A 136104-nucleotide genomic window follows, 5' to 3' on the forward strand; every position below is an offset into this window, starting at 1 on the left:
TCCAAATTCATTAATTCCGTGCCCACACAGAGACATTTGCTAACGATTGTGCCCAAATGAAGCAGTTGCTGTTTGCTGAATGCAGTGGGTGGTTTTGAACTTGACATTTTCTCTATGGGTATAAATATCAGAGCATAAAATAAACAGACTCTCTCTCTTTCTCTCCATTATGAAGGCAGATATAAATAGTCGCATTTGTTGATGAAGTACGCAGAAGTGAGCGGTTGATATTACGAGCTCTTGGCCCAAGGGATGTGGCCAAGGCCTCTATGTATCCACATGTCCCTCTAGTCCAGAGGTCTCCAAACTTGGCAACTTTAAGACTTGTGGGCTTCAACTCCCAGAATTCTCAAGCCAGCTATGCTGGCTGGAGAATTCTGGGAGTTGAAGCCCACAAGTCTTAAAGTTGCCAAATTTGGGGACCCCTGGCTTAAGCAAAGAACTAAGGGATGCAACTCAGGTTTTTCAGCATCTAAAAATCAAGAGAGGCTGGTGTTTTGAGGGAAAGTCATGGCTGATTCATTCTTCTTCCTCTTTTGGTTTTCTTCCCTCTCAGGGATAAAATTGCCAGAGTGCAGAATTTCAGCTACATATTTGGTATCCATTGCCCCTCAAGTCAGCTTCTTCTTGTCAACATGTTTTCACTGTCTGAGGCTGGAAAACAAGACAGACTCCCAAGAATTTCTCCTCCTCTGCTGGGTGCTTAGATTGCATAAAAACCCATCCTTGAACTAATTTAAATGTTTTGACAGATTGCTTTAAAAACGATATTGTATTTTAAACGTTGAATTTGAATTCAGTGTAGGTTGTAAAAGCTGGTGGGTGACAGCTGTTTAATGCAATCTTTCCCGAGTCCAATAATACATTTTTGGAGAAGAAATAGAAGAAGGGAGGGAAGAGGGAAAAATCTTTGTATTTCCTTCCCCAAAACTCATGTCAGTTTTATGTAACTGAGGAAAATATTGAGTCCGGCCTATTAACAATACGTCGGTTGTTGCAGGCAATTGATTTTGGGCTTTTTTTATGCTGGCCTCTGCTGAAGCCTGTTTATGATCAGATTATGCTGAGGTATGACAAATAGTTGTTGGGCGGGAAAGAATGAAAATGAGAAAATAATTTTCATGGCAATTATTGGCTGGATGGAGACAGGGGATGCACAAGGCAGTAGGATAACCAAAAATCATACAGTTAGGGCCAAGGCTGAAGATTTGGTACAGTGGGGGTATGCTACTGGTTCGGCCCGGTTAAACCGAACTGGTAGTTAAAAAAAACCCTCTGAGGATCAGCTGAGAGAGGGAAAAAAGCCTCCAAAGATCAGCTGAGGGGAGAAAGAAGAGAAAAGTGCAGGATCCACTCTCCCTCCCACCCTCTTCCTTATCCTCTCAGCTGATTGGTGCTGCGGGCCTCAGCTGGTGTGTGGAAAGCTGTGCGCACACATTAGGTACGTATGCACACGCACGATCACCAAACAGGAGTGGAACAGGTAGGATCCCACTGCTGGTTTGGTAGTTTTGGACATCTAATAAGTTTTATCTAGTAAGTCCTATCATCACTCCACAGCATCACAGGACAACCAGTGACGTCTGGATCTCCTTGCCCATGTCTGTTTTTGTAGTCACTTCCTCCTTCTCTGTCCCCTTCAGGTGAGAAGAAAAAGAAAGAGCACAGCAAGAGAAGCAAGATCAGCCTTAACATTGGGTGAAATGAAGCTATTTCTTCAAGGGATGGACCACTGACCAACCTGAGATCATTATGTTCACCCATAGCACCCTACCTTCTCTTAGAAGGCTATACCACTGGCTTATTTCCTCGAAGCTTCCCTGTGAGTGGGCCCACAAGTTAATTTATTAGGGACTGTCCATACCTAGGGCCCAAACCCTGAGGGATTTTCTTGGTGGTGGTGGCCCTTTTTCTATAAAACATTATTCCCCCCTGAAGTATGATTGGGTCCCACCTTGTTGCTTTTCCAAAAGGTCGTGAAGATGTAATTTTGGCAGCAGGCCTCGGGACCACAGATAGAAATGGAGCTGATCAAGGGATTCAATCAAGATCACGTGATGTACTAATAAACCTTTATAAACCTTTATAAACCTTCAGCAAGGCCACTCCTAGAATACTGCATCCGGTTTTCATCACCACACTATAAAAAAGATGTTGAGACTCTAGAAAAAGTACAGAGAAGAGCAACCAGGATGATTAGGGGACTGGAGACTAAAACATATGAAGAACAGTTACAGGAACTGGGCATGGCTAGTCTAGTGAAGAGAAGGACCAGGGGAGACATGATAGCGGTCTTCCAATATTTGAGGGGCTGCCACAGAGAGGAAGGGGTCAATCTGTTTTCTAAAGTGCCTGTAGGCCAGACAAAGAATAATAGATGGAAACTGAACAAGGAGAGATTTAACCTGGAAATAAGGAGAAATTTTCTGACAGTGAGAACAATCAGCCCATGGAACAGCTTGCCTTCGGAAGTTGTGGGAGCTTCATCACTGGAGGCTTTCAAGAAGAGATTGGACAGCCATCTGTCAGAAATGATATAGGGTCTTCTGCTTGGGAGGGGGGTAGACTAGATGCTCTACAAGGTCCCTTCCAACTCTGTTATTCTACTTTGTGAGTTAAGTGGTTGATTTGATTGTGTTGTCTCTGCCATCATGGTGAAGTGAGGTTTTACAGGGTTTTATCTTGTGGATTTTTAATGTTGTAAGCTGCCCGGAGTCATCTTTGTGTGTGTGTTGGGTGGCCACGAAAATTTCTTTAATAAATAATAAATAATAAATGAATTGTTGGGTAACCACTGTAGCTATCAGTCATGGTGGCCACTTTGAATGATTGCTCTAAAGATACGTTCGTGGTAGTGTATGTAGTTAGAAGGTAAATGCATGAGGGAAGGAACTCATGGGCAGTGGGAAAGGAGGAAGAATTGTCTCATCTCCTAGGATAAGAGATACTTAAGCACTGTGTTGAAATTCCAGAAGTTCTTGGAAATAGTGCAAAATAGCCATCTTGTTACCACGACTTTGATCAGACTCACAGTATCATTACTTTTCTCTCTCTCTCTCTCTAGATGTCACATTATTCATTTTTTGCCTGTTAATTACAATACCTGTAAAGGTTCTCTTATTTCTAGGAGAAATTATTTTTTATGAGAAATATCTTTTCATAAAAAGGGAGAAAGGCCTCTCAGAAACAGGCTGGCAGGGGATAACGGGGATTGATGAGGAGCCTTCTCACTTGTCTATGAAATCATCAATTTGGACAGACAAGATTCCATGAGAGACAGTTTCCCGCTGTCCCTAGATTTTTCCAATAATGTCTATCCATGGAAAAATGCTCAGCCCTTAATCCGTTTAATAGGTTCATATTGTCATGAGAATCTTCAAGCCAAGCATTTCTGATTGTGTCTGTTAAGGTATAAGATAATAATAATATTAGCTGCCGGCTGCTGTAAGGCTGATGCAATGTAAGGCTGATACAATTGAAGATGAATCAGCATTGGTATTGCCTCTTTAAGACTAAGAAGGGATTCACAGAAGTCTTTAGCCCTTTAAGAGGCTGATATTATAGAGAGCGTGTTCTCTCTCCTTGTGTCCGGTATCCATTGCAGAGTTCTCCGTGTAGAGTTAAGAAGATTGATTGCTTGTCAGGTATTTGCCTACCACGTACATTTCTGTATATGTCTTGTATATAAACCACTGTTAAATGTCTGAGTCTCTGTGTGCTGTGTTTGGCTCCTGGGTTGACTCATAATAGTAGTCAAACTGCAAACACTCTGACAATGTCTAGAAAGGTTTTCCAGGGAGGGAGGGCAAGAAGAAAGGGAAGGGAAGGGAAGATGGGAATAAACCATTAATAGTAGATGAACAAGCAACCAAAAAATAGACTACAGACTAGGACTTAGTAGAGCAACCACAAAGACCTTGGAAAAGATGTTCAAATGATGTGTGATGTGTCTTTACCTACAAAAACCAGAATCATACCAGCCATAGAATTCCACCAGCCAGATGTTCTGCAGATCTTCCTTTCTACTCCAACTGGGATCTTATTGGCAGAGTCTTTATTTCTTGCCTGCAACATCCATGTCAGCATTCCCACCCTACTAACACACCAGTGTAATATTTTTATAGCATTTTGTTTGATATATTCCTGTTATTGTTATTTTGTTCCCCAGAGGCACAATAAAATAACCTATACTCAGATTCCAGATTTTATTTTAACGAAGGGTCTTCCATTTGCACAGCCTGATTAAATAATGTACAGTTTTTGCAGCTGTTTCAGAGTTTCGAAAGGTGAGCATTACGGATTTGATGCACTTCATGGAGAATGTTAAAAATAAGCCTATTACATAAAATATATCTGCATATTTGTAGGGCCTTCAGTGGATGGAAGTATTTTTGATTGATTAAGCACCCACTTCCTGGCAATTAAGTGATTAATTGGCTGTTTGTACATAGCATGAATATTATTACAGTCATAGTGATGGTGCCTGTTTTGAGCTCCTGAAAGCAGCGTAAAACTACAGCAGAAACCATAACATCCAACTCTCTTCTCTTTTTGAAACCTGCCATTAATATTTCATCTCATTTTCAAGTGCAGCCATGCATTGCAAACTTTGGAGACCAAACAATCTTTGAAACAGTGAAATGTTTCCTCATTTCCCTTCAGCCCTGAATACATTTCTTTTTTTAAATAAAATGGTTGCTGCTAGTTTGTTTAATCGTACCATACCATGATTAAATCAATTAAAATTCATGAGCCCAATATTTCATATTTGCATTTGGTTGTGCAGAAGACACACAGGTCTGCCCTGAGTCATTAGCAGTAATTAGCTGGCTATTCGCTTAATAAGATGGTAGATTGAGGAAGAGTGGGCAGGGTCTGTCTGTCTATTTCTCTCTCTCTCTCTCTCTCTCTCTCTCTCTCTCCAGTGGTGGGATTCAAACATTTTTACTACTGGTTCTGTGGGCGTGGCTTGGTGGACATGGTTTGGTGGGTGTGGCAGGGGAAGGTTATTGCAAAATCCCATTCCCTCCCCCACTCCACTAACCTGCTTTCCAGCTCTGTTCTCCTGTGCAGAGCAACAAAAGAAGACCCAGCCGATCAGCTGGGACTTGGGAGGCAGAGAATAGATGGGGATGGGGCGAATCAGAGGTGGGATTTGCTGATTCTCCAAACTACTCAAATTTTGGCTACCAGTTCTCCAGAACTGGTCAGAACCTGCTGAATACCACCTCTGTATCTGTCTGTCTGTCTGTCTGTCTGTCTGTCTGTCTGTCTATCTATCTATCTATCTATCTATCTATCTATCTATCTATCCATCCATCCAGTGGTGGGATTCAAAATCTTTTACTACGGGTTCTGTGGTCATGGCTTGGTGGGTGTAACAGGGCAAGGACAATGTAAAATCTCCAGTCAGAGGTAGTATTTGCTGGTTCTCTGAGCTACTCAAAATTTCTGCTATCGGTTCTCCAGAACTGGTCAGAACCTGCTGAATACCGCGTCTGTATCTATCTATCTAACTCTCTCTATCTGGCTTCCTGGCCCAACACTGCATCAGTTTTTAGATACTTCATTTAAAGAGTAATAATATAAATGAAGATTGTGAGACTAAATACACTGCTCAAAAAAATAAAGGGAACACTTAAACAACACAATGTAACTCCAAGTCAATCACACTTCTGTGAAATCAAACTGTCCACTTAGGTAGCAACACTGATTGACAATCAATTTCACATGCTGTTGTGCAAATGGAATAGACAACAGGTGGAAAGCATAGGCAGTTAGCAAGACATCCCCAATAAAGGAGTGGTTCTGCAGGTGGTGACCACAGACCACTTCTCAGTTCCTATGCTTTCTGGCTGATGGTTTGGTCACTTTTGAATGCTGGCGGTGCTTTCACTCTAGTGGTAGCATGAGACGGAGTCTACAGCCCACACAAGTGGCTCAGGTAGTACAACTCATCCAGTATGGCACATCAATGCGAGCTGCGGCAAGAAGGTTTGCTGTGTCTGTCAATGTAGTTTCCAGAGCATGGAGGCGCTACCAGGGGACAGGCCAGTACATCAGGAGATGTGGAGGAGGCCGTAGGAGGGCAACAACCCAGCATCAGGACCGCTACCTCCGCCTTTGTGCAAGGAGGGACAGGAGGAGCACTGCCAGAGCCCTGCAAAATGATCTACAGCAGGCCACAAATGTGCATGTGGCTGCTCAAACGGTCAGAAACAGACTCCATGAGGGTAGTATGAGGGCCCGACGTCCACAGGTGGGGGTTGTGCTTACAGCCCAACACCGTGCAGGATGTTTGGCATTTGCCAGAGAACACCAAAATTGACAAATTCACCACTGGCGCTCTGTGCTCTTCACAGATGAAAGCAGGTTCACACTGAGCACATGTAACAGACATGACAGTCTGGAGACGCCGTGGAGAATGTTCTTGTTAAGTTTGAGCAATGAGAGGCTGAACCAGAGCATGAGTGCAACAGTACTTTATTTTACAAATAAAGGGCTGACCGTGCTTGCCAAGCCTGGAACTGGCTCACAGCAATCAGCAGCCAGTTGGACCCCGCAGCCTGCTTTTATAGCTGGCTGCTGGGGAGAACCAACCAATGGGGAATGGGGGAATAACGCCCACACAAAGTGAGTGGACCTGAGTGAGAACTCCTAGAGTCCTCAGGACATAACACCCCTTCCCCCCAGATGCGAACACGCATAGTCCTTGAGGTAGATGGGGGTTTGTGTTGGCGCCCGGAGCGGCGCAACTCGGGGACATTGTCTGACTGTTCGGTATCAGTCTGTGACGGTTGAGCTGGCATAGTGTCGCCAACACTCTCTCTGGACTGGGCATCCTCGGAAACCACGGGTTGGTTTCCGGGTCAAGCTCTCAAGGGTTGGATCGGTTGGTCAATTCTCTGGGCACTGTCGTCCGAGTTTGGGCTGGGAACGACCGCTGGCGCAGACTGGTCACTGGGTGTGGTGTGGCTGGGTGGCGGATGAGACGGTTCCCCTTCGACTGGAGACTCTGGATTCTTGTTTGCGAGGTTGCTGAGGCGCCTTCTGAGTTGGTCTATGTGTCTCCTCCAGACGCGACCTTACTCTATACGATCTCGGCCCGGTGACGGCGATGACCTCGCCCGGAATCCAAAGTGGGTCCCCAGCGAAATTCCTTGCGAATATCGGCTCCTGTAACATAAAATGTCTAACCCCGAAGTGGAAGCGAGGGGAGAGTCAGGGCAGTATTGTGGGTGCAGTCTATCTAATACAGTCCTCAGGCGCCGGCCCATCAGAAGTTCCGCTGGGGACTTATTGGTGACTGTACAGGGGTTGAGTGCTGGCTCATAAGGAACCGTGAGAGTTTGTGGTGCCAGTCATCTCTGCCAAACCTAGCGAGGGCCTCTTTGGTGGTCCTGACGGCCCTTTCAGCCAACCCATTACTCGCAGGGTGAAATGGGGCTGTGAAAATGTGGCGAATGCCTAGGTTGGCTGCAAAACGGCTGAATTCTACTGATGCGAACTGTGGGCCATTATCGGAGACCAAGGAGTCGGGTAGTCCATGTGTAACGAACAGGCGCGTTAACACGTTGGTGATTGCTAGTGGTGGTCGTGGATAGCTGTGCCACGTCTATCCACTTGGAATAAGCGTCCACGACCACTAGGAACATCTTTCCATGCACGGGCCGGCCAGATCAATATGGATTCTCGACCAAGGGCGCTGGCGCTCTCCCATCTGGTAGGGGTGGCGATGGGGGAGCAGGACGGGATTCCTGGCAAATGCTGCAGGAACTTACCCAATTGACAATGTCCTCGTCTAGACCCGGCCACCACACGTAGCTGCGTGCCAACGCCTTCATTCTCACAATGCCGGGTGTCCCTCGTGCAACGCTTCCAGGACTCGGGTACGCAGCGAGGTCGGAATGACCACTCGAGTGCCCCACAGAAGACAACCCTGCAAACTGGACAGCTCCTGCATGCGAGTCTTAAAGGGTGTGAATTTGTTATCAACATTGCCTCCCGGCCACCCCTCCTCACCCAGTCGAGCACCTGGGCGGCGTTTGGTCTGCCTTGGTTTTGGCGGCGATGTCAAGGGCGGTGATGGGCAGGTCCAGCTGGGTGATTTCAAAAATGGCATTGACAGGAGCTGGGTCTTCAGCCGGAGCGGGTAAGGGGCAGCGACTGAGCGCGTCAGCGTGGGATAGGGTTTTGCCTGGGCGGTGGATAAGTTTGTATGAGTAGGCCGCTAGGAAAAGTGTCCATCTTGTCATCCGAGGGGAGAGGACTTGAGGTGTCTGTTTGTCGCCGGCCAGTAGGCCCAGGAGGGGCTTATGGTCGGTGACCAGTTCTAAGTGGCCAAAAGGAATTCGTGAAACTTTTCACGGCTGCAACAGCTGCTAGGGCTTCCTTGTCTATTTGGCTGTAATTTCGCTCCGTGGCCGAGAGCGTCCTGGAGAAAAAGGCGATGGGGGCCTCGGTGCCATTGGCGAGTCGGTGACTAAGGACCGCCCCAATTCCAAAAGGGGATCGTCTGCTGCCAGTACTAAAGGAAGGTTGGGGTCGAATTGTATGAGCACTGCCTCTGACGTAAGTAGTGATTTGATGGCGTTAAACGCCTGGTCTTCTTTGTGCCCCCAGTGCCACGGTGACTTTTTGTCTAGTAATCTGTGTAGGGGTTCGGCTACTGAGGCTTTATGGGGCAAAAGGATGCATAAAAGTTTAGGAGCCCCAAGAAAGCTTGTAGCTCCGTTTTGGAGGTCGGTGTGGGAGCTTCGTGGATCGCCCTGACCTTGGACTCCAGGGGGTGAATGCCAGAGGCGTCAATTTTATAACCCAGAAAGTCCACCTGTCTAGTGGCAATGGCGCATTTTTCTTTTTTTTTAACTTGAGGCCATGCTGTCTGAACCTCTCTAACACTGCTCGCACTCTCTGGAAGAGTTGGGGTCTGTCCCTGGCCGAGACCAAGATGTCGTCGAAGTAGGGTACTACACCAGGAGGCCCTGTAAAATCCGCTCCATGAGGGATTGAAAAATACCCGGGGCAACACTTACGCCAAATTGGAGACGCTTGCATCGGAAGGCACCCCTGTGAGTGACGATGGTCTGAAGTTCCGCTGTTTGGTTATCAACAGGGAACTGTTGATATGCTGCGACATGTCCAATTTAGCAAAAATACTGCCCGGTTCGAATGTGTGCAATAAGTGCTGAATGACGGGCACGGGTAGGCGCTAACTTGTAAATATTTATTGATTGTTGTCTTGTAGTCCGAGCAGATTCTCAGGCTACCATCTTTTTTGAGGGTGTGACAATGGGCGTCTCCCACTTGGCGAAATCTGTTGGCTCAATGACCCCTTGTTTTAGTAATTTATCCAATTCAGCGTCTAGTTTTGGTCGAATAGCAAATGGGACTCACGTGGTTTTAATCTGATTGGGACTGCCTGGGGTCAACGGTGAACGAGATGGGGGTTCCATTATAACACCCCAGCTCCTCGCTGAACACATCTGCGTAGTCAGCGAATAAGGAGTCAGTGTCTGAGGTTGAGACAGCATGGACTCCTGTTAACCCTAGGCCGAGGTGGGAAACCAATCGAGCCCCAATAAGGTGGGTAGATTGCCGTTAACTACCACTAGAGGTAGGTGGCCTTTAAAAGCTCTAAAACTGACAAAGAACTTGCCTCTGCCGATCACGGGAATGGCCTTCCCTGGTAGTCCTTCAGACCGAACTGGCATCTCTGAAGCCGGGTAGTAGATAGGCTGGGGTGGAGTCTCTTGAGGGTGTTCCACGAGATTATTGAGAGCGCTGACCCTGTGTCAACCTCCATGTGGCACGGTTTACCTTCTAGGGAAACGGAGAGAGAAATTTTACTAACAGAGTGGCAAATACGCCTGGCAAGGCGGTGCGTGCGACAGTTTAATACTTGCCTCTGTGGTCCCGAGTGCGAGGACGGGGTCTTTGTGCAGCGCTTTGGGGGCTTGGCAGACTCTCGCAATGTGCCCCTCTTATGGCAGTTGTTGCAAACGGCTCCTTTAAACTTGCAGGTGGCCCTTTGATGTGATCCCCACAGGCTAGGCACAGGGTGATGTGCTTGGGTGGACCGGTGTATTCTTGTTTGGCCCCTACCTGCGACCGTCTGTCATTGGTGAGGCGATGGACATCGTTCTCATCGTTGTGGCCTTCCTCCGCTTCCACCTCTTCAGAATGGACTGGGAACGCTGCAGCTTGGCGCTTGGGCCCTGAATTTCGGTGGCTGAGTTCGTTGCTAGCTCGGCTGCTAGGGCCTCTCTACCGCTTGCGCGAGGTTGAGGTCTTTTTAGCTAGCAGTCGCCTCTGTAGGTTGAGATCCTTGACCCCACAAACTAATTGATCGAGGAGCATGTCCTCCAGGTATGTTCCAAACCCGCAGTGCAGGGCTGCTGTTCTGAGGGCAGCCATATATTGGTTGATGGTCTCCTTACTTGATTGCTTCCTCATTCGGAGCGTGAACCTCCTGGCGATTTGTGAAGGCCTGGGAGCGTAGTGGTTTGTGAGGATCTCAAGCAACTCCGGACCACGGAACGTTTTTCAATTCTCTCGGCGCCACGAGTGCTGCAGCGGTATCGATAACGGTGGCTCCGCAGTAGATTAGGAAATAGGATTTTTTCCGATGCTCTCCTGCATCCGACAGGCGACCGCATCGATGTAATGATTGAAAGCGGTTCTTATACGATTCCCACTTCTCTTCGTCTGGTTTAAACACCGGGAATACTGGATTGGAACTCATGGTGCTGGAACGGCTGGGCTACCTGCGGGAAAAATCTCTGGGACTACGAACGCTCGTGAGTTACTAGTGATATCAGCTCTGAGAGGTTTTTGCTACCCTCTCTTTCTCTCTCTCTGGGTTACCACGTTGGCTGCTAGCCGTTGGAGGTGTCTTGATTCGCGCCAAAAAAAGTGGGCGTTAGTGACTCTCTACAGCGCTGTGCTGTGATTCCTACTGGCTCGAAATTCAAATGACACCCGTTTGAATTTCGCGCAAGTGCAGAGCGGCTGCGGCTCGCAGCGCTTCACTTTCCCGTGGAGGGGCTAACAAGCGCTACAGACGCTTCTAACTATTTGACTCAGACCGCTTTCTCTGGCTGCGGATCTGCGTTTGCTCTTTTGATCGCTCGTTTCGCTAGCTGACCGCTCTCTCTGGCTGCGGATCAGCGTTTCCCTTGTCGCCAGCCGATCGCTCTCTCTGGGCTGTAGATCGGTGGCTAGTGACTCAGCGGTTGCAAGGTGCTTCTGGTAGCCATCCCATCCTCGCCGCCAGTGTTAAGTTTGAGCAATGAGAGGCTGAACCAGAGCATGAGTGCAACAGTACTTTATTTTACAAATAAAGGGCTGACCGTGCTTGCCAAGCCTGGAACTGGCTCACAGCAATCAGCAGCCAGTTGGACCCCGCAGCCTGCTTTTATAGCTGGCTGCTGGGGAGAACCAACCAATGGGGAATGGGGGAATAACGCCCACACAAAGTGAGTGGACCTGAGTGAGAACTCCTAGAGTCCTCAGGACATAACAGTTCTGCTGCCTGCAACATCCTCCAGCATGACCGGTTTGGCAGTGGGTCAGTAATGGCGTGGGGTGGCATTTCTTTAGGGGGCCGCACAGCCCTCCATGTGCTCGCTAGAGGTAGCCTGACTGCCATTAGGTACCGAGATGAGATCCTCAGACCCCTTGGGAGACCATATGCTGGTGTGGTTGGCCCCGGGTTCCTCCTAATGCACGACAATGCTAGACCTCATGTGGCTGGAGTGTGTCAGCAGTTCCTGCAAGACGAAGGCATTGATGCTATGGACTGGCCGACCCGTTCCCCAGACCTGAATCCAATTAAGCACATCTGGAACATCATGTCTCGCTCCGTCCACCAACGCCACGTTGGGCCACAGACTGTCCAGGAGTTGGGGGATGCTTTAGTCCAGGTGTGGGAGGAGATCCCTCAGGAGACCATCCGCCACCTCATAAGGAGCATGCCCAGGCATTGTAGGGAGGTCATGCAGGCACGTGGGGGCCACACACACTACTGAGCCTCATTTTGACTTGTTTTAAGGACATTACATCAAAGTTGGATCAGCCTGTAGTGTTTTTTTTTCCACTTTAATTTTGAGTGTAACTCCAAATCCAGACCTCCATGGGTTGCTAAATTTGATTTCCATTGATAATTTTTGTGTGATTTTGTTGTCAGCACATTCAACTATGTAATGAACAAAGTATTTCATAAGAATATTTCATTCATTCAGATCCTAGGATGTCTTATTTTTGTGTTCCCTTTGTTTTTTTGAGCAGTGTATGATGGCTAACCATCAATTCCAACTGATCAATGATAACTAGAAATATGCTTTTCATCCCTTCTTTAGATCTTTATAGAATTAGATTTTTAATTCCAGTAGGAGAATTGCTCATACCCTCATCAATCTTACCTATCTTTAAATGAAATTTAAATGAAATTTAATTTAAATTTAAATGAAATTTACAAATGTAAAATAAATTTAAAAAGAGAAATTTATTTTACATTTGTGAAAAGAAGACCATGGGCTTCCATCTGCATTATAAGAACATTAGAAGACTAAGCTTCAAAAATTTTAGCAAAGGGTTCTCTGCCCGGTTGCTGGGTGGGTGTGGCCTAGTCAGCCTCCTGCACCACAGTGCTGAGCTGAAGATTATTTCCCCCCCAAGCTGAGACATGGCTCTGTTCTCTTTGTGTCTCTTCCTATTGCTAAATGTACTTAAGGAAGAGGAAGTAATTGTCCATAGATGCATTTCTGGAGTTATTTTGCCTGCCTTGATGTCTGAATGCGCCCATCACCGTGTGCAGCAGCGTCCAGGAGCTCAAACCACAGGAGCTCCTGCCAAGTGCCTTTGATTGCGGCCCAGATGGAAAATGTCACACAGGAAAATGTTCGTTCGAAAAACCTTTCAAGAACCCAAGCCCCCAATCTTGATTTCTACAGGCTCTATTGCCCCTGGTTGTGATGGATTGCTTTAAAGAAGTCCTTGTGATGAAAGAACAGCACTCTTTGAAAATGTCAGTATTTTGGAGATATTTACATTTATGCTATAGGAGGGAGGGAGGGAAAAGAAAAAAGGGAAGGAGAAGAGGAAATGAGGGAGGGAGGAAGGAAGGGAAGGAGGGAGGGAGAGAGAAGGGAGGGGGAAGGAAAAAATAGGGAGGAGGGGAAGTTAGGAGCGGAGGAAGGAAGGAAAGAGGAAAGAAGGGAGGGAGGGAGGGAATGAGGAAGGGAGGAAGGGCGAAAGGAGAAAGGGAAGGAATGAGGAAGGTTGACTGAGCGCTTTTGAAAGTGGGATTTCCAAATCTAATTCATAAGTTCATCATTATGTCTTATACCTTTAGTTTCTTCTCCTTTAATTCAACATTTTTGGTTATGTGCCCAAGTCGTTTTTGACTACTAACGCTCATGTAGATACATTTTTCTCCCTAACCTGGTCTTTCAAGCCTTTCAACAGTGCAATGATTGCCACTGTCCATCCATCTTTCTGGTGGTTGCCCTCTTCTTCTCTTACCTTTTGTCTTAGAGACTTCTTCAGAGAGCTGGGTCTTCCCGTAATGTATTCAAAGTAGGATAGGTTGAGCCTGGTCGTTTGCACCTTGAGTGAGAACCTGGGTTGATTTTTTTTGGATCATCCATCATTTGTTTCTTTGCTGTCCAGGGTGTTCTCAGGAATCTTCCCCAATTCTAAAGTTTATCCCAGTGGCCCATCAGCCAGTCAGTGTTGAATTGTCCCATGGCAAGTTGGTCATGATGAGTTGACTGGGGCAAGTTGTCCTAGATCCTCTCCATAGAGCAAGGTCCTCACACAATGTATTCATAATAGGATAAGATGACCCTAGCCATTTGTGTCTCAAGTGAGAACTTTGGGTTGATTTATTAGATGACCCATCGTGTCAGGGCACCATGGTGGTGCAGTGGTTAGCAGGCAGTACTGCAGACTACTTCTGCTGACTGCCAGCTGACTGCAATTCAGCAATTCAAGTCTTACCAGGCTCAAGGTTGATTCAGCTTTTCATCCTTCCAAGATCAGTAAAATGAGGACCCAGATTGTTGTGGGGGAAATGCTGACTTTGGAAACTGTGTTGAGAGGGTTGTAATGCACTGTGAAGCGGTATATAAGTCTAAGTGCGGATGCTATGTTTTTCTTGCCTGTCCATGGTAGTCAATGCTGATTGGCCAATGGTCCTCTGGGAACTCCACTCTCTGGCTTACCCCCACCTTGAGGACTTCTAACTTGAGAAGGTTCAAATCTAAGGCAAGACAAGGCCCACTGCAATTCACTTGTCCCTTTCATGAGTTATCTCACTGCAGTGAGTTGTCCCATGACAAGTTGGCCATGGAGAATTGTCCCACAGAGAGTTGGCCACTGTCAATCAGATAGGGTAGTCAGCCACGGTGAGTTGTACCATTCCATTGTCAATGCTCTTCCTATCCTGCTTCCATCATAAGGCCATCATAATTAGGTATTTTTTAAAGGTCATGATAAGAGCCATGGTGGTGAAGTGGTTAGACTGCAGTACTGCAGGCTACTTCTACTGACTGCTGGCTGCCAGCAATTTGACAGTTCGAATCTCTCTGGCTCAAGGTTGACTCAGCCTTTCATCCATCCGTGGTGGGTAAAATGAGGACCCAGAGTGTTGGAGGCAATAGGCTGACTCTGTAAACCACTTAGAGAGGTCTGTAAACCACTGTGAAACAGTATATAAGTCTAGGTGCTATTGCTATAATTGCATGTCACATAATTATGGACTTCCTTGTTATTTCTTCCATCCTATACTGTCACTTCATGTGGCACAGTATTCACCAGAATATAAAATCTTACACTTCCTTTTTCTTTTGTTTGGACCTAGTCTAGTGCCAGCTATAGGTCAGGATATTTCTTACTAAGCTGTGGTAAATTGGAATATTTGAAATACTACATCCAGTTTTGGTCACCACAGTGTAAAAAAGATGTTGAGACTCTAGAAAGAGAAGAGCAACAAAGATGATTAGGGGATTGGAGGCTAAAACATAAAGAACGGTTGCAGGAATTGGATATATCTAAGTTTGATTAAAAGAAGGGCTAGGTGTGATATGATAGCAGCATTTTGATATCTCAGGGGCTGCCATAAAGAAGGGGGAGTCAAGCTATTCTCCAAAGCACCTAAGGGCAGGACAAGAAGCAATGGGTGGAAACTAATCAAGGAGAGAAGCAACCTAGAATTAAGGAAAAATTTCCTGACAGAACAATTAGCCAGTGGAATGAATTGCCTCCAGAAGTTGTAAATGCTCCAATACTGTTTTAAGAAGAGATTGGATAATCATTAGTCTGAAATGCTATAGGATTTCCTGCCTAAGCAGGGGGTTGGACTAGAAGACCTCCAAAGTCCCTCCCAACTCTGTTATTCTATTCTATTCTAAATATTTTTAAGTGAAGGTTGCACACCTTATAAATATGCATGTATTTTCGGGTGGCCCAGAGAAATGCTGAAATTCTCATTTTGTTTCCTTTGCCTTCCTAACGACTCATTCAGGTTTTCAGAAAATTGCACCTAAAGGTGGTTTTCAGTTGTGATAATATTCATACATCTTTTTACAATTTAACTTTGCCCTCTGGGAACAGCTTTGTTGTTATGGGAGTTTTAATTAAAACTTCATTTGAGTAGAATGTTTAATTCTATCAGAAATCTGATAGATTTCTGATAGAATATAGCAATTGTATATAGCAATTAGTATATAGCAATTGTATTTCATTTCTCCATAATAATGTATTTTATAGGAAAAAATACTCATAAAGTATTTATATCTGCCTTTTCTGCAAATAGATCAAGATGGCATATGGTACGCGTATAGTTTCCTACACTCCTCCTGCCCAAAGAAAGCCCTGTCTGATATCAGCTATATCAAAATAATCCATTGAGTTTCAAAACTTAGAAACCTGAGTAAATTTGGATATTCCTTAACTTGTTTGGAAGTCTAAATCAGAGCAAGACAAAGTTAGCAAAGAGAAATCCACAGATAAGTGGGATCACGTCACATTGTGACTTGGTTTGGAAATGAATTTTGGTGGGTTCCCTTAATTTTACATCCCTAAGATGTAAATAATTAAAGAAAGAGACAGGTTGGTATAGTGGTTAAGGTGCTGGCCTAGAAATCCAGAGACTGTGAGTTCTAGTCCTGCCTTAAGCAGGAAAGCTGGCTGGGTGTGATTGGCCAATCACCAGGAGATGAGGAGTTCTAGTCCTGCCTTAGGCATGAAGCCAGTTGTGTGACTTTGGTCCAATCACTCTCTCTCATTCTCATCCCAACCCAACTCACAGAGTTGTTACTGTGGGGAAAGCAGGAGGAGGAAGAAGCATTGTGTATTGTTCACCAGCTTGAGTTATCTGTCATGCCCTTGTTGGAGTCTGAATCTAAGGAGGAAGATGAACAGTTGACAGAGAGTGGGAGCGTTACTCCATTGGCTATGGAGGAAACTGGGGAAGGGCAAAGTCTAGCTGGGCAGAGCAGGGAAGAGGTAGAACAAGGGAGAGGGAGTTCAGAGGAAGATCCAGGCCCACTCCCTCTTCATCCTAGGGCACACAGGGAGGAACGAAGAAGAGAACAACGTGGATCATGTGGCTTACGGGGGAGGAAAGGGCCCTGATTCCCTTCATTAGTCACATCTGGGAAGAGAGTTTAAAAGAGATGCTTGCTGAGTGCAGCGTCTTCTGGGAGCAAATGTGAGTTTATCTTGTGTTGACTTTGGTTATCTGCATTCCTGGCATCCTTTCAACCATGTTGAATTACTATCGTACCTTCACATCTGGAATTCCTTCTCTTGCCCTGCCGGACTAATTACCTCATCTTGCCTTGATTGGACTTACAGTTTTTGTTGACTACGTTTTGGACTTGTTTCTCTACAGCCAAAGACTGTTCCTGGGAGAGTTTTTCTCCAGCTCAGAAGGTAACCAGGACATTAGAGGCAAAGTTGGAGCTAATAAAGTGACTCCTACTGATTATCTGACTGTGTTGCTACGCCCTGGGTCATAACATTACTAATAAAGTAATAAATCATACAAAAAGGATAAAAATCTAATAATGTAATGGAGTTGGATGTACTGTTGGAAGACCCGAAGGATCAAATTGAAGGACCTATCCACCTGGAGAACCTCTGCCTGAGTAGTCTCTAAGAATTAATACCAACTTGATGGCCCATGATCAAAATCCATAGGCCTATTTTAGGCTTCTATCATAAAAAGTTAGGAAGTTATGGCATCATTTTCTTCAATCATAGTGAGCATTCCGAGGGCTATTAAGATAGGAAGGGATTCTAGACTAATTTCTCCCAGTCTCATGCCTCCATGTTTATTGAGATTAGAATTCCCATTTTCCATACAAGAAATATTTCTTCTTATGTTATAGGAAACTATGCTAAGCTTCCCCCATAAGCCACGCAACCCACGTTGCTCTCTTCTCCGTTCCTCCCTGTGTGCCCTAGGATGAACAAATATTCAATTAAACAAAAAAAAAAAGAAAACTCCTATCTTTAGGAGAGAAACTCCACCCCATATTTTTATTTATTTGAATCGTTTCTATAGTTGCCCATCTTTCAACCAATTTTTGCAGTGCACTGAATAAACAGATTTATATACTAAATCAAAATCTTGGCTCACCATGGTCAACATGGCCATTCAGCTACTTTGAGGTAATGGAAGAGATTCAACCAACAAGTTTTTCACACTCAACCACGAGAACCTAGAACTGAATCTCTGACTTCTCATATGCAAAGCAGGTGCTCCTTTGCTGTCTCCCCCATATCTTTTGCCAAATGATGGACATTTTAACTGAGCAATTCATGGGCCACTATACTGGAGGCTGTGGGGCCCAAAGTTGCAACTTTGGAGGCGGGGAGGTGTATTTAGGAATTGAGAAATAGAGCATAGAACACAAAATCATAGGGATGGAAAAGACCTAGAAGGTCTTCAACCCCCTGCTTAGTGTAGGAGACCTTATGACATCCAGGTCAAATGGTTGTCCAATCTATTTTTGAAAACCTCCAGTAATGGAGGACCACAACTCTGGGAGGTAAGCTATTCCATTGATTAATTATTCTCACTGTCAGGAAATTTCTTCTTATTCTAGATTGATTCCTTCTTTAACAAACTTCTATCCATTACTCCTTGTTCTGCCTTCAGGTACTTTGAAGAATAAGTCAGTGCCCTCATCTATGTGACTGCCCTCAAGGACTGGAAGACGGTTATCATGTCCCCTTTAATATTACTTTTTGATAGGCTAGATATAACAAGCTCCCTCAACTGTTCATCTAACCCAGAGGCCTTCAAACTTGACAGCTTTAAGACTTGTGGACTTCAACTCCCAGAATTCCTCCTCCAGTCATGTTAGCTCAGAAATTCTGGGAGCTGAAGTCCACAAGTCTTAAACTTGCCAAGTCTGAAGAACCTTGATCTAACCATTCATCTTATGGTTCACCTAACCATAAATCTAAGAGGAGATATGGAGTCCACATCACCTCTTACACCTTCCAAGAGCTACTCAGAAGAGTCGGAAGGTAGGATCCAAAAGGCATCCAAAGAAGGTCGAATAAAAAAAAGGCAAGATGGCATCCATGTTCACACGATCAATGCCCTTCTGCCATCTTGAATTTTATGGACCCCACTTCCACACAAACATACACTTCACACAACCCTGGAGTTACTGGTTTTCATTTGGAGGGAATGGACTGCCTGAAGCTTCTGGATCTCTTAAGACACTCTAATTGTCCCTATCCAAGCCGAAGTTGTAATATTTAACCCAAAGACGACTTGTTCACCAGTTGTCAGTTCCTGGCAGGAGACAACAGTCCAAACAGTTTCCTGCTTGCTCAGGGAAATGACCACAAGAATGTACCATTGAGGTCAAGTACCCTGTGGGTCACCATGGCAAAAGGCCAATTGCTTTCAATTACAGCAGAGGCTTTCCACTCCATTCAATTTAAATGTTCGATTTGAGAAAAGGAGAGCAATAAAATAAACCAAAGACAAAACCACCAAGAAATCAACCCAAATCAAGTATTATTCACGGCTCATGAGAAATCTTTAGAAATAGTTTGATTGCAGGACACAACCTACCTTAATACACAACAGAGCATGTTGTGTGTGTGTGTGTGTGTCTTCTTTCTCTAACAAATTGATCCACAGAGACTTGGGGTCAAACAGAGCTTGCTGGAGATCACAGCAAATTCATGATTAAGCCATGTGGAAGTTTTCTTCAAGAAAACTGGCATTTGGAGATGTCTGTAAAACTGTCCTTGAGCTTTCTACTAGCTGAAAGGAATTATGGGTGAACAGATTCCCCCCCACTCTCTCTTTTCATTCTTGTGCTGTGCCAATGCTTTATTTTGTCATCAGCTCTTTTGGGGACATTCTGTCAGCAAGTGGGTGGATTATTTGCAGCCCATTAAATTTGCATCAAGAGTTGGCAGTCTGTGGCCTGCATGATGCCTCAAGGATCCCACCAGCACCCCTTAGAGCACACTTCAATTAAGACCAAAGTAGGATACTGCAAGACCTTTTCCTAGTACAGTTTTGGCCAAGTGTGCTGGAGTAGATGGTGATTAAGAGTGAGGTCAGAGTCAGAGAAACTAGGAGAGAGTGGAGAATGGAAAAAGTAGCCAAGACTAGTATAGGCTCAGGGGTGGGATGCTACCGGTTTGGCCTGGTTCTCTAGAACCGGTAGCTCTGAAGAGCAGCAGACACCAAACTGGTTCAGTGTGACAACCTTTTTCATCTGTTTCGCCCACCTGTCCGCCCACCCGGGCTCTTGGCTGTGCTTTTTTCAACCCCAGCTGCTTTGCGTGGCACAGTTGAGGTTGAAAAAGCAGGAAAGAAGGGGATTTTCAAGCACTGTGCACCTGCACGCAGCCCTCCAAGTGGCACAACTGTTGTTTTGTGCAATTGTTTTACATGCGCCTGCAGCAAAATGCACTCTGACCGAACTGTTAGTAACACTGGTTGAATCTCACCCCTGCATAGGCTGCCACCAGTGTGGCTGTATCTCACCAGATTATCAGCTGAAACAGGATCAAGCTTCTAAAAAAGAGGTAACTCATTTATCCAAGTCTTGTGTCAGCTTTCCAATAAACAAACTCCAACCCAATAAGCTCCAAAATGAGCATTTTTCAGTTTCATTTTATTAGAGTTGTCATATTGGCACACCTGGGAAAATCCGAATCTGAGAATTCTGGGTTTTCCCTTGGTGATTGAACTTTCAAAACCCCATCCCTCTGCACCCATCAGTCCATCACGTGGCCCAGTCACCATCCGTCCCACCTGGAGACCTTCCTTGAACCACTCCTCTTCCAGGTGCAGGATGACATGTCCTTGACTGAGAATAAGAAAGTTGTTTTGACTAACTACCTCCACTCTATGAAATCCCCTCTCCCAATTTCCCATACACTGGAATGTGGCAGTGTGGAAGCTTCTGAGGCTAATATGCCTTCCAAAGCTGACATCTTGTGACTACTATGGCTGGAAGTGTCTGCTGGACCTACCACCATTGGATTTCCAGCAGCCTGCAGATAAGGCTGGACGTGACCATTTTGTTCCCAGCAGTAAAAAAAACCTGGTCTTGGAAGACAGAACAATGAGACTTGGTCTTCTGGCAAGACGTTGCTGCTTTTAACTGATGAAAAAGGAGGGAGGGAGGGAAGAAGAAGAGGAGGAGGAGAAGGAGAAAAGGAGGTGATTTAAAGAGTGAAACTACAAGACTGAAAGAGTAGAGTTGTTAGGTGCTAGTCGAGAAGAGAGAAGAAGGGTCCATTTTTTATTAGAGTTCTGTAATGAGAAACCAGGAAGTTAGTGGTATTTAAGAGTCAATGGAATTCAAGGTTCTCTCTCTCTCTCTCTCTGTGTGTGTGTGTGTGTGTGTGTGTATTTATACAACATATATCTGTGTTACCTATCTGTCTATCTATCATCATCTAACATCATCTATCACCATCTAACATCATCTATCATTTATCTATTCATATCTATCTATTCATATCTATCTATGCATCCATCCATCATCTATCTATCATCATCTATCATCTATCTATTCACATCTACCTATTCATATCCATCCATCTATCATCATCTTTCTATCTTCATCTATCATCTACCTATCATCTATCTATCTATTCATATCTATCTATCTATCTATCTATCTATCTATCTATCTATCTATCTATTATCTATCAATGTTAGTAAGGAGGCAGTAATAGTAGTGTCTTGGAGGGATTGATTTTCCATATGTGTGGCCTCCAGCTTCATAACTGTTGGCTACCCACAATATCTAAAATAGTATTTTTCACTTTCCTGTCTCTTCCAATTTTTTTAACTAGTTGATTCTTCAGCAGAGGTACGCCATACTTTAAACGTTAGGAGGATTATCTGTGTATGTATGGCTGAGTCCCATAAACATATTTCCATACATATGTCAGTCCTCAAGCTGGTGTGCTCCAGAGATGTCTTACATTCAATTGTTCAGAATTCCAGCTACTTTCTCCAAAGGCCTTTTGGTAGGGAAGACAATGTTTTAAACCCAGCATCTTTGAAGAGAGTCAGCTGGGTGACCTTGGGCCAGTCAGTCTCACTCAGCCCTCGGAAGGAAGCCATGGCAAAATCCTCCTTGTCAAGAAAACTGCAAGGAACTAGGAATTGGATACAATTATACGGAAGGAGGGGGAATCATTAAAAGGACCCCCAATTGAGGAAGTCTCGACTACATTTGATTCAAGCTTAGTCTGGCTTTTAATCAATCAACCATCGATGCTTTTAATCAAACATCAATCAATTCCCTTTCAAACTGAGAGAAAATATCTTTGAACCCAGCTGGAAAAAAAACACCTTTGTTCTACAGATTTAATGCAGAATTTTTTTCAAAAGGAAATCGTTATTAAACTCATCGTGTGGGACCAGGCAGCCATGCTGTATTTGTGATCCCATATTAAAAGAAGTGTATCTGGAATCTTCTAGAAAGTTCTAGAAAGGCAAGTTAGGGATGCTCAGGACTCCTGACTCTTCAGCCATAGCTTCACAGATGGCATAGAAATAGTTACTAATGAAGTTTGGTTTGCTTCTAAACTGTTTCATTCCTAATTGTTCCAATTTATGACCAATTTTCCTCTCTCCTAAAATAAACTCTTGAAGGTCAAACATCTCTGTTTTAATCTCTGGGGCCTGAATCATGAGTCTGCCTCCAGAATTCAGTCAGTGCTAACAATAAAAGCAAAAATATTAACTATCTTCAATTGCTGTGCTGGCTGTTTTTTCTGCGTGAAACAATTCCCAAATAAGGTAGTATTAAATCTGTATATTTTATTCTGGAAAGTCTTAACTATGAAGGCCTTTTAAATTCTCAGTTCCTAGAGCTACTGGTACTTGTGTGTTTCAACACAATATCACCACAGTCACAGAATCTGAATTTTGCATCGGGCCATCTCTCTTTCCATTTTGGGTGTATTTCAATGAATTATTTTTGTTTTACAAGTTGATTGGACGTAGTTAAACCTTTTTTTAGCCCATGAAACAAATACTGCATGATGCACTAATCCAAAATTAAATAGCTGCAAACAAATATTTGATGGGGGAAAAAAAAAATATCCAGACTACTTTTATATGCATCTGATTCTAATAGTATGTATTCTGGTCTTTAGCACCCTCTAGTGAACAGAAAAACTTGAATAAAACCATACAAAGAATTCAAAAGAATGGCTGCACTGAGCTCATTTCAATCAGAATAGAGCTGGAAGGTACCCTCAAGATCTTCTAGTCCAGCCCCCCATGCTCAAGCAGGAAACCCTATACCATTTCAGACAAGTAACTGCTCAGTCTCTTCTTTAAAAATCCTAATGATGAAGCACCCATACCTTCTGAAGGCAAGCTATTCCATTAGTTAATTGTTCTCATATTAGGAAGTTTCTCCTTAATTCCAGGTTGTTTCTTCTCTGGATTATTTTCCATCCATTGTTTCTTGTCCTGTTCTCTGGTGCTTTGGAAAATAAGCTGACCTGCTCCACTTTGTGGCATCCCTTCAAATACTGGTATATTGCTATCATGTTACTCTGAGTCCTTCTTTTCTCTGCACTAGCCAAACTGAAATCCTGCAACAGTTCTTCATTTGTATCTATTTATATGATTTTGTCTTAATTCAGTTGTTTCTGTAAACGCTAAACGAGGATATACAATACAGTATTGGTTAATAAATGTTAGTAAACAATACTGGTTAATAAATTGATATCCTGTACTCATCAGCACTAATAGCAAAATAAAAAGATAAATCTCCATTTTAAAATGGAGTCCATAAAGATAATAGAGAAAGTCCTCAACTTACAATTGGCCACTTAGCAAATGTTTGAAGTTATGACGGACATCCCCCACCCAAAAACAGGTCCAAAGTTCCAATGGATGTCCCTCCCTCCAGTCACCTGACCACATTCTGGGTTTGGCAACCAGCCCATATTTATGGCTATAACCTCCTACGATCACATGACCACAACTTACGTTTTTGCTGAAAACCAGCATTTACTTATGATTTTTGGCAAAATGCTCCATAGAAAACAATAAGTCCACTTAAAAACTGTGGCATTCATTTACCAACCACTGCAGAAAGATCATAAAATTACATTGGTCCCTTTACAATTGTAACAACTTATGACTATAATGGACAGGCTCCATTGTGGTGGTAAGTTTACGGACTACCTATACTTGGAAATGACCCAGGTATGGTCCTCCGCAAATTATTGGGGAGTAAAAAGGAAGTAAAATCATATTGCAGAAGAGATAAAACACATTCAGGTTTGCAAGATTCTTTTATTATGTCCATCTCAATAGTTCTCGTTTTCTTGTGGACTTGACTTTTCTGGTCAGGTCTACCTATAGGACTAACATTAATCTTGCAAGTCTGATTGTGCTTTATCTCTTTATATCCTTTTCTTCTATCCCAGTGAAATAGGGAACAGTGTTCCAAAACTTGAGGGTTGCCACAAAGAAGAGAGGGTCAACTGATTCTCCAAAGTACCAGAAGACAGGACAAGAAACTGTTAGATCTGGGAGGATGGTTCAAGAACGGAGGCAAGACTCAGATAACAACAACAGCTCTTTATTAGTGACTTCAGATCTGAGCGAAGAATCCCTGCCGCAGCAGCCCCTTATATAGGGCTGGCTGCGGCTAGGCAGCCAATGAAGGTGATTTGAGTTTGCCGCTCTTGGCTGGGCCAATCGCGGCAGCCCATTTACTAGCCAATCGGATCAGTCTGCGGTGACCAATCACAATCTGCTATTCGCAGGCCAATCAGAGTTGCAGGCTTTTGAGCCTGCTAGTCCGGAACAGAAACTATGGCTGGAAACTAATCAAGGAAAGAACTAGCCTAGGACTAAGGAGGAATTTCCTGACAGTGAAAACAATGAATCAGTGGAATGGCTTGCCTCTAGAAGTTGTGAGTGCTACATCACTGGAGGTTTTTAAGAAGAGTTGGACAGCCATTTGTCTGGAATGGTATGGAACAGGGGTCTTCAGACTTGACAGCTTTAAGACTTGTGGACGTCAACTCCCAGAATTCCTCCTCCAGTCATGTTAGCTGAGGAATTCTTGGAGTTGACATCCCCAAGTCTTAAACTTGCCAAGTTTGAAGACCCTTGGTATAGGGTCTCCTGCTTGAACAGTGAGGTTGGACTAGAAGACCTCCGAGGTCCCTTCCAACTGTATTATTCTGTTAGGGAGGAGCCTGCCAGTGTCACTTCTGAATACTATCTAGGTTCCCAGGACTTAAAAGATGTTTCACTCCTCTTTGCTTCAGCAATTTATGTATTCCTATCGAGATCACCTCTCTTCCTCTCTTGATTGTTTTTGTATTGTTACAATACTTGTTCTTTATTGATATGTTGCGTGTTTATTTTTTTTACATTGTGGAATTTTTTATACCATAGGCAAATTATATGATAGATGATAAACTGCTAGGTAAGAATTAGTGAGTAATAATAATAACAATAGCAAAATATGGCGGCTAAAATGAAATTGCTCTGTTAAAAGAAGTCCACATTATTGTAGCTGAGAAGGATCCTACAAGACCAGAAGTCTTATGGTTTCATCTAATACAGGGGTCCCCAAACTTGGCAACTTGAAGACTTGTGGACTTCAGCTTCTAGAATTCCTCAAGCAGTCCACAAGTCTTCAAGTTGCCAAGTTTGGAGACTTCCAGTCTAAGATTAAAAAAAAAAAAGGTCTTAAGGACTCTGTAACTTCATAAATGCTCTATAGATTTCATGACTTGAGCAATAGTCATAATTCTAATCCTCCCTTGTGGCTCTTTATATGAAAGGGACCCTTCTCCAAAAGAAATTCAGCTGATGACCTCTCTACTTTGGTAGGCTCCATAAATTAATTGTAAGTGAGGTGACATGGGCAGGGGTGGAATTCTACCAGTTAGCACCTATTCTCTAGAACTGGTTGTTAACATTCTAAGCAGTTCAGAGAACTGGTTGCTAGAAGAAATTACTGGCCTAATCCTGTAAGGAAGGCAGGAAGGAAACATTCTGGTGTTGCTTACAGAAACTGCCTCTCCATTAACCCTTATTACATTCTTGGCAGGACAAGACTTTCTGTCTCAGGAACATCTCTGGAGTTTTTTTCCCCTCCTTTGCTGGTACTTTGCTTGTGTGGAGTGACCATTCAAAGTTACAATGGCACTGAAAAAAGTGGGTTATGACCATTTTTCACACTTACGACTATTGCAGCATCCCCACAGTCACGAGAGGCCAGGCGAGGAGATGCGTGCCTCGATGTGAGTGATATTAAGTTGGCCATGCCCTGCTAATAACATGACCACCAAGCCATGTCCACCCGATCACATGACCACCAAGCCACACCCACCACCTAAGCCACACCCACAGAACCGGTTGTTAAAAAAATTGAATCCTACCCCTGGACATGGGTGTCAATTGCATAACCCTCCAAATGAAAGAGATTAGAGCTTGTTCTCCTCTTGGATTGCTGGTTTTGGTGATAGAAGTCTCCCAAGATGTAGGAAATTAAATAGTGCAGGTTCTAGTGGCACTCAAGTGGCACAAAATATTCATAAATGGCAGCTCAGGCTTTTCTCCTTCATTAAAGTAACAGCAGCTAGAAGTCATCTAAATATTTTTCAGGGAATTTGTGGTTCTCTGATGGTCATTGAACTACAACTCCCAGAAGTCTTTTTTTTAATTGGTTTAAGGTGTTATAAGCCAGTAACTTCTGCAACCCAAATTTTCCCCATAGCTCACCTAAATTTGAAACGATGCACACTTCTTGTTTCTTTGGAACTGATATTTTAGTCCCACCACATAAAAGCTTCTGGTGAAATGATGGTTCTATTTTAAAAAAAAAATACAGGCAGCTAATATTTTTTTATCTGAGTACCAGTCCCATTACAATTAAGCATCTGGGAGATACTAGAAATTGCTTTTAAATAAAATTCAGGTCGAAAGAGGAGACTGTTTACTCCCAGAGACAAACATTTATACCCTCTGGATACACCAGATGAAGTTGAGCTTGGAGACGTGATTTATGAGCTGTTGATCCGTTGATCTCATGGAGTCCAGGCAATAAGTTTCTCGTCTTATTTTCCTTTTGGTTATTGTGACTCTTCTCATATGGACTTAGTGCTGAGGAGTGGGTGGAAGACACATATGGTTCAGACAGATGGCTGCAGTGCGTAGGAGAAAACATTGAAGATAGATAGGAACCCGCCCAACTGAAGCGAGAAGGACACTGTTTTTCTACCAATAGCAATAAGTTGCTCTATGTCTTCTTAACCACTTACAGTTCTGAGTAGCCTGTTTTGAGTCAACGCCTTAGTCATAATTAGGGCCGTGCAGAGAAATGCCTCATTTGCTTCCTACCACTTCTCCTTCGATTTGTTGAAAAAGAATTGACTTTAGACCTTCTTTCGGAGGCAACGATAATTTCAGCTCCTGCTGTTCCTGAATTTATTGCTTTAAAAAGCAGCCAATGGCTGTGCATGAAACCCTTGTCTTTCACTCTTAACAGAAGAACAGAGTTGGCAAGGGACTTTGGAGGTCTTCTAGTCCAACCCTCTGCTCAAACAGGAGACCCTTCACCAGTTCAGACAAAAGGCTGTCCAAACTCTTCTTAAAAATCTCCAGTGTTGGAGCACCCACAACTTCTGAAGGCAAGGGGTTCCACTGATTAATGGTTCTCACTGTCAGGAAAATTAAGCTGGCCACACCCACCCAGTCGGCCATGCCTGGCCAGCCCTCCAAGATCAACCACAGCCCTGATGCCGCCCTCAATGAAATTAAGTTTGACGCACCCGGAACTAAAGGCTAAAACCCAGAGATCCTACCAAACTTTTCAAAATCGTGCATGAGCACAAAGTGGTTCATGTGCTCTCTTGTTATATAAAATGGAATCACTTGGACTGCCAAGTGACTGGACTGGAATCAGATGGACTGCCTGCATAGTTTTTAAATGATGTGACCTTGCGTGGAGACACATTGATTCAAAATTGCAATTTTGGGAAATAGCTAGCTGTTAAAAGCTTCTCTAGGCGCTGGGAAGGCACGACATTGTCATTTTATTGCATTTCATTTCATTCTTTGACATTTGACATTATAATTATTGTTTGTTCAGAAAAGTCTTAAGACTCAGAAATATGTTAGGCATTCTGACCTCAGTCATGGCAAAATGAAAATGTAAATCAATATTTTTAGAGTACGGGAGAAAGTGAAAAGCAGATGATGTTTTTGATTGTCCCCCATCCTACCTAATTGAATTTGTTTTTGTTGCAGAAGCATGTACTTTACTTTATTGAACGTATGTGGGCCACACAGTTGCACAACAGCATATTTGTGACTGTAGTGCCGAATAGATTTTCTTGAGAGTAAATCAGACTGGGTGGTCACTAAATTCAGTGGGATATATGCAGAATAACAGAGTTGGCAAGGGACTTTGGAGGTCTTCTAGCGCAACCCCTGAACTGACCCTCTAGCAGTTCAGACAAATGGCTGTCCCATCTCTTCTAAAACCTCCAGTGTTGGAGCATCCACAACTTCTGGAGGCAAGTTGTTCCACTGATTAATTGTTCTCACTGTCAAGAAAATTTTCCTTGGTTCTAGGTTGGATCTCTCCTTGATTAGTGAGTAGTTGATCCTCTATGGAGAGCAGCTTCTCCACCATCCAGAGTCATTGGATACAACAAAGATAGCAAATAAATTTAACAAAACAAGTAAATAAATATTCCCAATGCTTCTATTCAAGTCCAAGGGAAGACATCAAGAAAAGTTTTCCCGTGGGTCTTCTTCAATCAGGGTGGTAGCATGAATATGGAATCCTGTTCTCCAGAAATCATTGAAGAATTTCTCCTCCCTCTGGACACCTCCAGAGACTTGTTGTTTGGTCCTTTGCCCATCAGATTTGGTAGAGAATTTTGAGAACCTCTTGAGTTCAATTTAGGTTGCTTCTCTCCTTAATTGGTTTCCATCCATTGCTTCTTGTTCTACTTTCAGGTGCTTTGGAGAATAGCTTGACTCCCTCTTCTTTGGGGCAGCCCCTGAGATATTGGAAGACTACTAACATGTTACCCCTAGACAGAGGTGAAATGCTGCCGGTTCAGCCCGGTTCGTCCAAACCGGTAGTAAAAAATGCTACCAGTTTGGGTGAACCAATAGTAAAAAAATAATATTAAAAGAACCGGTACTTCTGACGATTAGTTCGGCAATGATCAGCTGTGCCGCACATTTTTGATTAGCTAGAAACCAGGAAATCATCGGATTTCTTGCTTTCTAGCTAATCTAAATCATACGGCACAGCTGATACTGCCCTGGCTGTTGTACTTACCTCAGAAGGCTTCAAAATGCTTCTTTTTTCAGCACCCAGGAGGTTTCCCTGAGACCAAGTAGGCCAAAAAGGGGTTCCGGGGGTGGGTGCTGTGAAAGAAAAAAAGAAAAAAGACTTTTGACCTCCCAGTCACATGACCACATAGCTATGCCCACCCAGTCACATGACCACCTGGGCATGCCCACCTAGCCATACCCAAAGAACCGGTAGTAAAAAAAAATTGAATCCCACCACTGCCCTAGTCTTTCTTTTCATTTAACTAGACAAAGAGGGTTCTCCGCTGTGAAAGCCATCTGGCACAATGGCACAGCTTGCCCCAGAGCAGAGGTCTCCAAACTCAGCCATTTTAAGACTTGTGGACTTCAACTCCCAGAATTCTTCAACCAGCCACAACTCTTAAACCTGCTGACTTTGGCGATCTCTGCCTCGGAGGTAAGGTAGACCCCCCAATCTCCCTGGCCTTCAGGTAGAGCATTAAGCCTGGGAGTCCATGACCCTGATGGTGGTTGGTGGGTTGAAGGTGCTCTCTCTGCCTTTTTAACTTTGTCATTGTCCCTTTTAAAACTGTGTTTTTGTCAGGATTCTGAGTAATATGCCTATAGCAAGCAGAACTCCAAGGCAAGCAGGTTCCTCAAAAAACAGGTTTATTGGGCATATCATATTGGCACGGACTGTTGACACCCGCCTCTAAAGGTTACCATGGTTTTCACCTAATTAAAAATAAAAGTTATTCTCCCTTTCCCAAACAGTCACATGGTCCAATCAAGGAGCTGTCTGGTTGCTTGGAAACCTCACTCCTCCTCTTTTCAGCCACCTGTGAGACTGTCCTTGGTTGTCAGGGGAAGATATTTTGCTTTGGCTAGAAGTCCCCAGCTATCTCTATTCCCCCTCCCTCTCCCTCAGCACCATAGTGGCAACATGGAAGCCTCCAAGATGGCCTTAGTCAGACAGTCAGACAGATAGTCAGACAGTTTTGATCTGGTTTTTTTTTACTTGTTTTCATCTCTAGCTTTTATTTCATTTTACCGCTGTTGTTTTTTTACCTTCCAGAGGCAAGCAGGTATAATGGACAGTATAGAAATCTGACAAATAAATAAAATACAAGCCCATCTAGACGTGTATCAAAATAGATATGTAAATAGTTATTTCTCACTGCTACCATGATTGGTGTGTGCATGTGTGTGTGTGCACGCACACACACTCACACACACATATATACATATATACATACATACATACATACATACATACATACATATCCTCTTCTTGTGTGATGGGCATTTTAGATATGGACAGAAAGGCTATTAAAAAGATTCATAACGTATTTTAAATTAGAGTAGGCAGGCAATTAAAGGAAATCACAGCCTATTAACTTTTGCAAACTTATTTGAAAGACAGCAAGCACAAACAGTTTTTTTTCCAGAAGTGTCATTTAACATCTAACCTGTCTAACCGGTCTTTTCATTTGGCTGGAAATAAATGTTTGAGAATATCCATGGAGGATGCTTTAATTAGAGAATAATAGCGTATTTTTACATCAGGGTAAAAAACATTATTTTTATGGGTGAACTGGGTGATATATTGGGGCTCTTTTAGCCCTTCTTAGATTAGGCCTTAGCAACAGCTTAATTAATTTCTTCTCACTGCCATTTGTGGAGAAATGTAGAAAAAGGTTGTGCAACCTTTTCTAGTTGACTGGAAAAGCCTCAACTTTTCTGTAAAGATTTAACCCTCCAGCTGCCTCAGCAGATAACAAACTGTTTGGGTCTCGACCACAGCAAAATGCATCATTCCTCAAAAAGAACCACACAAATGTATGTGTTGTGGCCTGTTGGCCCCTCCAGCATCCGAATCAGATGAGGAGGAGGCATGGGAGTCAGGATCAGCATCAAGACAACATGAGGGGGAAGAGAGAATGGAGCTGTCAGAGAGAGAGAGGAGGTGGAGCCTGAGCTGTCCATCAGCCCTAAGATGGAGAGTCAATAGCCCCCAGGTCTGGAGATGGCTGATGAGGAAGAGGAGGAACAGCTGGGTTCAGTGTCTGACATGCGGATATGCAGAAGGTAGAGGAGAGGAGAGCAGTGGATATCTATGGGCCAGTCCTTGGGAGCCCCACCCTAGCTCTGGGGATAAAAGGCAGGAGGTAGAGATGAATAGATGAGGTAGACAACTATTCATCTCCTTGCCAGACAGACTTGTTAGGCTGAGGTGAGAAGGAAACTTTTTGCCAAGGCTGCTGGCGCTCCTAATGAGGGAATCTTTGAGTTAACTTCAGAGGGTTTGTTGTGTTTGGGGAGCTGGGTAAGAACAGTATGTTAGACATTTGCGATCAAGCAAATGAATAATTCAGAACTGGTTAGCTTTGGGCTGGGAAAATCAATTTTCAGATCAAGTGATAAAGGAAGTTTACAGCAAACCTCCATGGGTGTGACTTTGTTTAAAACTAAGTCAGCCAAGCAAACTTACAGGGCAAGTAAAACTTCCTCACAAATGAAGGTAAATATACAAGTCCCAGGATAATGTTGCAGGATCCAATTTGGGTCCGTCACTGGGACCAGAGGTTTAGTCGTCTGACTGCTGGAGCCCATCCTCAGGGAACTTCTATCTAGAGGAATGTGTGCTTTGATCTATTCTATGTGTAGTATTTATGTAGTGCCTGGTTGGGTGTGATTTTTTTTTAGTTGTTGATTGGGCTGTTAATGGCCTGCAATTACATTGTTGGGTTGTTACTTTCTTGTGCTGTCAAACCTTCAGTCATAAATACTTGATAAGCTGATGATAAATCAGCACTCCTGTTGACTAACAAGAGGCCCATTTCTCAGACTTCAATAATTTCCCTGGCTATTTTTATCCCTGCTCGACCAACAATCTTAGTAGCTGCAAAATTCAATGTATGTCTTTGTTCATTGCAATGTGAGGCTGCCGAATAAGCTTGGATTTCCTGGTCTGACTGCTGGTTCCTTTATATTCAAATGATTGATCTGAATATTGTATTTACTGCTTTTCTAAAGCAGATGCTAGGTCAACAGTATTATAAGCCATGATTCAGATTCTGACTCTAACCTGGAAACTTGGCCACAGTCCAATCTACATTGTTTACTCTTTCCGCTGTTCTTTTTAAGCTCTTTTTAAATTGGTTAGTGAAGAAAATAGTTACAAGAATGTAACCATTTGAAAATGCTGGATGAATTTGTTTTCCATCTCAATTGTCCTGGATGTTAAATAATTCTTCCAAATCATTCCTGGTTTAATTGCACTTATAATTATATTTTTGTTTTGTACAAAAAGGTTTATGAAAAACATAAAATGGAATATTCCTAGTCCTAACTCCTAATTACATTTGATTTCCTCCAGAAAATTGATTGTTATTGTTAAACGTGGGTGCAATTAAAATGGAAATGCCGTATTTCCCCATGTATAAGCACCCCCTTTGTATAAGCCACCCCCCCAATTTTTGGACTGTGAAGTTTTGAAAAAAATATTTTATTAGAGAAACAAGTTATGAAGAAAGAAAATTTACAAAGAAACAAAATTCGACGTCTAGATCTACAACTTCGGTCATGACGCCGAAAGCGGTGCGGGCGACGCTAGCAATCTACGCATCGGAACGAGAGTAGGAACGAAGCATTCAGGCCGATGCCTAGCGTATGCATTTCTATTGCGTACTCGCACTCGTAATCGTATCATCACGTACAATTTTTACAAAAAAGTATAGCATACTGCTGGAAAACCAGTTTATTCCTACTTTATTATTTTATGCATTTTTCACGTATAAAAAGTGTACCTGCTTTGTATATGCCACCCCCCTACTTTTGGGGCTTGAAAATTTTGGAAAAAAGGGGTGGCTTATACATGGGGAAATACAGTGGTTTCATAGATGTCTGCATTGTTTAAATATATTTCAGAGTGTGCTTTCCAGTCCCAACCCAGGAGGCTGTGGACAAATTTTATTTCTTCTTGCTGTTTCAACCCAGTAACAGCCTGATTTCTCTTTTCATAGAATAATACTTAATGTGTCAAATCTAAAGATAAAAAAAAGATGAGTTTCCTCCAAAATTGAAACAAGGAAGAAGTAATTAATCGTTCATTTTATTTAAAATAATTTCAGAGTACACTGCAGGATGTTCCATTTATTTCTGGATGCATAAAGCAAAAAATGTATTCGATTGCAATAAAATGCATTAATGTTAAAACATACACAGGTAGTCCTTGACTTATGATCATAACTGGGCCCCAAATTTCTGTTGCTGAATGAAATTGTTATTAAATCAGTTTTGCCCCATTTTAGATCTTTCTCGATATGATTGTTAAGTTAGCAACATGGTTGCTGGCATGCATCTGGCTTCCCCAATGACTTTGCTTGCTTTGCAAACAGTAATCACATGACCCTGGGACACTGCAACTGTCATAAATAGATGCCAGTTGCCATGCATCCAAATTTTGATGTTGCAATGTTTGTAATAGTGAAAAATGATCATAAGTCACCATTTTCAGTCGCCATTGTAATGTCGAATGGCCACTAAAAACACTGAGGGCTACCTGTAGTTTAATATTATATAGTTTGGAGTAGACTTTATTTTGGGGTCGGCAAAATCATTCAAGATTAGTTTCTGACATCTGCAATTTGTCGGTTCTTGAATAACAGTGCTGGTAAAAGATAAAGGTTTCCCTATCCGGTGATGTCCATCTTTAGGGCTCGGTGCTGATCTTAGTGTCAACTAAAAAATACTTATTTGGTTTTTTTTAGTTGCCAGCAGAAAGGTAGTGGGAGAAAGCAATGCATTCCTGAAATGGTTCAGATAATCACTTTGGCAGCCGAAGCTGTTGGCGTGCAAGATTATTACTGGAGAGCATGATTGATGACTCTTGGCTATGGATGTGTCTCATTGGAGAATATACAACCAAGGGGTGGGGGGAAGACCAGGGTCAAGGGTGAGATGAATGATGTGTCTTAGTATTGGCTGCATCCAGGTTATGCCGACATGTCAACTTTTAATAAATCAATCTTTTTTACTGTGAGAGATGTGGCTAAAGACTTATGATTTGAATGGGGGTGCATGTCAGAGCCTTGATACTTAGTTAAAGAAGCCAGCATTGCCCAAAGATGAAGCTCACATAGAACCGCACATAGAACCAGTACAAAAAAAAATTGGAAACCCACCACAGGAAGGAAGGAAGGAAGGAAGGAAGGAAGGAATGAAGGAAGGAAGGAAGGAAGGAAGGATGATTATGAGAGGGAGGGAGGAACTGTGGGAAGTGCTACCTTAGCACTTGGCTACCACAGGTGCCCCTGACACAAATGACATCGATCTGGCCACACCCATCCCAACCATGCCCTTCCACGCTGAGGTCAAACACAACCCTGATGTGGCCCTCAATGAAATTGAGTTTGACACCCCTGATCTACAAGGACCTTCTCTCTGTCAGGATTCCAGCAGTTACCCCCATTTAAATCATGAGTCTCGAGCCAAACTTCCGAAACTTAAAAAGGATTTATTGGGAGTTAAACTGTCTGGCACTGCCTGGGTATAGCCAACTCTGAGACACATAATTCATTGTCACCCTTGACCCTGGTTTCCCCACCCCACCCCACCCCACCCCCTGGATGTATCGTAATTCTTATTCTCCAATGGGAAACATCCATAGCCAAGAGTCATGCTCTCCAGTTAGAATTTTGCGTGGCAGAAATTTCAGTCACCTAGTTACTACCTTTGAAAACATTTACGGGATGTAGTTTCAATTTGCAAGCTGCTGCACTGCTCCCCCTCCCTTTCTGTTGGCAAGTCTAAAAAAAAAACATAGAAATATTTTATGAGTTGACACTCTCCTTCTGCTGGTGATTCCCCAGTGCTTGGGTCTCGAACCTGAGCTGTCAGTCTTTAACAGCTGAGCCATCACGCACCCCCTGTGTGACACTCCAATGGTGCTGGATCCAACTATTAAAACTGAGGCCGTAAAAGAAAACTGCTCCAATTAGTCTTGGTAGCAAGGAAACCAATTATTTATCTTGTGACAGGACACTATCCTATGTTTATCATCATCATAATTAAAAAAAAAATGTCCAGTTATAGCTCCCACAGTGTTTCTACTGCTTCTTTCAGAAGCCTTTTATTTTACCACCGTTGCCCGTTCTGATTGAATCACTTTCCATTGATCCTGGAGGCCTCATGGAACGAGTGAAGGCCTATGTCGTAGGAATGGTTTTCAATTACTTTCATCGTTGGAGAATTAAAAAAGCTCCCAGTGGCCCGAGGTTCCGCCTTCGGTACTTTGATTATTCTTTTCCAAAACCTTTCTTTTCTTTCATCCTTCACCCTTGCCCCTTTTCACAAGACACCCAGCATTTCAAATGCATGTCAGAACAAAACAAAGTCCAAAGTTTCTCTCAGAACTTTTCATCCTCAGAAAAATATCACCCGGTTCACCCATAAAAATAATGCTTTTTACCCTGATGTAAAAAATTTCCCTGCCCTTTCTGCTTTCCTTTCTTTTTTCTTTTTTTTAATTGCTAGCTGATACGTAATCCTAAACTTAGCTAAATAGTAATAAGTAACCTGTGTTATCTTGGCTGATTTTAGGAAGCTAAAACAGGATGGGGCAAATTTAGTATTCTGGGAATGGCAGGGACCAGCCATCTAGAGTCGCCCAGTGGTGGTATTCCACCGGTTCGGCCCGGTTCTTCCGAGCTGGTAGCACTGATGAGCAGCAGAGACTGAACTGGTTTTCTCCGCTGCTCTGCTGTTGGGCCCACCGCCCCGCCTGGGCTCCCGTACTCACCTTCATTCCCTGCTTTTGAAGCGCAGCTGCTTTGCGCGGCACAGCAATTGCCAGGCGGCAGCTGCTGAAGTGACAGGGAGAGTGCAGGCTTGCAGGAGGCGAGTCAGCAAAGTGTGTGTTTGGTGCACGCGCGGATGCACAAAGTATGTGCGTGTGCACCCAAAGTGCGCCCATCAAACTACACCCACCGAACTGGTGGTAAAAAAAAAATTAGAAACGCACCACTGGAGTCACCCCTTGACAAGATGAGCAGCATACAGTGTAAATTTAGCCAATAAATTGCAGGTAGTCCTTAACTTATGACCACAACTGAGCCCAACATTTCCATCGCTAAATAAAATGTTAAGTGAGTTTTGCCCCATTTTAAGACCATTTTAATAAGCAACAAGAAAACACAACCTTTCTTGCCACAGTTATTAAGTGAATCACTGTGGTTGTTAATTTGCTAAGTAACCTCAGCCCTCACTTTCCCCCCCAATTTAGAATAGAATAGTAGAGTTAGAATGGACCTTGGAGGTCTTCTAGTCCAACCCCCTGCCTAGGCAGGAAACCCTACATCACTTCAGACAAATGGTTATCCAACATCTTTTTAAAATCTTCCAGTGTTGGAGCATTCACAACTTCTGGAGGCAAGTTCTTCCATTGATTAATTGTTCTATCAGAAAATTCTCCCTAGTTCTAAGTTGCTTTTCTCCTTGTTTAGTTTCCACTTACTGCTTGTTATCCTTCCCTCAGTTGCTTTGGAAAATAGTTTGACTCCCCTGTCGTTTTTTTAACAAGAGTCACTTATCTGAAATGGCACAGGTTCTCCTGCTTGAGCAGGGGGCTGGACTAGAAGACCTCCAAGGTCCCTTCCAGCTCATTTTATTCTATACTATATGGTGCCCACTGTCTGAGCAGATTGCTTACTTCTTGGTGGTAGAGATGGTGGGAATTGTAGTCCAATTCCTCTAGAGAGTGCCAATTTGAATAAAACCGATTTGAACATCAACGTGCCTGATGTCTCTGACCTTCAAAAGAGAACCATTGCTTGAACCCCTTTGTTTTCTGAATTTATGCTAGTGGAAATCCGAAAGAAAGATTGGAAGGAGAGTTTTCTTCATAGCACCCAAATCATGAAGTACTTGATAACAATCAGAATAGAGTTGGAAGGGACCTTGGAGGTCTTCTAGTCCAACCCCTAACCTCTCAAGCAAAAGACTCTATACCATTTCAAACATGACTGTCCGGTCTCCTCTTAAAAACCTCTCGGGATGAAGCACCCACCATGTCTGAAGACAAGCTGTTCCACTGGTTGATTGCCCTCACTGTTAGAAAGCTCCTCCTTAATCCCAGGTCTCTCCTTGATTGGTTTCCATCCATTGTTTCTTGTCCTGTGAACAGGTGATTTGGTAAATAAGTTGACCCCCTCCTCTTTGTGGCAGCCTTTCAAATTCTGGGATACTACTACGAAGTCCCTATTAGTCCTTCTTTTCTCTTGACTAGCCAAACCCTGCAACCATTCTTGAAATTCTAGACCTAGAAAGCCTTGAATTACGCCAACTTCGGTCTGATCTAAGTACGGTATATAAAATTATACATTGCAATGTCCTACCTGTCAATGAATACTTCAGCTTCAACCATAACAACACAAGAGCACACAATAGATACAAACTCAAGGGTACCAAACTTGATTGCAGGAAATACGACTTCAGCAACAAGAGTAGTCAATGTCTGGAATATTCTACCTGACTCTGTGGTTTCTTCCCCAAACCTCCAAAACTTTAACTTTAGGCTCACCCTTTAACTGACCTCACCCTTTTCCTAAGAGGTCTGTAGGGGGCATGCATAAGCGCACCAACATGCCTACCATCCCTGTCGTATTGTTTCTTTTATTTTTCTTATATGTACCCCTTTCATGTATTCATAACTATGTATATACTTATACCTATTATCTTGTAAGTAATTGACAAATCAAATCAAATCAAATCAAATCAATAAAGAAAGAAAGAAAGAAAGAAAGAAAGAAAGAAAGAAAGAAAGAAAGAAAGAAAGAAAGAAAAATGTTTTAGTCACCAGGCCAGACCTTTAATCATCTTAGTTCCTCTTCTTTGTATTTTTTCCAATGTCTCAACATTTTTTTTTATAATGTGGTGACCAAAACTGGATGCAGTATTCTAGGTGTGGCCTTACTAAGGCTTTATAAAGTGGTAACAAATACTTCATGTGATTTTGATTCTATGCCTCTGTTTCAGTATTGGGTTTTAAACATTTTTTACTACTGGTTCTGTAGGCATGGCTTGGTGGGCATGGCTTGGCTTGGTGGGTGTGGCAGGGGAAGGTTACTGCAAAATCCTATTCCCTCCCCACCCTGCTAACCTGCTTTCCAGCTGTTCTCCTGTGCAGGGCAACAAAAGAAGACCCAGCCGATCAGCTGGGACCTGGGAGGGAGAGAATGGATTGGGGTGGGGCCAGTCAGAGGCAGTATTTGCCAATTCTCCAAACTATTCAAAATTTCCGCTACCGGTTCTCCAGAACTGGTCAGAACCTGCTGAATACCACCTCTGCTCTGTTTATACAAACAAGGATTGTATTATCTATTTTGGCTATGTTAAAAACTGTCCATCCTATGAACTATTCATTCCAGTTTAAACAGCTTAACCGACTCTGCACATTCTAAATATGGTTACCCATAAAATTGGAGGAATCAAACCGGAGAACAATTTAGCAGCATGCCTTGTGCTGATACAATCGAAAACAAAACTACAGGCAGGTACTGAAATATGCATTTAACTCAATTCACTTAACAAGGTATAAAAGGAATTGCAATTAAATTACTATTGTTCTTATTGTACAAATGAACATAAACTGTTCAAGAGGGAGAATATTAGGGTTGACTGGTTAATTTTTATCAGAGTGCAAACTGAGATAAATGTACTTGACCTCAAATAAAAATGAATGAAACTTACATTGTTCTTCAGAATTTCCCAACCTTCTTTCCCTGTTCAACTGTTTAATTATATTTGCTGGATATGGCACCATACAGGCATATATTTGCAATATCTAAGTATTTTTATGACCACGAAGTAACACAGTCCTTAAGTGAATCTGACTTCCTTATTGACTTTGCTTATCAGAAGGTCACAAATGTGCTTTTTCAAGAGGCAACTGGACTTGGGTTTTCTTTTCCTTTGAAAACATTTCCCTTCTCATCCAAGAAGCTTCTTCAGCTCTGACCACTGAATGGTGGGGAAGAGAAGGATTTATACTCCTTGGTCATTTGCATTCTTTTAGAGAGTTGTTGAAGCTACCTGGAGGTTTATCTGTGTCCTCAGGGTCACCTGAGTGGTGCAAATGGGCGTGGAGCCTTCTTGGAACTGCTGATTATGATCATGATCATAAGGGTGAAAAACAGTCATAAATCATGATCCCAGTCATAAATGTGAAAAGTGGTCATTTGTAGCTTTGAATAGCCACTAAATAAATGGCTGTATGTTGAGGTCTTGTTGTTGTTGTTAGTTGTGAAGTTGTGCCGACCCATCGCAATCCCATGGACAATGTTCTTCCAGGCCTTCCTGTCCTCTACCATCTTCTGTAGTCCATTTAAGCTCACGCTGACTGCTTCAATGGCTCCATCCAGCCACCTCCTTCTCTGCTGTCCCCTTCTTCTTCTTTTGCCCTCAATCTTTCCCAGCATTAGGCTCTTCTCCAGGGAGTCCTTCCTTCTCACGAGGTGGCCAAAGTATTTGAGTTTCATCTTCAGGATCTGGTCTTCTAAAGAGCAGTCAGGGTTGACGTCCTCTAGGACTGACCGGTTGGATCGCCTTGCAGTCCAAGGGACTCACAGAAGTCTTCTCCAGAACCATAGTTCAAAGGCTTTCATTCTTTGGTGCTCAGCCTTATGGTTCAACTTTCACAGCCATACATTGCAACTGAGAAAACCATAGCCTTGACTATACACACTTTTGCTAGCAGGGTGATGCCTCTGTTTTTTTAGTATGCTGTCTAGATTTGCCATAGCTTTCCTCCCCAGGAGAAAGCATCTATTTAATTTCTTGGCTGCAGTCCCCATCTGTGGTGATCTTGGAGCCCAGGGAAATAAAATCTGTCACTTACCTCAATTTCTTCTCCATCTATTTGCCAGGAATTGACAGGGCTGGATGCCGTGATCTTAGTGTTCTTAATGTTGAGTTTCAAGCCAACTTTTGCACTCTCCTTCTTCACCGCATCAAGAGGCTCTTTAATTGAGTTGAGGTCTATCTGTACAAAAAAAACCTTTGAGCCGTTTCTGCTAGAGGACAAGGCCTCGAAAATCGTTAAAATCTCTCTCCCCTGCCTGCCTCTTTCAGTCTCTTTCTCAAATTTATTTGAAAGATAGCTTGCTGGGTGATGACACAGCAGTTGAACATCTAGGGCAAGTGGAAAGTAACTGAAGGGATCCCAGGAGCTTGCAGGTGGAACAATGAGAGAGTTTCTTCCAATTGGAAATCATCCACAACTATAAGCTTCCCAGAGCATTTAGAGTTTCAAAAAGAAGATTTGCATTAATTCTCCTTTGGATCAGTAAATCTGTTCAGGATGAGAACCTGGGAACCCAAAGGTGCAGTATGCATTTTGAAGAAGCACAAAATCGGCAGAAACATCCTAAAACACAATTCTCAACTAGGATTAGGATCCATGGGGGTCATAGTCATTTTTTTCTACCCATTGTAAATAGCCCCAGAGAAGCAGCCTTTTATTCTCTTCCCCCTAGAGAAACAAAATTAGCCCAGTTCACATCCAGATCTGTGCTATCACAAATTCCACTGAGTATATGAGCACATTAAACAAACTCTTGTATTAACTCTTTTTTGTATTAGCAGGAATTAGTAGAACAACAAAGTTGGAAAGGACCTTGGAGGTCTTCTAGTCCAACCCACTGCTCATGCAGAAGATTGGTTTGTACTCTTGGCAATTAGATCTCCATTTAAACTTGTTGTAAAGATTCTGAGACAATCCAAACATCTAAAACTACAAACATGTGATTGGCAGTACAACAAATTAAGTCAAGGAAAATTCATGTGTGATTACTTTGTTATTCCCTTTAAAAATGGGCTTCATTCCATGGGCTCACCCTTCCAGCATTAAAGCAAATCCTGAAGAATCATCTCAGATCTTGCTAACATACTTAACTTGTTTCATAATGTAAATTTGTTCCTAAAAATAAGGACAAAGGAAGAAGTAGTGTCAAGCTTTTAATAGGAACTTTCATTGACGTGGTATGATAAGCCATGATCTCAAGTAGGCATTGTCTGTTTTGGTTTAGTATTGTGCACAGAGTTATTTATTAGGATCAGGTTCGAGAGCCGAGTCATGATGGCTTGTTCTGGAAATAGATTTAGAAAACTTTTGATGGTATTAAAAGCATCTTAGAACCTTTCATCTCTGCTCCTCCTGATCTTTGTACAACCTTCATCCTACCCATAAGAGATTAAAATTGAAATAGGTATTATGGCTGTAAAATCAGGAGGTGTGTTGATAGATAGATAGATAGATAGATAGATAGATAGATAGATAGATAGATAGATAGATAGATAGATAGATAGATAGATAGATAGATAGATTAGTGACATAGATAGATTGGTAGGTAGGTAGATAGGTAGATAGATATAGATAGATCATCCTATAAGTAGAAGATCTCCCACATTTACATCCTGTTGTTCTTCTAAGAGGTCTTCTAGTCCAACCCCCTGCTCAAGCAGGAGACCCTATACTAGGCTAGTGGTTGTCCAGTCTCTTCTTAAAAGCCTCCATTGATGGATGACCCACAGTGTTGCTAGGATTAAGGAGAAATTCCCTAACTCTGAGAACAAATTAATCTGTCAGCTTTGGAGATCATATTTTACTTAGAAGCTTCCACACTGGCACATTCAGTGCCTAGGAATTTGGGAGGAGGGATTTCATAAGGGGGTAGATTAGACACAACAACATTCTTTCTCACAGAGTCAAGGACTTGTTGCCCTGTACCTGTTGGAGTTTGGGTTGGAGTTTGTTACTTGGAACGCTGACATAATCACTTATGTTTTCACAAGTTGTGGGTGCTTCATCCCTGGAGGCTTTTAAGAAAAGACTGGCCAGCTATATAGGATATACTACTGGCTGCCTCTTGCACAACGCTGCCAGTAGTAGATCTGTAGCTGGACAGAGAAGTGGAGATTATCTTGTTTGCAGTGGGACTATTCTGGACCTTCGTCTGCCATTCCGTATTGCTCTTTTTCCGCGTCTCAAGAGGGGCCGAGCTGCATTTGTCTCCTCGCTGCTACTTTCTTCTTCTTCACTTGACGTTCTGGCACCTCTTGGAGGGCTACTTGGAGGCCTCACACGCCCTGCCCAGCGGCAAGCCAGTTTGTCCTCTTGGCAAGCCTGTCTGCTGGACAACCTCCAGCTTTCGTTGAACGGGGCTGCCGCCATGCATTCGGCTGCAGCTTTATCGCAGGAACACAGGAGATTTTCACACAGGGTCCATCCAACACCTAAGAGGAAGGAAGATGGTGGAGAGTAGCTTCTGTATCAAATCTCAACACACCTTCAATAAGGCCCTCACTGTGAGAATTATCAGATTAACAGAGTTGGGAGAGTCCTTGTAAGTCTTCTATTCTAACCCCACCCACCCCAAGCAGGACACCCTACACCATTTCTGACAAAGGGCACTCCAATTTCTTCTTGAAAGCTTCCAGGGATGAAGCTCCCACAACTTCCGAAGGCAACTTCTGTTCCATTTGGTTGATTGCTCTCACTGTCAGAAAGTATTTGCCATCCTAGCAACATTGTCCATGGGGTAGAGAGCCAATGATGTCAGACAGGAGGTCAAGCAATCAAATAAGAGATCCTGGAAGCTTCACTGAGCTTCACTGTTTTCTTACAGATGTTTCATCATCCAATTAGGTAATGTTATCACTGCTCGCAACACTAACATTATTACTATCTCGTGGGGTAATGGAGCATCTGCAAGGAAACCACCAAGCCCAGGGAGCACCAAGGAGCCCTGATTTCAACCCTGACCCAGGGGTGGGCTTCTGGGGGTTCGCAGGGGTTTGGGGGAGCCCCTAGATAAGATTCTGTCTTTTATTCACAAGGATAAACCAAAAATCAAACGTAGTTAGTCTGAACAAACCTGGGTTTAGCCAAGGAATCTGAAGTGCTTGCTGTATACTAGAAAACAAATGGATGTCTATGATAACCAGCCACTCTCAAACTACTCCTATTTATTTTCCTGCCAGAGAAGGGCTGCCTACTGTCTGCATCTGCTTCTCCCTGAGAGCCGGCTTATTGCTTTCTTTTGCCCTCCTCTCCTTTTTTCTCTGTGCATATGCACATCTGGGATGGGCCCCATCTGTTCCTCCCCCTCACTCAGCTCAGGCCCCAAAGAGAGCTGCCTGGCCACAGATAACAGATAATCAGAGTTGGAAGGGACCTTATAGGTCATCTAGTCCAACCCCCCCACCCAAGCGGGAAACCCTACACCATTTCTGACAAATGGCAGTCCAATCTCTTTTTGAAGGTCTCAAGTGATGGCACTCCCATAACTTCTGAGGGCAACTTCTGTTCCATTGGTTGATTGACATACAACTATCTGTATCTGATTGTTCTCACTGTCAGAAAGTTTCTCCTAATTTCCAGGTTAAATCTCTCCTTGTTCAGTTTCCATCCTTTATTCCTTATCTGGCCTTCAGGCACTTTAGAAAATATCTTGACCCCCTTCCCCTCTGTAGCAGCCCCTCAAATATTGGAAGACTTCTATCATGTCTCCCCCGGTCCTTCTCTTCACTAGACCAGCCATGCCCAGTTCCTGTAGCCGTTCTTCATATGCCTTAGTCTCCAGTCCCCTAATCATCCTGGTTGCTCTTCTCTGCACTTTTTCTAGAGTCTCAACATATTTTTTATAACGTAGTGACCAAAATTGGATGCAGTACTGTAGGTGTGGTCTTCCTAAGGCTTTATGGAGTGGTATTAGTACCTCCCTTTTATCTTGATTGTATCCCTCTGTTAATGCAACTTAGGAGGGAGGATGGAAGGTCCCATCTCTGTCTTTGTCTCCGATGCTGGTTCCTTATCAGAGAATTCCAAAGGCTCTGAAGCTGGCCCAGGTTCTCCGTCAACATCCTCCGCATCAGAGTCTGCTGCTACCTCTGCTGGCAACTGACGGGCCACAACAACCAGCTCAAGTTTAACTCAGCCTTCCATCCAGGGGTGGGCTGCTGGGGGTTCGCAGGGGTTCAGGAGATCCTCTAGCTAAGATTCTGTGCAGTTGGGACAACCCCCCAAATTCTACTCCTGGCTGGCCCCACCCATCCCACCCTGCCCCTCCCAGAAGCCCCCACACAGCCCGTTTTTAATACAGGTAAGTGCAGGGCACACATGGAAGCTCAGGAAAGGTGAAATACAGGCCTCCCAGAAGTTCGGGAAGGCCGGAAATGGGCCCATTTACAGCTTCCAGAGACCCTCCGGAGCCCGGGGAGGCTGTTTTCACCCTCCCGGAGGCTCAAGAAAAGACTCTGGAGCCCAGGGAGGGCAAAAACTCCCCCCCACACCATGGTGAAGGAGGCCAACTAGACCATACCCATCCAGCAACTGGGCAGAGAACCCTTTGCTAAAATTTTTGAAGCCCACCCCTGCCCTGACCTACCAATATTGTCCGCTGTTGGCTACTGGCAATCAAAGTCTCACCTCTTCTTAAGGGTATGCAGCGCACGTTATAGAGACAAGAGTTGATTATTCCAAGAGCTGCTAAGAATCAAGGAGTGAAGAAAAGCAGATTCCCACAAACACTAACAGGCAAGCCGACTGTATAATAAACATCCAGCAATCCCCAACTAACATCTCAGGTCTAGAAAGGAGCACTAACATGTTACCTAGTTGCGTAATGAATCATCTGCAAGAAAACAACTAAACTCAGAGAGCACCAAGGATTCAGATTGATTATTTGGTCATGTCAATCATTTTGACGCATTTGACATACACACACACACACACACACACACACACACGCCAAGTGTATCTTCCTTGGGGATTGGGGAGATGAATTTCTAAAGATCTGATGAAATTCTAACCCCTGTTGAAATCCTTTCCTTGAAGGCTTTCCTATATTTACCGGAGAAAATTGATGTGTTTTTTTTTTCCTTTTAAAAATGTGTCATTTAAGAAAGAGGTGATTCTTGGACACCGCGATCTCAAAACTTACATGTTGGGGTGTGATCAAAACACACAACTTCAGAACTTGATTTTTTTTCTGGCTGACATCCCAATCTTTTAACTTGTTCCAGGCAGCATTGATGGGAGAAACAACATCTGTTAGGTGGAAAGGATAAGAGAATTAAGGCTTCAAAACCATTTTCTATCTACGCGTACCTGCAGCGTTCTTTACATTGGTATAAACCTAGCAGGTATTATATTCTGAAAAATATATTTCTCTCTTGCTTTATCATATCATCTGGTTCAGGTCAATGATGGGACATGGGCAGGAAGCAGAGCCAGCCACAAGCGGAGGTGAGGAACAAAGAGGATCATCTTGCTCTATGATTTCTGCCCGTCCTTTGAGATCTGACAAGAGTGGTATGATATGGGTCCTGTTACTTCAGCAATGCAGCTAGTAGAACCCAGGAAGCAGTATTTATTTATTTAACAGAGTGAGTGAGTGAGTGAGTGAGTGAGTGAGTGAGTGAGGAAGGAAGGAAGGAAGGAAGGAAGGAAGGAAGGAAGGAAGGAAGGAAGGAAGGAAGGAAGGAAGGAAAGGAAGAAGGGAAGAAGAAGGAAGGAAGGGAAGAAAGAAGGATAGGAGGAGAGGGAAAAAGGAAGGAAGGAAGGAAGGAAGGAAGGAAGGAAGGAAGGAAGGAAGGAAGGAAGGAAGGTTGGTTCACTGAGCACTTTTGAAAATGGCATTTCCAAATCATTCTATCATGTACCTTTACTTCCTTCTCTTTTAATTAGACATCTTTGGTTATGTGCCCTAGTCATTTTTGACTATTAATGCTGAGGGAGGGAGGGAGGGAGGGAGGGAGGGAGGAAGGAAGGAAGGAAGGAAGGAAGGAAGGAAGGAAGAAAGAAGGGAGGGAGGGAGGAAAGAAATAAGAAGGGAGGGAAAGGAAGGAAGGAAAGATAAAACAGAATAATAGTAATAGTAATAGTAATAGTAATAGTAATAATAATAATAATAATAATAATAATAATAATAATACATGAAAAAGAACACAATGGAAATACATTAATGTAACACATTGAATACATGCTACATATTGATAACTTTGAATGCATCAATGCGGTACATAATATCTAATATCCTGCCCAATACCTCTGGCTGAGTAGAAATGGGGGAAGATTTTTTTTCTGTTTATTTTATTGTTAACCACAAATATTTATTTAGGACCCACATGCCTAGCTAGTTAACAAAATGCATGCTGCTCTAGGAGCATAGGCGATTCCTTTGTTTTGCTTTTAATCTTAGCCACCTGTCCAGTTCATCGGTCGGATGTCCTCTTCCCTCTTGTCCACAAAAACAGCCATATAATTCGAACTCCTCTGGACACCGGTTAGTCAAGCAGTAGAGCATCTCACCCAACTGTGGAAACTCTTGTTGGAGTTTTCCATTATCGCCCCGTTGTAGAAAGGAGAAACGATCACACGCTGTGGAGAGGAGATACACATTTCACAGTTTTATTCTGCTGAGGACATATTCAGAGGACTACGGAATTCTCTTTTCTGCTGTGTCTCTAATATTCTTCAGGTTTTCTACCCTTTATCTTCCATCCTTCTAGAGAAGATCTGGGCATCAGGAAAATAAGGCTGAATTGGGATAAAGAACCCATTTTCCTGGAACTGTCTATTCCACTAGCAAATGGCAGTTGTTGATATAACTTCTGTGTGCTATTAAAAAAAACAATTAAACCCAAGGTAACTCCTAAATGGTGGCCTAGTAGCAAAGGTGCTCGCCTCCTGCTCAGAAAGTTGAGAGTTCAATCCTGGATTGTGGCAGATGTTTCTCTGTTAGGGCACAAGGAGAAAATATCTGCTATGAACTCCACATGGTGTCAGGGAGGGCATCCAGCCAGTAAATGCTCAGCTCCATCCAGTCACTGCAATTCTACCCTAAATTAAGGGATTCCAGAGTCACGAAAGGGATTTTTTTTTTTAATATCTCCTAAAGAATTAATACACTGGTGAATCACGTTTTTTCTATTTACATTTTTCTTTAATGTACAACACTACTTTCTCAAAGTATCTTATAGGTCTCCTCTCTTTTCTTCCAGGTAAATTATTGGGTTGATTGAAAGAGTTTCATACCTTCTCTAAAAGATTCTTCAGGAGATGGTGACTCTTCTGGAATCGTTGTAGAAAATGTCACAGGTTCCTCCCCAGCTAACTTGAAGAGATGTCCTGGATTTGGGATTAAAAAGATGCCTTTTTAGTGGACATAAGATCTATTAAAGAAGAAACAAAAACAAGGCAGAATCCTGTAGCGTTCTTGATTTTTTTTTTAAAAAAAACAACTCTGTGCCATCCTTCCATGAATTTCACTTTAAATAAGTCATCTTATATATAAAAAGTATTGGTGTGGATGTTAGTGGATGTGGTGGCTTAGTGGCTAAGATGCTGAGCTTGTCGATCAGAAAGGTTGGCAGTTCGGCCATTCGAATCCCTAACGCCACATAACAGAGTGAGCTCCCATTACTTGTCCCAGCTTCTGCCAGCCTACCAGTTTGAAAGCACGTAAAAAATGCAAGTAGGAAAATAGGGACCCCTTTGGTGGGAAGGTAACAGTGTTCTGTGCGCCTTCAGCATTTAGTCATGCCAGCCACATGACCCATGGAGATGTCTTTGGACAGTGCTGGCTCTTCGGCTTTGTAATGGAGATGAGCACTGTCCCCTAGAGCCGGAAATGACTAGAGCTGCCCCCTAGAGCCGGAAATGCGCGAGGGGAACCTTTACCTTTTACCTTGTATTGGTGCAGAAGAGCCGTGGATAAATCCTGCCATGGATAAACAAAGACTAGAATGATAATGATGATTAAAAAAGAGTAGAGGTGCACTTTAAACCTACAAGCACAGATGTGCTTGCATTGCCCTTTTTTCCTAACGAATCCTATGGCAACAGGAATTTTTACTTGCCGCTGTTTGCTGGTCTTGGAAATTCTGAAACTGGCATGAAGTCTGCTTCTGGTGTGCTAATCCCAGGTGAAGGAGTTGTGGTTCTTATGGTAGCCAAATAGCTCTCTGACAATCCTGGGAAAAGATGCAGGTGTCAGCCTTGGAAACCATTTTTTTACTTGGAAGCTTCCAGGCTGCCACATTTAGTGCCTGGGTATTTGAGAGGGGGGATTTCATAGTAGGGTAGAAGATTAGACGCAACAACATTCTTTCTCAGAGAGTCAAGGACATGTTGCCCTGCACCTGGAAGGGAGTGACTGGGAGGATGTCTCCAGTTGGGACGATGATTTGATTGGGCCATGTGATGGACTGATGGGCGCTGGGGATGGATCTTTGATTTCTCTTTTGGGAAGGGAAAACCTGGAACCCTCAGATTTGGGTTTTCCCAGATGTGCCAATGTTAAAATTCTAATAAAATGGAACTGTTGAGGAATTGTTTATCTCGGAGTTTATTGGTTTGGAGTTGGTTAGTTGGAACGATGACAGCAGGATTAACTCCTTTACTTCTTAATAGGATTAGGCTCTATATTAATTTAAGTCAAGTATAAATATGTTTTCTCCCACCCAATCTCCCAAGTCTTGCTATATTGCCTTAACACAGGGGGAAAGATACACTTGGTTGGAAGGAATGTTGGATGTAAGATATATATATACTCTTAGCAAAGTCACTTAAGGCATAAAAGTTTTTGCAAGCCAGATTACTTTCAATTGCACCCTTTTTAAAGGCCAGCATAAAAGGAAGACACATGATGTTTCTCATAACTGTAAATTAAGCAAACACTTTTCACAGCAGGATTGAGGATTTGTTTACCCTGGGAACAAACTGAAAGTACCAACTTACCTCTTAGTTCAGAATTATCAAAAGCAATAGTCGCATCCTTCTGGGTTACAGCTATAAAGCAACATACAGAAGAAAAGTTTGTGTTACCATATCAGATAATGTTTGTGGTTTTCATAATTTCCTTGATCAGGAATATTTTAAAACATGACTCTCTAAGCAATCAAATGCGTTTTCTATTTCAGTGAGCTGCAGTGGTGCAGTGGTTAGAGTGCAGTGCTGCAAGCGACTTCTGCTGACCGCTGGCTGACTGCAGTTTGGCAGTTCAAATCTCACCAGGCTCAAAGTTGACTTTGAGTTACCTACCTCAGAAGGGTAAAATGAGGACCCAGATTGTTGGAGGCAATATGCTGACTCTGTAAACCATTTAGAGAGGGCTGTAAAGTCTAATTATATTCCTTTTTACAGATGATGAAAACTGAAATTCGATGCTTAACTGAATGAGCTGAAGTAAACTTCTATCACTTCCAGAAATGACCAAGAAAACTACAGGAGAGAAAGAAAGGGGAAGGAAGGAAGGAAGGAAGGAAGGAAATCCCCAATGAGCTCTTGCTAAATACAAGAATTTATTATATTTGAATTAGACAAGGTTTGAACCACATTTGTCTCTTAGGCAATGCTGGGACCATCTGGGCGTTGAAAAAAATTGGTGCTTCCTGAAATGGCTTATGGTTCAGCCCATGTTGAAGTATGTTGGAATACATTTTCTACATGTTTTCATAATGAAACATGAAAACCTATACAGTACCCCCACCTCTGAAGATTTCAAGGACTCCACTGCTCTCAGCATCTGAAGAAACTGAAAGAAAAACAGATATATTGGGTATAAAAAAATGTGCATGGATTTATCCTAGTAACAAGCGTCAAATCATCAAATAATTTATAACAAAAATCTGTTCGTTTGAAGGAATCCGTATGAGGAATGAAATCTATCTCAAGATGAAATTTCTTAGAGCAGTGATTTTCAACCTTTCCTTTACCATTTACCTTTAAATACCTTGTGTGGCCATGGACCATCAAGACTTAACTAAAGATTTAAATCATAACTTTTCTTCAAGCCTTTGTTGACCCCCTGTGATGACGTTGGGGGCTGCCCAGGGGTCTGCAAATCAAAGGTGGATAACCACTGTCTTAGAAAAAAAATTCTTTCAGAGCAGATGGTGAAAGATTGGTACTTCTGTGTACTTCTAACATAGACCAAAGGCTGTCACAAGCCTTTCAGGAATCAAGTGAGGAAAAGGTTACTTCGGTATGAATCTCAATCACTAACCAAGGTGCATCAGTTTTTAGCTATGGATTAAAGAGATCTACCTTGAACGGGATTCTTCACCAGCCTTTCCACTTTGTCTCCTGTGTATTCACATATTTGATCGATATGATATGATATCAGGGCATAAATGATTATAAAAGCAAAGGGCAAGAAGTCACATTTGTACATAGTTAGATGCTCCACTTTTTTTTTTCTATCTGCCCAGTTAGATGTTTCACTTTCCCTTTTTCCTGATAAGCAATGATAACAGAATAAGAGAGTTGAAAGGGACCTTGGAGGTCTTCTAGTCAAACTCCCTGCCTAGGCAGGAAACCTTATAGTATTTCAGACAAATAGTTATCCAATCTCTTCTTAAAAACTTCCAGTGTTGGAGCATTCACAACTTCTGGAGGTGTTCTACTGATTTCCTTCATTCTAAGTTGCCTTCTCTCCTTGATTAGTTTCCATCCATTGCTTCTTGTCCTGCCCTCGGGTGCCTTGGAGGATAGTTTGACTCTCTCTTCTTTGTGGCAATCCCTGATGTTTGTGGTAGCCCCTGAGTTTTCATTTAGTTTCCATCCATGGTTTCTTGTCCTGTCTTCAGATGTTTTGGAGACTAGCTTGACTCCCCCTTCTTTGTGGTAACCCCGGAGATATTAAAACACTGCTATCATGCCATCTCTAGTTCTTCTTTTCATTAAACTAGGCATACTCAATTCCTGCAACCATTCCTCATATGTTTTAGCCTCCAGTCCCCTAATCATCATTGTTGCTCTTCTCTGTACTCTTTCTAGAGTCTGATGTAGAGTTTATTTATTTATTTATTTGATTTGTCAATCGCTTACAAGATAATAGGTATAATTATAAACATGAGTAAGAATACAGGAAATAGGTATGAATAAATGGGGACAATAGGACAGCGACAGGAAGCTCGATGGTGCACTTATGCACAGGGGTGGGGATATGACAGGGTTAACTACCGGTTCGGGATTTACGAGGTTTGGTGATTTATGATGTGCTTCCCTGCATGCTGCAAGCAGACGCCTGTAAATCGCTGCCTGTAAATCATCATCAGCATGCTGCGTGCAAAGAAGCAGCCTTTGAAACAGCCCTCTTTTCCTGCTTTTTTTAACTACAACTGTGCCTCGTTTGGCAGCTGAAGTTGAAAAATCAGGAAATAAAGATCAGATAAGAGCCCAGGTGGGCGGGTGAGCAAAAACATCAGCAGACATAGAACCGGTTCTATGTCTGCTGCTCTTCAGAGCTACCGGTTCTACAGAGGTGGACAGAACCGGTAGAAACCCACCCTTGCTTATGCACACCCCTTAGAGACCTCTTAGGAATGGGGTGAGGTCCATCATGGATCATTTGAGGTTAAAGGAGTGGGGGTTTGAGGATGTAACTACAGAGTCAGGTAGTGCATTCCAGACATTGACCACTCTGTTACTGAAGTTGTACTTTCTGCAATCAAGTTTGAAGCGGTTAACATTGAGTTTGTATCTGTTGTGTACTTGTGTGTTGTTGCGGTTGAAGCTGATTCTTCATGCTGGCTGGAGAATTCTGAGAGTTGAACTCCACAAGTCTTAATGTTGCCAAGTTTGGGAACTCTTGATATAGAAGATACTATTAGGCCTGCAAAAGCTACGGTCATTGAGATGTCCTGGTCTAATGAGTGAAGGATTAAGTGTGGAAAAATCTACATTCAAATGCTGTTCAGCCATCTGCATCTCACTGTACCGATATAAAAAAGAAAAAGCTAATCAAAGGATTCATTATCCATCATGTCTTTGGTTATTCTGGAAAACTAAAAATTTCAAGGAATTTCAGTTGCACCAGTCCAGAAGAATGTATTAACTTACATCTTTCATGGTTGTTCAGAGGCAAATCTCTGGAATCTTGAGGAACATCTGTCAAAGAAAAAAAAATTAAAACCAGATTCTGTGACAAATCCTACTTTGTAATTACTCCAAGAATCATCACAAGTGGGTTTTTTAAAATAAAGAATTGTCTTTACTTAAGTATTCAGAAAAAACACACATATTTTTTCCTCTGTAAATTATGACTTTGGATGACATGAAAAATAGATAGAGGAGATTTGTTGGGTAGAGGGGAAAATTCAATATGGCAATGATAATCAATATTTATTTATTAGATTTTTATTCTGCCTTTACTAGTATTTTGATAACTCAAGGCAGTAAACTACTAATACCCCTTTCTTCTGTTTTTCCTACAACAACAACTTTGTGAAGTGGGCTGGACTGAGAAAAAGTGGCTGGTTCAGAGCCACCTAGTCAGCTTTTCATGTCTAAGGCAGGACTAGAACTTACCATCTCCTGGTAATCGCCCCAAAGTCACCAAGCTGGCTTTCATGCCCAAGGCAGGACTAGAACTCACTGTTACCTGGTGTTTGGCTCAAAGTCACCTGGATGACTTTCCTGACTAAGATGGGACTAGAACTCAGACTTTCCTGGCAAATGGCCCAAAGTCAGTCAGCTTTCATGCCTAAATCAGGACTAGAACTCATGGTCTCCTGGATTCTAGGCTAGTATCTTAACCACTATATCAAACTAGCAATGGATGCCCCTGAATTATCATAATACTTTTTTTGGTATTGAAAGTCTTTATTTAAGTAAAGTTACAGGATATACTGTGTTTCCCCAAAACTAAGACCCTGTCATGTATGTATGTATGTATGTATGTATGTATGTATGTATGTTTGTATGTATTATATTCAGCTTTGTTTGGGTATTTTCCCACGTCATTATAGTTGTGCTTTTAAAGTTGTAGCAACGTTTCGGCAGAATCTCATCTGCCATCATCAGGCTTCTGTATTGTGTTCATCTGTGAGTCAGACTTTCCCAGCCGTTTCTGTTTTAAATTTGGTGCTAGCCTACTGCTGTGCCAGAATATATATCCACCCAAAAAGGCACCAGGTCTTATTTTCAGGGGGAAATCATCCACTGACTAATCTTACTTGTGTGCATCACCCCCAGCCTCTTTTTGCTGTCAGAGGCCTTCAGAAACTTCTTGTTCTGTGGCTGGCAAGGCTTTCCTGAAGGCCTCTGCAATGGATAACAGAGCTCTGGATCAATTTGGAGCTCTGTTATCAGCTACAGAGTCCTTCAGGAAAGCCTTGCCAGCCTTGCCGGCTGCAGAAGAAATGGGCCAGCAAGGCAGGTGTTGAAAGAAATGGGCCAGCAAGGCCCGGCTACAACTGTCCAAAAATAAGTAGTAGGGCAGCTCCACTCTCCCATCCCCACCCTAGCTTAATTTTTACCCATCCACTCTGAAGTGGGCGGGATTTAATTGGGGCTTATTTTGGCAGTAGGGCTTATATTGGGCACAACATGTGTAAAAATCAAGCTAGGACTTACTTTCTGGTCATATTTTCAGGGAAACAGGGTATTACCAAGTTCATATTTTCATGCAAATGCAATCATCTGAACTTTTAAAAATATCAAAAATGTACCTCCTCCTTCCCCTTCCTTTCTTCCTCTCTGGTAATCGGTATTACTGTTGCTTTCCAATTCTGCAGTAACTATTCAGAATAAAAGGCTATCAGTACAGGAATGTAGACTTGGTCACAAAACAACCCATCATTCTGCTTGTCCCAAATAACGGTTCAAATGAATTGGTTTTATTAAACAAGTTATAAATAAGTCAGATAAAATAATAATAATTGTAGTACTGATGGACTTACACTCAGCTCCCGGAATCATTACAGGTGCGCCAGTGGTGGGCTGGGGAGTAACTATTAGATAGGTAATAAAACAAAATGTCCTTGTGAGATTGTGTGAGCTAAACACACCTTAATGACATTTTAATGAAAATGTCAGCCCTGATAATTATAGCTTTTGCCCAGATAGAAGCATCTGACTTTCCAATATAATCAGATTAGCCACCTACAGAAATATTTCAAAACTTTGACCTCACTACTCTTTCTGCCTGAATCCTCACCAACTATAATCCCATTTTTTTAAAAAAATTCTCCAGGCAACGAGCTATTTTTGTTCTCATACTAGATGAAAAGCTGTATGGTGTCTGAATATTTACAGCGTATTTTGACTAAACTCACGCCATCATTTTTAGCAAGGTATCAGAAGCCCAAAAGGAACTGAATAAAATGATTTGAGAGAATAAATGATCTGAACGTTCTGAAACTTCATGTGATGTGTCAGTTCAAAAAAACAATTGTCTTCCTAGTTTGTAACATGTTGCATTAACAAATGCTGGCTGTACTTGATCAATCCCTTTCATGCCTTAGATAAGACTAGAACTCACGGTCTCTTGGTGATTGACCCAAAGTCGTCTAGTTGGCTTCCAGGCATACGAGGAACTAGAACTCACAGCCTCCTGGTGACTGGCCTAAAGTCAGCCAGCTGGCTTTCAGGCCTAAGGCGGAACTAGAACTCACAGTCTTCTGATGACTGACCTAAAGTCAACCAGCTGGCTTTCATGCCTAAGGTGGGACTAGAATTTACAGTCTACTGGTTTCTAGGCCAGCACCTTCACCACTTTCCTAAACTGGGTCTCAATATATCCCCCTGTGAATTCATGTCACCTTGTGATCTAAGAATTTTTCACATGTATTATTAATAACCCGCATGCAGTATTCCCCACACTATACCTATGCATTTGACTTCTCTGTATATTTATGTGTTTCTGTAAAATATGCAAAGGAGTTGACAATCAGGTTTGGGGGAAAAAAGCAATAAAACAACTTTAAAACATCTATGTAAATTGTTGCCATTAAGGTGAATAGGGAATGAAAAAGAAATATATTGAAATCTATCTGCCATTAATGCATAATTCCTCATTTCTTGGAAAATAAAGAACTTTGTATCAGTCCCTGTTAGGTTTTATTCTGTTCTTTTTGATTAATTTTGAGTCAAAATGTTAAGCTGCAGGGATCATCTCTCCATTCAAAATAGAATTTTGTATCTGTTCATAAGGTCTTGGTTGTCTCGCCCACTTGGCAGCCAAAACTTTGTAAACCTGATCTGCATTTATTCCAACTCTTCATCCTGAATTTTAGGAGCTTCATTGCTTCTACAAAAGAGGACATCAGGACACCAAGTCTTTTGAAAAAGGAATTTTGGAAGAAATGTCCGTCTGGTTTCAGTGGGGAGAAAGACATTGGAAACATGGAGGGTGATTGGAAAGATGGTTTATTGATGGACAGGACCACATGGGTTTTAGGTCCTGGGCAGCTGAACACATGAAGTGGAGAGATTTGGGCTTTGCCCTTGAGCTTCCTGTTCCTGTGCAAGAAGTGTATTCTATTTGTTGTCAGACTCCCAGGGGACTATGCAGGGGTCATAGCTGAAATTGTCTGAGGTACATTTGGTTGAATCTTGCTGGATGATGTAATGTCCCCAGGTGATTTCGCAATGCCGTGAGCCCTACTGCTAGATGGGTAGAGGGCTAATCCTATTATGTCCTGAGGGTCATGTCTTAATCCCATCACCCTGGAGCTGAAGTTCTAATTGTCTTGTAGATGGCCCAGTCTTAATGTGCAACAAATATCTGCTGGTGGAAGGGAGCTGCAGGGAGCTGTTCTTTGTCTTTAAAAACATGTTTCTCCTTTTCTCATCCCGAGAAATATTCTGCCTTTTTAATATTTCCTAGAATATTGCATTCTTCTAGGAGAGGGGTGGGTGCTCACTTTCTACAGGAATGATATACAATCTACGTGCATTTTCTTAATTGATAGTATTATAGATCCCTTTTGTTTTCCTGACTAAACAATCTCTTCACTTGGAGAAAAAAAGCATCCAGAAAGAGAAATATGAAACAAGGAGAGGAGAAGGACAGGCACCAACCATCTGCCAGAATCCTATCTGTTAACTGAGTTTCTTTGGGCCTCAGGTGTTGAAGCTCTGCAGAAAAAAAATTAAAAGAGCAGTATTCTTTAAGTTTGGGGTTTTGTTTGCTTTTTTCTGCAGCCCAGAAATCAATACTGCTCTGCTAAAATAGACTTGGCAAAGAGACACATTATTCTTTCTTTAAAAAAAAAAAAGCAGGCCTTCAAAATTCTTAACCATATCAGCCATTCTCTAAACATCTAAGGCAAGGGTCTTCAAACTTGCCAAGATTAAGACTTGTGGATTTATAACTCCCAGAATTCCTAAGCTAACATGACTGGAAGGGGAATTCTGGGAGTTAAAGTCCCCAAGTCTTAAAGCTGTCAAGTTTGAAGACCCCTAATCTAAGGGATGCAAACCCGTGTATTGACAAGTAAACTATTTTTCAGGAAAGTTATCAATGCCAATGCCACTTGATGGGATCCAAGAAGAACACATTTCCATCATGGTGGCCAGCTAATCTTTTTAAAAAGACTGAAGACTTCAAGGGCACTAGGCCTGCTGAGAGCAGTTTCAAGAGTTTTATGGAGTGATGGTGCACAACTGCCAATTGCTTTGTTTTTGTGGGTTTTACCAGATTTTAAATTTGTCCCGGGATCCCCCAGTTTCATTTTGAATCAAGTGGTCCTATAAATTGGAGAAAAAAATCCAAATAGGTTTATTAAATTAATATTCTGTAGATAATGAACCATACCTGAAGCGGGAACTGTGGTGTGGATTTTCACACTAGATGTTTCTGAAAAGAGAGGGAACATATGTTATATAAATGCATCATATAACTGGGCATATAATATCACAGGAAGTTATTGCATGTATATAGAGCATGTGTAACATATTGTGATTACAACACATATCACATTCTTTTCCTACATGCTCTATTTCCTGATCCATGCCTTAAAAGGCCTAGCAGGTTCTCCCTTCTTCTGGGCTGGCAAGTTGCAATGAAAAAAAAAAGTGGCTGAGATTTTTAGCTTAGAATTTAATTTATCCAGATCTTTGGCTTGCTAACTTTTGAGGGATATGCAAACTTTTAGGGCAAGTTGACAAGAAAAATTTGGTGCCAGTTCAAAAGTCCATCATATCCTACCTCTATTTGATGATAGGTCTTAAATAGCCAATTCTATAGAGGGAAAGGTGTTATCAGCTAAAAAGATATTCCTTTGGTCTTTTTAGCTCCCAGAAAAAGGGAGTGTGGCAAAACAAGGCATTCTTGAAATGCCTAGATATCAACTCAGCAGCCTAAAGTTGTCAGAGCATAAGAAAGTTATTGGAGAGCATGATGGATGATTCTTGGAGACTGTCCTATGGGAGAAGTCACATCCAGGGGGTGGGGGAAAGACCAGGGTCAAGGGGGAAATGTATGATGTGATTTAGTACTGGCTGCACCCAGCCACGCACCAACATGGCAATTTCTATTAAACCAATTTATTTTTTCTGAGATGCGGCTAGAGACTTTTGCTTTGGATGAGGGGGATTTGTGGGGGCCCTGATAGGTGTTTCCATATAGAAAAATGGGGAAGGTCATGTCCACCATCTTGAGAACTTCTCCTCCTCCCTCCCCCAGATGACCTTCGTCGCTAGGAATGGTTTCAATTGTTTGAATATTTGCCATTTGCTTCCAAAAATATATATGTAAGCCCTCAACTTACAACTAAACCCAAAATTTCTGTTGCTAAGTGAGACAATTAAGTAGAGTTTTGCTTCCATTTTACCATTTTCCTTGCCATACTTGTTAAGTGAATCACTGCCATTGTTCAGTTAGTAACTCGGTTGTTAAGTAAAACTGGCTTCCCCGTTGACTTGGCTTGTCAGAAGGTCACAAAAGGAGATCACATGACCCCAGGACATTGCAACCATCATAAATATGAGTCAGTTGCTGAATTTTGTTCACATGACCGTGGGGAATCCCGCAATTGGTCATAAGTGTGAAAAACAGACATGCGTCTTTTTATTACTTCAAACGGTCACTAAATGAACTGTAAGTTGAGGACTAGCTATAAAACCCTAACATAAAAGTCAATAAACCGCCATCTCCCTAGTGAGAACAATCAAACCAACCATGGGATGGGCCCTAAATCACTCTGGAATCCCCAGGTCCATTGGCCAAACCATGTTTTCAGGGCCTCTTGAAGTAGTATCAAAGTGGGGTCAATCTTATTTCTGCAGGGATAATTTTCCATGTCATAGATAAATAAAACGAATAAATTATTTACACCTGAAATGATCAATGTTGGATATTTAAGGAATGGTCCATCAAGGAGCAAAGAGAAATGTCATTATGCCATGGAAGGAAGGGGTGGTATGGGGCCTATGCTGGACATTAATCAGCCAAATTGTTTACTACTTTGGGAACCAAAATTTATTATAACCAAGCACCATCTATTATATAAAGAGTGTCAAAATCTCTCCTTAACAGGGATGGGATTCCAAAATCCCAGCAACCGGTTCGCTGCCCAGTTGCTGGATGGGAGTGGCCATGGTGGTGCGGCCTACCGGAACAGTAGGCCAGCCGGTCGGTCGATTCAAATACTGGTTCAGTGAACCAGATGCAAATTTAACATCCGGTTCATCTGAACCGGTCCGAATCGGTAGAATCCCACCCCTGCTCCTTAGGCAAGGGTTTCCCAATCTTGACAAATTTAAGATGTGTGGACTTCAACTCCCAGAATTCTCCAGTCAACGTGGCTGGGGAATTCTGGGAGTTGAAGTCCACACCTCTTGAAGTCGCCAAGATTGGCAAACCCTGCCTTAGGATAAGTCTTGCATGAGATAAAAATCAGGAGACATTAATTTGTTTCAACCCGTGGCACCTTCAAAGGAATAAGATGAATTTACCGAGCAAGGAAATGAAGGATCTCAACGGGAAGGAAGAACTGAGAGATCATTTCCCACAATTTTCTCACCTGTCACCAGAGAGGAGCAGAGTGTAGCATCAAAATTATTCAAGGAAGAGTTAACGGGAGAATGCAAGAAACATTCAATAGCTTCTTTGTCACAGTTGCAGAGCAGATGCTCACAAGAATCCTCAGATCCTGTGAGGGAAAAGAAGAAAAAAACAGCATGTTAAAAAAAAAGAGAAAGAGAAAAGCCCGTTTACAAAGAGATGGTTTTTTGCTATAATCTCCTGACTCTCTGTAAGGTTTTGACCCAGAGGGAAACATTTTATATCCTGGACCCAGACACAGTTCATCACCGCAGGAGGAAAGCAAGATTGAGTTCACCTCACAGCAAGAAGTCATTTGAACACAATAGAAAATTCATCTTTTTGTTAAAATGCTTTTGTTTCCCCCAAGAATTAAACTGTTGGGAAGAACATTCATTCTAGAATGGCACGAATAAAATTCAGCAGCTTCTCTGAAAATACAATCTGCCATGCTGGTTAAATTATTGGGATAAGCAATAACAGAATAACAGAGTTGGAAGGTACCTTGGAGGTCTTCTAGTCCAACCCCGTGTTCATGCAGGATGCCATTCGAGACAAATTGTTGTCCAATCTCTCCTTATAAAGCTCCAGTGATGGACAACTCACAGCTTCCAAAAGCAAGCTATACTTCTATTAATTGTTCTGTCAGGAAATGACTCCTTAGTTCTGGGTTGGTCTTATTATTTCTAGGTTGGGATAAGCAACATGATTTTGCAGTAGAGTCAGAAATGGGGGGTGTCAACAGTAAGAGGAAGAGAAAAGACCAATGTGAGATGATAATTTGTATCCTGATTTTATCTCACATGCTAAAGTTTGTAAAGTTAGGGATGGCACAAACATTGTCATCAGTGGTGGGTTCAAACAAAAATTACTACCAGTTGTGTGGGCGTGGCTTGGTGGGCATGGCAGGGGAAGGATACTGCAAAATCTCCATTCCCTCTCCACTCCTGGGGGAAGGTTACTGCAAAATCCCATTCCCTCCTCACCCCACTAACCTGCTTTCCAGCTCCATTCTCCTGTGCAGGGCAAACAAAGAAGACCCAGCCGATCAGCTGGGACTCAGGAGGCAGAGAATTGATGGGGATGGGGCCAGTCAGAGGTGGTATTTGCCGGTTCTCTGAACTACTCAAAATTTCCCTTATCGGTTCTCCAGAACTGGTCAGAACCTGCTGAATACCACCTCTGATTGTCATCCTTTCACAGTGCGTGACTCTTGAACTAAACTCTTAGTTTTAATTTTAAGAAATGGGACTTAAAGCTTATCCAATTTTTAAAGTTTCCAAATGTTTGGGATCTGGGCAACATGATAAAGTTGAGATGGCATCAAAGAAATACAGGATATGCATAGGAGGATATGCTGTGAGGCATATAATTGGTTTTCTGCATGAGCTGCTGTGTGTTTTCCTGGAGATTAATAAAAAGACTTCTGAAGTCCTTCCTCACAACAAAACTATCCACTATCAAAAAAAAAAAAAAAACCCACAAGGATGTAATTGAAGCTCTCGACACACATCAAAAAAAGGTATTGCTTCAGTCACATCATCATGCGTGCCGATTTTGTTGAGCCCTCCTTTTCAGAAATAATAAGTATTTGAGTTACAATCAGAGGTGGTACTCAGCAGATTCTGACCAGTTCTGGAGAACCGGTAGCAGAAATTTTGAGTAGTTTGGAGAACCAGCAAATACCACCTCTGACTGGCCCTGCCCCCATCTCTTCTCTGTGTCCCATTGAGTCCCAGCTGATCGGCTGGGTCTTCTTTTGTTGCCCGGCACAGGAGAACGGAGCTGGAAAGCAGGTTAGTGGGGTGGGGAGGGAATGGAGATTTTACAGTATCCTTCCGCTACCATACCCACCAAGCCACGCCCACAGGACCTGTAGTAAAAGATTTTGAATCCCACCACTGATTACAATCAGGTGTATCCTCAGCAAGAAGTCAAAATAGCTCAAGAGGGCAGCTTCAGCTGCACCATGTAAGCTCGGCTCTTTGCAATCTGCAAGCATAATGTACCTTTAAAAGGGGGTGAGGCTTTAATTGGGCAGTGGCCATCTTGACTTCTTTGACCCTGCCCCCTTGTAGATGCCCCTGATTGCAATATTCTTTGTATAGGATTGTGCAACAATATTTTTGCTACAGGTAGTCCTGGACCTATGACAACAATTGAGACCAGCATTTTCATTGCTAAACAAGGTGGTTGTTAAATGAGTTGGGCCCAATCGATCAATCAATCAGAATAGAGCTGGAAGGGACCTTGGAGGTCACCTAGTCCAACCCCTTGCTCAAGCAGGAGACCCTATACCCATTTCAGACAAGTGACTGTCTAGTCTCTTATTTTAAAATAATAACCTCCAGTGATGAAGCACCTACACCTTCTGATGGCAAGCTGTCCCACTGGTTAATTTTACAATCTTTTGTCTTTGCCATGGTTATTAAGTGAATCACTTCAGTTGTTAAGTGAATCACACAGCTATTAAGCAAATCCATCTTCCCCTTTTGACTTTCCTTGTTGGAAGCTGGCTCTGGAAGGACACAAAACGGTGATCATGTGACCTTAAGATGCTGCATCTAAACATTTCAAATGACCAGCACCCAAATTTTGATCCTGTGAAGATGGGAAGCTGTGATAGTTATAAGTTCTAGAACCGGTCATAAGTCACTTTTTTTCAGTGTTGCTGTAACTTGAAATGGTCACTAAATGAATGGTTGTAATTCAAGGGTTACCTGAACTTGTTTTTACAGCACATGACTGTATTAATAATAGAATGTGAGTCTGTGTGTTGACCCAGGGTGGGATACAAAAGCAACAAAGTCACAAAAACAGGTGAAGTCCCTTTAATACCTTCTTGGCTTCAAAGGTCCAATTATCATTGACTGGAGAAAAAACTCCCCCACAAACAGTTGTGAAAAGGAAGAACTTCTGTTCAAACTCAAAATACATATAAATTATAAATAGGAAAAAAAAAAAACCAAACCACACTGAAGCAATTAATGAGACAAGGCAGGATAAGGGCTTGAAGATGTCTACAGATATCGAAATACACACACTGGGAAGGATGCCAGAACTCAGATAAGAACTGACAGACTAGAAATATTTTCACGCTTTGCTTCCAGCACTGGCCCATGCGCAATTTGTCCTTTAAAACAGTCCTCACAGCTGCAGCCCATGAAGGAGATCAAGGCCCTTTCCTCCCCCATAGACCACACCATTCATGTTTCTCCCTTATCTGTTCCTCTCTGCATGCCCTAGGGTGAAGAGGGGATGAGCTTGGGCCTTCCTCTGAATGCCCAGCTGGCCTGTGCCTGTCCCCAGTTTCCTTCACAACCTCTGGAGCCACACTCCCACTCCCTGTCGGCTGTTCCTCCTCTCCCTCAGAATCAGATTCTAACAGGGGCATGACAGTCTGGGTAATTCCTGAACCACTTTATTCAGCTATACAGGTTCACTTATGACCACAGTCGAGCTCAAACTTTTTGTTGTTAAGCGAGTCAGTTGTTAAGTTAACTTTGCCCCATTTTATGATCTTTGTCACAGTTGTTGAGTGAATTACAGCAGTTGTTACATTAATAACATGTCAGCTTCTCCATTGATTTTGCTCGACAGAAGGACCCAAAAGCTGATCACATGACCCCAGGACTTTGCAACCATCATAAATACATACCAGTTGCCAAGCATCCAAATTTTTATCATGTGACTATGATGATGCTGCAATGGTCGTAAGTGTGAGAAAAACGGTCATAAGACACTTTTTTCAGAACTTTGAACAGTCACTAAATGAACGGTTGTAAGCAGTGGTGGGATTCAAATAATTTAACAACTGGTTCTCTGTACTAATGAGTTCTTCCAACAACCAGTTCACCAAAGTGCTTGGAAAGTTAACAACCATTTCTCCTGAACTGATGCGAACTGGCTGAATCCCACTACTGGTTGTAAGCCTACTCAGCTACAAGTCAGGAGACGACTTCTTTCACTAACAAGAGAAAACAGAAGACTAAAAATTTGTTTTGTACTGCTTAACTACTTCAACCTCACCACAAGTGATGTTTTTGGTTAGACAACTGACGTTCATGGTGATTTTGGTAGGATCCCAGGTGCATTCTTCTTCCGTTGCCTCTTCATAGCATTTCCGATGTTGAAAACAGCAGCTGATTCCAGAAGAGAAGGAGAGAAACAAAATATCATTAGGAGGGATAGTTTGTGAACCTACTGGCAGCTTCAAAGTTCGGCCTTGGCTGACTCAATCGCTTTAAGCATTAATTTAAGCAATTAATTCACCGAGCGTTTCTGAACAACCACAAAACTAAAAAAAAAAATGGAAAGACTTATCAGGAGTCAAACTGGTCTGGTTTCCATCTCACGACTGATTGATTCAAGGATTAGCTTTGTTTTTTCAAACTTAGCTTCTCCTTGGAATACATAAGGTATCTGTCAGGATTTCTGGCAATTGCCCTAATTAAATCATGAACTTCAAGCCAAGCTTCAAAAATGTCAAAGAATTTATTAGGAGCGAATATATTGGCATGGTCTGTACGAAGCCAATTTAGAGACACGTAATTCACTACCACCTTTTATCCTGTTTTCCTCCTACCCCTCTGGATGTTTCGTAATTCATATTCTCCAACAAAACATGTTCACAGCTGAGAGTCATCAATCACGTTCTCCAATTAGGGGTTTTCTCAGCAGAAATTCTGGTGGCTTAGTTACAATCTTTGCAAGATAAGAATGGAATGCACTTTTGGTTTTAAACTGCCTCCGGTGCAGGGCAACAAATGAAGACCTAGCCAATTAGCTGGGACTTGTGAGACAGAGAATAGATTGGGGAGGCAGGGCGAGTTAAAGGTGGTATTTGCCGGTTCTCCAAACTACTCAAAATTTCTGTTACCGGTTCTCCAGAACTGGTCAGAACCTGCTGAATACCCACCTCTGCCTCCTCCTCAGTTGAGAGAGGGGTGTTGATTTTGACATAGATGGCCTCTTCACTCCTCTTTCAGGCTTTTTTGAAGATAACAAAGTCTACATTTTGGACAGAGAGGACTGCTGGTTTGAAAGAGGGGTCAAAGAGGCCATCTATGTTAAAATTGAACCACCCTCTGTCAACAGAGCAGGGGGGATATGACACCACCCATCTCCTGTTTACAATGCAGTCCTTTCCGCAGTCCCAAGAAGGCTCCACATCCACCTGCATTGTGATTTGGATGACTCTGAGGATACAGATAAGGGGCCTCAAGGACTCTTGGAGAACTAATGACAGGCCTTCAGAGTGCTAACAACCAGGTGACTGCGAAGAATATAAATCCTTCCATTCCCCACCTGTTAGTAAGAACTTCAAAAAGGTTCTTGGATGAGAGGAGAAACATTTCAAAAAAAAAAAAACACTAAGAAAATCCAGTTGTCTTTTGGAAAAAGCACATTGGGACACCCCTGACCTTGGTGATTGAGAATCTCTATAGACCCAAGTTGGGTGGTAGGAAGAAGTCAACACCTCTAAGGTCCAAAGCTCACCCATCTACTTCATCCACGGGGAAGCCCTCCGTCTCAAATCGGCAGGCGCAGCCATAGTCTTCAAAGTCTCTTGGGCAAATGCCAGTCACACACTTCATTCTGCTCACAAAGTTGAGCAACGGAGGAAAGCTGGTGAATACGGACTGAAGCCAAGTGAAGTGAGAGCCCAAACAATCTGCAAAGATGGGAAGAAGCGAATCAATTGATCAGTCTGACATCCAAGCAAAGTGAAGGATAAGTTTGACATCTGCGACAGGTGAGCTGGTTGTCACCTTTAAAGCCCTTCATGGCTTGGGACCATGATTTTTTATTTATTTATTTAATTAATTTTTTCCATATTTTGTTCTATTGTACTTTATTAATGTATTTGATTCTTTTTGTTAATTTTTATTGTTTTTTTAATACATGATTTTACATTCTGTAAGCTGCTTCAAGTTGCCCTGGGTGAATAGGCGGCAATATAAATTCAATAAATAAATAAATAAAATAAAATTTCAGGTTTGGCTCATCCTTCACCTAAAAAGACAAAAAAATAGAGTGGGACTATCCTTTAAGGGCTGTCTTGCAAATCTCTTAATTTCCAAAAAAGCAAAACAAGGAGGAATTGGTGAGTAGAAGTGGGAAATGCAAGTTTAGGTAAATCTTGTAGGCCTTATTGCGAAGGTCTTTGGGCAACCTAAGGGCTAGATGGACAATCTCTGCTCATAGTCACCCCTGCCCTAGTTACCTCTGGTTTTGACTACTGCAATATGCTCTACATGGGGTTGCCCTTGAAAAGTATCCAAATGTGTTCAAAATGCCCACAAGTGGTTTTGTATGATTCACCTCTCTTGAGAAAGCTGCATTGATTGTTGATTTGCTTCCAGGTCCAATTCAAGCTGCTAATGGTTACCTTTAAAGTCTTACATTGCCAGGGGTCAAACTATTTGAAGGGCCGTGTTTTTTTTTTTTTTCATCTATCCAACCTATCAGAGCAGGAAGGCAGGGGATGTGACAGGACCCCTCTCTTAAAGAGGTCCATCTGGTGGAACCAAGAAGAACAATGGCCTTCTCTGTAGCAGCTCCCAACCTGTGGAACATCAACCCTATGGAAGTTTGGCTTCACTTTGTCGCTCCTTCAAAAGGCCTCAGAGACGTGGTTTTGCAGGCAGGCCTAAGGACCTCGGGGTGATATGGCGCCTATCAGTGGTTAGTTTGATTATTGTCCAGGGGGAAGGGCAGGGCAGGAACTATTTGCTTTTGTATTGGGATTTTATTTCTGTAAGCTGCCCAGACCTACTGTGAGTTGGATGCCCATATACATTCTATCTATACTTCCATCTTCATTCATGAGCTCTTAGAACTTTTATAAAAATGTGTGTCCTGTATAATTCATAATGCATTTTTCTTTGGATATTTAATTCGGGATCAACTTTTAAATCGTCTCCTACCTTAGAGGAGATAGCAAAATAATGCGGAAGGGATTTCTTCTTTAACCCTCTCGTTATCTCGAATATGCTTTTGCCTCGTTGGCAGATCTAAAGGCATTCACTTTAGCTTCTTTCCTTCCTACTTCCCTCCCTCCGTCATTCCATCTCTCCTTCCTTCTCTTTCCTTTCTTCCTTCCTCCTTCCTGCCCTCCCTCCTTTCTTCTCCCTCCTTTCTTCTTTCCTCAACGATAATATACATACATTTCTGATTATTAAACAATCAGAATGTTTAATGAAAATATAACTTATATTTGACTTGTCCTTTTAGGGTTTTTTTACTGCATGGCTTCATTCAATTCATCCCATGATATGTCAATGAGGTGACTCCAATACATGAATTCAAGATTTTTCACTAGATTTGCTTTAAAAATTTACCTTACTGATAAGCCACTTGTGAGCTATTAAGGTCTATATTAAAGCTTATCTGAACTTTGTTGGAGCTTTGAGTCTAATTCAAAAGGCTGAAACTACACTGTGAATGCCAAATCTGCAGCATCAAAGATATTCATTAATGTTAGTGTCACAGTGTTATTCACCTCCTCTAATGCAAAGCTTCAAAATATCAGCTGGTGGCCCCCGCAAAGGTATGGTAATGCGACTTCCTTTTTCCTCTGGTTTCTAAGAAGCTTCACACAACAAATGCAATCCATTTTTTGTATTAATATTCTTAAGCAACACCCTGGAGCATATTGAAAGCAAACAAAAGCTAACAAGTAAAATTATCACTAATGAAATCGAGCTGGTTGAAGAAATGCACCTGCCTTGTCTTCCTTTAAGCTGGTTAAATGTTTTGGGTGAACGCTGAGATGTTGTAGAAAACCACTGCTGAAAAATGATGTGGATCTTGTACAGACAGATGAGTGGGCCAATCTATACCTGCTTGGCCATGTACTCTATCAATTTTACTTTTGTATTTCAAAGCAAAGACCAGAAGAGTTCTGACAAATTGTGCTCTGTCTCCCCTTCCATTCACGATATGCAGCCGACTAGCTCTTCCTAGGTTTGCACCTATCTGCATTCTGATGCATCCACATTTCTTCATCGTTCGTGGCAAAAATTAGAAACATTAATCAACGGAACAACATGCCTCTGGAAAATGTGGGTGCTCCAATACTGGAGGCTTTTAAGAAGAGATTGGACAACATTTGTCTGAAATGGTAGGGGGTTTCCTGCTTGAGCAGGGGGTTGGGCTAGAAGACCTCCAAGGTCCCTTCCAACTCTGTTATTCTGTTAAATACCGATACAGACAAAGGGATCCTTTAATCCAATGGAAACCAACAAGCAAATAAAAGCCCACTTACCAAAGAACAAAGCAACACTTTCCACATTTTCAAAGACTCCATTGAAGAAGGTGATATTATCTGAGGGGAAACATAAACTATTAAAACATAAATAGTTTCTACCTACAAAGATACAGCCTTGGTTATTATTAAGATGGAAGTCCATATGAAGTTTCCCAAATTGTAAGCTGCCCTGGGAATTTGAAAAACCATCCCAGCGGAACAGCAATTCTCTACTGCTGTGAAGAGTTGAGCTGAACCCAAGGAAATATTTACACCATCATGAACATTTTTCAGATCTTAAGAAAAATGAACGTATGGCATTGAATCTAAAGTGAGAATGAAATGGGTTTACAATCTCCATTGGTTTAGGAATTCTGAGCCTCATAGTATCTGACTGAGAGCTCTCTTACAATTATCTCAACATGAGAAATCAGAGATCTCCAGATTCTGCATTCTCCTAATGCAGGCAACTTGCTGCTCTGGAGCCACATGTGGCTCTTTCATCCGCCTGATGTGGCTCTCTGTTACAGTTGGCTCCACGATTGATAGATTAGGACAGGTAGAAGAAAAAGGACGCCACGCTAGGAGGAGACTCTATGGTGGGGGAAACGGACTTCTGGTCAGCTCTAGAATTGAACAGGGGCTTCTGGTTAGGACCTTTGTGGCTCTTGGAGGATTTAAGGTTGCCGACCCCTAAATGCAATATTTCTCAGCCTAGCAACCTTACTGACTGGGGAATTCTGGGAGTTGAAGTCCACACAGCTTAAAGTAGCCAGATTTGAGGAACAGTGTCCTGTTGAAGAGAATATTTGTAGCTGGTGTCCTCTGAGCTGGGGTTGTTTTTCTTGCAGAGGTTTCATTAATCAACTAGATAACATCATCAATGCCCTGAAGATATTACATAGTTGGGTAATGAAACGTCTGCTAGAAAACTACCAATCTCTGAGAGCATCAAGAACTGCACCGTCCTGATATATCTGAAGAACATTAAAAATCACAGCAATTATATCACATCTTACAGCAACAGGAAGCAAATTTCACCTTTACAAGATAAAAAAACCCAAGATCCACCATCTGTCTCTTAATCTCTTAGCCTCAAACACAAACTGTTTATTTTTTAAAAAATGAGTATGTTTGTAGAAGCAGAACAGAATGGAGTTCACAATGTGTCCATACAAACATACACAAATATACTTTTGGTGTCTCCTTTTTTGCTAGTTTTATTTGGGTAGTGCAATTTAGGGTGGGAAACTGTTTTGTTTTTGGTGTTGCTCAAATTATTGAGCTATTTTCCAATGTAGCAAAAGTAAATGCAAGAACTATGGGGAAATTCCTTTATTCCATGGACCAGTTTGGCAAAATTGGGAAGTGCAAAAAATGATTTAATATAAAAGAAAGAAGTCAAACATATGGCAGTTTCCCCTCCATTTAATGTGAATTGGTACAATTCTGCACAATCTTACATTTCTGCTGCTAAGAAATCTTTTAATTGTTTTTTCCCCTTTTTTCTTCTATTTTGGTGAAGGTCATCATTCATGCACTTTAAAACTGCTTCAAATCCTGCCTCTGATTTCTTGAAGGGAGTAATTCAATCCTTTTGCTGCCTTCAAGGGAAGATTATAATTTAATGTTTTCATTATCTATTAAAAGCCTTAAAACCTCTCAGAAACAAGAGGTCATGCTTTGAATACAGAAGGGCTCTGAAATTTTTCCTTCTTGCTATTTCTATTTCATAACATCTCAGTAGAGAGCCAACATGGAGAATAGAGTTGTTTCTAAGTTGTTGTTTTTTAATTTGTCAAATGTCTAGGTGGCTCCACTGCAAAACCAACTCTGGATTTAAAAAAAAAATAGCAGCAATGTAGTATTAAAAGAAGAGCAATCACCCAGAGAGAGCAAATTCAAAAAAAAAATGCTAATCCCATTTTATGATTTAAAGAGGCTCAACCCAGTGATGGGATTCAAAAATTTTTACTACTGGTTCTGTGGGCGTGGCTTGGTGGGCATGCTGTGGCTTGATGGACATGGCTTGGTGGGCGTGGCAGGAAAAGGATACGCAAAATCCCCATTCCCTCCCCACCCCACTAACCTGCTTTCCAGCTCCGTTCTTCTGTGCAGGGCAACCAAAGAAGACCCAGACGATCAGCTGGGACTTGGGAGGCAGAGAATAGATGGGGGTGGGGCCAGTCAGAGGTGGGATTTGCCAGTTCTCTTAACTACTCAAAATTTCCTCCTCCAGTTCTCCAGAACTGGTCAGAACCTGCTGAATAGCACCTCTGGCCCAACCCTACACAAATCTAAGATCCAAGGGAAGAGCTCAGTTTTAGGTAAAGACAGTAGGGTGAAGATTATATAAAGTTCTGGGGAAATGCCACCTCCAAAGTTGGACAATGTGGAAACTGCCTAACATACAGCTGAAATCTTCTAGTCTACATTGCTCATTTATTGTAGAAAAGAAATGGGATTATCTTGGAGGAGAACTGCAGAGACTAATAGAAAACCATGAATTCATTCTGGAGAGACAAGTAAAAGAAACTTACAATTGTCCAACAGTGTCACTTTTGGTGTAAACTTTATTGTAAAAGACTTACGTCAGACTTTGGAGTTGGGCCAGGTTGGGAAACAGGACCACCAAAAATGCTAGAAGCCTACTTTATGGGCAGACTCTCAAAACCTATCAGCATTTCCCCATCAGAGTCATGATGATGCAGTCTTGAGTTTCTTTCTCACACGTTTCTGTTTCTCTAAGCTACATGTTCACGTTTTGCTAATGGTCTCAACGGATCTTCTCCCTGGTTTTCTCTACATCTGCCTTTAATCTGGCCCCATCCAGTTATTAACTGGAAATTAGGAGAAAAGGTAGAGAGTTGAGATGCCAGGGCTTTATAACTCCTTGTCTGTCCCACAAAATTGGCTGTCTTAAAAAGTATATCTTACTTAGATTTCTTTCTGCTGTGTGTGGGAGGTCCAAGGAAATGCCTGTAGCTCCTGTCTCTGATCCTTGAGTACCTGCAGAGAGAGAGAGACAGAGACAGAGACAGAGAGACAGAGACAGAGACAGAGACAGAGAGACAGAGACAGAGACACAGAGACACAGAGAGATGCATACAAAGGGGAAATCAAATTAGCTCTTGAGAATTAACATCCCTTAAACCATTCCACACTTTACAAAAGATAAACCTAGATTGACCCCCCGCCCTTCCCACAAGAATGATGAGCATAAAGTTGCAAAAAATTATGGAATCAAGTTTTTATACATATAACTGAAACAGGATTATTGTATTCACAAAGATGGGGAAGATTGGCATTATCCACAATAGAAGAATAGTTGGTGAAGGTGATGGAACTTTCAAAAATGGCTAAACTGTCTTCTTTGGTCAGAGAAAGGATAAAATCTACTGTATATTTATTACTGGCTTGAAAACCCTTATGGGCTTTTTTCATGAAGCAGAAAAAAATGAATGTATGGTTTTGATGATTAGAAAGATCGTAGAAAGAAGAGAGTCATGCTGTAACCACAGAGTAAAAGACAATTTATAATTGTGCTTATAACAGTTGTAAAGATCAGAAGCTACCTACTTCCTTGTATTATTTTTCTTTCTTTTCTATTTTTCTATTATTTTCTTTTTTGCACTTTTAGCTTTCATTTTGATTTCTCTTTCTTAGTTTGTATTAGTTTGTATTCATTTTAAACTTCCCTTTTAACAACCTTAATACAATTATATATACATAGGATATCTAGGAATATCCTCGCTAAGGAGTCAGGACATTCTCAGTTTCTAATACTATATTTATTAATTTAGAAATCACCTGAAATCATCAGTCCTTTTTGCCTAAGATTAGTGTTATTAGTTAACACAATTAGTAACAGTAATAGAGTTGGAAGGGACCTTGGAGGCCATCTAGTCCAACACCCTGCTCATGCAGGAAACCTATACTATTTCTGACAAATGGCTGTCCGGTCTCTTCTTAAAGGCCTCCAGTGATGGAGCACCCACAACTTCTGAAGGGAAGCTGTTCCACTGGTTGATTGTTTACACTGTTAGGAATGTTCTTAGTTCTAGGTTGCGTCTCTCCTTAATACCATTCATTGTTTTTTGTCTTCCGTTCAGGTTCTTTAGTAAATAAGTTGTCCTCCTCTTCCTTTAAGTACTGTCAACTATCAGTTAGCCCTTCAAGAGTACTATCATGTCACCCATGGTCTTTCTTGTCACTAGACTAGACATACCCAATTCCTACAATTGTTCTTCATATGTTATAGATTCTAGGCCCCTAATCATCTTTCTTATTTATACAGATTATTAGATAATAATTCTTCAATAACAGGAGAATTATTCCTATCCACAGAGAAATCCTAACTTGTCAATCAAGGCGTTCCGTGAGCACCACAAGAAAGTCATTATGTGTAACATTCAAAAAATAATTATGCATTTGCTGTTAACCTGATCATGTTATTACTTAATAGTCATACTGAGTAAATACAGGTTATCCAGCCATGGATATCTATATATCTGCAGCCTTTCATTCTAGAAATCTGTTGTAGTAGTAGCAATAGTAGTAGTAGTTGTTGTTATCTAATTGTTATTATTTAAATGTATAAGCCACCTAACTCCCAATTATCACAAAATCAATAACGGACAACTTTATTGTCAAATCAAATCAATGGGATTTAATGTGTAGATCTACTTTTACTATGTTTTACCTAATAATATTAATAGCAATAACAACAACTATTCTGCCTGCAGAAATTCACCCCAAGGAGTTATTTGAGCAAACTGCCTATACCAAATAATATAGAGAAGAGGAAGGAAACAAAACAATGGCATGATTTTTCACTTACCACCATTATGTAATATCATCAATATAGTCATCAATTGAATTATCAGCATTATTTTTCAGGAAGCTTGCCTGGTGGATTAAATACAATGTTTATATACATGTTTTCTTTGACAATAAAGTATGGTTTGCCCATGATATAGCATCAAATTACAATACTTGTGCTTTGTGTATAACCACATGGTAATTACCAAAGCAGATGTCTATGGAGACTCTCAATCATCCAGGTCACGGTTGTCCCAGAAATGCTTTTCCAGAAGGCAACTGGGCTTTCTTTTTGCTGTTTTTCTCGAAGACATTTCACTTCTCATCCATTCTGTCTTAGAACTGAAGAAGCTTCTTGGATGAGAAGTGAAATGTCTTCAAGAAAGTTCCATTGCCTTTCAAAAAGCACCTTCAAAAAGAGTACCGAAGCATATGTTATTCTAAAACATCTCCCAGAATCAGATTCCATCCAGATGTGCTAGATGTTATGTCCTATAATCCTAAAGGAGCAAACCTCGTCCTATCAGGTTATGAGAACTGAAGTCTAACATATTTAGGTTGAGTTGAATGTTTGAGCTGCTTATTGCTAGTGCCAGCTCACACCAAGAAGGTCTAAAATATTTGGTGGTTTCCCAACTGAGAAGAGGACAAGTTTGTTCAAGAGAGAATCTTGGTGGAGTTTCGGAACTAGGCAGCTGTGCAGAGAAAGAGAAAACAGATGGTTCTCCCTTTCTCTGGATAGAATTTCAGATTGTTCAGTGAACTGATGAATAACTTCAAGAAAGGCAAACTGAGAGAGTGCAGGGTGAGAATGTTTTTGCATCATGTAAAATTCATTTGTTGAGTTCTTTGCACAAATTTAGCTTTTAGAAGGAAGGGAAAGAAAAATTGCTCATTTGAGTTGAGATGAAATATCATATATTCGGGTGGTTGCAAAAGTAGAATTGTGTAGTAGAGTTGCAAAAAGTGTCACATGGAGTTCAACACTTAAGGCAAAACATTTGGGGCAATATCCATTTTGAATAGACACATTTGTCTGCTATATAAAAAATTTAATCCCCAAAAGTGATTTTTTTTAGTTGCTTATATATAAAATTTCTACACTGTCCATTTTACTTAAATAACTTTGGGCGGTTTACAAACTACATCATAAAATAATATAAAACATGACTAAAAAGCAAAGTTAAAATGATCTAAAAACAAGGTTAAAATGTACAAGTTCAAAGTAAAAAAATCCCAAAGGTAAAAAGGGTTTGCCCACAATCTGCCTAAATTCATCCCATATAAAACAAGATCTTGTACAAGTATCGTTGTACAGATTTCTACACATTTTGGATACTCAGTGGATTTTGCATCCCTCTAACCAAGATGTGGAATGGCTGTTTAAGGTTGGTCAGTACTGCTACTATGTAGAGATTGCAAGACAGTTCTGAGATTAAATGGGCAAACCTTACCTATGACCAAGTATAGAGAGGAAAAAGTCCCTTGTTTTCTAAACCAGTCTCTGACCCACCATACTTGACCAAATCAGAACTTGTCCCCTATGCAACCTTGATTTTGTCACCACTCTTAATAATCTACCCCACTGGCACCAAAGGAAGTTCTGCAGCCTTTTGTAGATGAGTTGTAACCCAATCCTCTGTCAAGGACCTTGGAGTTCTCATCTCTAATGATCTAAGAGCTAGAGCCCACTGTAACTACATAGCCAAAAAGTCATTAAGAGTTCTTAACCTAATCCTATGTAGCTTTTTCTCTGGTAATATCACACTACTAACTAGGGCATTCGCTAGACCAATGCTCGAATACAGTTCATTAGTCGGGAACCCGCATTATGTATCTGATATTAAAACAGTTGAGAAAGTCCAGAAATATTTCACAAGAAGAGTTTTCCACTCCTCTATTCATTGCAGAATATCTTATGCCACCAGACTCGAAATTCTAGACCTAGAAAACCTAGAACTACGCCACCTTCAATCCGATCTAAATATAGTATATAAAATTATACATTGCAATGTCCTACCTGTCAATGAATACTTCAGCTTCAACCATAACAATACAAGAGCACATAATAGATACAAACTCAAGGTAAACCGCACCAAACTTGATTGCAGGAAATACGACTTCAGCAACAGAGTGATCAATGTCTGGAATACTCTACCTGACTCTGTGGATTCTTCCCCAAACCCCCAAAATTTTAACCTTAGACTTTCTACTATTGACCTCACCCCTTCCCTAAGAGGTCTGTAGGAGGCGTGCATAAGCGCACCAACGTGCCTACTACCCCTGTCCTATTGTTTCTTTTTTTATTTTTCTTATATGTATCCGTATCATGTATCCATAGCTATGTTTATACTATATACCTGTTATCTTACAATTGCTTGACTATATATATATATATATATATATATATATATATATATATATATATATATATATATATATATATATATATATATATATATATATACACACACACACATACATACACACACACACTTAAATAGATGATAGATAGACTACTTTTTAGCTATAGTAAGTTACCCATACTTTGTACACACTGCACGGATCTTATCATTGTATCTTTATTCTGATATGCACTAATTAATTTCTGACTAGATTGTAAATATCTACAGGATGACATGCTTCCAGCTGAGCATGAGGTGGTGCCAGGTAGATGCTTACAATCCTAACTCAACCTCTGAGCTTGCAAACCAATGCTCAATGTGTGTTTATCTGGGAAACAAAACTCTTTGGATAACTGGACTTATTCTGGTATTATAGAATAGTGCCAGATCTGCAAAAATCCAACCCATCACAAGGTGGCAACAAAGCGATTCAAAAATTCTAACTCTTTGCCACCATCTAGTGGTTGTGGAGATTTTTTTTTGCCAGCCCCGGCCAGTATGCTGGTGGCTATTTCCTTGGGCTTCCATTTGTCCTGAAGTTGACTTCCAGGTTCACAAGTCTCGGCTCAGAGAAGCAGCTTAATAATTCACTCACTGTCAATTCGAAAACCCTTCCACCCTAAAACATGGGAAGCATTGCTTACCTTGAAAGATATTTCTCAGAGGGAGGTAAAAGGAAGAACCTGACCCTAAGGAGGTTAGGCTTTAGTGATTTATACCTTTTTGGCTCTGCCCTTCCTTTATCACGTGGCTACTTTCTTCATCAACCCAAACTCAACCTTTCTCAATGGTCCCTTTCATTAAAATTTCGGCAGGTTGCAATTCTTAGAGTAGCAAGAGTGAACATTATAGATCACTTATGTACTTAAGGTTATATTCAGTCGGGGGGGGGGTTCTCCCCCCACTCCTGAAAGCTACCCTAATACAGGGCTTGTTGTCATGAAACAATGCTCCCTTTGTTATCCCTTTCCTGCTAAGTCAGATGACAGCAGTGCGCAAGAACTTAATAAACAGCTTCATTCATGGTTGAGGGACAGGTGAAAATGTAGACGATAGGGCAGACCCCCCAAATATCTGAGTGCTGAAAAAGCTTGGGAGGAGGGAGGACTTAAACAAACCATCGAAAGGGTCTTCTGTAAAATTATGGAATCACAGGCCTGAGGAGTTTTGGAAGGCGCCACAAAGATCATTTAGACTAACTCTTTGCCGAAAAACCAGTGAAACGATTCTCGTGAAGTCACTGTCTAGCTTCTTCTCTCCGCAGATGGAGGACCCACAATCTTCATAGGTCAATTATTCCACTGTAGTAGTGGCAGAGGTGGGTATGCAGCAGATTCTGACCAGTTCTGGGGAACCGGTAGCGGAAATTTTGAGTAGTTCGGAGAACCGGCAAATACCATCTCTGACTGGCCCCGTCCCCATCTATTCTCCGCCTCCCAAGTCCCAGCTGATTGGCTGGGTCTTCTTTGGTTGCCCTGCACAGGAGAACGGAGCTGGAAAGCAGGTTAGTGGGGTGGGGAGGGAATGGGGATTTTGCAGTATCCTTCTCATGCCATGCCCACCAAACCACGTCCACAGAACCGGTAGAAAAACCATTTTGAATTGCACCATTGGGTACTGGGTCTTACTACTACTAAGATTTTTTTTTTCCTGAAAGGCAGGCAAGAGAAGGACAGGAGCCCACAAGTTGTAGCCAGGTCATTCTCAGGTTATGACCTTAATAGAACCTGCCCATAATGGTTGTGAAATGGGTCAGTCATGTGACTGGCCTGATTTTATGTCATTTTTTGGGGTGGCAGCCATTAAACAATGGCTTAAATGATTGTTTAAGCGAGACTGTTGTTTGCTATGGCATGTTTTGCCAAAATATTGGAAGCAACTCCTTGCTTTTGGTAAAATATATATATATATATATATTGTAAAACACAGTCACAGGGCCCCAGGATGCTGCAAAGAGCTCTAAATGTGGCCGTGTTACTGAGTGACTGAAGTGCTGTCATTAGTTTTGGATCGGGATCATACGATAAGTCCCTTTTTCTTATTGCTGAGCGACCAGTCGTAAGTTAGGGACTAGCTGTGGCAGTGGTGGGATTCAAAAAAATTTTTACTACCGGTTCTGTGGGCTTGGCTTGGTGAGCGTAGGAGGGGAAGGATACTGCAAAATCCCCATTCCCTCCCCACCCCACTAGCCTGCTTTCCAGCTCCATTCTCCTGTGTAGGGCAACAAAAGACAACCCAGCTGGTCAGCTGGGACTCAGGAGCAGAGAATAGAGGGGGATGTCCAGTACCGGTTCTCCAGAACCGGTCAGAACCTGCTGAATACCATCTCTGACCTGTGGATGCATGGAAGTGTACTCAAACGCATGGACATGTATACACTAATATTGAACTCCTGCAAAGTTTGTGTAGAGACCTGAGGATCCCTTAATTTTTGCAGAACAGAAAATATTTTAGAGGAGGGAAAGTTTATAATGTGAGGAAGGATATTCAAAAGACAGCCCACAAGATTTGGGTCTTTTGAAGAAAAAGAACATTTTCTTAGCAAAAAGACCTGGGGAAGTTCATCCATCCTAAAATTGTCAAGGTTTGTTTCTCAGAACAAGGTAAATTGTTCTGAGGTAAATGCTTCTACAAACTGTTCCATCAAAAAAACAATTCCCTGTGGTTTTTTTCCCCTTCTAAATTATTTCTAGTAGGCATAATAGAAAAGAAATTGCTTCCCAAAAACTTTCAAAGGAGAAGACAATGCAAGTGAAAAACAGGTGGTCCTCGACTTACGACCACAATTTGAACCCAAAATTTCCATTGCTAATTGAGACATTTGTGAAATGAATTTTTGCTTCATTTTACGACCTTTCTTGCCACCGTTGTTAAGTGAATCATCACAATTGTTCAGTTAATGACATGGTTGTTAAGTGCATCTTGACTTTGCTTTTCAGAAGGTCACAAAAGAGGCTCACGTGACCCTGGGACACTGCAACCGTCATAAATACGAGTCAGTTGCCAAGCATATGAATATTGATCACATGACCCTGGGGATGTAGCAACAGTCGTAAGTGTGAAAAACGGTCATAAACTTGCTTTTTTTAGTGCCGTAACTTTGAACGGTCACTAAACAAACTGTTGTAAGCTTAGGACTACCTCTGAAACCCTATAAAGTGCAGGATTTCCCTCTCACTTTAGTTATGAAAAGACCAAAAGGTGCATCCAAGCATCCCATCTTTCAGGATGAAAATTCTTCTGGCGAGCTCTTACAGTCAACCACTTCAATCTGTGCTGTAAATCTATAAAGATGGAATGTCAAACTGGTTTACTCATCAATAAGAGAGAACCTTAAATTGAGCTTTGACATCCCAAAGTAACACAAAATATAAGTAAATAAACAAAGAGCAGCAATCTTATCACATATTTCTTGTTTAAGTGAAGACAGAACTACGGTGTAATTCTTACATTTTTAATTTCAAATTTGGCTCCCTGTTGTTTCAAACAATTAAGGGTCCAGCAATTTACATTCACTAACAAGCTAGAGAACATTCTTTAGGAAATATAACAATAATTATTATAGCTTTTCATTTCAGGTAAGTTTCTTCTTGTGAATGTCACCTTCTATTCATTACTAACTTTGTTTAATCAGTGTGCAAGCAAGAAGATCCTGCCATTCTAGGAAAATCTTCTTTTTCCTTTTCTGTTAGGGGTGTGTGTGTGTGTGTGTGTGTGTGTGTGTGTGTGTGTGTGTTCTCACACTGGATGATGAAATAAAGCTGTGGACTTCTTCCATGTTGCCTTGTTCTCAACAATTCCTCTTGGAGATCAGATGGATTTACAAATATATTTAAGGCACTTCTGTTTCAATGCTAGGTGGGGAAAAAGAAAGGACAATTCAATGCAGATGAAGAAATTCATACTTAGACAGAAGAGAATATTTATTGTTCAGGGTTAAACCAAGTACCTTGGTGCTGACTGAGCTTGGTTGTTTTCTTGTAGGTGTTTCATTACCCAACTAGGTAACATCATCAGTGTTACAAGGGAGTGGGGTTTGCTCTGTTTATATAAAGTTTGCCTTATCAACATTGATGGGAGTGTTCTTGGGTAGTGATTAGGATGCAGTTTATTATTGGATGGTTTGTTTATTGAAAACTCCTTAATTGCAGCAGACATGGACAAACCTAATCATAATATCAAAGGGGAAACTGAGCCTTCTAGACCAGCCTAGGTACAAAAATGCTAGAGAATTTCTGGAAGCCTCAGACAAATCAGCGATCAACAGGCATGTAGAGATAAATAACAGCTACATACCATTCAAAAAAGACAATAAAACCATCTAAAAAGGAAACCAAAGACCAAAACACCAGCAGTCAACACTCAGATAAGTAGAGATTAAAACCAGGATTAATTCCAGAAAAACTATCAAGCAGTAAACAATACCCCAATCAAGGAAATGTCTATTCAGACAATCAAACAATAAATAACAATCTAATTAAGGAACCCATCAAAAGCACTCCCACCAACACTGACAGACCAAGTCACTGGTAGATAAGCAGAGAACAAATTCCACTCCCTTCTAACACTGGTGATATTACCTTGTTGGGTAATGAAATGTCTGCAAACAAAACAAGCTGAAAGAGTGCCAAGAACTCCACAGACTTCATGAACCTTCATACTTCCACAAATGAAGCTTTAATATGAAGCTTCATTATGAATCCTACCATACCTGGCTCTATGGTGGCTCTCCACCTTCTCCCTCTACAAAATGACTTCAGTGACTTGAACATGTCAAAAGTGCAGTCAAGGGGTCAAGTTACTCACAAACAATCATCGGGAAAATTAAGATTTTTCATCTTCCCATTTTCCCATTCTTCTGCCAAAACTTGGTGGTGGAAAGTTGAAAAATTAAAGAAAAGTTTGAGATAGTTTATTAACAGGTAGATTTCTTAAGAGGACATACTTAAGAGGATGCACTTAAGAGGACATAGTTGCAATGGGCATTGAGTAAAATCCCACAGAAATAGACCAGATGGGATGTCTACTTACTCTTAGAATAAGTCGATCTCTTGACCTTTTCACAAATAAATGCTGCATTTTTAAAGAACCATGGATAGTTTTGAATGCAGTACCTAAAATGTAAACCAATATCAATAGATGAACAGGATATATTTTGAATCGTGTATTCATGGATTGAAATTCTCAGCTGATGTCTGAAATTAAAGTAGCAAACATACTTGATTTCCAAAAATTGACTTCCAAAACATTGTTTTCAATAAGAAATACAAAATCTTAAGGACTTCTCCAAGTCAATTCTTATTCCAGGGCTACTGAAACTACAGCTTCAATGCTTCCTTTGCTTTTAACGCACTAACAGATTTTATTGGAACAGAAGTTCATTTTATTTTTCCTGTATTCTCTCTGAGGCCTTGTTATTTCTCCTATTCTATTGCTTCTGAGATGAAAACCTATATGGTAATTCCTTGCTAAGGTCACAATAAATTTATTGGGGGATAAATTCAGAAACAAGGAACACTGGATTTAGAAACTTAGCTGTTTTGCACTCCCCCCCACCAAAAAAAACCTTAAAAATCCAAGAAGAAAATAACCAATGAGATTAATCTTACAGATCCCTGCAACAAAATTTAGTTATATTTCTACCAGGCTAAAATTCAGCTGTGTATTCAAATGGGAAATAAGGAGAATAGAGAACAACCATCAACTCCTGCATCTCCTCTATGAAATTCTCTCACACAAGAACCAAGGTGTCTGACTGTTGCACACAGAATATGGCTGACAAAAGACATATTAGGTAGGGAAGAACAAGGTATCTATTATCACATGTTGTTTGAATATATGGGAAGCAGAATTGTTCATTGTTGTGCATTCCCAGATATTCATATCTTGATATCCTGTTTACTTCTTTGCAGAGTCATAGCGTTCTGTTCCTGATAGTATGGGTGGTGGATTGGACTGGGCTATCTTCATATATTTGATGGTTTTATTATTAATTCTTACTGGTTTTACTTGTGCAACATTGTAATCCACACTGAATTGGGGTGGTATATTAACATCTGTAAAACCAAGTAAATGGATGAATAAATAGATCCAAGAAATGGTCTGATCCTCCTGGTTCTCTCAAGGTGAGGAAGCTTGATTTCTACTTATTAAATATGAATCACGTTTGTTCTATTACTGCCCATTCCTTAAATCTGATGAGATCCCTTTTAAGGAGGCCATTGTATTAAACCCATAAAATTAAATCTAAAGTAGCCAAATTCAACTGATGTCCTGTTCCCTTTCCTCACATTTCTAGACCCAGAAATCAGGTGCAGAAATATCTAATGATTTGTCTAGAATTTTTTTTATGTAAACTCTAGGAAACATTCTTCCCTCATATGTCCTGAGCCTGTTTGAGATAATTGGGGTTCACCAGAAGGATGCATTTTTCCTCTGAAGAACCATCTTTGGGGTCATTCGATGACTTCTGGTATCTTCATCTATCACCCACTCATTATTGAAGTGACATGTCTGCCTCATTGGTCTAGTTTGGAATGCCATGGTTGGGGAACTCTAGAAGATGCTAGAAGTTTCCTGATGCTTGAGGGTGAGAACATGCAACAGAAGGTGTTGTCCAATGGTGATCACCAAAGCTAGCTGCTGGTAAAGGACACACATTGTAGCAATCTCACCTAAGTTTCATAAGAAAAGATGGGGAAGTAGAGTTTAGGAGAGACTATAAAGATCCAGAAACCAACATGGGGGATTGGCTTTCTTCTGTAAAACATGGACCTCTCTTGCTTCAAGCATCAGCTTGGAAGGAGAGTATCACTCAACTCTTCACCAAAACAAAGCTCCCTTGTGAGAAGCTACACAACTTGTAATATCTAGATTCCTAACTACGAACGTACATGAAACCATTTTTAGATTTACCTCATAGTGTGATCCCTTGAGTAACTCCGGTCTCTGGTACAGAAGCACCGTTGATAAAACTTGCACAACTCCATCACGCAAGGATTCAGCTTTTGAACCATGAGGGGTGACACAGTCACAAAATTGCCTTTTTTGATGACCTGTGTGCATTCTAGGGAAAAAAAGTATGTAATCCCAAAATAATCCATGGGATTGACATTTTACTACTGTGTAATAAAACATTTGTTGGCACACCTGAGTACTTTTATTTAAAGAAAGAATGTGTTTTTGCACAGAGAAAATCAACGTTCTAGAGTTTTGTTTTAAATTGCCAACACCACACCACACAACCATCCTGGGAACTCAACTTTTTACATAACATCTAAGTGGAGATTTCTGCATTAAAGAAATATGATTTCATCATTAATTCCAAATAATGTTAAATATTTTTTTAAAAAAAGTCATTTAAAATAGTGGTTGTTCTTTAGGAGCCTTTCCTCATACACTTAGTTCAACACCCTTTCCTCGTAAGTTTCATAAATCAATAAGTCCCCTTAAACAACCTGAGGTTTCCTCCCAAATTAACATCTATGGAGATTCTCAGTTCCCATTTGCATTATTCAGGTGTCTCTGAGGGCACAAATAAACCCCCTCAAGTGGCCTCAATGACTCTCAGAAAGAGGGCTAATGATCAGACGATATAAATCCTTCCATTCTCCATCATTCACTCAGAACTGAGGAAGCCTTCTTTGATGAGAAGTAAAACATCTTCAAGAAAAAAACACAGAAAGTCCAGTTGCCTTTTGGAAAAGCACCTTTGGAACTCCCAAATTAACGTACCACAGATGACAACCCAAATTCTCATCAGTTTTGTAAGCTAACTGATCTTTCTCCAAGAAATCGTTTCTTGATGATTGATCCCTTTGGTAACCCAAATAATATCTCCTTACACTTAGGAGGAACTGAACCTTCCTCCAATCTCAAACTTTCTCCCTCTCTGCTCTTGGAAGTTGAGCCTTATCAAAAGTCAACTTTTTTCTCTCTCTCTTGAGCTGGGAGATTGGATTCCCTCAGGAATCATGCTTAGCATTCTTCATGACTTTGAACCAGTTACATGATCAGAGAGAGGTAGGGAAGTGTCCCCACCTCCACCCCCAAGTAATGAAGAGCTGACAACATATGCCTGAGCTGTCAGAAGGAGCCATGAAATTAATAGAAAATGGCATCTAATTACAGCAGAAGAGGGAAACCAGATTCAGGATAAAGAATCGCATATAATACTTGACAAGCTGTCAGGGGAAGGGGCTAGAAGGATCTCAGATCTATCAATGGTGTGACCTTGGTTGGGTCATCACTTCCTGGATGAACTTACCTCAGAGTTGTTGCAAAATTTAAACGGGAAGCGAACTGAGCTCTGAGGAGTAAATCAGAAACTGAAACTCTTCCTTGTTTTAATTTAAACTGAGCAATGTACCAAAGTGAGCATTGGAAATCATCTTTTTGAATCCAAACTCTACAGGCAGGAAGCTAAACCCAAAATTTAGGTTTTTAGTCACTTCTTGCCTTGAAGCAAACAGATATCTACAACTTCTACTTTCGCCTCTTGCAAATGACCTATTTAAAACATTCAATAACACCAGCAATTTATTTTTATTTAAAAAAACAAAAACAAATACAATTTGCCTTTGCAGGTAGTCCTCAACTTACAACCGTTCATTTAATGACTGTTCAAAGTTGCAATGGCACTGAAAAAAGTGACTTATGACCATTTTTTACACTTATGACCGTTGCAGTGTCCTAATGATCGTGGGAACAAAATCCAGGCACTTGGCAATTGGTTCATACTTATGACAGTTTAGTTTAGTTTACTTTATTGTCATTGCACCTCGTACAACAAAATTAGATACCATCTTCAGTGTACATTATGACTATGAAAATAAACACAAACACACGTCCTTCATAATCTATACCTTGAATTGAAAACCCCTGATATTGCATTCATATTGTACTATACAGTAGAATTCAGTAGAGTTACTGCCCTGGGATAGAAGCTGTTTTTCAGCCTATTTGTCCTTGTTTTTATTATCCTGTACTGTAATAGTTCAAAAAAAGGGGATGCCCAGGATGAGATGGATCTTTGAGAATGTTTTGAACTTTCTTAAGGCAGCGGGAGCTATAAAGCTCTTCCAAAGAGGGGAGAGGGCAACCAATTATCTTCTGGGCAAAGAGGTTAACCCTCTGGAGTGCTTTCCTATCTGCCCCTGTGCAATTGGCCAACCATACAGAGGTGCAGTAAGTGAAGATACTCTCTATGAAGCAGCGGTAGAAGGTCACCAGAGTTTTCCATTCAGTTGTTGTTTCCTGAAAAGACTCAGATAGTATAATCTCTGCTGGGTCCTTTTGACCAGGGCTGCAATGTGAGCACCCCAAGTCAGGTCCTCTTTTAAGGTAACACCCAGAAACTTAAAACTGGCCACTTGCTCTCCTCAGTCTCCATTGATAAGCAAGGGCTGGATGTCTGATCTGTTGCTTGTATCCTTACGATTTATATTGACTGTTTCCTAGTATGATTCGATTGTTGATTGTGCCCTATGACTATCATTAAGTGTTGTATGTTATGATTCTTGATTCTTAGCGAATGTACCTTTTCTTTATGTATACTGAGAGTATTTACACCAAGACAAATTCCTTGTGTGTCCAATCACACTTGGCCAATAAAGAATGCTATTCTATTCTTCTATAGTCCACTATAAGCTCCTTGGTCTTATTGGTGTTGAGGGTCTTGGGGTCACATGATCACCTTTTGTGACCCTCGGACAAGTGAAGTCAATGAGAAGCCAGATTCATGTAACAACTGGGTGACTAACTTAAGAACTGCACCGGCTGGTTCATTTAAAAGCGGTGGCAAGCAAGGTTGCGAAATGGGACAAAACTCACTTAACAGCTGTAACGTTTAGCAACTGAAATTTTGGGCTCAATTGTGGTCGTACATTGAGGACTATCTGTAGTTGTTACCATACATGTGACATACATTGAGAAGAGACCACGAAGGCCAGTCATTCCTGAAATGATGACAAAAACACAGATTTCCTTGGTTTTAATATGTTGAGTATAATATTATGAATGTAAAGTCCTTTGTGTTGGACTGTTATCTTTTCAAGATGGGATTTGGATTCAATCACAGTAAAAGAACTGAAGCTTATAAAGTCTTTGGGGGGAAAGGAAAAAAATATCTCATGGGACCTTCAACATCTCCAGAAGTTATGAATGCTCCAACACTGGAAGTTTTTTAAAAGATGTTGGATAACCATTTGTCTGAAGTGGTGTAGGGTTTTCTGCCTCAGCAGGGGGTTGGACTAGAAGACCTCCAAGGTCCCTTCCAACGCTGTTATTCTGTTCTATTCTGTTCTGTTCTATTCTATTCTATTCTATTCTGTTCTGTTCTGTTCTACTCTACTCTACTCTACTCTACTCTACTCTACTCTACTCTACTCTACTCTACTCTACTCTACTCTACTCCATTCCATTCCTTTCCTTTCCATTCCATTCTATGCCATTCTATTATATCTCTTCAAGAATCTTCGCTGGTGAAAGAAAGAAATAGACAGCTTTATCCTGAAGGTGAGGAGATGCCTGGCTCCCAAAACCACTCCATTTTCTGTCACATTCTTGAACTGAAGCCAGGCAGAAAAAATAATAATATATCATTTCCTCATACTTCAGGGGTGAGATGGTCAGGTATGGCTGGGCCACTTCTAGGGACAATGGCCTTATTCTTTTTCCAACTCTCCATCCCTCATCGCCTGCTTAAAATTAAAAAGTCATGTGCCAGCAATGAGCAAGTTATATGCTTCAGTGGAAGAAAGCCAAAACGAACAAGGAAATTGTTGAGAAGAAAATGTATACCTACTACCAAGTCCAAGCACTAAAAGAAGACTTCTCAATTCTTGCTTTCATCTCCAATATTTGATCAATCTTTTGGTCCTGGTGGAAGTCTCAGAGAAAAACCTTCAAAAGCCAGAAGTAGAAACTCCCTCTGGTTTTCTGTTATTCCCTGACCATCTCCATGGGGTCAACCCACTAAGACCATTTCCTTATAGTTGGCCTTTGGGGTTGAGGCTACTTTTTCTACTGTGCTGTTCATTCCTGCATGTATGTCTTCATTCTTACTTTTAAACAATGCTGTTATTTTAAGCAGTATCTCCCCTTAATCAGTAGATCTACTTAATTTTCCAAGTCAAGAGCAGGCAACCCGATGCTCTCTATATGGCTAGGACGACAACTCCCACAATTCCTTGCTGACAGCAGCTGACCATTTCAGAGATCAAGACACTACTGCATATCAGATTGAGATTAGAGGAAACAGATTTGATAGATGGTTTGAAAAACTTCCTGGCTTTAACGGCAATTCAATAGTGAAGCCAATGAGCCAAAGAGTTGTTGGACACCATTCAATGGGTGTGTTGACATCAACACATCTATTGAAAGCATCAGAGATGCTTTCATTTGGATCCTTGCACTAAACAAAGAGTTGGATTCAATGACCTCAACGGTGTCTTCAATTCTGGGATTGTAACATTGTGTAAAATTCCAGATTTGGCAGAAGGAGGGCAACAATTCATTTCTGTCTCCCATCTTCGGACTTTTATTTTTCTACAATGATGGCTGTCCTTACTTCTATCAAAGGTTGGACTTCCAGAACAGTGGCCTCAGACCCACAGCAGGCATGGGATGGTCATTAATGAAAGAGGCAGGATTGGCATGTTGGTATTCACCTGAATTTTTGAGGAGCTCCAGAGATCACAAGAAAGGGGCTGTGGGCAGGTTGAAAGTCAAGGAATACAAGATGTTTATTGAGCTTGAAAGCAAATAGCAAGACAATGTGGCAGAATTCGCCTAACGGCTCCAGTTGTTATTTCTACTCCTATCAAGGCAGGCCATACATTCTACTCCACAAGCTAGTTATCCACAGAAATGATCTATAAATCATGTCATTGACTCTATAAAATCATGCAACAATCCAATCATGGAATAAGAGGTACAGTCCAGTCAAATTAAACCTTGCAATACAGTAGAATCTTCGGTTCGAAAATCCTTGTTCAAAACCCTTAAGCTTGGCAGAGCTAATTTTTAGGGAATTTGAATATTACTGCAACCTTAATAGTACTAATTCACTCTGCCCCATGTTTTCCATAAACAACCTCCCTATGTCGTAGTGGCAGAAAAGATGAATTTTTACTCTTATCAACCCAAGACTGTTCAAATTTCACATTAGAAATTCAGCTCTGAATGAATTTGAGACCACTAACTCTTGTTGATGGTTGGTTGGTTGGTTCCTTATTTTTCTGATCAGCCTGCCAAAATCCAGCCTACCTTTCCCGCTTCCCAACGCCATTTACACATTCCAGAGCGTCCATGGGAAAATTAACAAAACCATATTGACAATTTTGTAAGATGTCCATTCAATGCAAAAGAAGGACAGGGTACTGAAAGCAGAACAGACTCGTGCCCCAACCTAAATCTTCATAATCTACCTTCAATACCAATATACCTTACAGATTATTTATTGCATAATAATATTATGCAATAGGAGAGTGAATTCAGCCTATCAGCCAGTTCTGCAACACATGTCAGTTACAGGTATTACAGGTATTGTAACTGTAACGTGTTTGACTTACAACTATATTTGATCCCGGAATTACAGTCGTAACTCAGAGCCATCATTACGCAAGTCAACATGTGACCATGATCAATTTTACAATTTGGTGGTGGCCATGAAACAAACACCATGGTTGTTGTTGTTGTTTTTTAATGCCATGGTCATTAAGTGAACACCGCAACAAATACACCAGCAAAAATCTTACAGGACTGTAGGCTTCAAACAGCCATAAATGCGAGTCAAATGCCAGAAAACAATCATGTACCCATAGGCAGAGGACTGGGTGTAAGAAATTCAAAATCAGTCATAAGTACCTTTGGAGGGAGGTCTCTCTTAATTTTGAATGGTGGCTGAAGTGACTGGTCCTTAAGCGAGAACTATCTGTACTCTAAATTAATTGTCTCCACCCTGATATCCTCCAATTGTGTAAATTTGGATTCCTAGAACTCTCCAATTGAGCCATGGTCATTGCCAAGAACTCTGGGAAATAAGATCGTGTGTAGGGAGTCAGCATTTCCAGCAAGCGACTGAGTTTGATCTAGAAGTTAGGACAGTGGTGGCTAACCTTTTTGGGCTCCCGTGCTGAAAATTGCGTGCACTGTCACACGCGTGTACTCAAATTCCAGCACCCAGGAAGCGATGTGCCCCGTCCTCCTGCACATGCACACGCAACACACACCCCACTCCCTTACCTGTACAGCGCATGCACGCATCTCCCAGCTGATATTTGGCCTCCCTGAGGCTCGAGGGAAGCCTCTGGGGCCTCCGGAGGGCCTCTGGAGCCTGGGGGAGGAGGCTGTTTTCACCCTCCCAGGGGCTTGAGGGAAGCCTCTGCAGCCTTTGGAGGCCAAAAAAACGGGCCCATTTCAGCACTTTCGGTTTCATCACTTCTGGTTTCATTACTTCTGGTATTTCCAGAAGGCCCATTTTTGGGCCTCCCCAAGGCTGCAGAGGTGGAAAAGGGCCTCAAACAAGCCAAAAATCATCTGGGAGGTGTGCGCATGCACAGTGCAGGTAAGTTTGGCTGGGGCTGGGGCTCGCGTGCCTGCACAAATGGCTCTGCGTAACACCTGTGACACAAATGCCATAGATTCTCCATCACGGGGTTAGGACATCAGGCTAGAGACCAGGAGACTGTGAGTTCTAGTCTTGCCTTAGGCATGAAAGCTGACTGGATGACTTTGGGCCAATCACCAGGACATTGTGAGTTCTGTTCATACCTTAAGCATGAAAGGCAGCTGGGTGACTTTGTGCCAATCACTAGGAGACCATAAATTCTAGTCCCACCTTGGGCATGAAAATCTGCTGGGTGACTTTGGGCCAGTCTGTCTCAGCCCAACCCGACTACCAGGGTTGTAGAGCTGTGGGGAAAATAGGAGGAGAAGTGCATATTAGATATGTCCATTCCCCGAGCTATTTCTAAAAATAATAAAGGTGGGATATTTAAGATATTTAAATTAAGGGATAAATGATTTTTTTTTAAAGCTGTTGCCATTGTGCCAGCTTTGTGCCAGGATAGCTGCACCACCTGACTCTCTGTTAAGTAATTGCTGAGGGTAAATTTTGCCCATTCCAAGGAAAGGAAAAACAAGGAAAGCCGAAGGCAGTCGAAGGCTCGGCTTTCAGATCAATGAGTTGCTTGAAATAGAATCTTCCAGGTTAAGTGTGTAGATTTGCCGGCGAGGCTCAGTGGCTTTGTGATGAAGAGATGGAAGGGAGAAGATGCTACTCAAAGGGACCATTTTCAAGGGCCCAACCATGCAGCGACAACCTCAAGGGAATATGAGCTAATAGGGACAGCGGATTGAAGAAGGCAATTATGCAAAGAATTTGACACCCGATCTTTTTATCTCCCTTCTTCGGCCCAGAGAATTCAGCCGTTTCCACTAAATTCAACCTACGTGGGTCTGAAGAAACTTCTTGGATGAGGAGCGAAACGTCTTAAAAGAAAAAGAAGAAAGTTCGGTTGCCTCTTGAAATATAAGCACCTTTGGCACAACCATGACTTGGATCAGGGGTCACCAACCTTTTGGATCTCAGGGATCACCAAACACATAATTTTAAATCCTGCGGACCACTAATAACGGTAGCTTGCGGATATTGGTGAGAAAGTCGGTCCCATATTCCAGAGCTGCAGTAGTCACAGGACTGGCCCTTTGGTCATCCCGGAGCAGCTCCTCCAGTCCATGGTAGGCTGGTGCACCCGAGTGGAGGAGCAGCTGCTCTGGGATGACCTAAGGCCAGTCCTGTGACTACTGCAGCTCTGGAATATGGGACCGACTTTCCCACCAACGTCAGCAAGCCACCCCGGGGCAAATTTCCCTCCCACACCATTGGTCTTACCTTCCAGTTCCATCTTGCATGGCTCTACTCAAGGTAAGGGTTTGCGCTTGGCTGAAGGTTGGGGGCCAGAGGGTAGGCGGGCCATGTAGGCGGTGCAGCCTTGTGTTTCCGAGCACCCTGGATTAATTGCTTTGGGGGTGGGGGTGGGGGAGACATTTCTCTGCAGACAACCAACATTTTCTCACAGACTAACAGTGATCCCCAGCCCACCAGTTGGCGACTACTGACCTGGATCATAGAGAACCTCCATACACAGATGCAGGGGAGACGTTTTCTTGAAATGTGTGCAGTTTTTCCTGACTGCTTTTTCTAGAGGTGTCCTGCTACAGCAAAGGGTGTCAAACTGGATGTCTTGGAGGGACAAATCAACATTGTAGTTGTCCTCCATGGGATAGCTGTGGGGGGAGGAGATGGGATGGACAGCTTCCTGCAGGACCCTGCTGGCCAAAACGGAGCACAAGGGGGCCAAAAATGGACTACACAGGGACCCAAAATGGGCTGCGTGGGGGCCAGCCACATCCATCCATGCCCCATTTTTGCTAGCAGAGGCACTGTGGGCCTCTCCTTTGCAATTTTGAGGCTGGCCCCACAGGCCGGTTCTAAGCAACCCTTGGGCCAGATCCGGCCCCTGGGCCTTGAATTTGACACCCCTGTGCTATAGCAATGCAGATACACGCTGCAACAGGAGTGTCTTCTATGCTAGTGTATATTTTTGCCCTGAATCTCTTACAATATTATTAGCATATTATCTCCTTTCATCAGTTTACCTTCACCAATGGTCCTGCTTCAGAAATATATAGTGGTCCTCGATTCCCAACCGTTTGTTTAGTGACCATTCAAAGTTACAGTGGCAAGAAAGACATGTCTTACAACTGCTTTTCACACAGATGACCATTGTAGCCTCCCCGTGGTCATATGATCAAAATTCAGATGCTTGGTCTGATGACCCAAAGGGGCGTGGCACAAAAGCAACAAAGTCACAAAAGTAGGTAAAGTCCCTTCAATACCTCCAACTTGGCCCCCAGAACAGGTTTTGTCCAGAAATTCCATCTAAATCAGCTGGATAAAAATAAAAAACCAACACAAACCATGCTGCAGCAATTAACGAAGCAGGGCAGGATAAGGAATTACAGACTTCAAAAGATAACAAAACGCACAGTTGGTAGGATGCAGGAACCTAGATAAGACTTGACAAGCAAAGATAATTCACACCTTCCTTCCAGCAAGTTGCTGTGCACAAATGCCCTTTTTAAATCCTGCTTTCCCAGCTGCTGCTAATGAAGGGAATCAGGGCCCTTTTCTCCCCCATAACCCCCATAACTCACATTGCTCCCTTCTCCATTCCTCCCTGCATGCCTTAGGATGAAGAGGGGGTGGCCCTGGGTTCCTCTGAATGCCCAGCCGGACTTTGCCCTTCCCCAGTTTCTTCCACAGTCCCCGGAGCCACACTCCCACTCCCTGTCGGCTGCTCGACCTCACCCTCAGAATCAGATTCCAACAGGGTCATGACCCTTGGCATCTGATGTAGAAGCCAGATTCACTTAACAGCCGTGTTAGTAATGTTACAATTGCTATGATTCACTTAACAACCGTGGCAAGAAAGCTTATAAAATGGGACAAAATTCACTTAACAAATGTCTCATTTTACAACTCAAATTTTGGGCTCAATAGTGGTCATAAGTCGAGGACTACCTGTAATATGGACCAGGCATGCATTTTTGCCCTTTAAAGGAAGGGAATGTAAACTTTTTAAACCAGGTTTTTCATCTGTTTTCTTCCAATCCTGTTGATCAGGTTAGCCATCAGAACAAGTGGAGATGCCGGGTGGAATTAAAAGCTATTTCCAGGCTCAAATCCACATAGAACAAAATTTCATTTTTCTTTGGCAGCTGAAAAGAAGTAAAGCAAGGCCGAATCTCAAAAAAAAGTTAATATCACGGGTGCAGATCATAAGCTTAAGGAATAGAAGCTTGAAATGTTTTTAGTAGTCCCACTCAGAACAAAAGGAGAAGAGGCAGGAACGAACGAGAAGCTCAGAACAAAAGGAATGAATATGAAATGTGGAAACTGAGACGTGCAAATAGCAGGTGGGGTGCAATTTTTTTCTGCATCAGGGTGTATTTTTTTTCATGTTTGAAGACTGTGAGAACAATGTACAACAATCCTCCAGATGTATGCCACGTTTGGTGGCTCAGAAGAAAAATACTTACTGGAATTCACCTTTGATAAGTTGTCGCTGTTAGGCCTTGGTGACCATGTCACAGGTAAGGGTGTGTTTCTTGTCACTGAAAGGAGAATCAGAAGATAACACATTAGTAAGAACGGATTGTGAATTGCATTGCTTTAGTGGAAGTTCCACTAAAACTACAGTTATGGCTTAGCACCAGAGGTGGTATTCAGCAGGTTCTGTTGCGGAAATTTTGAGTAGTTCAGAGAACCGGCAAATCCCACTTCTGACTGGCCCAACTCCCATCTATTCTCTGCCTCCTGAGTCCCAGCTGATCGGCTGGGTCTTCTTTGGTTGCCCTGCACAGGAGAACGGAGCTGGGAAGCAGGTTAGTGGGTGGGGAGGGAATGGAGATTTTACAGCATCCTTCCCTTGCCACACCTATCAAGCCACACCCACCAAGTCACACCATGCCCACGAAGCCACGCCCACAGAACCAGTAGTCCAAAATGTTGAACCCCACCACTGTTTAGCACAATATTGTCCTTCATGCACAGGAAGCCGAACCACGTTCTCTATATATGTCTCCATCTTTGGTTCATTTCTGGAACAAATGAACCAGAAGTATGAAGTTGCCCATCCCAAAACAAGATAGGTTATCCTTATATCACCCCGTTCAAATGATTATGCATTCTATTTTGGAAAACTCCAATGTCTGGGAAGCAAGCTAGTCCATGGATTAATTGTTGTCACTGTCAGAAAATGTCTTCTTACTTCCAGGTTGGATCTCTCTTTCACGAGTATCCACTCGTTACTTCTTATCCTACCCTCAGATCAGAGGTGGGGGTGCTGGGGGTTCACAGGGGTTCAGGAAAGCCCCTAGCTAAGATTCTGTGCAGTTTCAGAGAACCCCCAAATCCCACTCCTGGTTGGCCCCGCACACCCCACTCCTCCCAGGAGTCACCATGTGGACCATTTGGGATGCAGGCAAGTGCAGGGTTCATATGAAGGCTCCGGGAGGGCGAAAAACGAGCCTCCTGGGAGTTTGGGAAAGCCAGAAATAGGCCCATTTCCGGCTTCCAGAGATCCTCCAGAGCACAGGGAGGCCATTATCACCCTCCCGTAGGCTCGAGGAAAGCCTCCAGAGCCTGGGGAGGGCAAAACCTCCCCGCTGCCACCATGGTGCAGGAGGTCAACTAGGCTATGTCCACCCAGCAACCAGGCAGTGGGGGAGTTGGTACAAGTAATCCTTTTGATGTAACCTGAAAATATTAAATCTTATATTGAATCTTTATAACCTACACATGATATACAACTGGAGGATTGAAGCCTGGTGTTCAGAAACTTGTCACCTCTTGAAGAGACAGCAAGCGAAGAAGGGACCATAAAAATTCCAGCTCCAGAAGATACTCCCTGGGAACTCTTCAAAAGATACGTTCTCAGAGAAGGGGAGGGGGGAATTAACATGTTGGTTCTTTGTTCGACTCAATACACATCTAGATAAGGGGAGGGGTCGTAACTCCCCATGTCTATTCCTTCATGCCTGGGAGCATTTAGATTCTGCTTTGAACCGTGCTGGAATCGTCTCTTTTCAATAAAGGATTCCTTTGGAAACATCTTGTTTTCAGCAGTTCATTCTTTTCGATTGAAGGGGGAAAGTCCAGTACCTGACACCTTTGCTAAAAATTTTGAAGCCCACCCCTGCCTCAGATGCTTTGGAGAATAAGTCAGTCCCCTCTTCTCTGTGATATCCCAGAGACAAACAGAATACTACACGGTATGACACATAACAGTTGCAACTTACTAGAAGGAGGATGGGGCTTCAAGGCAAGTGGTTTTTCTTCTGTAGATGGAGAAGCCAGTGGAGAAAGAATGCCCGTTGCTATAGATATTGAAGAATAAAATCATTAGTTTCAATTAATCAAAATGAAATTTAAATTCTAGAAGACTAGTTACAATAAGGGTTAAAAAGAACGTGTGGCTCTTAAGCTTCGATACCCTAAAAGGATTTTCCGTTTGCATGAAATGAAGTCTCTCTTTAAAAAAAACTTTCTGTGCATATTCTTAAAGGCTTAAAAGCTTTATTAAAAAAAAAAATAACATTGGTTGGCTGAATGGAAAGTTTATTTCCATAGTCTAGGATTCATTACTTCATGCTTCACTTACTGTCAAAATAAATACTATCAAGAGATTAATTTGTTCTCCGACTTTTTCAAGGAATGAAATTCCTCCAGTTTTATCTACATAAGTTGGGTCATTTCAATTGAGAGGTGTCATCGAATAACTAAACTCAGTTATCCCTGCAGGTGGCTTTGTCCCATTTATTGTGTGTTCCCTAAAAGCTGAGGATCGCAAATATGAATACTCAGGAAAAAGAAACTGGCATGGAAGGAAAGTGAATGAATGACATTAAACCAAATGAAAGAATGCCAGTTTGGTGTAGTGGTTAAGGCATCAGGCTAGAAAGCAGGTGGCTGGGAGTTATAGTTCCTCTTAGGCATGAAGCTGTTGTGATTCGCTGGCAGACTGTGCAGACAGCAGTGGAATCGGACAGTGCGGGAGAACGGGGACCAGTCAAGGAGTCTGGAGAGGGTCCTATGTCCAATGCAGAGATGGGGCCAGGACCATCTGGGAATGGGGTGCTGCCTCCGGACCCTGTTGGCAGCAAGGCAGAGGACCCAGGAAAGCCAGTTCCCAAGTGTGCATGTGTGCAGAGCTGCTAGAAGGCAAGAGCAGCTGAAACAAAAGGGGTGACTCGGGAGTAAGGCTGGGAAGTGACTGTCCCTCCCATAAGATATAACGGACAGGCAAAGGTGATGAAACTTTTGCAGGAAGCAAAGTCGTTCGTTCTGTTTGGATTAATCCTTGAAGCTCTGTGTGGACTTCATACTTCAGTTGGTTTTTTATAGTTCATCTGGCACTTTAGCTGTTGGCAACAATTCAAAGGAGAGAAAGGTGGGTGCTTATCTCAAGGGACTGTTTGGGACTCATTACAGGCTGGGAATGAACATAATTCCCAGCATTGAAATAAAACAAGGTTTGTTTTAACTAAGTGTGTGCTTCATTACAGTCTCAGGAAGCCTTGGTCAGAACAGAAGCCAGCTGGGTGACTTTGAGCCGATCACCAGGAGACTGTGAGTTCTAGTCTCGCCTTTGGCATGAAAGCCAGTTGGATGACCTTGGGCCGATCACCAGGAGACCGTGAGTTCTAGTCTTCCCTTAGGCATGAAAGCTAGCTGGATAACCTTGGGCCAACCACCAGGAGACCGTGAGTTCTAGTCTTGCCTTAGGCATAAAAGCCAGCTGGATGATTTTGGACCAGTCCTTTTCTCTTAACACCAGGAAGCAAGCAATGACAAACCACTTCCCAAAATACTGCTAAGAAAATTTCAAGGACTTTTCCAGCCAGTTGCCAGGGGTCAACAATGACTCAAAGATACAAAAAGGAAAGGAAAAAGGAAAGGAAAGGAAAGGAAAGGAAAGGAAAGGAAAGGAAAGGAAAGGAAAGGAAAGGAAAGGAAAGGAAAGGAAAGGAAAGGAAAGGAAAGGAAAGGAGGAAAAAAAGCTTGGTAACTTGGCAATGAACAAGAAAGCTGAAATACTGAATATTTCCAGACTTTGAATGCTCACTTGGTGCTGGCTGGGTCATAGATAGAAAGTCTGATTGGATCAAAGATGGTTGGGTAGGAGCAACGTTAGATCCCATTGAAACATTTGTCTGCAACCAAGATGAGATCTGGGGAGAAGGATCTGGAAAACTTTTCAGAGTAGCAGAGTTTTGCCATATTGTGAACTGTTGTGGGATTGTTTCATCCTCTTTCACAACAATGGTCTTAGCTTGAAAAGGTATCCTTTGGGCTGGAGAAAAAAGAAAGAAAGAAAAGAGCATGCATCAACAGAGCTTCTAATGGGACATTTATGATCGACTTAAAGAGGTTTGTCGCTCCTGGAGTAGAATGTGATGTGCTTTTATGTTTGATAACTTTCTTGGGAAGGAAGAGATTTCATTGGTTTGAATGCATGGTCCTATTGCAATCAGACATATAACTTCACTTCCTTGCCAATATTCTTTAACTAAACTCCATAGGATGATATCACCTTGATTCAGATCTATTATATTTAACAGATTAACAGGTTAAAGAGTTGGAAGGAACCTTGTAGGTCATCTAGTCAATATCTCTCCCTTCTTTCTTTTTTTTTTCAGTCTCACAGAAAGATAATTCTTCTTTTTCTTTCAGTTCAATACATATTTTTTTATCATATATACTCATATGACATTCCAAATTGAAATGTTCTGCAAACCATGGGCGTCATCAGAGGGGCCCATAGATATTGACCTCTGACATCCATCATGACATTCATTCATTCTCATATTATTTTTGTTATTAAAATAAAGTATAGACTGTTGTTAGTTTGGGCACATTTTGGCCAGTAACCCACACTTACAACCAAACCCACTTTTAACCCCTGCTCTTAGCTGGGTCTTGGCTGCAAGTCACAAGCTCTAAACTTGAGATGATCTTGCAATCCAGTTTGGAGATACATTTCTTGCCTTCTGTTCAACTGTATCTGATTCTTGGAGACAAGAATCCCTGCAATTTTCTTGGTGAAGTTTTCCAGGAGGGGTTTGCCATTTCCTCCTTCCTTAGGCTAACAGGGCAGGACTAAAACTCAGAGACTTCTAATTTCACCAAATTGGCTTTCACATACAATATACTTATATGCCATTTTGAATGTATTCTAAATAAATGGAAGACTAGAATAAAAATTATCTTAAGCAAGTAAAATTCCTTAAAATAAATGTGATAATATTATACTGCATGAAGTCAGGGATGGTTTGAGCAGTCTATGTGTCAGGGCTCGGGCAGTTACCCCTATTTAAAACATGAGTCTCTAGCCAGATTTTCAAAACTTAAAGAAGATTTATTAGGGGTAAACATGCCGGCGCTGCCTGGGTGTAGCCAACTCTGAGACATATCATTCATTGTCAACCTTGATCCCCACCCCCTGGGTGTATCGTAATTCATATTCTCCAATGGGACACATTCATAGCCAAGAGTCATCAATCATTCTCTCCAGTTAGAATTTTGCGTGGCAGAAACTTCGGTCACCTAGAAACTATCTTTGAAAACATCCATGGAATGCAAGTTGTCCAATGCTCCCCCCTCCCTTTCTGTTGGCAATTCTAAAAAAAACCATAGACATATTTCATGAGTTGACACTGTGATCGATTGGTTGAAATTATCAAATTCATACCACACAACTACATAGCCTATATAAGAATGGTGCAGTGGCCTAGAGGTGGAGCTATCGCGTCACAATCAGGAGACTGTGAGTTCAATCCTAGGTAGAGGCAGATATTTCTCTCTCTGGGCACAACTGAGAATATATCTGCTGAACAAAACTCCACACTGGTGACAGGAAGGGCATCCGGCCATTAAATACTCTTCTAGCTCCATTCCCTTGTGCAGACTCCACCCCGCAAGGCGTTATGGGGTCATTAAAAAAAGATGAAGTATATAGCCTATACAGAACTCACTATGAGCTGGCAGAAATCTTGACGAAGTGCTGGAGACTTCTATAGCAGCAGCAGAAGACTTTGCCAAGGTTGTTTTAGCAGATGAAGGACCGGATTCTTTGGACGCGTTGGTCTTCAGCCACCAGGAAGCTTGTACCAATGGAACTTCTGGTCCCTTGGCTTTTCCAGGCTTCAGCCAATTTGGCTGCTTGGTCAATAACGAGTCTTCCTTCAAGGCACCAGTTTGTGTCCAGGCAGACAACTTTGAAGCTGGAAGATGTTAAACAAATTTATTGTTTGTGGAATACGTTCACACTCATATATTCCCATTGATTGTATATAAAGGCTGTACATAGATATTAGATCTCTAGGGATACCACTTGACATGCTTAACAGGCTAAATGTCGATAGGATGAACTACAGAAAAGCAGACAATTCTGTCCCCAAACAAAATGTAATATTGCTAATAAATTGATTAGCCTGTTGTTTCACTAGCTTGCGTCCAGGAGGTATCTTCCTATTCTTCCACCATCATTAGATCGGCAATCTTGTGAACATTTGTAGCCCATGAATGAGGGATGGAGGGATGATAGATGTATGGATGGAGGCAGGAAGGGATAAAACTTTATGGCTATTACTAAATGGAGTATGGAAAAACAGTGGTTGCATGTGAGGAGCGTTGACCATGTTGTAAGTATGAAGGCAACAAACCCTAGTATTTACAGCTGGCCAGTTGAAATCAGCTTACATGCCAGCCAGCTTGTCAAGGTGGATATATATTTTCTGAAGAGCAAGAAAATGTCCGTCATGTGTACAACAATCAAATTCTTTCAGCTCCTCCTATCGGACCTAAGTTATTTTAAAATATGAGCAGATCTTCAAGAGGAAACCAAGGAACAAAGGCTGACCCTCAGTCTCAAAGAGCTTCTGATTAACGTTTAGACTTACTAGAAATCTGGGAGAAAATAGAAGAACCTGCTGCAGAAAAATCATATTTGTAAAGTTAGGTATGTGTCTAGCCCAGAATATTCATTTTTGGCGTGGCACCAGCCTTTTGTTGTTGTTGTTCTTATTCCTGGTCCACATCTTAATTCCATTTTCTTATTTCTCTCTCTAAGCGGAATAATTCAAAATTTGGTGTAAAATTCTGACTTTATTTCACCCAAGTCAAACGGTGAAACTGAAAAAAAAAAAAACCCGAGCTTCTGGACTTTTTCCTCAAATGGGGGGAAAAAATGAAAATTTTGATTTTAGGTTTTGATTATTAGAATGGTTTTGGTGGTCTAGAAATGGCTTGAAATGTGGAGAAATATAAAGCTTTAAAATAAAACAGATTCTTTTTGTAATCTGCTGCATTTAAAAAAGTCAGAGGTCTTTCTTTCTTTCTTTCTTTCTTTCTTTCTTTCTTTCTTTCTTTCTTTCTTTCTTTCTTTCTTTCTTTCTTTCTTTCTTTCTTTCTTTCTTTCTTTCTTTCCAGACCCTTGTTTTTCCTTCTCTTAATTTTCTATTGTTTCTTTTTGTGTTTTTATCTTAACATAAACTTTAATATAAGGACTTTTTAAAAATACGGAGATCAATTTATTCAACTTTCGGGAAAGAAAAGGTTCATTTGTATATCCCTGATAGTTAAAAAAGAGAGACCTGCAATAATCTTTTATGACATGCAACAAGTCTTGCATGCTGTTGACTGCTATTTCCCTCTATCAAATGTCAGAACTGGCTCCAATGAACTTGCAGCCATGGTCGACTCTAATCCCTGTTTTCATTGCTCAGTAACTCTCTCTTCTGAATTAACATATTCAGGGCATAATGTTAGACCCAAAGAACTAAGAGTGACACATGGAGTTACTTCTGATTAACTGCTTTATAGTTGCAACCAATCTTGGTTGGTCAGTGGGACCAGAGGCTTTGGCTTCTCAGCTTTCAGGCTCATGCTGGAGCCCATTTTCTAGGCTTGTGCTAGAGCTAGAGAGAAGGGCTCCAACACAAGTCTGAAAGCTCGGAAGACAAAACCTTTGGTCCCAGTGACCCACCCAGATTGGATCCTGCAACATGATCCCAGGACATATATATTCACCTTCATTTGTGCTTTATAGTTGTTTGCCTTACAGACAGAATCTTGCCAGACTAAAGCAATTATCTACAATAACTATAGATATGCTCTGTGAATTGCTAGGGAGGGTCCAATCTTGCTCTCTTCCTGCCCACCGGACATTCTAAACCAGAGGTCTCATTCTCGCGGCCCGCGGGGCAATTGCGGCCCGCAGTCCGATATCCTGTGGCCACCACCGTGATATGGAAGTATAATATTAATGCGTTCTCCATGCGTCGCTAGCTGGCTAAACACTTCTATGGGCGGCCCAGCCTCACCTGGACTCTGCCTCCAGTGGCCCCCCAGGTAAATTGTGTTTGAGACCCCTGTTCTAAACTCTGTTGTCCCTTTGCTCTCTAGCCCCTCCTTCCTGTAACTCCAGGCGACCTTCTGTCACATATACTCACCCAAGAAGTCTGATATGTTACCAGAAAAAGTGTAGTTGACTATAGGAGATTTCTCTATTGCTTCCCATAGATTGGTAAGATTTCTGCCTATGGAGAGAGAAAAAAATTGTGGGGAGATGAAAATATCATCATTGCTTTTGGTTCAGTGACAACTATAGCTAGTGATCAGCTCATTGCACTGAAGTTGCCTGTAACAGTAACCTGAGCATGACAAGGTTGAAAAACTTTGATTCCCCATAATCCAGAGCAAACAAAATATCATTACCTTTGCAAAATTTAACACCGTATATCTATATCTACATTTGTAATCTATATCTACTGTATATCTATGTTTATATCCAGATGGGGCATAGAGGGTAGATGATAAATGATGTGCTGCTCTGTGGGCTCCAAGTGTGTCAGCAGAGCTAGGTCTTCAAGCATTTCAGAGAGACAAGGACGGTGGGGGCCTACCAGAGGTGAGATTCAAAAAATTGTTTACTACCAGTTCTGTGGGCGTGGCTTGGTGGGCGTGGCAGGGAAAGGATACTGTAAAATCTCCAGTCAGAGGTAGGATTTGCCAGTTCTCCAAACTACTCAAAATTTCCGCTACCGATTCTTCAGAACTGGTCAGAATCTGCTGAATACCACCTCTGCTCAGGACAGGGGCATAGGACAAAAAAAAAGGCTCTCTTCCTGGGCCCTACCAGTTGGAGTTCTTTCATTGATGGAATCCACAGCGTACCTTTCCACTCTGACTAGATGGGGCAGGCTGAGGAAATGGGGCAGCCACAGCTCTGCAGGTCACCTGGCCCACGCCAGGTAGGGCTTTAAAGGTCATTGCCAATACCTTGAATAGAACCTGGAAGCCAACTGGCACCTAATGCAGCTTATGCAGCAGAGACAGAGGTGGTATTCAGCAGGTTCTGACCAGTTCTGGAGAACCGGTAGCGGACATTTTGAGTAGTTCGGAGAACCAGAAAATACCACCTCTGACTGGCCCCGCCCCCATCTATTCTCTATCTTATGAGTCCCAGCTGATTGGCCAGGTCTTCTTTTGTTGCCCTGCACAGGAGAACGGAGCTGGAAAGCAGGTTAGTGGGGTGGGGAGGGAATGGAGATTTTGCAGGATCCTTCCCCTACCATGCCCACCAAGCCACGCCCACAGAACCAGCAGTAAAAATTTGAACCCCACCACTGAGCAGAAGAGTTCCATGTACCATCCTTGGAGCACCCAAGATAGTGCATGCAGCTGCATTCTGTATCCCCTGAAGCTTCCGGATATTTTTTAAAGGGAGTCCCTTTGCAATAGTCCAAATGGGAGATGATATGTGGGTGAGTGACCGAGCAAATGGCCTCTCAATCCAGGAAGGGATGTAATTGATCCACAACACAAAGTGGAGCAAAATAAGCCTCTCCCCTCAAAAACTTATTTACCATGAGCTAACAGAATAACGGAGTTGGAAGGGACCTTGGAGGTCTTCTAGTCCAACCCCTTGCTTGGGCAGAAACTCTACACCACTTCAGACAAATGGTTATCCAACATCTTCTTAAAAACTTCCAGTGTTGGAGAATTCACAGCTTCTGGAGGCAAGTTGTTCCACTGATTAATTGTTCTAACTGTCAAGAAATTTCTCCTTAGTTCTAAATTGCTTCTCTCCTTGATTAGTTTCCACCCATGGCTTCTTGTCCTGCTCTTAGGGGCTTTGGAGAATAGCTTGACTGCCTCTTCTTTGTGGCAGCCCCTGAGATATTGGAACACTGCTATCATGTCACCCCTAGTCCTTCTTTTCATTAAGTAAGACATAACCAATTCCTGAGCTTAGGTAAAATGGTATAATCCATAACTGGGAGGGGGAAGAGAGGTAGATTGAGAAAGACGAGACATACACACATATATGAGGTTGAACTCTAAACAGTACATTCCTGAACAAAGAAGAATCTCAGGTTTACCTATTCGTCCTGATATGACACAAATGTAGATGCAGTCTGTATCATTGCTCTGGCTCACTGAAAGAAGACAATTGTTTTGTTGACTTATTTAAGGTTGCTTAAACGGGAATTAAAATCCAAACTGAAGCTAATTTTCAATTCGCATAGGAAAGGAAATAGCAAAAACTAAAAAAACAAACCCCAAACCTTAACTCTCTGAGGTTCTAAAATCAAAACGCTGCTAATGCCAAGGGATAACAAAAAAACAAATAATTATAATTTATACGGTGGCGCAGTGGTTAATTAGAGTGCAGTATTGCAGGCTACTTTTGCTGACTGTCGGCTGCCTGCAATTTGGCAGTTCGAATCTCACCAGGCTCAAGGTTGACTCAGCCTTCCGTCCTTCCGAGGTGGGTAAAATGACGACCCAGATTGTTGGAAGCCACAGGCTGACTCTGTAAACTGCTTAGAGAGGGCTGTTAATATAAGTCTAAGTGCTATTGCTATTGCCAAATGCAAAAGGAAATGATTTTGCGGAGGCTTAGGGTTTTTGCCTGAAATTTGGCCTGAAATTGCTTTTATTTAATTGGTTCTACAGTTAAAGGACTGAGCTATGGATTGGAAAGAATGCTGGCTTGATTCTATTGTGCAAAGCTATTCTCCATAAAATTCAAAGAGGCTTATGTTAAAATTACACCAATTAAAATATTATTAAAAAATGTACTAGCATTGAAACCAAGAGAGCTAAGAAATGGATGGGATGGGATGAGGTCTTCTTACCCCACCAGCCTAATGTTCTTTCCTAAGTTACATTCCCGTCTTCCTCATTTTCTTCATCTAGTCATGTGGAATAAGGTTGATCAGCCAAAGAGACAGCAACAATTCTTACCTGACACAATGGAAGTCGACTTGAAAATCTCAGTAAGATAACTAGTGGAGTTTCCCACAATGTCCACCAGCAATGCTGTAAAATCTAGGAAAGTAAAGAGAAGCATTTTGACATTCCAATGTTGTTCTTTCTTCCTATGGAAGACAATATCTGTAGCTCGGGGTTGAACTGTGGAATCATTGAGGATCTCTGAACTTGGATGTTTGCTTGCAGACATTTCATTACCCAACTAGGTAATATCCTCAGTGTTGATGTTGTCACCAAGTTAGGTAATGAGACATCTGCAGGCAAACAGCAAAGCTCAGAGACCACCCAGAATTCCACTGTTTTCTTTCTACTTTTGAAGCAGAGAAAGTGTGGATTCAAAAACCTAAGAGATAGTTGCAATAAACAAGTTTGCATAAAACCTGTGGACTAAGCCTGCTACTTTCACCTTGGAAAATAGACTGTTGTGGGATCACTGAACACAAAGGTTAGTTCACATGGTTCAGATTCTTCTATTCATTTTCAAGGCTGCTTAAACATATAGTATTCAGGGTCTACTTAACAGCATTATGGGCCCTGGGCAAAGGAGTGTACTGGGGCCCCTATGACAACTACTCACGGGAATAAAAATGTAAATGGTCAATAAAATTAAACATATATTTGCATGTTAGTATTGATTTTAAAAATGCAGTAAAATGTAATAAATGTTGCTGTATTTATATGATACAAGGTGCATTGAAGGGTGAACATACACAGATTAGTATGGGGCCCCTATGCTCGTAGGACTCTTGGGTAAGTGCCCATCAGGCCCATGTATTAAGACAGCCCTGGTGATATTCCTTTGTAGGAAGTAAATCCCAGCTGTACTGTAATTTTTCTCTTTGTAATTTCTTTGATAGCAGGCTATGAACCAAATCTCCTAAACCCAGGTTAGGACAATCCTGACATAAGATCTTCACATCAATTGTTGCTTAAAGTTTTTTTTTTTCTCTTCACAAAGGATCATTTGAAAATTTATTTTGTATGCAGAAGATATGGTGAGGTGGTATTCAGCAGGTTCTGACCAGTTCTGGAGAACCGGCAGCAGAAATTTTGAATAGTTCCGAGAACTGGCAAATACCATATCTGACTGGCCCCGCCCCCATCTATTCTCTGCCTCCGGAGTCCCAGCTGATCAGCTGGGTCTTCTTTTGTTGCCCTGCATAGGAGAATGGAGCTGAAAAGCAGGTTAGTGGGGTGGGGAGGGAATGGGGATTTTGCATTAACCTTCCCCCAGGAGTGGGGTGGGAATGGAGTCTTTTTTCTTTAAACAAACTTTATTGATTATAAAACTAAAATATCAAACAAATGCATACACAACACACAGAAGAAGAAAAAAACAACAACTAGGAAAAAAGAAAATGATTAAAAACTAACAATTCTACTATCGACAGTCTATGGTTCCTTGTTTGTTATCAGTATTGGTGATACATTTACAAATACATCTTATTGCGAATATATAATTACTGGGGATGGAGATTTTGCAGTATCCTTCCCCTGCCATACCCACCAAGCCATGCCCACAGAACTGGTAGTAAATTTTTTTGAATCCCACCATTGGTGAGGGTGATTGTGGAGTGACTTCAGTTAATCAAATACTAATAAACTTAATTGTCATATCAATAGAAATCTGTTCTGTTCTTAACAAGAAAAAATGCTAACATCTACTGAAGGTATAAGACAAAAGAAAAAATTAGGAAGACTGTTCTTTCTTTTTGTAACTTGTTCACCTCTTTCACCATCAATATATTGTCTGTATGAAACTAAAGACTGAAAAATTACATCTCTTTTGAACTTCTTCCATTCCATAACTTGCCTGTTAAGTCGTTAGTCCTGTTGTTTAAGCAATAGCAGTGTCGTGTGGAGAACTTGGTAGGGTCTATGTTCCTTAAGCTGGATACTGCAAAGAATGAAATATTATGAAACATAAAATCCACCAAAAAAATAAGAGTTTGGTCTAGGGGCTGGATTAGAAACTAGGATACTGTGAGTTCTAGTCCTATTTTAGGCATAAAAGCCAGGTGGGAAACTTTGGGCCAATCACCAGGTGATAGTGAGTTCTAGTCCCACCTTAGGCATGAAAGCCAGCTGAGTTTGGGTCAATCCAACTCACTTCACAGTATTGTTGTCATAGGGAAAATTGGAGGAGAAAGGAGTTTTACTATAGATATTTTAGCACTTTGAATTACTTATAAAAATAATAAAGCAGGATATAAACAAACGAACAAAAACTCTATTAGGTCCCAACTATCATTAACTTACTGTTGTACAGGACAATGGAAACCTTTTGGAAGGCATACGAACTATAAGATACAATACTCAGCAAGGAGAAGAATTCTTTAGTTCCTGTGGAAATACAATTTACAAACAATCACCCCACTCATAATTAAAAGAGCCACAAGGAAACTAATTTTCTATCCCTCTTATGTATACCTGCTAAAATTCCTCGTGAATACTTTGGCACCACGGGAATCCACAGCGCAGTTCACCCCCTGAGATTCTGATTAAAATTTATTCTCTGCAATCCCCGGTGAGTGGAGAAGAAAGACGCTGCCGTGTCAGCAACCCAGCAAGAGATGAAGAATTGGCAGGTAAGACTCAGAGCTGGGTAGATTTGGGGGAATCTGGGAGTACAAAGATGCTTGCGAATAAATATTTATGGGGCTTGCAGGGGAAGCAGTTGCACTCTTTTTAGATACTTTCATGTTTCTGGTGATGCCATCAGATTTCTGACTTTGAAACATCAAGACATAATAGAGCGGGGGTTGGTCCACATTATATAGAAGCTGTGGTGGTGCAGCTGTTAGAATGCAGTATTTCAGGCTCACTTTCCCCACTGATCGGAGTTTGATCCTGACCAGTGTTCTGACTCAACCTTCGCAAGTAGTGAAAAGATGTTTACTCTCAAGTAAGGTAACCCCTTTTTATAACAGGGCAGTAACAGCCTTTTATTCACAAGGATAAACCAAAATCAAATGTAATTTGTCCCAACAAACCTGGGTTTAGCCAAGGAATCTGAACTGCTTGCTATACACTAGAAAACAAATGGTTGTCTGTGACAACTGGCCACCCCCAAACCCTTCATATTTCTTTTCCTGCCAGGGAGGGTGTCATGCCCCTGTCTGAGTCTGATTCCAAGGGGGAGGGCGAGCAGGATGGGGAGTAGGAGTGTGGCTCCATTGGCTGTGGAAGAAACTGGGGAAGGGCAAAGTCTGGCTGGGCAGAGCAGGGGAGAGGTAGAGCAAGGGAGAGGGAATTCAGAGGAAGACTCAGGGCCACCCGCTCTTCATCCTAGGCCACGCAGGGAGGAACAGAGAAGGGAGCAACGTGAGTTGCATGGCTTACGAGGGAGGAAAGGGCCCTGATTCCCTTCATTAGCTGCAGCTGGAAACACGGTGTTTAAAAAGGGAAGTTGCGCACAGCAAAGTTGTTGGAAGCCAATCGTAAGTTATCTGTTATTGTTGAGGCTTATCTGAGTTCCTGCCATCTTCCCTGCCCTGTCAAGTTAATTGCTGCAGCATGGTTTGTGTGGATTTTTATTTACAGTTTGTATGTACTTTATTTTCGGACTGAATTTCCTTCACTTAAAGACTGTTCTGTTTTTTTCTCCAGCTGAAGGTAACCTGGACATTTGGGGCAAAGTTGGTGGTATTAAAGGAACTCTTTTTACTTATTTGACTGCATTGCCTTTGTGCAACACCACGGGTCATCACAGAGGGGCTGGCTATCGTCTGCATCTGCTTCTCCCTGAGAGCTGGCTTATTGCTTTCCTTTGCTCTCCTCTCCTTTCCTCTCTGTGCATATACCCATCTGGGGATGGGCCCCATCTGTTCCTCCCCTTCACTCAGCTCAGACCCTGAAGAAAGCTGCCCCTCTCCAACTGGGGAAGGATGGAAAGCCCCATCTCTGTCTCTTTCTCTGATGCTGTTTCCTTATCAGCTCTTTCCAAAGGCTCCGAAGCTGGCCTAGGTTCTTTCTCAACATCCTCCTCAACAGATCCTACTACTAGCTCTGCTGGCAACCAACGGTACACAACAACCAGCCCAAGTTTAACTCAGCCTTCCATCCAGGGGTGGGCTGATGGGGGTTCGCAGGTGTTCGGGAGAGCCCCTAGCTAAGATTCTGTGCATATCGGAGAACCCCCAAATCCCATTCCTGGCTGGCCCTGCCCACCTCACCCTGCCACACCCAGGAGTCCCCACGCAGCCTGTACAGGGCATGTGCAGAGTCTCGGGGAGGGTGAAAAACGGGCCTCCTGGAACTCCAGGAAGGCTGGAAATGGGCCTATTTCTGGCTTCCAGAGAGGCCATTTTCTCCCTCCTACACTCCCTTCCCAGTGGTGCAGGAGGCTGACTAGGCCACACCCACCATGGCCATACCCACCCAGCAACCAGGCAGAGAACCCTTTGCTAAAATTTTTGAAGCACACCCCTGATTCCATCCTTCCAAGGATGGCTAAATGAGGACCCAGATTGTTGGGGGCAATATGCTGACTCTGTAAACTACTTAGAGAGGGCTGTAAAGCATTATGAAGTGGTTTATAAGTCTAACAGCTATTGCTATTGCTATATTTTCTTGATAAGGACAAAAAGGTTAGAGCAGGGTTTTGAGCCAGTGGTTTCACTTCACATGCATTTCTCTTTGCCTATTTCTTTGTCTGCCGGTGGAATGTGATTCACCAAAGAGAAAACAAAGTCATCAAACGAGAAACTACCTCTGAGAGCGGTGTTTAACATGCTGTTCACCATCCCTGTCAGGTTCATCGCTGCCAAATCAACCAATTTTGCAGGGAGCTCTGAAAAAGAAATGTACAAATTGTCTTTGATTTGCAAACATTCATTTAGTGTCCGTTCCAAGTGACAACGGCACTGAAACCAGTGACTTATGACCATTTATCACACGGCCATGGCAGCATTCCCCAGGGTCATGTGATCAAATTCAGACACTCAGCAACCCATTCATATTGATGACATTTGCAGTGTCCCAAGCTCACGAGATTCCCTTTTGTGACCTTCTAACAAGCAAAGTCACTGGGGAAGCCAGATTTACTTAACAACCATATTACCAATTCAGCGATGCTAGCGATTCATTTAACAACGGTGGCAAGAAAAGTAAAATTTTACAGGCCAAAACTCACTTAAACAACTGTCTTCTCAACAACAAAAATGTTGGGTTCCTCAAGGTGATCAAAAAAATAATGGAATGTGCAGAGATGAGTAGATTGACATTGACAATTAGAGAGCAAGAAGAAAAAGAATATTATAAAATATGGCATTTATTTTATCAACGGTTAGACAGGAAAATAGGGAAATGAAATATATTATAATATAAATACAATACAATAGTAAATATAATACAGTGATAATGATATGTTATAATTGACTATAATGGAAAGAATTATAATATGAATTAGAACTTGTAAAAAAATGAGATTTGCTCGAAAAGGATAATGTGAATTTGTAATTAAAGTCTAATGATGATGTAATAGTAATATAACATGACATGGAAAGCTGATTAATACAATATGAATTTAATTTTAATCTAAGAGGGAAAGACTATTGATATTGTGCACAGGAAATATGTACCAACCAACACACTGTACAACTGAAAGAAGGTTTTATTTGTTGTTTTGTGTTTTTGTTTGTTTGTGTTTATTGTTAAAAATAAAAAATATATATAATTTTAAAAAAATTGGGCTCCTTTGTGATCACAAGTCAAGGACAACCTGTACACAATGCTGACATTCAGTCTTAAACACACAATTTATAATATCACCTCCTAAATTGTACCCATGTCCCACCATGCACTGGACCATATCCCATCATGCACTGTTCCTGGATGGGAGAAGGGCCAGGAAAAAGACCTCCTTATCAGATTCCTAACTCACTGAACTACACCCCAGGGGCATCGTGAATTGACGGGTTTTGTCAAAAAAATGGCCAGAATTCTCAGTTTCGATTTAAAGTCTCAGCTCAACCAAGCCACACAAACATAGGATGAATATGGACAGTTGCTGTTTTGGGTTGAGCTCCTGATGAGCATGAGGGAAAAAAATTCCAGGTGCTTCAGTGAGAGATGGGAAATGTCCTGTTTACTAATACATTTCTGCTGGAAGCACCTACCAAGGCACTTCTGGGTTATAAGCAGAGGTGGTATTCAGAAGGTTCTGACCAGTTCTAGAGAACCAGTAGCAGAAATTTTGAATAATTCAGAGAACCAGAAAATACCACTTTTAACTCACCCTGCCTCCCCATCTATTCTCAGCCTCCCAAGTCCCAGCTGATTGGCTGGGTCTTCTTTTGTTGCCCTGCACAGGAGAACGGAGCTGGAATGCAGGTTAGTGGGGCGGAGAGGGATTTTGCAGTAACCTTCCCCCAGGAATGGGGTGAGAATGGAGATTTTGCAGTATGCCTGCCACGCCCACCAAGCCATGGCCACAGGTAGTAAAAAAATTCGAATCCCACCACTGGTTGAAAGAATTACCCAATAACATTAGCATTGCCCAGAGGTCGTCCAAGGGGCTCCTTTCATGTCCCTGTTATTTTCCCACTGAAAAAAGTGATACTTATTTATCTATGTGCACTTGCTTGCTTTCGAACTGCTAGGTGGGCTCACGGGTTCGCTCACGGGTTTTGAACTGCTGAGCTATTGACCTCTCAATGGTCTTTTGTCTCAGCGTCCTAACCACACAAGCCACCGCGGCCCCATAAGTGCTGGCTAAAACCATGGAGACCTGCTAGGACTGTCTCTTGGCAATATTCGGCTATAGGTAGCAATCACTGCATGGTCATTTTGGACCATTTGGGGCATGCATGCAATGTCAGAATCCACATAGAAAAGAGTTTGCGCTATGGCCTTCCTTCTTTCTCCTTTTCTTAACAGAATAACAGAGTTGGAAGGGACCTTTGATGTCTTCTAGTCTAGTCCAACTCCCTGCTCAGGCAGGAAACCCTATACCATTTCAGACAAAGGAACTCTCCTCCTCTTCTTCTTCTTCTTCTTCTTCTTCTTCTTCTTCTTCTTCTTCTTCTTCTTCTTCTTCTTCTTCTTCTTCTTCTTCTTCTTCTTCTTCTTCTTCTTCTTCTTCTTCTTCTTCTTCTTCTTCTTCTTCTTCTTCTTCTTCTTCCTCTTCCCCTTCCCCTTCCCCTTCCCCTTCCCCTCCTCCTTCACTCCTTCTCCTTCTGATCCTCCTCCTCCTCTCCTCCTCCTCTTTCTTCTTCTCCTCCTTCTTTCTTCTTCCTTCTTTTTTTCTTCATTCTTGTGTTTTTCGTTCTAGCGACATCACCATCTCTCATGATGAGCATCTCCAGGAAAGGTAGCTTGTTGCCGTTTTCTTCTTCCCTTGTAAATTTTATACCTTTGGCTCTGGAGATGTTGTTGATGGTTTTGTTCATGTCCTCTAGTGGTTCTTTTTTAATTACGACAAAGGTGTCATTTTATATAATGGAACTTCTCTTATCGTATATCTCCCTGTCCATCTGTCTTGTCTATTTTTATCTACCTAGTTTATCTATCTACAAACATACACATACAAACAAACACAAAGGTGCCTAGCTATCAAGTTCATACATACAAAAGTGGCATATGTTTGCATGAATGCTCATGTACAAGAGCAGAATCAAATGAGACCATTAAAGTAGGTCAGCAAAGGAAAAGATTTTATAAATCTGGCTGCATATTTCTTACTGGCTATTTAATCTTACAGTATGCAACTCATAATCAGTTTGGTAGAATAAATTTGATTTCTGCTGGTGGGAAACTCACCCCAATCCCTAAATTGCCTTGAATGACTACCAGACAAGAATTAAAAAGAGTGATAAGCAGCTGTAGGAAAATATTACAGTCTACTTGCAATAGAGAATCATAATTTTCTTACAATGCCATTGTTGATTACCGTCTAATTCTGCCACCGTTGCAACAATTCTGCCATTTCTAATTCAGAACACATTTGCAGAAAGACAGGGAGGAAATGAGTTATTCAACAAGAATTTACCTGCAGTTGCCATTACAACAACTTGCTCTTCGTTCTTATTTTCTCTCTTTGTGCTTGCAGCTGCAAAAAAATAATAATATCAATTTCAAAAATAGACTCCTGAGAAAATGTGTCCTTTATGTACCTCTCTATTGAAAAAATAATAATGTGATATATAAAATATTTTGTTTGAAAACAGTAGCTTATTAGATGCAGAATCTAAATTATGGCATTAATAGTACAATTTTCTGGGGTGGAAATGAACACTATACTACAGGTAGATTAAAGATTCAGCAGCTACATTTGTCCAATGTTCAAAATTAATTAATATTAATCTTGGTTAGTATTCTCCCCCCACCCCACAATGTAGCACGTTAGTTTAGCCCAACCCTTTTGGCTACCTTATTATTCAACATTTTGTGAAGCAAGGGATTGCAGCAGTGGTGGGATTCAAAAAAAATTACTCCCAGTTCTGTGGGCGTAGGTTGGTGGGCGTGGTATGCTTGGTGAGCATGGTGTGGCTTGGTGGGTGTGGCAGGGGAAGGATAGTATAAAATCTCCATTCCCTCTCCACTCCTGGGAGAAGGTTACTGCAAAATCCCATTCCCTCCCCACCCCACTAACCTGCTTTCCAGCTCCTTTCTCCTGTGCAGGGCAACAAAAGAAGACCCAGCCAATCAGCTGGGACCTGGGAGGCAGAGAATAGATGGGGGCGAGGCCACTCAGAGGTGGGATTTGCCGGTTCTCTGAACTACTCAAAATTTCTGCTACCGGTTCTCTAGAACCGGTCAGAACCGGCTGAATATCACCTCTGGATTACAGGGTCATTAAAAGAAAAAAAAAGTGTGTGATCCCACAACATAACTCTATTGTGAAAACACAGCTATAGCTTGTTACTTACCCAAGTTAGATACAAAGCAGTATAAAAAGATGATGGATAAATTCATACCACCACGTAGGGGAAACCATGGCATTTTGGAATCTGCTTTTCTGAGAAATTATCTGGAGAAAGAGAAGAGAGACAAAAAAAGAAACTCAGAGAATCTGACAGAAATGGCTTAAATGGCTGTTGTTTTATTGTTCTGTTAACAAAACATACCACTGCAATGAAAAGAGACACTACTACTTATTTTTAAAAAAAAAAAATCTAAAAAAATTAAGATGTGTAGCCAGAAACCCCTAACAAGCAATTCTGGTTTACAATAATAACGTTAGGAACACTGAAAAGCTTTTACTGACCACAGATGTCTTAAAGTCAAAATTCACTTGAATAAATTACAGTTCTTCAGTTTTGGTGTAACATGTCCAGATGCTGAGAAAGGAGACCTGAAGAGGTGTGTGTGTGTGTGTGTGTGTGTGTGTGTGTGTGTGTGTGTGTGAACAGTGGAGTTCCTCAAGGCTCAAACTTCACTATAGCAATAACAGTCTTTCTGGAAACAGATAGCATGGGTGAATGGGTGGATGGATGGATGGATTGAAACCTGTGACCTATCCTCAATCCTACTGGATTCAAAATAGTTTACAATACAGTTATATGCAATAAGTTATCGTCCCAAAGGTGCTTTTCCAAGAGGCAACTGGACTTGCAGGTTTTTCTTTGAAGATGTTTTGTTTCTCATCTAAGAAGCTTCTTCAGCTCTGAAGAAGCTTCTTGGATGAGAAGCGAAACAACTTCAAAGAAAAACCAGAAAGTCCAGTTGCCTCTTGAAAAAGCACCTTTGGGACAACCATGACCTGGATGACCGAGAATCTCCATAGACAATAAGGTATAGTAGAAGCAGTACAGAAGTATTAATCTAGTCAGCCTCGACTTACAACCAGAATTGTAACCAAAATTTCTGTAGCTAAGCAAGAGGGTTTTTAAGTTGTTAACAGTAACAATAGCACTTAGACTTGAAACACTTAGACTTAGCACTTGAAACCATGCCTCCTCCTCTCCCGACAGAACCAGTCCCTGGTGCCCAAAAGGTTGGGTGCCTCTGTTCTAAGTGGTTTACAGAGTCAGCCTATTGTCCCCAATAACCTGGGTCCTCATTTTATCGACCTCAGAAGGATGGAAAGCTGAGTCAACCTTGAGGAGGTCAGGGTCGTACTGCTGGCAGTGGGCAGAATTTGCCTGTGATACTGAAGACCATTGGTTTGAAATAGGGGTAAAAGAGGCAATTTATGTTAAAATTGAGCAGCCCTCTCTCAACAAAGGAGGAGGAATAAGACCAGAGGTGGTATATTCAGCAGCTTCTGACCAGTTCTGGAGAAATGGTAGTAGAAAATTTTGAGTAGTTCGGAGAACCGGCAAATGCCACCTCTGACTAGAGATTTTACAGTATCCTTCCCCTGCTGCACCCACAGAACCATGCCCACAGAACCAGGGGTGGAGTTCTACCGGTTCAGACCGGTTCTATAGAACCGGTTGTTATGATTCTGTGCAGTTTGGAGAACTGGAAAACCATGCCCCTGGCTGGCACCTCCCCTCCCAGTCAGTCCTTATTGCATATGCGCAACATTTTGCGCATGCCAGACATTGCTGACTGCGTTCTTTCCCATGCAGTAACTCCTTAAGGTATTTCTTTTTTTTTTTTCCCCTTCCAGACAATCAGCTGTTCCTATGATCAGTTGGGCTGGGATTCCCCTCGCTTACTTACTGCTTTGCCCAGGAGGCTTCCTTGAAGCCCAAAAATGGGGGGGTTGCTGCCAAAAAAGGCCACACCCACCCAGCCACATGGCCACACCCACATAGCCATACCCACAGAACTGGTTGTTACAAAACTGCACAGAACCATTAGTAAAACAAAATTGAATCCCACCACTGGATAAGACACCACCTGGATAAGACATCACCCAGTCTTCTCAGCAGTCCCGCGGAGATTCCACCCCATTTGCACTCTGATACAGGTGACCCTGAGGGCAGAGATAAATCCCCAAGTGGCCCTAAGAGCTCTCAGAGAGAGTGCTAACGACCAGATGACTGCAAAGAAATATGACCTCCCCTCCCCGTCTTGTCAGAACTAATCCTTCCATCACCTCCACCATCCTGCTAGAACCGAAGAAGCGTCTTGGATGAGAAGCAAAAGTTCTTCTTCCCCTTGGTGAAACCAACAGTCCGGGTTGCCTTTTGAAAAAGCACCTTTGAGCCATTTCGTTGGTTCCTGGACTCTCATTCTTCGCTTTAATCCATGGTAAGTACATGACAACATCACGTGCAGAAAGGGATAAAGAGGTTCACTGAAGGAGCATAAGGGAATGGCATTAATTCAAAGCAATTCAAAGGGAATCAACCCCTGCAGCAGGATAGTTAACTCAAGCTAATGGCCAATTGTGCGTGAGAAGGAAATACCTGTCCCTACCTCGGATTGAAATCTCAGCCTTTTGAGCGGGAGGCAGAAGTCTTGACTATTAGGCTATGATGCTACTTCTATACACACACACACACACACAGACACACACACACACACACACACACACACATATATACAGGTAGTCTTCGACTTACAACCACAGGTGAGCCCAAAATTTCTGTTGCTAGGGAAGAAATTGTTAAGTGAATTTTGCCCCATTTTATGATTTTTCTTGCCAAATTTGTTAAGTGACTCACTGCAATTTTTAAGTTAGTCACATGGTTGTTAAGTAAATCTGGCTTCCCCATTGATTTTGCTTATGAAAAGATTGCCAAAAAAAGGGGGGGATCATATGACCCTGGGACACTGCAATGGTCATAAAGAGGTGCCAGTTACCAAGTTTCTGAATTTTGATCCAATGACCATGGGAATGCTGCAACGGCTCATAAGTGTGAAAGAATGGTTATAAGCAGTGATGGAATTCAGCTCGTTCACACCGGTTTGGGCGAACTGGTTGTTAAATTACCCACCCACACACTCCTGCTATCAAAGTGGATCCTGGGTGCTTTAATGGAGAAATGGGCAACGGAGCGGCCGGTGTGAGGGAAAGAGAAGGCCACTTTCCATCATTTTTCTCCCTGCTTCTCCTCCTTCCCTCATGCCAGCTCTCAATTTCCCATTTCTCCATTGCAGTGCGGTGCGCAGGATCCACTTTGACAGTGGGGACAGGGGAGGTAATGTAACAACCGATTCACCAATGGTCAGGTTGGGCCACACTCTCACAACAGCCACCCCTGACCCTGGGTGAATGCCACCACTGGTTATAAGACACTTTTTTTTTCAGTGCCGTTGTAACATTGAATATTCACCAAGTGAACTGTTGTAAAACAAGGACTATCTGCATAAACAGAAAGAAGTTAATGTTACATTAGTTGGAACATTCCTTCTTTTCCAATCCAGAAATCCCAGAAGTATATCTTCACCAGTTGCTATCCTGAGCACAGCATTGCACGTACCAACCACACCAGAGTGAAGATATCCACTATGGTACTGCTAATTACATTATACACCAAAAATAATCCTTTTACAGCTAAAGACTGTTGAAGGCAGACTGGAAATTGCACATTAAAAAAGAAGGTAATCATTTTAGGGATATTATGCATGAATCCATTTCAGATCTAAAGCAATCATCTCCATCCCTGGACATTCAAAGGCAGCTAAGATGCTCTTAAGCTATCATCAGGGCAAAATGGATTCACAGATCAAACAGCATGATTAAAATAAAATCCCTGGTCAGTTTGCTCTCCTGCTGCTGTAAAATAGCCCCTCTGTCTGGTGGGACAATTATCCAAGTCTCTGAATTATTGGAGCATTTGGGGGGATGAATGAAGGAAAGATAAAGGGCAAGGAAAATGTCTTTGAAGTTCTATCGCCAGGAAAAATGAATCCATCTGTCAGAAGATGTTTCTTGTCTGTTCAAGTCATGTTCTGAGCATTTTGATCTGACTGAACAATTTCCCCAGTTTGAAATATTATGAATTGTTCATGAAAACAGGCTGCAAGGATTTTTAAGAAGGATCTCATTTTCTGGGGAAGTAGAGTTAATCTGCCTTTTTTTATATTTTCAGGAAAGGAATTAAGACCAGGCCTTTCAACTGCTTTTATTTTGTTTTTTTAAAAATCCATTATTTTATTTCATTCACTAACTTAAATATCTCATGGGCCAAAAGGTAGCATATAAATCAAAATGAGAAAATGATAAATATACACAACAGAGAGGAAGGAAGGAAGGAAGGAAGGAAGGAAGGAAGGAAGGAAGGAAGGAAGGAAGGAAGGAAGGAAGGAAGGAAGGAAGGAAGGAAGGAAGGAAGGAAGGAAGGAAGGAGAGGGAGAGAGGAAAGGGAAGGAGGGAGGGAGGGAGAGGAGGAAGGGTGGGAGGGAAGAAGGAAGGAAGGAGAGGAAAGAAGGAAGGAATGGGAAGGAGGGAGGGAGGAAGGAGAGGGAGGGAAGAATGGGAAGGAGGAGGAGAGAGGAAGAGATGGGAAGGAGAAAGGGAAGGAAGAAGGAAGGAATGGGAAGGAGAGAAGGAGGGAGTGAGGGAGGAGAGGGGGGGAGGAAGAATGGGAAGGGGGAAGGAGGGAGGAAGGGAGGAAGATGGAGAAAAAAAAAGGCCAAAGAGTAGAAGCACCTGTGAGGAAGGGTCAAAATAATCACACATCAAAAGTGACAGGGCTTTGATTACACACTCACAGTTGCCCTTTTGGCTTTTTTGACACACCCTGCCTTCCATAGATGCTCCTTTGGTATGAGGACTGAAAATGCTCCAGGACTCTGTGATTCTCTTATGGGAATAAAATAGGAACCTAAGGAGAAGAGACGATAACAAGGGACATTGTGGAGAGGTAAGGGCTAATTGAGTGACGTGTGTTTTTTTTTTGTAAATTGTATTGGTTTTTTAAAAACAAACATAAACAAACAAAACATACAAACATCAAACTTTCTTCCATAGGTATCAGTGTGCCGGTTGGTTTACAAGTTATTTTGTGCATCCATTTCGTAGCCTTCAATTATAGTTACATCACATAATAGCTCATATTATCAATCAAAGATTAAATACTCTAGTATCATTATTAATCAATCATTTGACTATAGTTTTATTCATTCATATTTTACAAGATAACCATAATTTACGTAGTTTATTTTATAACAATTCGTATTATCCTCCCAAATCTATCCTAAAAACATTTTATAGATATAATAAAAAAGAAATACATCTTTATATATTTATTGTTTTCTAAAAGTCTACATATTTCATTACTATATTGTATTATCTAACCATTGATAAAAAAAAAAGGTCCCAAATTTTATAAAATTGTTTATCCTCCTGTTCTCTAATTTCAAATGTCAATCTACTCATTTCAGCACATTCCAATATTTTCTTAATGATTTCCTCCTGAGATGGTATTTTCTCATTTTTCCAATTTTTAGCAAATACAATTCTAGCCACCGTTAATACATTTACAATCAGGTATTTCAAATCTTTGCTATATGTTTCAGGTAAAATTCCCAATAAAAATATCTCTGGTTTCAAGTCTATATGTTTTCTTGTCATTTTTTCCAGCCACATGTGGATTTTAGTCCAGTATTTTTTAGCGTCCGCACAAGTCCACAATTGAGTGACATGTTAAACAAAAGCAATTGACTGTGCAAGTTATTGTTGCAAAGCAGAGCTTTAGGGTGAGGGGATCACTTTCTCCGTTCCTTTTCTTTCGGCCTCAAATTTCATTTCTCAGACAATTGTCTGGGCTGCAGTTCTTCCTCTGTCTCCCAAGGTCACTTTCATTACAACTAGACTTTGACTGTTTGATGTTATAATAGGCTCCCTGAAAGATACTTATGATCCAGTTCTGACAGCCACCCCAAATCCCCCCCCCATTGTCACATGATCCTGCTTAAGGCACTCAACAACTAACTCATATTTACTGTCAGGGTTCCAGCAATTGCTCTAATTAAATCATGAGCCTTGAGCCAAGCTTCAAAAGAATCCAAAATATTTATTAGGAGCAACATGTCAGCACTGACCCATTTGCAGTGCTCTATGTCCCTATGACCGCAATTTATAATATTTTGGTCAAAGACCAGCAGTCACCTCCATTTTTTGGCAAAAAAAAGCCGCCAAAGCAAACAATGGATTTGTTTAACAATTGCGGTGCTTGTTTTACAACCACTGTGTTTGTTTTACAACTACTTTGTTCATCTTACAACCACTTTGCTTAAGGACGACTCCAAAAAAGATAGCAAAATTGGGTCCAGTCACATGATGACCCCCTTTAAAACATCACAACTTACAATTGAAATGGGTAGGTTCTATTATGGTTGTAAGGCAAGGATTAACTGTACATCAAACCACAAGGAAGATGGATATTTAGAATTTTTAAAATTTTAGAATTCTTTCTTGGCCAAGTGTGATTAGACACACAAGGAAATTGTCTCTGGTCCATAAGCTGTCAGTGTATGTACAGCAATAGTGATTGATCATTAACATAGTCATTGTAAAAATACATTCATCATAAAACATTAGATACAACACAATGATAGTCATGGATACTAAATAAGCAATCAAGTAAATCATACTAGGTTACTAAGTAAACAATATAAATCATAAGATACAAGCAACAAAATTATAGTCAGAAGAAGACTAAACAAATAATATATACAGTAATATTATATATTATATATAAATAACTTTAATAATAAAACGAGACTGCATAGGTCTTTTTTTTTCCTTTTTCACATAGAAATATCCCCTATGTTTTTGAGTGGCATGGCAAATCCATACTCCAAAAAAAAAAAAAAAAATAGGAATGAATTAGTGCTGAGCTAGCTTTGAATGCAAAGTCCCATTAAGAGCAAAGACATTGCCAAAAAATAGATTTTAGTGACAATAACCACGATCTGGCAGGAAGCAAGTCAATATGCACTCTTATATTTTGCAATGATAACTAGATGAAGACACATCTGTGATATTGCAACTAAATTAGTCAGGCCCTCCAATGCTCCTTCTTTAAATCAACGTCCCCTATAACCTCCATTGCATATCAGCAGAGTCCATATTCCTGTTTTCTTTTCTATCCTGAACTGGCATATTATTAAAGACAGATGTGGGTATGATACAAACTGTAGAGTAATACAGATCCAATTTAGAAATGGGAAATTTCATGACAGAAATTTCACGACAATTAACCAGTTGGCTTGCCTCTAGTAGTTGTTGGTGCTTCATCAATGGAGGTTTTCAAAAGATATTGGACAGCATTTGTCTGGAATGGTACAGGGTCTCTTGCTTGGGCAAAGGGTTGGACTAGATAGAAGACCTCCAAGGTGTCTTCCAACCCTTGTTATTCTGTTCTGTTATTATTTCTTCAAAATTCTTTACCCACATTGGGTAAAATTGGTTTTACTTTGGGTCAAGAGACACATAATCCCATAATCCATCACAAGAAGATCTTAACATTGACTTAAAGATTGCCACATGTATTAAAATATATTTTAGAATCTCCCAAAGTGTTCTTATTAAGACAAAACTTGCAAAAATTACCAAGTGTAATTTATGTCATTCCAATAAATTACCAAGTCTTCTGGACTTTGTGCTTGAGGTGGGAAAAATAAATGAGACTTTGATTTTGGGTTTTACCGATTAGATAGGTTTGTTGGTATAAAAATGGCTAGTTTATACTACTATGTAAAAGTAAAAAATTTGAGGTTTGATCTTATTCTACTGTACCAAACGGTATTGGAAGCCAATGTCTTTTCATTCTTTTCTCTTCCCTTTTCCTTCCCCTATTTTTCCTACTATTTTCCTTTGCATTTTTGTATTTTATATTATAAACCAATAAAAATGAATCAATAAATAAAAATGACCAAGGGCAATTTCTTGAAATGACATAAACAGCATTGGAAAATGTTATTATTTTTAGGATACAGATAGTCCTCGAATTATGACCATTCAGCAACCATTCAAAGTCAGAAGATAGGGATTTATGGTCCTCAAAGTTCAGTTCGACTTTCTGATCAGCAGTTTTGGAAATTGAAGGAAAAAGATGGGAAGCCACTGTGATAGAGACTTCTTATGCCGCTGGACTAGTATTTTTCAACCTTGACAATGGACTTCAATTCCCAGAATTCCCCAGCCAGTATTTTTCCCCAGAAATACATTTTAAGTGTCAAGTACAAACCCCATTTGGTATTTTAATGGGTACTTTTACATCCTTATTGAGTGCAGCATGTTTTGTTCCTCCAGTAAACATAATTACATTTAAGAGGTGGACATACAAATCATCTCTTTTTATATTATTGTTAAATGAGGAACATTTTAAGCCACCATTCAGTCCTTATTTTACTACAGGTAATCTAACAGAAATTGTTTTAAATAAAACAATCCAGTCTTTGTTCAGAAACAAGTACAATTGGTTCTTTAGCAGTCATTTCACACTTCCCAAACTTCTAGATTAAAAAATACCTATCGTAAATTAGTAAGATTTGGTTTTATGCACTTTAACATTCTTTATATATTTCAGGTTGGTGCTTTTGCAAGACTTCAAAAGTTTTCTATTTTCCACCCAAAATCTTTCTATAAAAATTACTATCGGTATTTATTTTGAGAAAATTATTTCCAGATACAAAAGGTTTGCTTTTTAATTCTTGTTTGTTGTTTTTTGTTAAATCAACCTTTAACACTGATTTCAAACTATGTGTGATATTTTAAAATTTTTCTTACTCACTAATGCTTCTCTCTTTGAATAGCTTAACTCAATAGCATTCAGTGGAAGCAGAAAGAAAATAAATATATCAAAATATATACTGTTCTTTATACATACAAGTTCCAGCAATTTCCTTTCAAAGTAAGGGTTTTCATTGTTTTTTTTTAATTCAGCTTCAGTAAAATGCTTTGTGTTTTCAAGCCAAAACAACTCAAGGTATATTTTAATTGCTATTGATGATTAGAAAACAATATTGATACATATTTTAAAAATGGTTTTTAAATCCAGCCTCCTTACAGGAATAGAATTAATCAACCTATTCAAAACAGAATATTCCAATATGGTTTGGTTGTTATGCATTTAATTTCAATGGCTATAATTTTATCTTCAGGATGAATATTCTTGAAGAAAAGAAAGCAATAACTAAAAAAGCAGATCTGAAAATACTGGACGATCTCTACATAACTTTCAATAAATCTTCCAGAGTTTCTAACTCATAGCCGTTGAAGTATACCAAAGGGAAACGGAAAGAAATGTTTGTTTTATTTATTTATTAAGAAAACCGATTGGCAGCTCAACTCACCCATGGTGAATATGAAGTATGAAAAATACTCTACTGAAATTGGCTATGTGCCATTCACTTAGTTCAAAAGTTCTTTGCTTGAAGAGCATGTTTTCTACTTGTCAGAGAATACTGGATCCACTAGGTCAGAATCAAATTTCCACTTCTGTATGCAACTATAGCTTGTGAGATGTTAGTGCATATATTAGAGCCAGCTCTATCAACTCACTTTCTTCTGTATTCGTTGAGTAAACTAGAGATCTAGTTTAAAAAGTAAACTAGATTGCCCTAATCTTGTCTGTTTTTTCCTTCCCTGTTTTGGATAAATCCCAATACTTTTAAGAATCAACAGTTTTACCCATTAACTTCTTCAAGGAATGACTCCGCTTTAATCCAGATTAAGATAAATCCCAATAGTTTTAGCATCAATAATTTTGCTCTGAGTCAAGGAAAGAATCCACTTTAAATCAGTTTTAGAAAAATCCCAAGGCTATTTTAAGCATCAACAGTTTTGCCCCTTAGCCTCTTCAAGGAATAAATCTGTTTTAATCCAGTTAGAGAAAAAAAATCAATACTGTTAAGCATCAACGGTTTTGCCCGTTGACTTCTTTGAGGAATGAATCTGCTTTAACCTGGTTCTGTTCTCTTTGGCAACCTTTTCAGCTGTTTGAATTAAGATAAAGAGATTAATTTCAGTTGGGATTTATATTGCTCTTTCATTGTTGTGACTCAGCAAACCTGTCAGTTTAACAAACACATGAAGTGTGTTCGTTGGTATCTTTGTGTTAGAAGTGGCAACGGTATCTCTCATAACAAGCCAGGAAATTATAGTAAAATTAGAGGACATAGTGAGAAGGATCTTCTTTGCCAACATTCCTGTTTTATTTTGATCTGTCCTATTTTGATATTAAGCTGGGGGGGGGGGGGGAAGGCCACCAGCCCCTATTTCAGGTCTGTTTCAAAAAAGCCATCTGGAAAGAAGTACCACCAACTCATTTCTAGAACATGATTCTATTTTTATTTCAGCTCAACAAGTCCTAAAATTTAAGGGTGTAGTGTTTAAAATTGACCTCTTTGGATATATTTGTTTAAATTGTACACTACCCAGAACTTCTCTCCAAGGGAGATGGGCAGCTAAGAAGCATGAAATATCAATAAAAATACTTAATAGTCTTCATGGCACATATTTAGAATCTGGGGGATTTTCAGGGGACAATTATATTTATTTTGCAATCATGCTTGCTTACAGCTTTTTTTTTTTCTTTCCCTCTTCTTCTATCCTATCTCCAAATCTTTTCAGTTTCATCTTACCTGGCTTTGCAGTTGTGAGCAGCTGTTAACAAATTCTTGCACACGTCGTCTATCAGCAGGGCAACCAGGGGATGAAAGAGAATCAGGCTGAAAACCAGTGAGTTTGATAATCTTCTAAAAGAAAAAGAAAAAAGAGGATGTCTCTGAGCAAAGGATATCACTCAAAAGGATGCAGAAGAAGTTTTGAAAGATATCTGCCAGCGAGCAAAATGCTTGTGGCACCAACTTGAGTGACTCTTTTAATGGGATCTGAAACCAAGTTTTGGCAGCTATTCCCTTCCCCTGAAAAATAGAATTGTGTAGCTTCCTTTCTCCACTGGTTAAAGAGACAGTGTCCCTGCGTGTCATCACCTTGGAGAGCCAGATGGTGACCTTGGGGGGAAAGGGATTTTGCAATGCCAGGGCTTTATTTGGCATCCAAAACATCTTTCATAGTCTTCTACGGTCATGATTCCGAGTAGACTGAATCCAACAATCTACCATCTTCTTTGGCTTCCACAAGAAAGCAAAACCAGTCTGGTGTAGAATAGAATAGAAATCTTTATTGGCCACCACTCCTTTAACCTCAAACGATCCACTATGGGCCTCACCCCATTCCTAAGAGGTCTGTAAGGGGCGTGCATAAGTGCATAATCGTGCCTACCGTCCCTGTCCTTTTGTCCCCGTTTATTTGTACCTATTTCCTGTATTATTACTCATGTTTATGCTTATACCTATTTATCTTGTAAGCGATTGACAAATCAAATCAATAAAATAAATCAATAAAATAAGTGTGATTGGGCACTCAAGGAATTTGTTTTGGTGCAAATGCTCTCAGTGTTCATAAAAAGAAAAGAAAAACATTCATCAAGAATCATAAGTATAACACTTAATAGTAGTCAAGGTACAAATAAGCAAACAAATTATAACAGGAAACATAATAATAAATGATCAAATCAAAGTATACTAGTAAACAGTCAATTTTTTAAAAAATCATAAGGTTATAAGCAACAAAGTTACAGTCATGCAGTCAAAGTGGAAGGGGTGGGTGATATGACTGATGAGAAGATTAATAGTAATAGTAATGCAGACTTAGTAAATAGTTGGACAGTGTTGAGGGAATTATTTGTTTAGCAGAGTGATGGCGTCCGGGGAAAAACTATTCTTGTGTCTAGTTGTTCTGGTGTGCAGTGCTCTATAGCGTCATTTTGAGGGAAGTAGTTGAAACAGTTTATGTCCAGGATATACTGATTAAGGCAACAATTATCAGGAAGGAAGGGAGGGAGGGAGGGAGGGAGGGAGGAAGGAAGGAAGGAAGGAAGGAAGGAAGGAAGGAAGGAAGGAAGGAAGGAAGGAAGGAGGGTGGGTGTAGAAATAAGAAAGGAAGGGGAAGAAAGAGGGAAGGAGGGAGGGAGTAGAAATAAGGAAGGAAGGGAGGAGGGAGGGAGGGAGGGAGGAGAAGGAAGGAAGGAAGGGAGGGAGGGAGGAAGGAAGGAAAGAAGGAAGGAAGGAGGGGAGGAAAGAAGGAAAGAAGATGACCAGCAAGGTAAATGGACCCAGTTATGGTGGAGATGTATGCATTGTTGGTAGATGTGAAAGAACAGATTAAGGACAGGTGCTCATGGACAAAGTCTATCTACTGTGTTTCTCCAACAATACGGCCTCCACCAGTAGGAAGACCCAGCATGTTTTCTAGGCATAAAATCAAATTAAGCCCCTCTTCGCCATGATCACCCGTTAGGAGCAGCTGGTGGCAAGGCTGCCCGCGGGGCGCTCTAGATGAGGATGAAAGGGGGGGAATTAAGTCACCCCCGAAAAGACGGCCTAGCCGTTTTTTCGGGGCTCAAAAAAAATATAAGACCCGCCTTATTTTATGAGAAACACGGTATGTAATTTCCAGGAATTTAAAAATAACTTGAAGACACACCATCAATCTCAGGGAGGTAGTTTGGATCCTCCGTAGGTGATGAGCCTCATCATTTTTGGTCATCTAGTCCAACCACTTGCCCAATCTTTTGAAGACATTTCGCTTCTCATCCCAGGAGCTTCTTCGGCTCTGACAGGATCTTGCATGAGCAGGTGGTGGGGTTGGTCTAGAAGATCTCCAAGATCCCTTCCAACTCTTTTATTCTGTTAAATATGAAACCCAGTCTAGGCCATTGTTGCATTTAGTGGCTTGAATAATTTCCCCAGTTGTGTAGTATTCAGAACTGGAGAATAGCATGACAGCAGTCTTCTAATAAAAGAAGGCTTTCAAAGAAAAGAGGGAGTCAAGCTATTCTCCAAAGCCCCTGAGGGCAGGACAAGAAGCAAGGGATGGAAACTAAACATGGAGAGAACCAACCTAGAACTAAGGAGAAATTTCCTGACAATTAGAACCATGAATCCGTAGAATAACTTGCCTCCAGAAATGTGCTCCAACCCTGGAGGTTTTTAAGAAATTATACAGCCATTTGTCCAGAATAGCATAGGGCCTCCTATTTGAACGTGGGATTAGAATAGAAAACCCCTACGGTCTCTTCCAACTCTGTTATTCTTTACTCTGTATTCCTTACACCATTTGCTCTTGTTGGTGGGGTGGGCGCCATCCCAGACCAAACAATATTCTTTGATCAAGCACTTTTATCTGTCTAAAATATACCTTGGAAGCCAAATCTGTCAATGTTAAGATACCCCCTTGAAGGTTTCAGTTATCATTGGCGGCCTGTTTTTCATCTCCCAGTGGAACGAAGCAGCATAATTATGAATCCTTATAATTGAGAAATAAAGACAGATTCTTGAGCCCGGCCCTGGCTGTTTGATGTTTCGGTGTGGAGATCATGTGACATTCAACAAGATCCCCAGCTTTGCCCCCATCGCTTCCCTCTTGCGCTCAACAATACTTTGCTAAATTGCAGTATTGTTTGATTCCATCCAGGGACCACAAAGCCTTATGAGATGAACAGTACACTTTCTATGACAGCCCAGCTCAAATGAATGAGCTCAGAGCACTTTCTCAGGGCTATAATTTTAGCTTGCCTGTTGTTGAATTCAAGAGACAAGGGATGATTCAGTCATATGCTATAGAGGAAGAATGAAGGAATCAAGAAAGTGATTTCAACTGTTCTTCTATTAAGGAAGGAAACAAAGTTAGAAGGAAAATACTCTGTGAAACAGCAAAGAAAACTTAGCTGAATTTCCTTCTGTACTGCATAGAATTAGGTGTTTGTCGGAAATAAAATAGAAGACTTTTTAATTGGGGAGAAAAATCTTCAGGTTGCATCTGAACCTTTTGTGTTTATAATTCTCTCTCTCTCTCTCTCTGTATTCTATATGCTGTATTCAAAAGTTTCAACCATTGAGATATAAGGAAAGTATGTAAACAGATTGGTACAGAGTACAGACTATGGTGGCAGTGCCCAATTATTTAGTGGTTTTGACTGATAGGTTAGAAGGAATCTCTTAAGATTATCCAACTATTATTACAATAAATATTGCTTTTGGTTGCTTGTCGATGTTCCTTAATGCTGTTGTGGCCAGCCAGCAGCCAGCAGACCTGGTGGCAAACTCAGACATTGAGGAGTTGGGGAGGAACATGGGCCAGTCCTGAAAGTCTGGGGAAGGCTCTGATGAGTGCTCTGCATCATAGGCAGAGATGGGGCCAGGGTCATCTGACAGCTGTCTTCAGAGTCAGAGATCAGTGGGGTAGAAGAATAGCTGGAGCCTGTTCCCAATGTGGACATGCTCAAAGCTGCCAGGAGAAGGAAATAGTTAAGAAACAAGGGTCAACTCGGGAGTAAAAGCACACATGGATGGTGAATGGCCCCTTTCATAGGGAATAAAGAGGAGCAAAAGGGGAGTGGTGTTTGCAGGAGACAATTAGTTCGTTTAAGTAGTGTGAAGATTTGTTCATGACTCTCAGAGGCTCCTTGCCAAATATTTTCTTGTATAGCATTGCACTTGGAAGGTATCGTCCTGGCAGCTCTCCAAGCCTGATAAGGTCTGTGGTTGTAATTCATCCTTAAAAGAATTGTTTGCCCGGACTTTGCTGGATGTGAATGATAGGAATTCACATTAGCCTAAAATAAGGGGTTTTGTCAGCACAAGGAGTCTGCTGCATGATTTTGTGAAGCCTAGATCAGAACAAATGTATATAAATCAATGTAACAAAGGAAACTGAGTGTGGTCTTACTTCTCGCTGCTAACATTTATTATCACAACACACTGCAAAACCACAACATGCTTTTCATTGAATTAGCAGTTTTCCAATGTGGGTTGGGTGGGGAGGATTGCAGAAAGCAGAGAAATGAGCACAACAAAGAATTGTGAAAGGGATCTGGAAATATCAAAATGCGAACATTGTGTATTTATTAAAAGTTGTTCCTAAAAGATTTGAATTTTTGTTTAATTAGGCACCATCAAATTTATGTCAGTTCTTAACAAACACAAAGATTTTCTCCAGAATAATTTGTCCCCAAGCTGATTTTTCACCACTTCCTCTCATAGACCACCCATCTTTACTTCTGGTTATCCCTCTTTTTAGGTCAGGGCGAGAACGGAGGTTCTTATGGTTGGTGTTGCTTTTGACAAGTGAATTTATAGTGTAAATGAATTTACATTTGCTTGATTCATTTTTGCAAATGACCCTGCAGAAGTGTGGGGCCACAGAGCCATCTCTGTTTTTGAGCTCTCGGCCAATGCGGGAAATGTCAAGTATTTCATCAGGGGAGATGGTTGATGCTTGATAATGACTGATGATGTTTCAGACAGTTGTGATGTCATCATTGTCATTGATGTCCTCTAGACCAGGGGTTCCCAACCTGGGGTGCTTGCACCCCCTGGGGGTGCGAGACGATATTCCAGGCAGTGCAAGAAAAGTCCAGGTAAATAATAGGAGATTGGCTATATGTAGGCATTTTTATTTATTATTTATTTCAGGGGGTGCAAGGTTCGAGTGAAATTTCTTTAGGGGTGTGGGGCAAAAAAAACGTTGGGAACCACTGCTCTAGACCAAATAAGATGGCATTTGGATGTTTCCGTTCACACTCAACAGCTTCTCTGATGAGGATTGGGATATCATTATTTGTCTGATTATGTTTTTTTGTGGATTGGGTCGTGGATTGGGTTGTGGTTGTTGGGTAGAGATGTGGTTTGTAGCTACTGGGTGTTCAGATTTTTGTGTTGTGTCCTTTTTTTCAAGGTCCATCCCACCCCTGAAAGGACCTAATGGTAAAAACTGCAACGATGTCACCATTAAAGCCAACATCTTTAACACATTCTTCGGCTCAGTATTTGTAAACAGCAATGGATCATGCCCAGTATTTCCTAGCTGAACCACAGAAAACTACAATGATCTAATACATATCAATTTTACAGAAGACAATGTTGAAAAAGCACTACGCAATCTAAAATCATCCCTATCTATTGGACCGGACAGAATATGTGCCTACTTCTTTAAAAAGCTATCTACTGCCATAGCCGAACCTCTAAGCATAATCTTTGAAAAATCTTTCAGGACCAGCTCCTTGCCTAACCTATGGTCACAAGCCACGGTCATCCCCATCTTCAAAAAGGGAGACCCCAGCCTAGTTGAAAATTACAGACCAATGTCCTTATGTTGTATCACTTGTAAAGTCATGGAATCAATTATTAACCAATCCATTATCCTCCACTTAGAGACAAACAACCTACACTCTAATAAACAATTTGGTTTCAGAAAAAAACTATCCTGTAATCTGCAACTCTTACACTGCAAAAACATACACAACTCGATCAGGGCAAAACAATAGACGCAATCTACATAGACTTCTGTAAAGTCTTTGATTCAGTGGTATACAACAAACTACTCCTAAAACTAAAATCTTATGGTATCTCTGGACAACTGCATAACTGAACAGAAGCATTCCTGTCAAACAGGCAACAAATGGTCAAAATTGGGAGTGTCTTATCAAATTCTGTACCTGTCAATAGTGGTGTCCCCCAAGGCAGTGTTCTAGGACCAACTCTCTTCATACTCCACATAAATGACCTCTGTGATCATATTAAGAGCAACTGCGTCCTTTTCGCTGATGATGTAAAGCTGTTCAATACCATAGACAATATTGCTACCCTTCAAAAATATCTTGACTATGTATCAGAATGGTCAAACAAATGGCAACTTCAAATCTCAAGAAATAAATGCTCTGTCTTACATATTGGCAAAAAAAAAATCAGAAAATAAAATACAGGCTGAATAGTCAAGACCTTGTTGATGATCCAAACTCTGTCAAGGATCTTGGAGTACTCATCTCTAATGATCTAAGTGCTAGAGCCCACTGTAACTCCATATCCAAAAAGGCATTAAGAGTTGTTAACCTAATGCTACGAAGCTTTTTCTCTGGTTATATCACACTACTAACTAGGGCATACAAAACATTTGCTAGACCAATACTCCAATACAGCTCATCAGTCTGGAACCCACATTACTTATCTGATATTAGCACAGTTGAGAAAGTCCAGAAATGTTTCACAAGAAGAGTTCTCCACTCCTCTACTCATTGTAGAATACCTTATGCCACCAGACTTGAAATTCTAGACTTAGAAAACCTTGAATTACACCTTCTTCGGTCTGATCTAAGTATGGTATATAAATCATACATTGCAATGACTTACCTGTCAGTGAATACTTCAGCTTCAACCATAACAACACAAGAGCACACAATAGATACAAACTCAAGGTTAACCGCACCAAACTTGATTGCAGGAAATACGACTTCAGCAACAGAGTGGTCAATGTCTGGAATACTCTATCTGACTCTGCAGTTTCTTCCCCAAACCCCAAATACTTTAACCCTAGACTGTCTACTATTGACCTCACCCCTTTCCTAAGAGCTCTGTAGGGGGCGTGCATAAGAGCATCCCTGTCCTATTGTTTCTTTTATTTTCCTTATATGTACCCATTTCATGTATTCATAACTATGTATATATTATACCTATTATCTTGTAAGCGATTGACAAATCAAATCAAATCAAATCAATCAATCAATAAATAAATTTTCTCTCTCTCTTTCTCTCTCACTCACTCACACACACACACACACACACACACACACACATATATACACACAAAAATACACAAAGGCAATATGCATGACTTGAATATTTCCTGGAAAGAAAATGTGGAAGAAAATGTAGATGTCTCGGAAAGTTACTACAGTGTTACCTCCATACTCATTAATTGATTCCAGGAGATGTGATGAGTCCCAAAAACAATGAGTACCAAATTTTTGCCATAAGGAAAGGGAATGTAATGATGCAGATGAGACCAACAAGTTCTAGCTTCTGCATTGAGAACCAAACAAATGATGAGTACATTTTCATGTCAAAATGCATTGAGTAACAAATTTGATGAGTATCAAAGCTATTGAGTACCAAGGTATCACTGCACTGGTTAAGGTTGTTGAAAAGCATTCCAGATGCTCAGGTCTTCACAGTCTCCCTACATGGCTTGAATAATATTTACAAAATCCCTTTAAATTGCAAGTAACTGAAATGTCCATTGTTTTATTAATCATCGTTACAGGTTTGTTTTTTTTTTAAAAAAGCAGGTAAGAAGTATTATTTGCACAATGTAGCGATCTAAATTGATATGTTGAAACTAACTGATTAAAGTTGTTAAAATGTCGAATGGAGCTGCAATATAAATGAGACATAGCATTTTTAAAAATTTCATGGAATAATATTTGGAAGAGTACTAAAGGCCACTTGTACACAAATTATGTTCGCTTGTCTGAGAAGCATCTCTGTAGCATGAAGAATTTATTTTATTTTGAGTGAGCAAGGCACAAAAATACGAGTTCTAATTGCTCTAAGCAGGAAATTCAGAAATAAAGCTGGCCATTAAAACCCAAGGAACTGCAACTGCAATAGAAAGGATTTACATTTGAAGGTAAAAGATCCATTTCTTTGCTGATACATTGCAAGGCTTTTACGATACATTAATCTTTTTGTGTTTGAATACTTTTGAATCCATTCAGAATTAAGTTGTGTAAAATGGGCAGCTCTATACATCTCTCAAATAAATAAATGTATTTTTCAATCATTTATTTTTTTAAAAAAAATCCAATTGCTGTAGTTTTACGCTCTGCAATCTTTCTGCATATGCAGCCTGTCTCTGAAAGAGCCTTCTCTGATTTCTATCCCTGAATATGGAATTACCAAAGACCAGATTGGCTGGAAATTCAGGGAACTGAACTCCAAGCCTAGGAAACTTGCAACTGGAAACGCTGCTGTAAAGGAAGGGATAGTGTGTATGTGTGTGTGTGTGTGGGGGGAGTCTAGGACAACTCCCCACAGCCAACTCACTGAGATCATCTTGCTACAGACAATTCATCGCAGGACAATTCAGCAGTGTATTAATCGCTTCATTCAGTTACTTTTATTATTGGTGACCATGTTTTCATCCAAATTATTGTAACTCTAATATTTTTGACTTTATTATTATTATTGACCATGGTTACATTGAAATAATTTTAACTTTTGCATTTGTTGAATTATCCTGTGTTGAGTTGTCTTGTGGCAAGTTGGCCGTAGCAAATTGGCCATGGCGAGTTGGCCATGGTGAGTTGACTGTGACAAATTGGTTGTGGTGAGTGGCCCCATTCTGGTGTGTGTGTGTGTGTGTGTGTGTGTGTGTGAGAGAGAGAGAGAGAGAGAGAGAGAGAGAGAGAGACAGAGAGAAAGACAGAGAGAGAAAGACAGAGACAGAGACAGAGAGAGACAGAGAGAGAGAGACAGAGAGAGACAGGAAGAGAGAGAGAGAGAGAAAGAGACAGAGACAGAGACAGAGAGAGAGAGACTGACAGAGACAGAGAGAGACAGAGAGAGACAGAGAGACAGAAAGAGAGAGACAGAGAGAAACAGACAGAAAGAGAGACAGACAGACAGAGAGACAGGGAGAGAGAGAGAGAGAGAGAGAGAATATGCATTTCATAACATTAGACTATGAAGCCATTTGATGTCTTGGGAGTCCAGTTTGAAAGGATTCAGAGGCAGCTTGATGTTATAAACAAAGAAGCAGAGTGAAGTGGATGCTGGAAAAAAATTACCTCCCATTCTTTCTAATATTTTTAAAATCACTGAAACCATGATTTCCTGTGACTCCAATCTCTTCTCACCCTTTCTCCTTTCCTTCCTTCCTTCCTTCCTTCCTTCCTTCCTTCCTTCCTTCCTTCCTTCCTTCCTTCCTTCCTTCCTTCCTTCCTTCCTTCCATTCCTTTCTTCCTTCTACCAGTTATCTAGTTGGTTGAATAATAGAGCTTCTGTTTTGCATATAGGAAGTCAAAGTTCTGCATGTTCAACTAAATATACTTAGTCCTGTTATTTGCCCAATGATGCCAAGGTGTGTGAGATGTCAATTGGGCCCAAATGCTCATAGTAGCAGGCGATAGATGAATTTATGGAGGGCTAGGTGGAGCTGCCTACATCTCTAGAGATGAAAGTGTAGGAGAAAACTGAGGGAAGGGTCAAGTGCATCATCAGTTTGGAGTTTCTTCATGCCCACTAGAGATCTACGTCCAACCTCCTTGACTTGCGCTGATTCTTATCTACTGCCAATTTGCTTTAACCAACAACAGTAGGCCATCAGATTCTTATTTAGAGGAAGCATGGAATAAAAAGTAAAAATGAATGTTTCCTCTGTATATTTGTGTACAACTTTTGGGGATGGTGCACATCTCTGTTTCTTAGCCAAGGAATCCAGTGTTGTCCAAAGAAGCTTCCATGGTCATGTAGCTGGCATGACTATATGCCAAGATGTGCAGCAGAATGCTATTATCTTCCCACCAAAGTTATACCTATTTATCTACTCGCACTTGCATGCTTTCACACAGCTACGTTGGCAAATGTTGGGGGAAGTAACACAGTGGTGGGATTCAATTTTTTTTTACTATCGGTTCTGTGGGCGTGGCTTGGTGGATGTAGGGGAAGGATAGTGTAAAATCTCCAGTCAGAGTTGGGATTTGCTAGTTCTCTCAACTACTCAAAATTTCCACTAACGGTTTTCCAGAACTGGTCAGAACCTGGTGAATACCACCTCTGAAGTAACCGGAACTCACTCCATTGCATAGTGCTCAGATCTCAAACCTGGGCTGCCAGCTTTCTAGATTAACCACTGAGCCATCATGTCCCCTTCATGGAATACACTTGTGCTTGTTTGGGATCTAACCCAGTCTCCTGATTTCTTGCGGCTGACGTAAGGTGCCTCCTGTACGGCACTCATCTGTAATGGCTTCCACATTAAAAAGAGGACTGCAGACGCAGAGAGGGGGACATCCACATACCTCTTTCTGTAGTATGGCACATAAATCATTTAGAAGAGGCTATGGATGGGATCCAGTATAGGAATCCAAACTAAAACATCTCCACTTCCAGTAAAGAGAAGTCTGTTATAATTCTGGGTCATGTACAGAGAGATGTTCGTGATTCTGTGTCTTGGCTTGTAGGAAGTTTGAGAGAAAAATAAATTTTTGTGTCAGGCAACCCATCAAGTATTTGGAAGTACTATTGTGCATCAATAGACATGGTGGCCTGGTGGTTAGAATGCAGTATTGCAGGCTAATTCTGCTCACAGCCAGGAGTTCGATCCTGACTGGCTCAAGGTTGATTCAGCCTTCCAAGGTCTGCAAAATGAGGAGCCAGATAGTTGTGGGCAATTTGCTGACTCTGCCAACCACTTAGAGCTGGCTGTAAAGCACTATGAAGTGGCATATAAGTCTAAGTGCTATTATTATTGCTATCCCCTCAAATCTGCTACTTGCAAGGCTGAACCTACTTCTGTCCTTCAATCTCTCCTGGAGAGAACCACAGCCAATGAAATTTGGTTCTTTCCTTTGGAAAGCTTTTCTTGATGCAACCTAAAAACACATTTCTCCTTTTAGCAGCTATGACACACACGGCTGACTCACAGTTTTTATCCATTTGGGCTGTGCAGTACTTCAAATTCATGCTCAGAAAGGCATCTCAGAGCATGTGGGAGTGTGAATGTTGCACCTCCCTGCAAATCCACAAAGAAGATGTACTTTTCCGAGGATATTTAGAGAAGGAATTGCCCAGCAACATTCTGGGTCATGGGCATGGACTTCAAACTCTCTCATAGGTAGGAAATTTTGTTCTCATATTCAGTCAAGTGCAACCTTATTTCTTTTTCTCCATTCTTGGATGAGGGACACCAAGTTTTGACCTTCTCTAGGAGGTTTTGGTAGCCACCATGTACAAACCTGTGCTCATTGTATTCCATTTTTAGTCCCGGATTAGTCTCCTGGACCTTGTCTGCTCTTCTTCATTTCCTCTAAATCCTTCATACCATGCAGCAAGAATGGGTAAGTCCTTCAAGTGAGAAGTTGGGTCAAAGAACCCAACTGTCAACAGCTAGAATTGGAACATGTATTTCAGTCAGTTGATGGAGAGGCATTATCAGGGGGTGAGGAGTGATTATTGTGTTTCTGTAGAAGGATTGGAAGAAGCTGGGGTTGGAGTTAAAAGAAGAATTAGCCTAGAATCCTCACATAGCCACAAGCAAATTAAGTCCAACTTCCCTTGAATTCCATGGACCCTTATCTATTTTTCAAGCAGGAGCAAACCATTAGTTGAGAAAATTCATGTCCTTATTTAGCAATAAATCAGCTTAATCAAAGCTTCACATGCGGACCTGGTTTTTCACACCTGAAAGTCTCTAGGTGGTGCAACATGGGGCAAGTCCATGATTCATATCATTTCCGTAGCAATATTCTGTCGCACATGACTTCATCGTGGCTTCTTCTCATGCAGCCTAAAACTGTGTTTGCCCGTCTTTGATGGAAAAATCAAGAATTATATGTTTCATATTTAATTTGCAGATGGGTACTTATTGGTGGGCTGCTACCGGTTCGGACCAGTTCTAGCAAACTGATAGCAATGGTGACCAGTTGGCCCCACCCGCTCGCTCTGTCCTATATTTCCCTGGTTTTTAGCTCAGCTGATTCATGCGGCACAGCGGATTGCCGTGCCTCAGCTGTTTTACTCACCAGTGCTGACATAGAAGGTAAGTTTTTAAGCTTAAAATTGGCGCTTTTTGAACGAAGCGCATGCTCACTGAACCGGTTGTTAAACCGGTTGCAGCCCACCACTGCAAGTACTATTTCAAGGGTTTTTTGTCACTTCTGCCATTATTGAACAAGCAATTTCCCCCTCCTAAGCCTACACATTGAACATTTGTTCCTTTAATGAATAAGGAAGCCTTTCATATACAGGTAGTCCTTGACTTATGACCACAATTGAGCCCAAAGATTCTGGTGCTAAGACAGACAGTTGTTAAGTAAGTTTTGCCCCATTTTATGACCTTTCTTGCCACAGTTGTTAAGTGAATTGCTGTAGTTGTTAAGTTAGTAAAAATGGTTGTTAAGTGAAGCTGGATTCTCCATTGACTTTGCTTGGTCAGAAGGTCACAAAAGGAGATCACGTGATGCCAGGACATTGCCAACAGTCATAAATACATACCAGTTGCCAAGGGTCTGAATTTTGACTACTTGATGCTGCAAAAGTGGTGTGAAAAATGGTCACGTCACTTTTTTTCAGTGCCATTGTTAACTTCAAATGGCCGCTAACAATGGTTGTAAGTCAAGGATTACCGGTATATATCCATATCACATCTTGGGAACTGCATTTCTGCTTCATTTGGTCTCTGAGTCAAGTTTTACACTTTATAACAACCAAGTACATGAACTCCAGGGAAGAAAAATTTAAGACCAACCTTGTTTCCTGGCCAGTGATCAACACAATTTGTGTAGGCAACAAATTAGAGAAAGCAACTGTGTTTAGAAGAATTAGTGGTCAAAGGAAACCAGCCTGTCCGAGAATATAATAGCTGCATACCATCAAAGCGGACACCAGCCAGAGCATAGAAAAACTCAAAAAAGTAGTGCAAGATTGGAAGATATGGAAAGACCTGGCCCATAGAGTCAGACCAAAAGTCAGACATGACTGAATGGTTGACAACATCATTATCATCATCATGTTGACTTAGCCTTCCATCCTTCCAAGGTAGGTAAAGTGAGAACCCAGATTGTTGGGAGCAATATACTGATTCTGTAAGCCGCTTAGGGAGGGCTGTAAAAGCAATGTCAAGTGGTATATAAATCTAAATGCTATTGCTATCATTATCATTATCATCAAATTGTATCCTGAAAGTCTCTAGGGCCATATATCTCAACCTTGGGAACTTAAAGAGTGTGCACTTCAACTCCCAGAATTTCCCAGCCATGATTAAATCTAGTAGTAAATTGTATATGAAAAGCCTCTAAAACATTGTTTCTCAGTCCTGACGACTTCAAGACATGTGTCACAAAGGTGCTTTTTTTTCAAAAGGCAACTGGAATTTCTTGTTTGGTTTGAAGATGTTTCATTTCTCATCCAAGAAGCTTCTTCAGTGCTAATTGCATGGTGGAGAATGGAAGGATTTATATGACAACCATGACCTGAATGACTGAGAATCTGCACAGACATTCAAAAGGTGTGGATTTCAACACTCAGAATCCCCCAAAGTCCACACACCTTGAAGTCGTGGAAGATGGCACCAACCAGGATGATTAGGGAACTAGAGACTAAAACATATGAAGAACGGTTGCAGGAACTGGGCCTGGCTAGTCTAGTGAAGAGAAGGACCTGGGGAGACATGATAGCAGTCTTCCAATATTTGAGGGGCTGCCACAGAGAGGAAGGGGTCAAGCTATTTTCTAAAGCACCTGTAGGCCAGACAAGGAATAATGGATGGAAACTGAACAAGGAGAGATTTAACCTCCTTAAATAAGGAGAAACTTTCTGACAATGAGAACAATCAATCAATGGAACAGCTTGCTCTCGGAAGTTAAGGGAGAGCCATCACTTGAGACTTTCCAGAAGAGACTGGACTGCCATTTGTCAGAAATGGTGTAGGGTCTCCTGCTTGGGCAGAGGATTAGATTAGATGACCTACAAGGTCCCTTCCAACTCTGATTATCTGTTATCTGAGGTTGAGAAACACTGCTTTATGGAATAAAAGAAGGAGCATGTAAGCAGCTGAGAGATAATCATGTCTTAGTGGTATCTCTCATCATAACTCAGGAAGAAATTAATGTTGTAAGATATGACTACCATCATAAAGGGACAAGCATGACTTGGCCCTTACTATTGGTGACAGAAGTGCTGTGTGGAGGCCAACAAACATCAGTTAAAATGTCTACAGTGATTCTCTGTCATCCAGGTCATGGTTGTCCCAAAGGTGCTTATTCAAGAGGCAACTGGACTTTCTGATTTTCTTTTGAAGACATTTCGCTTCTCATCCAAGAAGCTTCTTCAGATCTGACCCCACCAGCCAGTCAGAAGCCGAAGAAGCTTCTTGGATGAGAAGCGAAATGTCTTCAAGAGAAAACCAGAAAGTCCAGTTGCCTCTTGAAAAAGCGCCTTTGAGACAATCGGTTCAAACGTTGACTTCAAAACTTGCCTAACTCAAGGAAACTTAAAGAGATCAGAAATGATGCTTTGCTCATTTGACCCATGGACATCATGGAGATGATAAGTGAAGACAATATTCAGAGCAGATTAAGCGTGCCTGAGCTCCACAGAAATCAACAATATTTGAAGTTGGGCAGAAAAAAACACTTCAATTCTCTGGATAC

General features: G+C 41.5%; 2 protein-coding genes and 1 long non-coding RNA gene across 3 annotated transcripts; all 3 read right to left on the reverse strand.

Annotated features, from left to right (window-relative positions):
* Positions 1-40832: 40832 nt before the first annotated feature.
* OC90 (otoconin 90) lies at positions 40833-67073 on the reverse strand. Its single transcript, XM_087928717.1, has 9 exons — positions 66929-67073; positions 64159-64333; positions 62689-62801; positions 58640-58768; positions 56431-56472; positions 46923-47015; positions 46091-46265; positions 44827-44933; positions 40833-42118 (listed from the first exon to the last, which is right to left on the reverse strand). Exons 1-9 carry the CDS (start codon positions 67071-67073, stop codon positions 41802-41804), a joined length of 1296 nt encoding a protein of 431 aa, XP_087784843.1. The 3' UTR covers positions 40833-41801.
* On the reverse strand, positions 47746-49422 carry LOC148126461 (uncharacterized). Its single transcript, XR_015742637.1, has 3 exons — positions 49372-49422; positions 48627-48677; positions 47746-47860 (listed from the first exon to the last, which is right to left on the reverse strand). It is a non-coding gene; the product is annotated as an uncharacterized LOC148126461 (long non-coding RNA).
* Positions 67074-77614: 10541 nt separating the features above from the next.
* Positions 77615-121664, reverse strand: HHLA1 (HHLA1 neighbor of OC90). The gene is made up of 16 exons (XM_087928730.1): positions 121478-121664; positions 110914-111014; positions 110034-110093; positions 106755-106835; positions 104303-104386; positions 103857-103940; positions 102017-102100; positions 101149-101205; positions 99217-99303; positions 96739-96987; positions 94830-95057; positions 93004-93081; positions 91243-91317; positions 81052-81202; positions 79168-79250; positions 77615-77990 (listed from the first exon to the last, which is right to left on the reverse strand). The coding sequence occupies exons 2-16, from the start codon at positions 110984-110986 to the stop codon at positions 77947-77949; spliced, it is 1518 nt and encodes a 505-aa protein (XP_087784856.1). The 5' UTR covers positions 110987-111014; positions 121478-121664; the 3' UTR covers positions 77615-77946.
* Positions 121665-136104: the final 14440 nt, after the last annotated feature.

The sequence above is a fragment of the Pseudonaja textilis genome, chromosome 3 (assembly GCF_049901715.1).
Source record: "Pseudonaja textilis isolate UNSWEBS1 chromosome 3, rPseTex1.2, whole genome shotgun sequence".
NCBI classification, from domain to species: domain Eukaryota; kingdom Metazoa; phylum Chordata; class Lepidosauria; order Squamata; family Elapidae; genus Pseudonaja; species Pseudonaja textilis.

Excerpts from the sequence above, each read along its gene's own strand:
- OC90 (XM_087928717.1), bottom strand. The coding sequence starts at position 67,073 with ATGGACTTCCATCTTAATAATAACCAAGGCTGTATCTTTGTAGGTAGA. Across the intron at positions 62,802-64,158 it reads CCCGTGGATGAAGTAGATGG|CTGCTGTTTTCAACATCGGA; the intron begins GTGAGCTTTGGA and ends TTCTGGAATCAG. Across the intron at positions 47,016-56,430 it reads CACCACAGTTCCCGCTTCAG|GACATCTCTTCAAGTTAGCT; the intron begins GTATGGTTCATT and ends TCCCAAATCCAG.
- HHLA1 (XM_087928730.1), bottom strand. The coding sequence starts at position 110,986 with ATGCCATGGTTTCCCCTACGTGGTGGTATGAATTTATCCATCATCTTT. Across the intron at positions 91,318-93,003 it reads GAAGCCCCATCCTCCTTCTA|TGACAAGAAACACACCCTTA; the intron begins GTAAGTTGCAAC and ends TTCTCCTTTCAG. Across the intron at positions 81,203-91,242 it reads CTTATCAAAGGTGAATTCCA|AATGCACACAGGTCATCAAA; the intron begins GTAAGTATTTTT and ends TTTTTTCCCTAG.